The 144,179-nt window shown below is 44.2% G+C and overlaps 3 protein-coding genes across 5 annotated transcripts; 2 read left to right on the top strand and 1 right to left on the bottom strand.

Moving 5' to 3' along the window:
* Nucleotides 1-10,567: 10,567 nt before the first annotated feature.
* On the top strand, nucleotides 10,568-32,642 carry LOC137368573 (fatty acid-binding protein, liver-like). Of its 2 annotated transcripts, none has more exons than XM_068028738.1 (4): nucleotides 10,568-10,738; nucleotides 15,055-15,227; nucleotides 16,488-16,580; nucleotides 22,097-22,663. In XM_068028738.1, the coding sequence occupies exons 1-4, from the start codon at nucleotides 10,672-10,674 to the stop codon at nucleotides 22,109-22,111; spliced, it is 348 nt and encodes a 115-aa protein (XP_067884839.1). In that variant the 5' UTR covers nucleotides 10,568-10,671; the 3' UTR covers nucleotides 22,112-22,663. The 2 variants fall into 2 exon arrangements, with proteins under 2 accessions (XP_067884839.1, XP_067884838.1); XM_068028737.1 differs by lacking the exon at nucleotides 22,097-22,663 and adding an exon at nucleotides 32,512-32,642 and having other exon boundaries at nucleotides 10,569-10,738.
* LOC137368595 (fatty acid-binding protein 1, liver-like) lies at nucleotides 16,591-45,737 on the top strand. The gene is made up of 5 exons (XM_068028744.1): nucleotides 16,591-16,983; nucleotides 38,664-38,784; nucleotides 39,826-39,998; nucleotides 40,163-40,255; nucleotides 45,660-45,737. Exons 2-5 carry the CDS (start codon nucleotides 38,718-38,720, stop codon nucleotides 45,735-45,737), a joined length of 411 nt encoding a protein of 136 aa, XP_067884845.1. The 5' UTR covers nucleotides 16,591-16,983; nucleotides 38,664-38,717.
* Nucleotides 45,738-52,948: 7,211 nt separating this feature from the next.
* Nucleotides 52,949-137,959, bottom strand: LOC137375335 (histone-lysine N-methyltransferase Smyd1-like). 2 transcript variants are annotated; one of them, XM_068042388.1, is made up of 10 exons: nucleotides 137,823-137,959; nucleotides 107,591-107,767; nucleotides 94,043-94,256; nucleotides 80,607-80,737; nucleotides 78,208-78,246; nucleotides 68,824-69,019; nucleotides 68,039-68,131; nucleotides 63,192-63,355; nucleotides 60,975-61,143; nucleotides 52,949-55,689 (listed from the first exon to the last, which is right to left on the bottom strand). In XM_068042388.1, exons 1-10 carry the CDS (start codon nucleotides 137,957-137,959, stop codon nucleotides 55,531-55,533), a joined length of 1,479 nt encoding a protein of 492 aa, XP_067898489.1. In that variant the 3' UTR covers nucleotides 52,949-55,530. The 2 variants fall into 2 exon arrangements, with proteins under 2 accessions (XP_067898489.1, XP_067898585.1); XM_068042484.1 differs by lacking the exon at nucleotides 78,208-78,246.
* Nucleotides 137,960-144,179: the final 6,220 nt, after the last annotated feature.

The raw sequence follows: 144,179 nt of genomic DNA, 5'->3' as shown, positions 1-144,179 counted from the left end.
GAGGACTTTGCAGGGTTGACAGGGCTGGGTTTGCCGTTGTCGTTTCCGGTGCCTAGGTCGATGCCGGGTGGTCCATCCGGTTTCATTCCTTTTTATAGGCTTTGTAGCAGTTAGGTACAACTGAGTGGCTTGCTAGGCCATTTCAGAGGGCATGTAAGTGTTAACCACATTGCTGTGGGTCTGGAGTCACATGTAGGCCAGACCAGGTAAGGACAGCAGATTTCCTTCCCGAAAGGACATTAGTCAACTAGATGGGTTTTTACAACAATCAACAATGGTTTCATGGCCATCATTAGACTAGTTTTTAATTCCAGATTTTATTAAGTTCAAATTCCACCTTCTGCTGTGGTGGGATTCGAACCCATGTCCCCAGAGGAATACCCTGGGTCACTGGGTTATTAGTCCAGTGATAATACCACTACGCCACTGCCTACCCTAGTATAAGACTTTGGACAAAGAACAATTAAAGCTGAAAATTCCCAACTGTAAGAGAGCTAATTTCAGTGATTTGAGAAGGGATCTTCGGTGGACTGAAAATATTGACCAAGGATCCAATAAATGAACAATGGCAAGCCTTCAAGGTGGAGATAGTTTGGCTACAAACTAAACATATTTCCATAAGGAGGAAAGATGGAGCATCCAAAACCAGAGTTGCTTGGATGAGAAAGGAAGTCAAGGTTAATAAGACAGAAAAAGGAGGTTTGTGACTAAGATCAGGTGTAGAATACAAAAGAAACTAGGCAGAATACAATGGGTAACTGTAAAAGGACAATAGAAGGCCAAAGAGAGAATATTAGAAAAAGATTAGTGGGTAACTTTAAAGGAAATATAAAACCTTTTACAAACATATAAAAAGGCTAGTCAAAGAAATAAGGACAAAAAAGGAAATCTTCTTGTGGAGGCAGAGGGCATGATTGAAGTATTAAATGAATGCTTTGCACCTGTCCTCACAAAAGAAAGGGTTGAAGTTAATGTCACAGTAGAGGAAAGGGGAGTAGAGATATTGATTAGGATAAAAATAGTTCAATAAGAGGTGCTAAATAGGCTGGTCTCACTCAAAGTTAACATGTCACCCAGTCCAGATGAGATGTATCCTAGATTGCTGAGAGAAGCTAGGGTGGAATTAACAGAAGCTCGGACCAATATCTTTCTATCCTCCTTGAGTATGGGAGTGGTATCAGAGGACTGAAAGATTTCAAATGTTACACCCCAATTCAAATAAGAGGAGAGAGATACATCTGGTAACTACAGGCCAATCAGTCTAATGTCAGTAGTGGGAAAACTACTAGAGACCATTGTCAAGAACAAAATTAATTCTAACTTGGAGAAGTATGGGCTAATAAGAGGCAGCCAGGATTGATTTGGTAAATCATGTCTGACTAACCTAATTGAGTTATTTGATGAAGGTAATGCAGTAGATGTTCCATATATTGACTTTCAAAGATACCACATGACCTAATTGAGATATTCAAAATTATGACGGGTTTTGATAAAGCAAGCAGGGAGAAATTGTTTCTTCTGGCATCTTGGGTCAGTAACCAGTGGTCATAGATTTAAAATAGTTGGCAAAAGAACTAGAGGGGAAATGAGGAGAATTTTTTTTCACACACACTGTTGTTAAGTTCGGGAACGCACTACCTGAAAGGATGGTGGATGCAAATTCCATAAGAAATTTCAAAAAGCATTTGGATACGAGTGCTTCCACTTTTTTTTACATTATTAGGATTTGTGTTTTAAAACTGAAAAAAGATTCCATAGATGCTGGAACTTTGGGGGTTTTTTTCAAAAAGAGGTCATCAGAAGGTCTTTTGGACTGAGCTTGCAAATAGTCAGAGTAGAAATGAAAGAATAGTCAGGATGAATGCGTGGCTTGAGAGATGGTGCAGAAGGGAGGGGTTCAGATTTTTGGGACATTGGGACCGGTTCTGGGGGAGGTGGGACTATTACAAATTGGACGGTCTACACCTGGGCCGGACTGGAACCAATGTCCTTGGGGGTGCTTTTGCTAACGCTGTTGGGGAGGGTTTAAACTAATGTGGCAGGGGGATGGGAACCAAATGAGGTCAGTGGAGAGTAAGGATGTAGTAACTAAAGCCTGTAAGGAACTAGATAATGAAGTCAGCGTGACTAAGGGAAAGAGTAGGCAGGGAGCAGATGATGAAAGCAAAGGGACTGGTGGTCTGAGGTGTATTTATTTTAATGCAAGAAGTGTAGTAGGTAAGGCAGATGAACTTAGGGCTTGGATTAGTACCTGGGAGTATGATGTTATTGCTATTACTGAGACTTGGTTAAGGGAAGGGCATGATTGGCAACTAAATATCCCAGGATACCGATGCTTCAGGCGGGATAGAGAGGGAGGTAAAAGGGGTGGAGGAGTTGCATTACTGGTCAAAGAGGATATCACAGCTGTGCTGAAGGAAGGCACTATGGAGGACTCGAGCTGTGAGGCAATATGGGCAGAACTCAGAAATAGGAAGGGTGCGGTAACAATGTTGGGGCTGTACTAGGCCTCCCAACAGCGAGCGTGAGATAGAGGTACAAATATGTAAACTGATTATGGCAAGCTGTAGGAGCAACAGGGTGGTGGTGATAGGAGATTTTAATTTTCCCAACATTGACTGGGATTCACTTAATGTTAGAGGTCTAGATGGAGCAGAATTTGTAAGGAGCATCCAGGAGGGTTTTCTAGAGCAGTATGTAAATAGTCCAACTCGGGAAGGGGCCATACTGGACCTGGTGTTGGGAAATGAGCCGAGCCAGGTGGTTGACGTTTCAGTAGGGGACTACTTTGGGAATAGTGATCACAATTCCATAAGTTTTAGAATACTCATGGACAAAGACGAGAGTGGTCCTAAAGGAAGAGTGCTAAATTGGGGGAAGGCCAGCTATACCAAAATTCGGCAGGAGCTGGGGAATGTAGATTGGGAGCAGCTGTTTGAAGGTAAGTCCACTTTTGATATGTGGGAGGCTTTTAAAGAGAGGTTGATTAGCGTGCAGGAGAGACATGTTCCTGTGAAAATGAGGGATAGAAATGGCAAGATTAGGGAACCATGGATGACAGGTGAAATTGTGAGACTAGCTAAGAGGAAAAAGGAAGCACACATAAGGTCTAGGCGGCTGAAGAAAGACGAAGCTTTGAAAGAATATTGGGATTGTAGGCGCAATCTGAAACGAGGAATTAAGAGGGCTAAAAGGGGTCATGAAATATCTTTAGCAAACAGGGTTAAGGAAAATCCCAAAGCCTTTTATTCATATATAAGGAGCAAGAGGGTAACTAGACAAAGGATTGGCCCACTAAAGGACAAAGGAGGAATGTTATGCTTGGACTCAGAGAAAATGGGTGAGATTCTAAACGAGTACTTTGCTTCGGTATTCACCGAGGAGAGGGACATGACGGATGTTGAGGTTAGGGACAGATGTTTGATTACTTTAGGTCAAGTCGGCATAAGGAGGGAGGAAGTGTTGGGTATTCTAAAAGGCATTAAGGTGGACAAGTCCCCAGGTCCGGATGGGATCTATCCCAGGTTACTGTGGGAAGCGAGAGAGGAAATAGTTGGGGCCTTAACAGATATCTTTGCAACATCCTTAAACACGGGTGAGGTCCCGGAGGACTGGAGAATTGCTAATGTTGTCCCCTTGCTTAAGAAGGGTAGCAGGGAAAATCCAGGTAATTATAGACCGGTGAGCCTGACGTCAGTGGTAGGGAAGCTGCTGGAGAAGATACTGAGGGATAGGATCTATTCCCATCTGGAAGAAAATGGGCTTATCAGTGATAGGCAACATGGTTTTGTGCAGGGAAGGTCATGTCTGACCAACTTAATAGAATTCTTTGAGGAAGTGACAAAGTTGATTGATGAGGGAAGGGCTGTAGATGTCATATACATGGACTTTAGTAAGGCGTTTGATAAGGTTGCCCATGGTAGGCTGATGGAGAAAGTGAAGGCGCATGGGGTCCAAGGTGTACTAGCTAGATGGATAAAGAACTGGCTGGGCAACAGGAGACAGAGAGTAGCAGTGGAAGGGAGTTTCTCAAAATGGAGACGTGTGACCAGTGGTGTTCCACAGGGATCCGTGCTGGAACCACTGTTGTTTGTGATATACATAAATGATTTGGAGGAAAGTATAGGTGGTCTGATTAGCAAGTTTGCAGACGACACTAAGATTGGTGGAGTAGCAGATAGTGAAGGGGACTGTCAGAGAATACAGCAGAATATAGATAGACTGGAGAGTTGGGCAGAGAAATGGCAGATGGAGTTCAATCAGGGCAAATGCGAGGTGATGCATTTTGGAAGATCCAATTCAAGAGTGAACTATACAGTAAATGGAAAAGTCCTGGGGAAAATTGATGTACAGAGAGATTTGGGTGTTCAGGTCCATTGTTCCCTGAAGGTGGCAACGCAGGTCAATAGAGTGGTCAAGAAGGCATACGGCATGCTTTCCTTCATCGGACGGGCTATTGAGTACAAGAGTTGGCAGGTCATGTTACAGTTGTATAGGACTTTGGTTCGGCCACATTTGGAATACTGCGTGCAGTTCTGGTCGCCACATTACCAAAAGGATGTGGATGCTTTGGAGAGGGTGCAGAGGAGATTCACCAGGATGTTGCCTGGTATGGAGGGTGCTAGCTATGAAGAGAGGTTGAGTAGATTAGGATTATTTTCATTAGAAAGACGGAGGTTGAGGGGGGACCTGATTGAGGTGTACAAAATCATGAGAGGTATAGACAGGGTGGATAGCAAAAAGCTTTTTCCCAGAGTGGGGGATTCAATTACAAGGGGACACGAGTTCAAAGTGAAAGGGGAAAAGTTTAGGGGGGATATGCGTGGAAAGTTCTTTACGCAGAGGGTGGTGGGTGCATGGAACGCATTACCAGCGGAGGTGGTAGACGCAGGCACGATAGCGTCTTTTAAGATGTATCTAGACAGATACATGAATGGGCAGGAAGTAAAGAGATACAGACCCTTAGAAAATAGGCGACAGGTTTAGATAGAGGATTTGGATCGGCGTAGGCTTGGAGGGCCGAAGGGCCTGTTCCTGTGCTGTAATTTTCTTTGTTCTTTGTTCCATAACAGTTACTGAAAAGCACCTGTTTTCAAATAAGTACCCAGCAGGGGGCTTTTTTGACTTGGAGAAGATGTTTACCAAGAAGTGATAAATCAAGATTTACATGGGTCAGGAGGCTTGACTCTTGTGGCATTGGTTATGGTTTCACTTTGGTCAGCGAGTTGGTGATATGGACAGTGGTAAAAAAGACAGTTGGAGAACATTTGCTAAGGGAGCAATTCCCACCTCAGCTTGTTCCAGCTCTTTGAAAAGCCTGCCAATTTTCCATCTCTTTGAGAAGCTCTGAGAAGCAAGTGTAAGAAAGAGACTGAAACTTTGCTACATTTTTCCTGGAAAGCCTGTCCAAACTGATCTTCAACATCACTTGACAAGAACTGTTCTAGGAAGATCCCAGTGACAGCTGTCTATGAGTATTTAGGACACCAAACCAAAACAAAGGACATATGGCATCTTTCCCTATCTTCTCTTTTTTCTTCAAGAATTAGCAAGTATTTGGCCAAAATATTCTTGTCCTTTTTTTTGTAACAGAGCTCTAAAGAGTAAATCTCTTTATTGTTTCGTTTAACCGGTGTGTGTGTGTGCGTGCAGCTAAGGTAAAAAAAGGGAACTTTTATATTTCAATCTGTGTGTTAGTGAACAAAGAACAAAGAACAAAGATAATTACAGCACAGGAACAGGCCCTTCGGCCCTCCAAGCCTGCGCCGATCCAGATCCTCTCTCTAAACATGTCGCCTATTTTCTGAGGTTCTGTATCTCTTTTCTTCCTGCCCATTCATGTATCTGTCTAGATACATCTTAAAAGACGCCATCGTGCCCGCATCTACCACCTCCGCTGGCAACGCGTTCCATGCACCCACCACCCTCTGCGTAAAGAACTTTCCACGTATATCCCCCCTAAACTTTTCCCCTTTCACTTTGAACTCGTGTCCTCGAGTAATTGAATCCCCCACTCTGGGAAAAAGCCTCTTGCTATCCACCCTGTCTATACCTCTCATGATTTTGTACACCTCAATCAGGTCCCCCCTCAACCTCCGTCTTTCTAATGAAAATAATCCTAATCTACTCAACCTCTCTTCATAGCTAGCGCCCTCCATACCAGGCAACATCCTGGTGAACCTCCTCTGAACCCTCTCCAAAGCATCCACATCCTTTTAGTAATGTGGCGACCAGAACTGTACGCAGTATTCCAAATGTGGCCGAACCAAAGTCCTATACAACTGTAACATGACCTGCCAACTCTTGTACTCAATACCCCGTCCGATGAAGGAAAGCATGCCGTATGCCTTCTTGACCACTCTATTTACCTGCGTTGCCACCTTCAGGGAACAGTGGACCTGAACACCCAAATCTCTCTGGACATCAATTTTCCCCAGGACTTTTCCATTTACTGTATAGTTCACTCTTGAATTGGATCTTCCAAAATGCATCACCTCGCATTTGCCCTGATTGAACTCCATCTGCCATTTCTCTGCCCAACTCTCCAATCTATCTATATTCTGCTGTATTCTCTGACAGTCCCCTTCACTATCTGCTACTCCACCAATCTTAGTGTCGTCTGCAAACTTGCTAATCAGTCCACCTATACTTTCCTCCAAATCAGTGCTTTGCATTGTTACTGGTTAAGACTTGTTTTTATAATAAACTGATAATTTTGTTGTTTATTAAAGAAACCTGGTTGATGTATTTTATTCTGGGATAAAAATAGAGTCTATGATTGACCATATCGGTAAGTGGGAAAATTTTAATATATGTTGTGATCTGTGGAGAAGTGGAGCTAGAATAAACAGTGCACTGCTCCTGCCTCGGTCATAACAATATATACTCGAAAAGGACTAATTTGCAGGGTCATGGAGAAAAAGATGGGCTCTGGATCTAAATTGCACAGCTCTTTCAAGGAGCTGGCACAGGCACCATGGGCTGAATGGCCTCCTTTTGTGATGTAAGATTCTATGCCTCTACGATCAATATAGGCACAGAGATCCTTTCTGCCACTGGCTTTCTGCCCGAGATTGGACGAGAACCAATTTCTATCCCAAAGTCTTCTGGTCTTGATATGAACTGGAGCAACGCCAGAGCTGAGTAAGGCACGCCTGCCCCAATGTGGATGAAGCTATAGCAAACATAAAACTCCAACCATTCAATGCATGTTCCAGTTTACTCAGCAAATAGGGACTATATTTTCGATCTTATTTATTTTTACAATTGCGTGTACTATATCAACATTTACATTTGATTGACAATTCATTGAAGTACAATGAAGATTATCTAATCTTAAATTGCACTCAGCAACTCATTAATCAATTATAAAGGGCATGGTTACAATCAGCAACTGTCCAATATGTTTTCTGGCTGGTTAAAGGCCAGACAGATGATTAAAGTATTAAATCACATTATGATTCCTTGACAACCAACCATGAAGAATACAGCATGTTCATTCTGGCCATTATTAGATATATTATTAGATAATGAACCTCTCTCCTAGTTTCCCATCTAAAATGACAGCAAAAGGAGTCACTGATAATTGTCCTCCAAAACTGTTAACCTCATTGGGCCTCCAGTGGGATCCAATGTTCCTCTATTGTCACTCTCCATCCTTTCCACGATACTGCCCAACTGTAGGTGCTTTTTACCTCAGATTGCCAATGCAGCTATTGGTCGTCTCAGAGTTGTCCACATCACTGAAGTTGTCCATGGGTTCTGAGTTCCAGCAGCAAGCTGACCAGGCACCTAGCATATAATGTTATGGTGCAGTCTGTGCACTTGTGATTGTTTTTGAGATTGACAGAAAAAACAGAAAATGCTGGAAACACTCAGCAGTTCCGGCAGCATAGTTGAAAAGAGAAACAGTTAATATTTATCAGAATCTAAGTAGTGTAACTGAGTTTGTATTAGATATTAATGCTGATGTGCTCCGTCAAGGGAAAGTCAACACCTTAAACCATGATTCAAGTAAATGCTACCATAACCATTTCTAAACCACTCTGGAACATTTCCCAATTTTGTTGGTGGCTGTGCCTTGAACTGCCAAGGCCTAGTGTCTTTCTAACATTGTAGCATTCTCACCCCTGCATCAGAAAGTTGTGGGTTCAAGCTCTAATGCAATGACTTGAGCACTCCTGGAGCAGTTGAGTCCCTGGCAAGGTGTCCAGGCATCTCAGGCCAACCCCGCCCACCCATTGCTCCATACAGCTCATGGATGAGGTGATGGTATGTGGGCGTACCTCCTACATCCACTGTGTGGTTTGTTACATGTGGCTCTCCATCAGGGTTGCCACTTTCTTGATGGAGGAGGCGACTGCACTCATAAGCCAGAGACATGGCACCACTCATGGCATGGATGGACTCCTCCATCATCTGCCCATAGGAGTGAACAGCCTCTGGAAACTCCAACAGATGTCCGCACATTCCACATTGCAGCTCCAGCATCTGTCACTTTGATGATGACTCCCGAGGTTCACCATTTGCATGAAGCTGAGCACTACTGGGCCCTTCCTCAATCCTCTAATGAGGAGTGGCTGCAGCTGTCAATGCCTGCGTTAGCTGCTCACGTGCTTCTATGCCATGCTAAGCATCTGGTGCCACCCTTTCTTACTGAACGTTAATGCCCACCGATGTGCGAGTATCTGCGCTGGTGGAGGATGCGACAATATCCTGTGACAATGTCTCTTCAGATGGTGGCTCCTCCTCTGAGGTGTCAAGTGGCTGCTGCACCCTTGCCGATGCCTCATCTGCTTCATTACTTGCGAGAGAGACCAGAGTGGCATTAGGGTGCTGTACCCCCCACCAGCTCCTTCTGCCCGCCATGCATCTGAAGCTCCCTGTATTCATCACTGGCCACATGTGTGTCAGAGGTAGAACGCGTCATAAGGTTCAATGGACACTTCCATGAAGCAACTCCCTCTCTGTGAGCTCATCCTCAGTGACAAGCTACCCTGCTGTGACCCCTCCAAGCTCCAATGCTCCTCCTTCATCGGCACTAATAGCAATGGCAATCCTCCTCAAGTTTGTCTCCGCTCCCTGGCATTGTGAGCCCATTTCTCCTGTAAACACAAACATACATTGTGTCACTGGTCTGTCTGCCAGTTTCCAGGTTCAGCATCGTGCCACTGGGAGGCCTGCTACTAGGGGCTATTTAGTATTGGCAAGGCAGCATTTATCGCAGACTGACCAGAGGCAGCTATGCGTCCCGTTATGAACACTGGTGCCTGGTCATGCCCAAAACCAGGGTCCTAAACCTCATCTCACATTGCATTGGCACTTTTGTGATATCCAGGGCTGTGAGCTTGGTATATAACGAGGTCCACTCACCTTGCCAGATCTCAGCACATCATTGAATCACTTTCAGCACAGCAATCAAGTCCATTTACCCACGACTGCTGACCTCGTCCGCAACCTCAATTCGTGCCTTCTTAGTGAGGCTTGCTGGCTTCTTCTTCCCGTCACGTGGGCTCCCACTGTGCCCTTGCGGCCGGGAGAAGTACCTCCAGGGAGGCATCGCTGAGCCTGGGTGCCGCTCTGCCTCTAACTGCAGCCATTGTTTGCATGCGACCCTTACTTCCTCTTCCTTCCAGATACCTCTTTTGGTGATGCATTTAACCCGAGTGCAGCCATTCCTTTAACTATCAAGTTAGCAGCCTCATTATTGGCCAACTTCCACGCCTGCTGGCTGTTAATTGGACTCGGGTGGGAAAATCCTCTTCCGCGTCCCGCCTCCTACCCAAGCGGCCACGCCACCCGATTTGAATCCGACATTGGTACGTCCTCAGATTTGATAAAATTTAGCCCATATTCTCTGAATTCTCACAGGCGTTCCTACAATCTCCTGCCATAGCTTCCGCTAGTGTTTGGCAGGAGCACCTTAAGTGGCTGAAAATGTCCCTTTTCTCTAGAAAAGAGCAGACTGAAGGGTGACCTGAAAGAGGTATTAAATATTATGAAAGATGTTTGACAGGGTAGATGCAGAGAAGGTGTTTCCAGTAGTGCGGGTGTCCAAAACTAGGAGTTATAAATGTAAGATAGTCACTAATAAATCCAATAGGGAATTCAGGAGAAACTGCTTTACCCAGGGATTGGTGAGAATGTGGAACTCATAGGGAGTAGCTGAGGTGAATAGCATAGGTGCATTTAAGCTGTAGTTAGCAAGTATATGAGGGAGAATGAATAGGTTATTCTGATAAGGTTAGATAAAGAGAGGTGGGAGGAGGCTTCCATGAAGCAGAAAAAGACTGGCATAGGCCAGCTGGGAAGAATGACTTGCTTTAGTGGTGAATAACACTTGTGGAAGTTCAGGGCCATAACCTCTGGGGGAGTAGAACCAACTGGGCCAAGCTGGCACTTACTGCAGCTCTAATGCTGCATGAGTCAGCACATTCAAGTGAGAAGATTGGGGAAAATGGAGTTGAGGGTGTTAATGGCTACAATGCTTCTTGCCACACCAGGGCTGAGTCACTCACACATTGTGTAACTGAGTTAATGATTCAACATTATCATAAAACATCACAAAACCTTTTATCTTTTCAAGGTAAAGGAATCTCTATAAAGCAAAGCAGCAATCTGGAAAAAAAAAACCTCTTGTCCTGCTGTGTTGCACAGATAGAGCTCCCCACAATGGCATTCAATGGACATTATGAACTGCAGAGCCAGGAGAACTTTGCAGCATTTATGAAAGCAATTGGTAAGTGTACAGTAACAGCTTGCAATGTTTTATGTGTTTCAAATCAAGACATGAAATTCTAAAATATTGGATAGCAACCGATATCAATGTAGGTCTGCTTAATAGTGATCTCAAAGCAAATAACAGTTTGCCAGAAAACCTAAGCCGTGTGGTTTAAACTGGTAAAACTGCACAGACGCAGGCTTGGCTGTTCCAACTCACACCAGAACTATTCAGAAATGCTCGTTTCCCCGCAGGGAGAGAATGGGGTAGATTTTGACTTTGTGTGACAGTATGTGGCAGTATATAATGGGCAACTGTGAATCATCAGCTCATCTTACGTCCATCCCAATTTGAAGTCAATGCAAACAAACATCAGGAGAGTTGCAAAACAGTCTGCCAACTCTGTACTGGCTGTTATACATAACTGCACAAAGCCAAGATCTACTTACCCCAGTGTGTGTTGTTCCGTATCAGACGAATCATAAGGACAACCCTTGTGTGAATTTCTCAGTTACTCAATTTGGGGACTCTGATGATGGGTTTCCCCATGTGTCGGACACCTAGCTGACTAAAAAAAGCACTTGGTGCAGTTTTTCTCCATCTCGATCAGTTATGACTTTGTATAAATACTTTTGTTAGAGAGTTGAAGGCATTTTTACATGTTACACAGTTGAATATGCAAACTCTCCATTCTCCACTCATAATCTGTCCAGTATATGTTTACATAAACTTAGTAAGCATCCTAACTAGCTGAATGACTGAACTTGATGAGATGCAATTTATGTTATAGAAATAAATGAATATGACTTGCTAGCTATTACAGAGACATGGTTGCAGGGTGACCAAGACTGGGAACTCGATATTCAAGGATATTTGACGTTTCGGAAAAATAGGCAAAAAGGAAAAGGAGGTGGGGTAGCTTTGTTAATAAAGGAAGATATCAGTGTGGTGGTGAGTAGTGATATAGGTGCAATAGATAGAGATAGTGGAGGCATTGGTTGAAATATTCCAGAACTCACTGGATTCCGGGAGGGTCCCAGTGGTTTGGAAAACCGCTAATGTGACACCCCTGTTCAAGAAGGGAGGGAGACAAAAAGCAGGAAACTATAGGCCAGTCAGCCTAACATCGGTCATTGGGAAAATGCTAGAGTCCATTATAAAGGAAGAAATAGCAGAACATTTAGAAAAGCTTAATGCAATCAAACAGAGTCAACATGGTTTTGCGAAAGGGGAATCATGTTTGACAAATTTGCTAGAGTTCTTTGAGGATATAACAAGCAGAGTTGATAAAGGGGAACTGGTAGATGCAGTGTATATGGATTTCCAGAATGCTTTGATAAGGTGCCACATGAAAGATTATTGCACAAGATAGGGGATCACAGTATTGGGGTAATGTATTAGCATGGATTGAGGATTGGTCAACTCACAGAAGACAGACAGTCGGGATTAATGGGTCTTTTTCAGGTTGGAAAGACATAGCTAGTGGAATGCCACAAGGATCAGTCCTAGGGCCTCAATTATTTACGATCTATATTAATGACTTGGAGGACAGGGCAGAGTGTAATATAGCCAAATTTGCTGATGATATAAAAATAGGTGGAAGGGCATGTTGTGATGAGGACATAACGAATCTGCGAGGGGTTATAGATAGGCTGGGTGAGTGGGCAAAACTTGTCAGATGGAGTTTAATGTAGGAAAGTGTGAGATCATGCCTTTGGTAGGAAGGATCAAAAGGCAGACTATTATTTAAATGGAAGAGACTCCAAAAAAGTGCAGCACAGAGGGATCTGGGTGTTCTTGTGCATGAAACACAAAAAGTTAGCATGCAGGTGCAGTAAGTAATTAAGAAGGCAAATGGAATTTTGGCCTTTATTGTTAGGGGCTTGGAGTTTAAAAATAGTGAAGTCTTGTTACAACTGTACAGGGTGTTGATGAAGCCGCACCTGGAGTACTGCGTACAGTTTTGGTCCCCATATTTAAGAAAGGATATACCAGCATTGGAGGCAGTTCAAAAGAGATTCATTACGCTGATTCCTGGGATGAAAGGGTTGACTTATCAAGACCGGCTAAACAGATTAGGCCTTTATTCATTAGAGTTGAAAAGAATGAGGGGTGATCTTATTGAAACATATAAGATTCTGAGGGGGCTTGACAGGGTAGATGTTGAGAAGATGTTTTCACTAGTGGGGGAATCTTGAACTAGGGGACATAGTTACAGAATAAGGGGACACTCATTTAAAACTGAGATGCAAAGAAATTCCTTCTCTCAGAGAGTAGTGAATGTTTGGAATTCTCTACCCCAGAGAGTTATGGAGGGTAGATCACTGAAAGTATTTAAAGAGGAGGTAGATAGATTTTTGAAATATCGGGGCGTTGAGGGCTATGAGGAGCTAGCATGAAAGAGGAGTTGAGGTCTGGGGCAGATCAGCCATGATCTTATTGAATGGGGTGGGGGGGTGGGGACGGGAAGGCTTGAGGGACTGAATGGTCTACTCATGCTCCTATTTCTTATATTCTTATGTAAATGAGCACCTGAACTGAAATGTTTATTTTCATCACATTCTCTCAATCTGTTTTGTAGTACCAATACTTTTAAAAACTGTGTTTAAATGGCACAACCAACAGTCCCAATCCAATTACATACTTAGAGCTGTCAAGCTGATACATCTGTGCCACCAGTTTCTATTCTTTTTGTTCAAATAGTATGATCTCATGGCTTGGTTTATAAATTGGCCAGCTTTCAAGGTGAAGGAAGGTGACTGCTAAAAAAAGGCAGCGGAACTTTAAAGGGTCTAGTTTGAAGTACATAATTGAACCTAGAAGAAGAAGCTCATTAGATCAAAATATCCTGTTGTTATGGAGGGTTGCCCTCAACCAGACTTATTTTGGGGCCTGATGGATCACCATGTTGGAGCGAAGAAATTGAATGGGATCAAAGTGTCGTCTTCGTTTTCGGTATCAGTCTTGCCTCGGTGTGCAACCCTTCACCACTGGTTGTGGGTTCAACCCCTGCTCCAGAGGCTTAAGCACATAATCCAGATTGACACTTCAGTGCAGTACTGAGGGAGTGCTGCACTGTCGGAGGTGCCGTCTTTCATTAACCCAAAGCCCTGTCTGCCTTCAGAGGGATATAAAAGATGCCATTGAACTATTTGAAGAGCATTTATCCCTCAGTCAACATCACTTACACAAATTATCTGGTCATTTATGTCATTATTGTTTGTAGGAGCTCGTTGTGGGCAAAATAATTGCTGCTTTTCCCTACACTACTGCAGTAACTACACTTCAAAAGTACTTCATTGGTTGTAAATGCAGTGGTCTTTTTGAGCTCCACATATTTTGTGATATTAAGACTGCAACAATACCTAATTGGCAAAATAACAATAAAAAATATGAACCATTTTCAGTAGCACTGAAGAAATTAAGCTTGTGGTTTCATACTGAGCAATGAAATAGGGTGTATATTTGATCATTTGCTTCACTTTATAATAACCTGAGAATTGATTCCAGGTAACAGAGAAATTTATACGGTGCATTATCATATCTCTCAGGAATGTCCCAAAGTGCTCCACACACAATTAATTACCTTGAACGGAGTTAAATGACGCAGGTGAATGTGGCAGCCGTTTTGTGCACAGTGAGGTCCCACGAACAGCAGTGAGATGAGTAGACAATGAATCTGTTTTTGGTTTAGTTGAGGGAGGAATGTTGACTGGAACACCAGGAGTATTACCTGCTCTTCTTTGAATAAGGCAGATGGTCCCTTGGTTTAATATCTCAGTCAAAGGATGGTCCCTCCAACAAGTCAGGGCTCTCAGTGCTGCACTGGACTGTCAGCCTAGATTATGAGCTCAAGCTCTTGACAGGGGCCTGAACCTCTTCCTTCCTTAGAAAACCAGGGAATTGAATTCTATGTAACAGTAAGCATTTGAATTTGTAATTGACAAATTAAACTAGTGACAGTTACAATGGCTAGGCTAGTCCATGTCTGCAAATAGAAACCTGTCTTCCAAGCCCAAGGGAGGTTCTAAACTGCAAGTGACATTTACAAAGCAGGATTGGAAATTTTACTTGTAGTACCAGCCAGTTTTACTAAACCAGAAATGCACGTAGAACTCTAGCTTTTTTATTTACTGTATATGCCTACAGGATTCTCACTCAAGTTTCAGGAAATAATCAAATCTTGAACCCATTTTGCCTCCTGTTGTTTAGGCCCTTTTCAATTCTTCTCCCACTCACTTTCATCTTACCAACTGTGAAAGCTTTGCCTATTCAAACGTGTCAATTCCTACCAATAATCCTGTTGGTTAAAGTCTTTCCTTGTACGATTCTAGGACTCTCAGATGATTTGATTGAGAAAGGGGAGGACAAACAGAGCGTTTCTGAAATTATCCAGACTGGAGACCATTTTAAGATCACTGTCAGAACGGGCAGTAAAGTGCTTGTTAATGAGTTTACAATTGGACAGGAGACAGAAGTAGAATCTCCCACAGGAGAAAAGATTAAGGTAACCCTACTCTCCATGTAAATATTAAGGGCGTTAGTTGCCTTTGACTATGTAATTCTATGACTTAATTTCATGTATATTCTTAATTAAAGGCTCAAACGGGGATGATGAAATCATAGAATTATACAGCACAGAAGGAGGCCATTCAGCACATTGTACCTGTGCTAGTTCTTTGAAAGAGCGGTCCACTTATTCCCACTCCCTTGCTCTTTCCCCATAACGCTGCAAACTTTTCTGTCCTAACTATATATTAAATTCCTTTTGTGCAACTTGTAATTTTAATGTAGAATCATAGAATGGCTACAGTGCAGAAGGAGGCCATTCAGCCCATCCAGTCCATGTCTGCTCTCTGCAAGAGTAATTTAGCTAGTCCCACTCCCCCACCTTTTTCTCGTAACCCTGTAATTTTTTTCCCATTTTAGGTGCTTATCTAATTTCCTTTTGAAAGTCATGATTCAATCTGCCTCCTCCAAACTCTCAGGCAGTGCATTCCAGCATTCCAGATTATAACACTTGCTATGTAAACAAATTTTTCCTCATGTCACCTGTGGTTCTTTTGTCAATCATTTTAAACCTATCTGATTGATTTAACAAGTTTGCCATATCTTGAATGTGATGCTGCAAAATGGGTCTTTCATTTACAACTAAAATATATTAATTATAATATATAATGGCCTGATAGGTGAGGAGGTGTTTGTTTATATGAATCACTTGCTAACTGTATAACATAAGTCAAAAGCAAAGTGCAAACAAGTCTTGATTATCTGCCAGAATGAAGGAGTGCCTCTCCATGAGGATAATGCAAATGGCCAGATAATCAGGAGGCCTGTTCTTATCCATTTTAAAGCTGGCTATTCAGTGTTGGCAGCTCTCTCTCCTGATGCTCCCAGCTGGTTTAGTAGGCCAAACTTCGCATAATCCCTCAGACCTGAAAGCTCGAATCCAATAGAAATTCCTGGCAGACAAAGGGGCTAACAAAAATTATGATGTTTGAGGCTTTATTGTAAAGGTGTTTCTTGCCTAAGTCTCCTGATTAAAATCACTGCAAGTTTGAATTCATACTGTGCAAACTTTAGTTAGAAAGTTAGAAAAACTCCTCTCACTGGAGGAGTTAAATTCAGATACCTAGATGGATGCTGGAAGCTCAGGTTACTGAGAAACCAGCACCTGTAACATCAAGTTATATTGCTGCTAACCAGGACGTTAGCTGGACTCATTTGAAAACTTCAGTTTTTAATGTGTTATTTCTTGATTATCTAGGCCTTAGTCAACTGTGAAGGGAACAATAAGCTTGTTGCCAAGATACAAAACATTACCTCAGTTACAGAGATCACCGGAGACCAACTGGTTAATGTAAGTTATCATTAATTCTGTTTTGGAGTGTCTTGTACTTCTCGGTTTGGGATTAATCTTCTGAGCCGGTCGTGAGCAGCTGAAGGCGTTGGCCATCCTTCACTGGCTGGGGTCATGATGATGCACATAAAATGATGGGATGACAGGATTTTAATTGGCCTTCAACTTCATGGGCTGAATTTTACTGTGGGCTTCGGGATCTCAAGCCCGCACTTGGCAGCAACGGGACAGGCTCGGCGATTTTACCAGAGGCAGCCTCTTATTTGGCCTACTTCAGGCCTGCCATCCAATTAAGGATGGCAGACGGGGTCCTGATGTGGGACGGGAGCTCTGAAGCTTCAGCAGCCCCACTGGGAGATGTGGGTGCTGCTGAGGCAGGCAGGAGACCTCGGGGCAACTCCAGGTAAGAAAATTTGAAAAAATTCAGCAGGCTGAGGGGAACTCCTCTGGGGGAATTGTTGGGGACGCCTACTTTGCCCAGGGCCCACTGACAGCCTCCCCACATGATGAGGGGGCCGCCCCGAAGCTAGCAAAATGCTGCAGCCCTGTGTAATGGCCCTTAATTGGGGCGATAATAATGTAAACTGGTTGCCTGCCCCGTGAAGTGGGCAGTTGATCCACACCCTGGTCCTCCTCCTGCCCAATCACTGGGAAACTTCCCCAGTGGCGGGATTGTGTCAGGGAGCCAGCCCGATGTGGCTCCGCACTATTTTACCAGCACCTACTCCTCTGTTCCCACCACCCAGAGGCCAGTAAAATTCCGCTCATATAATAAAAGCAAAATACCGCGGATGCTGAAATTCTGAAATATGAACAAGAAATGCTGGAAATACTCAGCAGGTCTGGCAGCATCTGTGGAGAGAGAAGCAGAGTTAACGTTTCAGGTCAGTGACCCTTCTTCAGAACTGGCAAATATTAGAAATATGAAAGGTTATAAGCAAGTAAAGCAGGGGTGGGCAAAGAGACAACAAAGGAGAAGGTGCAGATAGGACAAGGTCACAGAATAGCTGACCAGAAGGTCATGGAGCAAAGGCAAACAATTTGTTAATGGTGTGTTGAAAGACAAAGCATTTGTACAGATAGGGTGTTAACAGACTGAAAATTGAACAGCAGCAAGTACAAACATGAAAAAAACCAGTGGGTAAGCAAACTGAACAAACTAAGATGAAATAAAATAAATACAAAAAAAAAAATTAAATATATAAAAAATAAAAATAAATAAATAACTAAAAATAAAAGTAAAATGGGGGGCCCATCATGCTCTGAAATTATTGAACTAAATATTCAGTCCGGCAGGCTGTAGTGTGCCTAATCGGTAAATGAGATGCTGTTCCTCGAGCTTGCGTTGATTCCACCTATCATGTGTCCATCAGGCTCCCTGGTAAAGGTGTGTATCCAATCAGCACCTAGGCCATCTGGTTTAGGAAGATTCCTGGTTCAATCACTGGCTTGTGCTGAATTAGTTGATTTAACCAAGGTGGCAGTAGATCAGCTATAATTCCGTGCCACAGATTAGGAAGGGATTCCTGACACTGTCCAACAGTCCTTGCAGGGTATGACAGTGAACAACATCATACTTCGATAAGAAACTCTGGGCTTGCTGTGACCAGGTTCCAGGCATGCTCTGATCAGGCTCCAGGCCTGCTCTAATCAGGCTATAGGCCTCTTCTGATCAGGCTCCGGGCCTGCTCTCATCAGGTTCCGGGCCTGTTCTGATCAGGCTCTAGGCCTCTTCTGATCAGGTTCTAAGCCTGCTCTGATCAAGTTCCGGGTCTGCTCTGATCAGGCTCTAGGCCTCTTCTGATCAGGTTCTAGGCCTGTTCTGATCAAGATCTGGGTCTGCTCTGATCAGGCTCTAGGCCTCTTCTGATAAGGTTCTAGGCCTGTTCTGATCAAGTTCCGGGTCTGCTCTGATCAGGCTCCGGGCCTGTTCTGATCAGGCTCCGGGCCTGTTCTGATCAGGCTCTGGGCCTGTTCTGATCAAGTTCCAGGTCTGCTCTGATCAGGCTCCGGGTCTGCTCTGATCAGGCTCCGGGCCTGCTCTGATCAGGCTCTAGGCCTCTTCTGATAAGGTTCTAGGCCTGTTCTGATCAAGTTCCGGGTCTGCTCTGATCAGGCTCCGGGCCTGTTCTGATCAGGCTCCGGGCCTGTTCTGATCAGGCTCTGGGCCTGTTCTGATCAAGTTCCAGGTCTGCTCTGATCAGGCTCCGGGTCTGCTCTGATCAGGCTCCGGGTCTGCTCTGATCAGGCTCCGGGTCTGCTCTGGTCAGGCTCTGGGCCTGTTCTGATCAGGCTCCAGGCATGTTCTGATCAGGCTCCGGGCCTGTTCTGATCAGGCTCCGGGCCAGTACTGATCAGGCTCTGGGTCTGCTCTGATCAGGCTCTGGGCCTGTTCTGATCAGGCTCTGGGCCTGTTCTGATCAAGTTCCGGGTCTGCTCTGATCAGGTTCCGGGCCTGTTCTAAGAACAAAGAACAAAGAACAGTCCAGCACAGGAACATGCCATTCGGCCCTCCAAGTCTGCACCGATCTTAATGCCTGCCTAAAGTAACACCTTCTGCACTTCCGGGGCCCATATCCGTCTACTCCCTTCCTATTCATATATTTGTCAAGATGTCTCTTAAACGTCGCTATCGTATCTGCTTCCACCACCTCACCTGGCAGCAAGTTCCAGGCACTCACCATCCTCTTTGTAAAAAACTTGCCCCGCACATCCCCTCCAAACTTTGCATCTCGTACCTTAAACCTATGTCCCCTAGTAACTGACTCTTCCACCCTGGGAAAAAGCTTCTGACTATCCACTCTGTCAATGCTGTTCATAACTTTGTAAACCTCTATCATGTCGCCCCTCCACCTCCGTCGTTCCAGTGAAAACAATCCGAGTTTTTCCAACCTCTCCTCATAGCTAATGCCCTCCAGACCAGGCAACATCCTGGTAAACCTCCTCTGTACCCTCTCCAAAGCCTCCACGTCCTTCTGGTAGTAAGGTGACCAGAATTGCACCTAATATTCTAAGTGTGGCCTAACTAAGGTTCTATACAGCTGCAACATGACTTGCCAATTTTTATACTCTATGCCCCGACCGATGAAGGCAAGCATGCCGTATGCCTTCTTGACTACCTTATCCACCTGCGTTGCCACTTTCAGTGATCTGTGGACCTGTACGCCCAGATCTCTCTGCCTGTCAATACTCCGAAGGGTTCTGCCATTTACTATATACCTCCCACCTGCATTAGGCCTTCCAAAATGCATTACCTCACATTTGTCCGGATTAAACTCCATCTGCCATTTCTCCGCCCAAGTCTCCAACCGATCTATATCCTGCTGTATCCTCTGACAATCCTCATCATTATCCGTAACTCCACCAACCTTTGTGTCGTCCGCAAACTTACTAATCAGACCAGCTACATTTTCCTCCAAATCATTTATATATACTACAAACAGCAAAGGTCCCAGAACTGATCCCTGCGGAACACCACTAGTCACATCCCTCCATTCAGAAAAACACCCATCCACTGATACCCTCTGTCTTCTATGACCGAACAAGTTCTGTATCCATCTTGCCAGCTCACCTCTGATCCCCTGTGACTTCACCTTTTATACCAGTCTGCCATAAGGGACCTTGTCAAAGGCTTTACTAAAGTCCAAATAGATAACATCCACTGCCCTTCCTTCATCAATCATCTTCGTCACTTCCTCAAAAAACTCAATCAAATTGGTAAGACACGACCACCCCTTCACAAAACCATGCTGTCTCTCGCTAATAAGTTTGTTTCTTTCCAAATGGGAGTAAATCCTGTCCTGAATAATCCTCTCTAATAGTTTCCCTACCACTGACGTAAGGCTCACCGGCCTATACTTTCCTGGATTATCCTTGCCACCCTTCTTAAACAAAGGCACAACATTGGCTATTCTCCAGTCCTCTGGGACCTCATCTGTAGCCAATGAGGATGCAAAGATTTCTGTCAAGGCCCCAGCAATTTCTTCTCTTCTCTCCCTCAGTATTCTGATCAAGTTCCGGGTCTGCTCTGATCAGGTTCCGGGCCTGTTCTGATCAGGCTCTGGGCCTGTTCTGATCAAGTTCCGGGTCTGCTTTGATCAGGTTCCAGGCCTGTTCTGATCAGGCTCTGGGCCTGTTCTGATCAGGCTCCGGGCCTGTTCTGACCAGGCTCTGGGCCTGTTCTGATCAGGCTCTGGGCCTGTTCTGATCAGGCTCCGGGGTTGTTCTGACCAGGCTCTGGGCCTGTTCTGATCAGGTTCCGGGCCTGTTCTGATCAAGTTCCGGGTCTGCTCCGATCAGGCTCCAGGTTTGATCTGATCAGGTTCCAGGCCTGCTCTGATCAGCAGTCACTGCGGTCTAAGCAGCAGCTGCTACAATAATGTTCCTTGAATAAAATGTTCCTGTGTAGCCAGCAGGAACAGGAATGCTCCTACCAGGTCCACAGCACTCTAGAAGGCTGCTGCTATCCCATTCTTGGCACCCCATCTCCCCACCCCCCCCACCCGACCCCCTGCTGCTTCCAGGTGTCTTTTCCCCTACCCACCCCCACAGTTTTGAAATCTCACTACGCCATAGTAAAAATAATGTAACATTAAACATTGATAAATTAGCTTGAAATTCCTTCATTCTATTCAAGCGGTTAACCAAACGCGGTAAAGCATTCATTAAATAGCAGTTGTTGGATCTTCATACAAACCCCCTCCTGCATTCAGTGCTATTACTGCACAGTGTAAATTCAAGCTCAAAATGGCAGCTGACGTGTATTGTGATCGTATGAATTTGCTTACCAAACTTCCAATATACAGAAGTAGCCTTAAATTGGTACCACACCACTCGAGTTTGAAAGAAAAGAAATCATTTGCATTATGTCGCACTTTTTGTTACCTCATGACATCCAATTGTGCTTTCGAGCCAATAAATTAATTCTGACGTGTAGTCACAGTTGTAATGCAGAAAACCAGCCAATTTGTACACAGCAAGCTCCCACAAACTGCAAATGTTATAATGAGCAGATAATCAGCATTTTAGTGATGTTCCTTGACCAGGTAATCTGTGTTATGTGTTTTTTGAGGGATACAAATTGGGCAGGATTCCTCTGCTCCTCTTTGAAATAGTGTCATGGGATATTTAATGTCCACCTGAGAGAACCTGAGAGAACCTGGGTGTCCTTGCTCATGAGTGATTAAAAGCTGGTATGCAGGTGCAGCAAGCAATTAGGAAGGCAAATAGTATGTTGGTTTTCATTGCAAGAGGATTTGAGTACAGGAGTAAAGATGTCTTGCTGCAACTGTATAAAGCCTTGGTGAGACTGCACCTGGAGTATTGTGTACAGTTTTGGTCTCCTTATCTAAGGAAGGATATACTTGCCATAGAGGGAGTGCAGCGGAGGTTGACCAGACTATTCCCTGGGATGGTGAGTTTGTCATATGAGGAGAGATTGCAAAAACTGGGCCTGTATTCTGTAGAGTTTCGAACAATGAGAGGTGATCGCATTGAAACTTACAAAATTCTTACAGAGCATGACAGGATAAATGTGCCTAAAGTCCTCGAGGTGGCCAACATCCCCAGCATATACACCCTACTGAGCCAGCGACGCCTGAGATGGCTTGGCCATGTGAGCCGCATGGAAGATGGCAGGATCCCCAAGGACACATTGTACAGCGAGCTCGTCACTGGTATCAGACCCACCGCCTGTCCTTGTCTCCGCTTTAAAGACGTCTGCAAAAGCAACATGAAGTCCTGTGACATTAATCACAAGTTGTGGGAGTCAGTTGTCAGCGATCGCCAGAGCTGGCGGGCAACCATAAAGGCGGGGCTAAAGTGTGGCGAGTCAAAGAGACTTAGCAGCTCGCAGGAAAAAAGTCAGAAGCGCAAGGGGAGAGCCAACTGCATAACAGCCCTGACAAACAATTTTATCTGCAGCACCTGTGGAAGAGTCTGTCACTCTAGAATTGGCCTTTATAGCCACTCCAGGCGCTGCTTCACAAACCACTGACCACCTCTAGGCGCTTACCCATTGTCTCTCGAGACAAGGAGGCCAAAGAAGAAGAAGGATGTTTCCTCTGGTGAGTCTAGAACAGGGTTGTCCAACCTTTTAGGGCGGAGGGCAACATTACAATGTTTGCTTGGCCCGAGGGCCGGTGAGCAAATTTCAAAAGATAAAGGCATTAAAAATTTACCTTACTAATAAAAACAACAACAAATGTGCATTTTTGTGAAGAAGCTTTAAATGAGAAGACTAAGTTATTGACTTTCTCGTCACTATATTGAAAACTGATTTAGTGACATACTTGGCATTGTTTTTGCTTGCATAAGTAGTCAATCTCTGCTCGCACACTTAATATAGCAATGCAGAGTATTCTGGATAGATATATATCTGTCAGGAGTGATCTTGATCTCTGTCTCATTCTCTGTCTCTCTCTCTCCCTGTGTTCCCCCATCTCTGTGTCGTCCTCGCTCTCTGTGCTCCACCCCCTCTTTCCCCATCCTCTCTCTGTCCTCACCTCTCTGCCCTCTCTCTGTTCCCCCCCCTCTCTGTTTTCTCCTCTCTCTATCTGCTTCCCCTCCCTCTCTCTCTATTCCTCCTCTCTCTCTGTTCCCTCCTCTCTCACTGTCCCCCTCTCTCTCTTTGTTCCCCCCTCTCTCTGTCCCCCTCGCTCTCTTTGTTCCCCCCTCTCTTTTCCCCTCCTCACTCTCTCTCTCTTATCATGAAGACACCCCCTGCCAAGAATGAAGCATATTCATTTTGTCATATGAGCATTAATTTTAAACTGTTGCTGGACTGAAAAGATAACTTGTTTAAAGGAATCACAGCAGTGGTTGGAAACATTTGCATACTAAGAGACACTTCCCTGGACAGACAATAGAACTGCCCCCTGATCCAATTAAGACAAAAGGATTTTGATCACCAGATATTGAATGTAGAACAAGCCAGCATTCCATTGCCCCCGCCCCCCCACCACTGCGGGTGTCTGCTAAGATGAAGGGAATCCACAAAAACGCAGGAGTGTGTTAAAAAACAGCTAGTCACCTTACTAACCTGCTGGCCCAGGTTTGGTTTTGAACTGCTAACAGGCCAGTTTGGGTCAGCCTGCAACTGAACTTGAAGACAGAGCCTCTTTCCTGCCTGGCTCTCTCTCTCTCTCATGAAGTTCCAGATCCACTGAAGTCACTTAAACCTCAAGAGAGAAGATCCCTACATCAAAACAAGTTTGAAAATGTGCACTGGGCCCCAACGAAATGGCAAGATTTAACTGCAATCAAAGACTCTACATTGAACTTAAAGGACAGTAAATGACCTCCAGCTATTGCTTCAAACTTTTCCCCTTTCTTCTTGCTCCTTTCCTGCCTCTATCTGCATGTGTGTTTATCACGTATGCATGCTAGCATGGTCGCGTTGCGTATTCATAGTAGTTTTAACCGACTTAGAGTTTTAAGGTTAATAAACTTACACCTTTCTTGTTTAAATCTAAGAAAACCTGTGTGGTTGATTTATTTGCCTTACAATTGGAGAGCAGTGAAGAAGGATTCACTGAGGGGGAGTTAAAACACGGTGTTTTAAAAATTAAACCTTGTTACGGTCAAACCAGGCAAAGGCTGAGAGGGAACCCCTAGACCCCTTCCTCATCTGGTTGTAACAGAAATTTGGAAACTAGCATCTGGATTCGACCCACAGACAAATGAGAAATTGGAAGTGGGAAGCCAAATTGATCTCAATCAAGAAGAGAAAAGATTTTAATACAGGTTTTCTTGTGGTTGTGTGTGCTTGAATACTAGCATGTCTGCGACTGAAGCCAGTAACTCCCCAAGCCAGGGTGAAGTAACTTGGGATAAGTTAAAAGCACTGTCTATGGAGGAGTTGAGAAATATGTCTGAGCAGTGTGGGATCACTGTACAAGCCAAGGCTAGAAAATCTGAACTCCTTAGACTAGTGACCAACCATTGTTCCCTTGAATCTGAAGAAGCAGAAACAGGGTTAGAAAAAGACTCCAACAGGGTATTGCTAGCAAAGCTACAATTGGAACAGAGGAAATTTGAATTTGAAGAAAGAAAAAGAGACAGGAGAGAAAGAGAGAAAGAAAGAAACTTTCAGAAGGAACATGAAGAGACAGAGGAGAGAGAGAAAGCAAGAGAGCCTTCCATAGGAATGCAAGGAGAGAGAGAGCTGAGGTGGCTTGAGTTAACTAGGGGGTGACAGAGTAACCCCAGTGAAAGCATGGCCAATATGGAGAATCGTAATTCGGGCTGGGTACAGAATTATTAAAAATTTTCCCAATTGATTCCGAAATTCCAAGAGGGAGACGTGGAAGCATTTTTTGTATCTTTTGAAAAACTTGCAAGGCAGTTAAAGTGGCCAACTGACTCTTGGACTCTCTTGCTACAAAGCAAGTTTATAGGAAAAGCCCATGAGGTTTATTCCCTGTTTCCAGATGAGAGTTCATCCATTTATGAACTGATAAAAAATGCTATCCTCGGGGCAAGCTGATCAAACTTACTTGGAGTTTGAGAGAAGTAAGCAGCTGACTTTTGACCAGTGGCTGAGGGCTATTAAAGTGCAGCCCAGCTGTGAAAATCTGAGAGAGGTAATTTTGCTCAAGGAATTTAAAAACTCTCTCCCACTCTCCACAAAGACACAAGTAGAGGAACTGAAGGTTCATAGAGCCCGGCAAGCCACAGTTCTGGCTGATGAGTTTGCTTTGATCTACAAGTCAGTTTTCCAGGGGAAAACCTTTCCTAGTCACCCCCACAAATCTGAAAAGGACAAAGGAGGAGAAGAAGATAGAAGCCCAAGCAGTCCTGTGAGGGAAAGAAAAGCAGGAGATACAGGGGGCCCTCCTCCAGCCAAAAAGGAAGGTGCTGTAAGTAGGAGTGAGACCCGGAGACCTGTGTGCTTCCATTGTAATAAAGCAGGTCATCTAAGAGCTGACTGCTGGAAACTAACGGGTTAATCAGGGCACATCCGCTCAGTGAAGGAGTAAGGACCCTGATGGAAAGCACAGCAGAACAAGCTGTGGCTTTAACTGCAGCAGTTGTAAAACCCAGAAAGCATACTGCTGCGAGTACAAGAACATTTAATTGGGTTCCTGAAGGCTATCAGGATTTTGTATCTGAAGGGAGAGTAACCCCATACTCCTTGAGTGGGGCAAGAAAGCCCAAAGTAATCCTCAAGGACACAGGGGCCACTAGATCCTTTTTACTGGGAAAAGGCCTGACCTTTCCCCCAGAGAGTGCAGTAAACACCAGAATGGTGGTGAATGGTATTGGAGGGCAATGTTCGCCTGTACCTTTACACTGGGTGCACTTGGAGTGCGACCTAGTTTCGGGACAGGTGACCATAGGGATTGTCCCTAGTTTGCCTGTGGACAGGGTTGATCTGCACCTAGGTAATGATCTGGTGGGGGCGAAGGTGGTAGCTTCCCCAGCAGTGAAAGAGAGACCACAGGAGGTCAGAGAGCCAGGGCAGTGGCGGGAGATGGTCTTATGCAGTTTCCCTGCATGTGTAGTGAATCGGGCCATGATCAAACCAGCTCCCCAAAGGAGACTGAATTGACCCTGCAGGCAGATGACCATGAGGTCTGTCTGTCTGAGACTTTCTTTGGAAAGTTAGGAGACCCAGGGAATGAATTAAATGAATCTTCCCTAGCCGAGGCTCAGAGAGCCGACCCAGTACTGAGAGAGTTACCACAGTCGGCGCAGTCTGAAATTGAAGCAGAGGGAGTCCCTGACTGCTACTATTTAAAGAATGAGGTACTGATGAAGAAGTGGAATTCTGCTCACAGACTAAAGGGCAAGGAGTGGACAGTGATTCACCAGTTAGTGGTGCCACAGAGGTACCGGAGAGAAATATTAAGAATGGCCCAAGAGATTACAGTGTCGGTATATGAAAAACCAAAGCCCGTATAAGACAGCAGTTTGACTGGCCAAAGCTCCACAAAGATGTGGTGGAGTACTATAGGAGTTGCCACATGTGCCAGGTTGAGGAGATACCCCAACCTACAGTGAAATCTACACCCCTAAGTCCTGTATCGGTGTTTGGAGGACCCTGCAGCAGAGGGCTGGTGAATTGTAAGGGACCCCTGTCGAGAACAAAAGGGGACAGGTAGGCACAAGGCTGGCAAAAGGTTAGACAGGAAATGGGAAAAAGGGATGAAGAGGGCAGGTTAAAGGAAGTCCGGGAGGAGTCCCAAATGGAAATCCCTACTGTCTGGTCAGCCAACCCCGAAATGTTTGAAAAATTAGACCCCACATCCTGCTATGTAAATACAGGCATCAGAGGCACCCCACCAGAATTGCTAACTGCATTACAAGAACCTGCACAGACAAAGAAAGTCTTTAAGAGGACAGAGAAACCATTGGTGGGGGGGGGGGGCGGGGGGTGGTGAAGCCTCACCAAGTCAAAGTGCCGCAGGAGAGTGCAGTAGAATCTGGATAAATAGCTGGAAACAGGAGTGCCCCAGAGGATAAAGGGATGATAATAAGAGAATTCTCCCCACAGTCAGGAGAAAAGGGAACCAACCATCCCCTAAGATGAAAAGCCCTTGCATGACTCATCAAAACACTGAAAGAGAGTTCAGAGTGGATCCATCCACTGCCGATGCCCATGAGCAGAACTCTGATCTACAACCCTCCCCCTGCAGACTTCAACAGGAACAAAGATGCCCTAGGCAGTCATGGAAATGTGCAAACTGAAAAAATCACGAAAAATCACATATTTATTGGGATGCCAAAAAAGGCAGTTTAAAGCAACATTGCTACCAATAAAAGACAGGCTGTAACAATTTTTAGGATTTCTGAATGACTGAGAATGAATGAGATAGATGCATATGTGTTTTTCTATGCCTACTCCTCTCTATTCTCTTTTAATGAAATGCTCTTCCAAAAATCACATTTCATTCCACTGGATATGGAGGGGTCATGAAGACCCCACCTGCCAAGAATGAGGCATATTAATTTTGTCACATGAACATTAATTTTAAACTGTTCCTGGACTGAAAAGATAACTTGCTTAAAGAAATCACAGCAGTGGCTGGAAATTTTGTATACTAAGAGACACTTCCCTGGACAGACAATAGAACTGCTCCCTGATCCAATTAAGACAAATGGATTTTGATCACCAGACATTGAATGTGGAACAAGCCAGCATTCCATTGCCCCCCCCAACCAACACCCCCCCCCACCACCCCCCCACCCTCCCCACTGCAGGTGTCTGCTAAGATGAAAGGAATCCACAAAAACGCAGGAGTGTTTGTTAAAAAACAACGAGTCAAATTACTCACCTGCTGGCCCACGTTTGGTTTTGAACTGCTAACAGAATAATTTGGGTCAGCCTACAACTGAAAACTGAACTTGAAGAAAGAGCCTCTCTCCTGCCTGGCTCTTTCTCTCTCTCTCACGAATTTCCAGAGAAGACTCCTACATCAAAACAAGTTTGAAAGCGTGAACTGGGCCCCAACGAAACGGCAAGTTTTAACTGCAATCAAAGACTCTACACTTAACTCAAAGGAGGGTTGTGGTTGTTTTTCAGATTGGAGGCGGGTGACCAGTGGGGTGCCACAGGGATCTGTGCTGGGCCCTCTGTTGTTTGTCATATATATTAATGACTTGGATGTGAATGTAGGGGGCATGATTAGTAAGTTTGCAGGTGACACCAAAATTGGTGGTATAGTGGACAGAGAAGAAGGTTGTCTAAGGTTACAACAGGATATAGATAAACTGGGAAAGTGGGCAAGGGATTGGCAAATGGAATTTAATGCAGACAAGTGTGAAGTGATGCATTTTGGGAAGTTAAACCAGGGCAGGACATATACAGTGAATGGCAGGGTCCTGGAGAGTGTTGTTGAGCAGAGAGACCTTGGGGTTCAAGTACATAGTTTCCTGAAAGTGGCAACACAGGTAGACAGGGTGGTGTAGAAGGCGTATGGCATGCTTGCCTTCATCGGCCGAGGCATTAAGTACAAGAGTTGGGACATCATGTTACTGTTGTACATGACGTTGGTTAGGCCGCATTTGGAGTACTGTGCAGTTCTGGTCACCGCACTACAGGAAAGATGTGATTAAGCTAGAGAGGGTGCAGAAAAGATTCACAAGGATGTTGCCTGGTTTGGAGGGCTTGAGTTATAAAGAGAGATTGGATAGGCTGTGTCTGTTTTCCCTGGAGTGAAGGAGGCTGAGAGGGGACATGATAGAGGTATATAAAATTATGAGAGGCATAGATAGGGTAGATAGCCAGAGTCTGTTTCCCATGGTAGGGGTGACTAAAACTAGAGGGCATAGATTTTAGGTGGGAGGGAGGAGATTTAAAGAGGATCACAGGGGTAAATTTTTCACACAAAGAGTAGTGGGTAACTGGAATGAGCTGCCAGAGGAGGTGGTGGAGGCAGGAACAGTAGCGACATTTAAGAGGCAACTGGACAGGTACTTGAATGAGCAAGGCATAGAGGGATATGGAATTAATGCAGGCAGGTGGGATTAGTATAGATAGGCATTATGGTCGGCATGGACGTGGTGGGCTGAAGGGCCTCTTTCTTTGCTGTACGACTCTATGACGCTATGAAAGTAAATGACCTCCAGCTATTGCTTTAAACTTTCCCCCTTTATTCTTGCTCCTTTCCTGCCTCTATCTGCATGTGTGTTTATCGTGTATGTATGCTCGCATGGTCATGTCGCGTATTCGTAGTAGTTTTAACCGACTTTGAGTTTTAAAGTTAATAAACTTACACCTTTCTTGTTTAAATCTAAGAAAACTTGTCTAGTTGATTTCTTTGCCTTACAATGGGCGAGCAGTGAACAAGGATTCTCTGAGCAGGAGCTAACAACATGGTGTTTTAAAAATTAAACCCTGTTACAGTCAAACCAGGCAAAGGCTGAGAGGGAACCCCTAGACCCCTTTCTCAACTGGTCGTAACATTCCCTTTTCCCCCCTCTCTATTTTGCCCTCTCTGTTTCCCCTCCATCTCTCTGTTACCCCTCTCCCTCTGACCCCCTCTCTCTTTGTTCCCCCTTCTCTCTCTGTCCCCCTCTCTCTTTGTTTCCCCCCTCCTCTCTCTCTGTTCCCCTCTCTCCCTTTGTTTCCCTTCCTTCACTCTCTCTCTCTCTCTCTCCCTGACAGTTGCACTGTGCGGGAGCGCTCAGCACGGCAGCTTTGTAGTTGGTCAGTGTGTTTAAAAACATCGCACTGAGTTTCACATCTGACAGCTGCTGAAACAGGAATGCGTTTCCCAACATCGGACAGATTCGAAGTTTTCTGGCGGATTTTTAGAAAAAGTTGAAAACCCCGAATCTGTCATAGTAGGGAAGCACGTTCCTGCTTCAGCAGCTGTCGCTGTGAATCTGACAGTGCAATGTTTCTAAAAAGGCCGCTCTGCAAGAAGAAGACAAAGGGAAATTTCCCATCTCCAGTCACGGAGCCCTGGCAAGGATGAGGAACAGCCCCGGGTACAGTTTACACCCACAGGCCGGTTGGAAACATTTGGTGGGCCGGATCCGAGCCCACGGGCCATATGTTGGACAACCCTTGTCTAGAACTAGGAGACACAGTCTCGGAATAAGGGGCAGGCCATTTACGAGTGAGTTGAAGAGGAATTTCTTTACTCAGAGGGTGGTGAATCTCTGGAATTCTCTAACCCAGAGGGCTGTGAAAACTCAATCATTGAGCATGTTCAAGACAGAAATCGACAGATTTCTGAAAACTAACGACATTAAGGGATATGGGGATAGTGGGGAAAGGTGGCGTAGAGGTAGATAATGAGCCATGATCTGTTTGAATGGCGAAACAGGCTCAACGGGCCGAATGGCCTACTCCTGCTCCTATTTCCTATGAACAAACAGGGCCTCAGATTAATGTCTCATGTTAAAGACGGCATCTCCAACAGTGCAGAACTCCCTCGGTACCGCACCAGGACCATCAGCCTGGATTTTGTGCTCAAGTCTCTGGAGTAGAACTTGAAGCCATAACCTTCTGACTGAGGTGAGTGCGCTACCCCTGAGTCACAGCTGACACCGCTCAGTGGGTTTAAAAGTAAACTGTGCCACACCAGTAGGATAATCTAAAACCAGTTAACAATAATTCTGCTGTGACTTAAAATAAATACTTGCAGTAATACAGCACCTTATCACCTCTCAGAAACATCCCATGCGATGAATCACCTTGAAACAAAGTGACTGTTGTTATGTAAGCATGCACAGTAGCCAATTTGTAGCCAAATCTCTCAAACACCAATTCGTCAAATGATCATTAATCAGTTTTTTGGTGACGTTGGCTGAGAAAGCAATGCAAGCATCCCCAGTGCTTAGATAATAATGATCTAATTGGGAAAAGTCAACGTGGATTTATGAATGGGATTTATGAATGGGAAATCATGTTTTGACGAAGCTGTTGGAGTTTTTTGAGGATGTTACTAACAGAATTGATAAAGGGGATTTGGTGAACGTGGTATATTTGGATTTTCAGAAGGCTTTTGATAAAGTCATTAGCTAAATTAAAGCCCATGGGATAGGAGGTAGTATACTGGCATGGATTAAGGATTGGTTCACAGACAGAAAGCAGACAGCAGGAATAAACGATTCATCCTTGCATTGGCAGGCTGTGACTAGTGGGGTACTGCAGGGATCAGTGCTTGGCCCCAGCTGTTCACAATATACATCAATGATTTGGATGAGGGGATCAAATGTATCATTTCCAAGTTCAAGGATGACAGAAAACTGGGTGGGACTGTGTGTTGTAAGGAAGATGCAAAGCAGCTTCAAGGGGATTTGGACAGACTTAGTAAGTGGGCAAGAAGATGGTAGATGGAATATAATGTGGAAAAATGTGAGGTTATCCACTTTGGTAGGAGGAATAGATGTGCAGAGTATTTTTTAAATGGTAAGAGATTAGAAAGTGTAGATGTACAAAGGGACCTGGGTGTCCTTGTCAAAAAGTCACTGAAAGCTAACATGCAGGTGCAGCAAGCAATTAAGAAGGCTAATGGTATGTTAGCCTTTATCACAAGAGGATTTGAGTATAGCAGTAATGAAGTCTTGCTTCAGTTGTATAAAACCTTGGTTAGACCGCACCTGGAGTACTGTGTGCAGTTTTGGTCCCCTTACCTTCAGAAGGATATTATTGCCATAGACGGAGTGCAACGTAGGTTCACCAGACTTGTTCCCAGGATGGTGGGACTGTCCTATGAAGAGAAATTAGGGAAACTGGGACTGTATTCTCTGGAGTTTTGAAGAATGAGAAGTGATCTCATTGAAACCTTCAAAATACTTAAAGCGATAGGCAGGGTCGATGCAGCTAAGATGTTTCCTTGGTTGGGGAGTCTAGAACCAGGGTACACAATTTCAAAATAAGGGGGAAGCCACTTAGGACCGAGATGAGGAGAAATTTCTTTACTCAGAGGGTTGTGAATCTTTGGAATTCTCTACCCCAGAGGACTGTGGAAGCTCAGTCATTGAGTATGTTTAAAGCAGAGATTGACAGATTTCTAAATACAAATGACATAAGGGGATATGGGGATAATGTGGGAAAAAGGCATTGAAGTGGATGATCAGCCATGATCGTATTGAATGGCGGGGCAGGCTCGATGGGCTGAATGGCCTACTCTTGCTCCTATGTTCCTATGTTTGGGATGTCCTAAGACTGTGAAAGGCACTGTATAAATACAAGTCTTTCTTTCCTTTTTTTTATTCATTCATGGGATGTGGGTGTCGCTGGCCAGGCCAGCATTTATTGCCCATCCCTAATTGCCCTTGAGAAGGTGGTAGTGAGCTGCCTTCTTGAACAGCTGCAGTCCATTTGTTGGCAGTGAAATGCCAGTATAAGTGAGGCTTGAACTCAGGAACTCATAGGGGAATGTGCTATCAACCAAACAAAGCTGGAACCAATCTCAGCGTTGTACGGAGTCCCTTGATAAAATGAAATGAATTAAGTTTTATCTTCTCATTTCAGACCATGACTATTGGAGATGTCGTCTACAAGAGAGTCAGCAAGAGAATCAGTTGAAACCATTGCAGAACATGTCATGTAGCTAATTGTATATCATCGTATAGTTTTAAAATAAAACCTATGCTACTGTCCAATGACTTGTCTGAATTTTATTTATCTCTTTAGTAACATGTATTTTAAATCATATTTAACACCTTCCACTACTGAGGTGAGTCTTAACTACAGTGAATCAAGGGAGCGGTTTTAAAGGGAAAAAGATCCCTGACAGTAACTAACCAAGCAGCAGTCCATTAGCTCTCAGTGTCAGGGTAGATTCCCATAGAATCCTTGTGTATGACTTTAGATTCCTTCTTACTGCATTGCAACACACTCCATGTCACATACAGATCTATGAGCAATGCCAGGACTTTGATAAGCACCTTCACTATTCCTAGGGACATTTGAGTGCCATGTTGCTAAGCTTCGCTTTCAATGTGCACAATAATCATTTGTCTCTGCATCCCTTTCAGGCAGTTGCAATAATCCACAATGGTCACCATCTCAGTCGCTTCTGGAATATCAAGCCCCTTGTACTGTGCTATATTAGATAGAAGTAGCTGGTTAGTTTCTTCAGGCTACTGGCAGCCCCTCTGCATCCTCTGATTTGGGTCTGCTGATGAATGCTGAGGTGTCCAGCAGTTTTTCCTCCACCATATTGCCTAGCAACTTCTGCTACTATCTAATTCCTGTTTGCTACATCAAAAGATAGATGTGGGCAATGACCTGCACCCATCCGACTATTATTAAAGAAAGGTTATTTAATAATGGCACAATGAACAAATCATTAGACTTAACAATGATATTTGAAAGCCTGTATTCTTTGACACCTATCTAATTGAAACGTACAAATAAAAGAAACTGTAGACATAATTTAATCCTTTCGCAGTCCTGGTAGAGGAACACCACGTGCTGGCATACAAAAAGGGAACATCAGTTGTGCAGCATAGTACACTCATTACATAGCTCACTGAGTTTTCTTAAGGAAGACCATACATTTATGCAAGCAGCTTTCATGACTTACAAAGTGGTTTACAATGAAGGACAACAACAACATGGATTTATATAGGAAAAGCAAAATACTGCAGATGCTGGAAATCAGTAATAAAAATAGAAAGTGCTGGAAATACTCTGCATGTCAGGCAGCACCTGTGGAGAGAGAAGCAGAGTTAACGTTTCAGGTCTGTGACCTTTCATCATCGTTCTGTCGATGTGGCAGTTAATTTGCGAACTGAAACAAGACAAATGACCAGTTAATCTGCTTTAGCACTGTTCATTGAAGCATAAACATTGGCCAAGATACCAGCGGAATCTTGCAAGGTTGCAGATGCCTCTTCTGGTTCAGATGTTCAGCTGTATAGAATAGGCATTATGCTCATTTGGGTGTGATCTGCAAAGCTAAATATAATTAAATTTTCATGAAAAACGATACATTGTGATTTGAACAGCATAGCTTGTACATTCAAAAAAAAATGAGTTGTGGTGTTTTCCCTGATCTCCTTTCATCCTTCATTTGTTTCTTAACCATACCATCCCACTTGAGTTGAAATTAAGGTTGAACAGGGTCTCCTAATCTGATTCATTTCTTTTCTTAAAACTGTACAATTCCTTACGTGCCTCAATGTCACCCTCATACAAGTCTCAGGTTTTTAAAACCAACGAGTGAATCATTACTTTCTTATTTATTCTATCTTCTCTTTTCAAATTTTCCGGGGGGTTTTTGCACAATGAGCTTTGGCCCGTCCCTTTGTTTCTCAATAAAAATTACAACAATCACCTGTGTTTTATTAATTCTCTTCCCCAGCCCTAGGAAAATGAGTCCCATTATAGTGTCAAAAAATTGAGTCCAATTATAGAGGCCTGAACAAATAATCCAGAAAATGTGAGGCAAAATCGCACCATGGCAGTTTGAGAGTTTACATTCAGTTTAAAAATTCTGTAAATTGTCAATGAAATGCAATTGGTTCATAATTACTTTAAGGAAGGAAATCTGCTTTCCTACCTGGCCTAGACTCCAGAACCACACCAATGTGTTTGGCTCTTAACTGCCCTCTGATGTGGCCTAGCAAGTTACTCAGTTGTGTCAAAATTTTACTGATGGGCAATAAACACCAGCCTTCCTGGCAATGGTCGCATGCTAAGATTTTTTATTATAAACTGCTTCCTTATTTTAGAGCAGCTAGCTCAGAAGAGACAATCCACAAATCATTCTGGTCTGTATCACTGACTGGGTCAACAGTCAAGCCCTAATGCTTTAAAGGGAGGGCCTATTGATATAATAAATTCAAAATCCTGAAGATGCTGGAAATCTGAAATTAAAAAAAGTAAGTGCTGGAAATACTCAGCAGATCTGGCATCATCTGTGGAGAGAGAAGCAGAGTTAACGTTTCAGGTCTGTGACCTTTCATCAGAACTGGCAACCTATTGATATATGTTGCATTGCAAGTGAAAGTCAGTGTTGTAGCTGAAAACGGATGGACAATTGGAGCTTTCTGACTGAGATGGACAGATTGTGTTCAGTAACAGTATCAAGGAATACAGAGCTAAGGCAGGTAAATGGAGTTGAGGTACAGATCAGCCATCATTTAGTTGAATGGCAGGGCAGGCCTGAAGTGGCTGAATGGTCTACTCCCTTCCTGTGCTTTTATGAGCCATCTATCTGTGAATGTTGAAGATTTGGATAACCTATCTCCTGACATTTATTAATAACAACAATACGTCGAAGGACACATTACCTCTTGCATATTTCCATTGGTCACATACGTATTGTGGCCGTTTCTGGTGAGACTGCCAGTTTAATGCCACGCTAGTGGCAGTTTTGTGTGGCACATTCATGCCCTTGGGGAACTAGGTTGAAAAGCAAAGGGCTATGGGAAAAAGGCAGGGAGTGGGACTAAGTGAGTTGCTCTTGCAAAGAGCCAGCGCGGATACTGTGCTGTAACCTTTCTTTGATTCTATGATTAATGTGGCAGTTCAGTTAATCACAATCTTAGTGCAGTCTTGCATTTTTCTGCAGATTAGGCCTTCCCAATCTTTCCTCCTGTTGACTATAACCAATTAATCTGATCACCTAGAGAGAGGACAATTCCACCTGTGGCATACCTAAGAGCCCAGTGCCCTCCTGTGCAACAGCAGTCCTTTTGTACTCTTTCAGAGTTGGGAATGGCGCCTTGTATAGGAGACTGTAAAAATAGAAGACTATGTACTGGACAAAATAACTATAACCATTAATTGGCATGTATACTTCATTCTGAATTTCTGTACACATTTGTCCTCAACCAGGTTATCTTTGATCACTCAGTAGATAGGCTGAATGGTACATACGAACATACAAATTAGGAGCAGGAGTCGGTACAGAAGATGTATTGGTAGATCTGCTTTGATAAAACTAACTATACATAAGTCCATAATGCACAAAATTTCCAAGGATGATCTCTCAGCCTACTTGCCCATGTTGAAATCTTTATAGTATGAGGGGATAACTGTCAAATACAGCCATAGCTAATGGGCACCACAGGACAACTGTAGCTTCACTGACCTTAATATCAAAATTGCAATGTAATGTTTATTGTTGGTACTCATTTTTCATTTAGTTAGGGTGTAGTCTTTATTAGTATCAACTCTTTCCTTAGTGGTGCTTTTGTTGCCCTGGTGGTGCTACTATTCACCACTTTAGTGTAAAATAGGACAGGTATGAAGTAGAGTTGACAATTGAGTAGAGTTTTGATAGGGTAAACCTTTTGTTTTCTGTAGAATCATTTATCAATTGATTTTTTAATTGAAGTTTAACCAGACTTGATTGTTGTGGTAAAACACTGGCATCCTTCTCTGAATTCCTCTGGAAATATCATGATTTCAATTAACAGGCCCTTATTTTCTCCTGAATTCCACCAGGCTGCCCAGATGAAGATCCCATAAATTGTCCCTTTCGGTTACTTTTTACTAATCTATCTAGTGTTTTTTTTTTAAAGGTATTAGTTAAAAGATTTTACCTAAATCTTGTTTGCAGTGTTTAAGTTCATTTTCCTTTCTATGTGATAAAGGGGCTTTTCTGCATTTCTGGTCCTCCATAGTTGATTGTGGTTTGTTGGTTGGAACTAGCTTAAGCTGGGCAATAAGTTCATGTAGTTTTTCTTTTGTAGGGAATAATTTTGATTACTATAAATTCTCAATACATTTCTAAATGATTTGGGTAGGGTGGTAACAAGAAAGCTGAAAATTGCTGTCGAGAAAACCTAAGACTACTTGGAATGAAGTTGCGTTCATAAAGGAAAACTTTCTTGTTAGACAAACTTCTTATACTTTGATAAGAATTGTGTAATTATAGGACTTAACTTTATGCTGCTTTTGGCATAGTATAAAGGCTATTCATGTAGCTTGGTAGTCAGTCTTTGACTAATATAGTAATATTCAGGTAGATGGTACTGGTTTTTTTTTTTATGGATTGTATCAGTAAACTGTTACCATTTTGGTCTCCTATTTATGGAGTGAAATGTTACTTAATTCTTTGAGTCACATGAGTGAGATTCATTCTGAGTAAGTACTGCTTTTAAGAATGCAGGGGAAGAAAGGTCTTTCCCTAGTATGTTGAAATGAATCTCCATCTTCAGACCCTATCTAACTGTAATTAATTGTTGAAGTTGTAGTTTTAGTAACTGTTAACTAGATAATGGTTAAACTAACCCTGAATTTCTCTAGTATAGTTGAAAGATCTGTTGAATTAATACTTGTCTTGCTTATTTGTGTCTTGTAATGCAATGTTATAACAAATAAGCTGCTGGTAAGGTAAATTGTCTTTACACATTGGTATGTTTTAGTATTTAAAAGCACCATATGTTATCCTTGGCACTTAAATTGGATTGCCCATTATGAATTGGGAAACTTTGAACGAATCAAGTTATAGCTTGTGGTTTTTTTTCCATTTCATTTTAAACGAAGCTTGTTCCAGGCCCTCAATTAGTCACTTTCACATCTGTGCTTGTGTGGGTATTAGTGGCCACTAAAGTAGATGTACTTGCCATTATTAAGTCATTAGAAATGTCTCTCTCTCTCTCTTGAGGATAAGAATGCCACCTTTTTCATTATGAAATGGACATGTCATTAAATTGACTAATAACAGCTCATTGTCTTGGGGAAAGTATTAGAATCCTAAGAAGTTGATTAAATCACTTCTTACAATATTTGAAGTAATTTTTAGTTTTTATGGGTGGGATGTCTTAAATTTATAGAATTTCAGGGAAATAACTTTGACAAGATCAGTGGCTGTGATGGGCCAAATTTATAAAAACTAGTACAATGTGTAATTAACTCCCACAGCCATTAATTACAGTGCACTGCACCAACTTTGCATGGTTTTTTTTTTTTTGAGGGCCAAATAATAACAGACCCAAATACAAAGGAACTTGGCTAATGGGTTGACTACTGAGAAATAGTATTTATAACTTTACTGGTGCCACGTGAAGCTAAAAGGGAACCGTAAACAAAAACCCCTCTACAGTTGAGAGGTACTGCTAGATTACTTATGTACATGCTGCAGTACAGAATGTGACCACAATAAGGAATGATATTTTAGTTAGATCTTGGCCTGTATTTACCAGTGCTTAATCCTTCTGGTTAATCACACCTGGAATTCTTTGAATAACCCTTGGTTTTACAGCAAGGATATCCAGGCATTGGAGGCAATGCAATAAAACTCTTGCCTAGCTCAAGACATCTGACCCATAGAGTAAATGCCCAAGATTACTTTCCTCCAGCAATAAGTGCCTTGTTTGGCAAATAGTTCATTGAAACCTCAATGTTTGCAATTGCATTGTTTCAAAATTAGTTTAGAGGGCAGGTCCACAATCCATGTAGGCTTGATTAGCTTTGTACTGACTCAATATTTCAAAATTGGGTGGATTTTATTTTTTAGGAATTTAGTGTTTGGACTGTGGAATCACCTCTGGTCCTTTTACTTACTGATGTGCCAAATGTAGCTCCACCAACATACTAGTATGGTTGGTTTGGTAACCTATTCAATGCTCCTAATCTGTATATATTTTAAATTGTTCAATGAGTACTTCACCTAAAGCTGGGATAGTCTGTATTGATTTGATTAAAAGATTGTTTTTTGTCTCCAGGTAAAGGATCTGTACAAAGTAAACCCTAATTCTCTTGAATGCTGAACCACTATAATGGATTTCAGTGGACAGTATGAACTCCAGAGCCAAGAAAATTTTGAACTATTTATGAAAGCTCTGGGTAAGCTGAAGATCAATTACATGACTATAGCATGTCAAAATATTGGGCTTGATGAACTCAACTTTCACTATGTCCCAGGAGAACAATTGTAAACTTGTGTAAATTAATGAACTATATTGCAACTCTAACAATAATTCTGATGTGACTATTGCAAATCTATTGTGTACATTTTGCAGCACTGGGGAAAATTGGCCTGATGCACACTATCTGTTTGGCCTTTGTTTATAAAAGTCACTATGGATTCTGTTTCTACCATACTTTTTTCAGATGGGACACTAACAGTTAAAATCATAATGATACAGCACAGCCTGTTTAACCCAATTGGTAAAGCTATCCAATTAATCCTGCTCTCTCTACCCCCCCCCCCCCCCCCCACCCCCAAGCACTGTTTTAAAACCAATTTTCTCTTTTTTTTAAATGTTAAAAGATTAAAAGCAAAATTTAACCAAAGATATGCACTCCATTACCAACTCACTGATCAGTGTAGCTAACTTTTTTTTTCTCCATATGCTTTGGGTGTCCAATATGGCTGCTTTTTTTTTTTCTGACCATCTGCTCTAGTGTCTCCATCACTAAAGTTTCCCAGCTCTGGCATCTGTCCTCCATGATATTTTAAATTGGATGCTTGGGACTTGAGCTGATCAGTAAACTGCAAGAAAGTATACGAATAAGCCACTCAACCCCTCTAGCCTGTTAAGCCATGATATAATTGAATGACACTGATATCTGTCTATATCTTGACTCAATATGCCTGCCTTGGTTTCATATCCCTTAATACCTTTGCCTAACATCTATCAATCTCGAAATTTAAATTTTCAGTTGACACCCCCACCCCAGCTTTTTACAGTTCTTTTGTGCAAGTGCTTACTAACATCAGCCCAACAGCCTAGCTTTAATTTAATGTCCTGCCCCTTCGTTCTGGACTTTGTGCTCTTGCTCGTCAACTTTACCTAAATTCTTGTTGAATTTGTAATTTGGGCACTTAAAGCCAATAACCCACCTGAGCTATGTGGTACCTCCTGCAATCTTGCACTTTTACAGGAGTCCCAGATGACATGATTGAAAAAATCAAAGACCTTAAGAGAGTTACTAAAATTGTCCAAAATGGAGAAGACTTCATAATTGCTATCCAAACTGGTGATCAAGTGCTAGTCAATAACTTTACCCTTGGACAAGAGACACATGTGCAAACTCCTGCAGGAGAGAAGGTCAAGGTAAGTTAACCAAGAGCTTGTGTATTGAGTAAGACAGCAAAAATTGACTATTTTATTTGTAATCTTTTAACTATTTCAGGTATAACTTGCATGTACAAGGAATAACTATCCTGAACCTCTGCTTTCAATGTATTTGACTTTGCCATGGTTTTTTATTTGCATAGGCCATAATGAACCTAGAGGGAGAAAATAAACTAGTGGTTAATGCAAAAGACTTTACTTCTATTGCAGAATTCAATGGGGATCTGCTGACTAATGTAAGTTTCAATTAATATTCCAACAGCTATTTTTAAGTATCATTGTGCCAGACATAGCAAGCAATTGTTTAATTATGACCATGACTAACTTGATTTAAAAGCACATGGGTAAACCACAACTGGATAAATTCCATTTTAATGAAAATAGTGATGCCTTTTTTGGAGACAATGTACCAGAAACTAACAAGGAAGCAGCTACATGCACCTTGCATTGGGTAGAAAATTCTAGTTTTCTGAGAAGAAATGGATTTGTTCTTCTGGATGTATGTATCAGAGGTGTCAACATTTGTTTCCCTTGTAGATGACCTGTCTTGAACCATTGGTCAGGAGATCCAGGATTTTGTTCCATTAACCATGAAGGAACAGCTAGTCCCAAATAAAGATGCTCTTTGACTGAGTGCTTGATTGCATGGTTACACTATTTCTGTTGCCTTGTCCTTCTCAGTGGTGGTCATAGGTTTGAGATAGGCCACCGAAGTCCCAATAGGTCCATCCTGTTCTATGTGGGGAACTACAGACTACTCAGCCCAGACGACCACAATGTGCAGGAAGTTTATTGTCTGGTGGGCTTGAGTTTGGGTTTCTGAAGTTAAGCAGAAGCTAGTGTCACTGTATTGCATCTTCAAGGCTGAGCTGGGTGGATAGTGCACTTCAGGAAATGGCCACTGTGCAGCCTCTGCATGTAGCAGAGAGGGAATAGATGAGAACCAGGCAGGTGTACTTGGGGCATGTTTTAGGGCAGGTGGGAACTGTACAGCCAGAATATTTTCACCTCTGCAGGGGTGGGACCAACATCACAGAAGTTTAAACCTACTTGGCAGGGGGGGGATGGGGCACAGGGTGAAGTCTACATTCAGAAGGGAGAAGCAAAGCTGGAAATGGAAGGCAGTAAACTAGTGAGTGTATAAGGCAAAGGGTAAACTTTTAAAAATTCATTCGGGGATGAGGGTGTCGCTGGCCAGGCCAGCATTTATTGCCCATCCCTAATTCACCTTGAGGAGGTGATGGTGAGCTGCCTTCTTGAACCACTGCAGTCCATTTGGGGTCGGTACACCCACAGTGCTGTTAGGAAGGGAGTTCCAGGATTTTGACCCAGTGACAGTGAAGGAATGGCGATATAGTTCCAAGTCAGGGTGGTGTGTGACTTGGAGGGGAACTTGCAGGTGGTGGTGTTCCCATGTATTTGCTGCCCTTGTCCTTCTAGTTGGTAGAGGTCGTGGGTTTGGAAGGTGCTGTCTAAGGAGCCTTGGTGCATTGCTGCAGTGCATCTTGTAGATGGTGTACACTGCTGCCACTGTCGGTGGTGGAGGGAGTGAATGTTTGTAGATGGTGTGCCAATCAAGCAGGCTGCTTTGTCCTGGATGGTGTTGAGCTTCTTGAATGTTGTTGGAGCTGCACCCATCCAGGCAGGTGGAGAGTATTCCATCACACTCCTGACTTGTGCCTTGTAGATGGTGGACAGGCTTTGGGGAGTCGGGAGATGAGTTACTCGCCTCATGATTCCCTGCCTCTGACCTGCTCTTGTAGCCATAATATTTGTGGCTGGTCCAGTTCAGTTTCTAGTCAATGGTAGCCCTTAAGATGTTGATCGTGGGGGATTTAGCAATGGTAATGCCATTGAATGTCAAGAGGAGATGATTAGATTCTCTCGTTGGAGATGGTCATTGCCTTGCACTTGTGTGGTGTGAATGTTACTTGCCACTTCTCAGCCCAAGCCTGGATATTGTCCAGGTCTTTCTGCATTTCTACACTGACTGACTGCTTCAGTATCTGAGGAGTCACTAATGGTGCTGAACATTGTGCGAACATCCCCACTTCTGACCTTATGATTGAAGGTAGGTCATTGATGAATTGGCTGAAGATGGTTGGGCCTAGGACACTACCTTGAACTCATGCAGTGATGTCCTGGAGCTCAGATGATTGACCTCCAACAACCACAGCCATCTTCCTTTGTCCTAGGTATGACACCAGCCAGTGGAGGGTTTTCCCCTGATTCCCATGACCTCAGTTTTGCTAGGGCTCCTTGATGCCATATTGTCAAATGCTGCCTTGATGTCAAGGGCAGTCACTCTCCTCACCTCTTGAGTTCAGCTCTTTTGTCCATGTTTGAACCAAGGCTGTGATGAGGTCAGGAGTGGAGTGGCCCTGGCGGAACCCCAACTGAGTCACTGAGCAGGTTATTGCTAAGCAAGTGCTGCTTGATGATGCTGTTAATGACAATTTCCATCACTTTCCTGATTTGAGAGTAGGCTCATGGGGTGGTAATTGGCCAGGTTGGACTTGTCTTGCTTTTTGTGTACAGGCAATTTTCCATATTGCAGGGTAGATGCCAGTATTATAGCTGTACTGGAACAGCTTGGCTGGGGGTGTGGCAAGTTCTGTAGCACAGGCCTTCAGTACTATTGCCAGAATATTGTCAGGGCCCATAGCTTTTGCACTATCCAGTGCCTTCAGTCATTTCTTGATATCATGCGGAGTGAATCGAATTGGCTCAAGTCTGGCATCTGTGATGCTGGGGACTTTAGGAGGCTGAGATGGATCATCAACTCGGCACTTCTGGCTGAAGATTGTTGCAAATGCTTCAGTCTTATCTTTTGCCCTGATGTGCTGGGCTCCCCATCATTGAGGATGGGGATATTTGTGGAGCCACCTCCTCCAGTTAGTTGTTTAATTGTCCACCACCATTCACAGCTGGATGTGGCAGGACTGCAGAGCTTATATCTGATCTGTTGGTTATGTGATTGCTTAGCTCTGTCTATCACATGCTGCTTAAGCAGTTTGGCATGCAGATTGTCCTGTGTTGTAGCTTCACCAGGTTGTCACTTCATTGAGGCATGCCCTCCTACACTCTTCTTTGAACCAGGGTTGGTCTCCTGGTTTGATGGTAATGGTAGAGTGGGGAATATGCTGGGCCATGAGATTACAGATTGTGGTGGAGTACAATTCTGCTGCTGATGGCCCACAGTGCCTCATGGATGCCCAGTTTTGCATTGCTGGATCTGTTTGCAATCTTTCCCATTTGGCACAGTGATAGTGCCACACAACACAATGGATGGTATCCTCAATGTGAAGGCGGAACTTCGTTTCAACAAGGACTTGCAGTGGTCACTCCTACCAATACTGTCATGGACAGAAGCATCTGTGGCAGGCAGATTGGTGAGGACAAGGTCAAGTATGTTTTTCCCTCTTGGTTCCCTCACCACCTGATACAGACCCAGTCTAGCAGCTATGCTCTTTAGGACTCGGTCAGTAGTGGTGCTACCGAGCCACTCTTGGTGAACATTGAAGTCCCCCATTTTGTTCTATAAGGAATCTCGAGAATAAGGCTGATCTGTGGGCACAGACACTAGAAATTTTCAGTTATTACTAAAACATGGCTTAAAGGGCAAGAATGGCAACTGTGTGGAGAAATGATGCACTAGAAGGATCATTAATTGAGCTTGTGTTGAACTGGAGAAAAAAGCAATCAAACTACTGGGAGTATACTATCAACACCTCTCCCATCAGTGTGAGATGGGGGTAGAAAAGTGTGTGGGCAAATTGCAAGTTAATACCCTACTAGTGCCCTATTTTTGTATTTCAATTACCCTAATTAACTAGGATGGAAGAAAAAGGGTGGGGCTTCCAAATCAAGATTTGCCATTCCAGATGCATAGAATATGATTGTGCAAAAAGGAAGCTTGTCAACTCAAAACTGCAGAAAGACTAAAGGAGTGCAAAGTGCAGGTATTTGCAAGGAAAAGCAAGATTGTGTAACATCTTTTGGAGATGTAAAAGTAACATGTGGAAGCAGAAGTCATGACCATAGTTCTTTGCCTGCCTTCACTAAAGGGAATAATTGAGATCTTGAGTGAACTATTAGACTGGATAAAGTAGAAATAGTAAGGAGTTTAGTATCTTTGTAAGTACATAAATCTTAATCTGATTTATCCTAGGCTAAGAGCAGCAAGTGGTGAATATATAGTGGAGACTCATAACCAGAGAGGAAGGGAAACTGGTTAAAGTGTGGTGCCAGAGGACTACTAATGTACCTGTCTTTAAAAAGGAGGAATAGTAATACAGGCCAGCCTCCTTCAGTAGGCAGAGTGCAGGGGGAATTTAAGTTGAGGGGCTATGCTTTTCATTTAGAAAAGCATGGATTTGTTAAGGGAATGTCATGTCCAGCTGACCCCTTTTTTTTTTTAGGGGAAATGAGCAGTAGCAAGGCTTTTGAACAGGTCCCACAAGGCAGACTTTTTAAATAAATAAAAGCTAAAGGAAGTTGTGTGCAGTGGCAGGAAATCCAGGATAATGGTCAAAAGGTTAAGGTTGTATCCATTGGGTTCTTGCAGGATTTACTTAATCCCTTGCTTTTTGTGGTATGCATCAATGATGTAGACTTGATTTCCCTCTGCATTTAAGAAGTTGCAGATGGCACAAAATTGTGGTTGAAGCTGTAGACTGCATGAAGATATCCATGGATTGGTCAGAAGTGGCTAAAGGGAATTGAATCCAGAGAAGTGAGGTAATTCATTTGGGGAAGGACAAACCAGGCAAGGGAATACACATTGTAGGACTCAAGTTTAAAAGGACATGGGGTGCATATTCACAAATTGCTGAAGGTGGCAGTAGATGAGGTGGTTAAGATGTATGGGATCCTTTCCTATTGGCTGAGGTAGATTGAGCAGGGAGGTTATGCTAGAACTGGGCACTAGATTGCAGCTAGGGAACTGCATACCATTCTATTTGCATTACAGAAAGGACTAAAGTATAGATTTAAGGATGTTGCAAGGAATGAAGAATTTTAGCTATTGAAAAAGATTGGATAAGCTGGAGAGTCATCAGTTTTAAGAATTGAGGAGATTAAGTTGATGCCTAGGAAGAATCTTTCCCTTAATGATTAACTATTTGATATGGATTCAAAATAACTGCCAGAAGTATTTGAGAAATTGAGGGTGGTGGAACCTCGAACTTTCTACCCAAAAAGGTGGTAGAAGCAGAGCAATCCTCATCCTGTTTTTAAAAAAAAAAAAGTGTGCACTTATGTCAACCTAAAGGTTACAAATGGAGCTGGAAAATGGAGTTACACTGAATAGCTTTTTTAGTTTCAAGGCAGACACCATGCTCTGACCTCCTGTGATGGAAATGTAAAATTTACAATGTAGTTGGACCGCGTCACTGGGGGGGCAAGGAGAAAGAAGTGTCCTTGTAAATTTTACTTGCTCCCAGTAACTTAATTTACAGGTGTACATATGAACTGTCCTGTTCCAACTTTTTTGGAACACTATCCAGAATGAGGTGGTGAGGGCCTTGTGCCTGTTATACAGTGCATTTTGATGTTTGAAGCCTGAATTATCAAGTACAATTAGATTACTTTGCTCCAATATATCTTGTGGTTTAACTTTCAGCTTGTCTTCTCTTTCAGACAATAACTTTTGGAAACGTTGTTTATAAGCAAATAAGTAAAAAAGTTGAAGAGCCTGCTACTGAAGACCAATTGTAGTTCACTTAATTCTGAAAATAAAATTTGTGCACTAATCTGTGGTATGATTGATCTCTACTAATCTAATTGCTGTATATAATATACATGTATAATCTTTCTACTGATTCTGCCAGGCCTGAGTATTTCCAGCATTGTTTTTATATTGAGTGGGCTTTTAGTGCTATAAAAGCTTTCATTGGTACTAAACTGTATTCAGCTTATTAATAGTGCCATTTAAATCTCCTATGGAGCAACAATTTGACACCAAGCCACATGAAATATTAGAGCAGATAGCAAAGACATGTTTTCAAGGAGTGTCTTAAAGGAGAAAAGTGAAAACTAGTTTAGGGAAGGAATTCCACAGCTTGGGGCCAAGGCAGTGACTAATGGTGGGATTATTTTCAATAAAAAAAAAATCAGGGGTAGATAGTTTGGGGTCTGGAGGGCTGAGGCAATGGTAATTTTGGATTTTAATTAAAATTCAACATTTCAAATGAATATGTTCACAAAAATGGGTAGGAGAGTAAATTGTAGAAGACATGAGGCTACAAAAGGATTAAGTTGAGTGGGCAGAGAGCTAGCAAATGAAGGATGTGGGGGCAAAATGGAATTGTCCATTTTGGCAGAAGCCCATTATCTAAATAGGATTGCAGAGGCATTTGGGTGTCCTGGTGCATGAATAGCAAGGTTAACAAGCAGGTACAGCAAGTAATTAGCAAAGTTTAATGGGATGTGAGGGACATTGAAAACAAAAATAGGGAGGCTCTGCTTCTGTTCTACAGAACATTAAGACCACATCTAGTGTGCAGTATTGGTCTCATTTAAGGAAGGATGTAAATGTGTTGAAAGCTGTTCAGAGAAGGTTTACTAGACTAATACCTGGAATGGGCAGGTTGCCTTTAAGAAAGTTTGGACATTCTAGGCTTGTATATACTGGAGTTTGAGTAAGAGGTGACTTTATTTGTAACATACAAGATCCTGAGGGGTCTTGACTGGGTGGTTGTGGGAGAATCTAGAACCAGTGCTTTTTTCAATTTTTTTTTTTTATTAATGCCTTATTCTGCTGCTTCACAAACTACTGACCACACCTCTAGGCACTTGCCCGTTGTCTCTTGACAAGGAGGCCAAAGAAGAATGCCTTATTAACGTGTTGCTACTTTGTGATTTGTGTATCTGTCCCCCAGATGTCTCTGCTTTTTCTTCAAGTTAGACACTTTCTAAGGGGGTCCACCAGCTCCCACATGCTGGTACAACACATCATCTGGCCCTGCATCTTATTTAATTAGATTTTAATCTGTTTTTAGATTTCTGACTGGTCTTTGGTTTTCAGTATATAAGTCTTGCTCTTATTTGATTTCATTTTAAATTTAAAAGCTTACCTGTATACTCACCACAGTGGTTTGCACTGTTGAATGTGACATCACTCTGATCTATTTTTTTCCCTAACTGCTCCTCTCTGACTCAGACTCTAGTTTGACTAGCTTTTTATGAACCTCCCCTTCTCTGGCTGCTCCTTTCTGACTCCATGGGATGTGGGTGTCATTGGCTAGGCTAGAATTTATTTCTCATACCTAATTGCTGTTGAGAAGGTGGTGAGCTGCCACCTTGAACTGCTGTAGTCTTTGGGGTGTAGGTATACCCACAGTGCTGTTAGGAAGGGAGTTCCAGGACTTTGACCCAGCGACAGTGAAGGAATGTGATATAGTTCCAAGCCAGAATGGCATGTGGCTTGGAGGGAACCTGCAACTGGTGGTAGCATGCATCAGCTGCCCTGTCCTTTTTTTTAGGTGGTAGAAGTCAAGCACTTAGGAGGTGCTGTTGAAGAAGCCTTGGTGAATTGCTGCAGTGCATCTTTTGTAGATGGCAAATACTGCTACCAGTGTATCAGTGCTGGAGGGAGCAAATGTTGAATGGGGTGCCAATCAAGCTGCTTTGTCCTGGATGGTGTCGAGCTTCTTGAGTGTTGGAGCTGTAGTCATCAAGGCAAATGGAGTATTCCATCACACTCTTGTGCCTTTATAGCTAGGGAATAGGCTTTGGGGAGTCAGGTGAGTTACTTGCTGCAAAATTCCCAGTCTCTGACCTGCTCTTAGTCATACAGCACAAACAGGCCCTTTGGCCCATCATATCTGTGCCAGCCATGCTGCACCCAACTATTCTAATCTCGTATTCCTGCACTTGGCCTTGTATACTATGGTGTTCCAAGTGCTCATCTAAATACTTAATTGTTGTGAGGGCTCCTATCCCCACCACCTCTTCAGGCAGTGCATTTCAGATTCCAACCACCCTCCGGGTGAAAAAAATGCTTCCTCAAATCCCTCTACCTTCTGCCCCTTACCCTAAATCTATGCCCCCTGGTTCTTGACCCCTCTGCTCAGGGAAAAAGTTTCTTCCTATCTATGCCCCTCAATCTTGTATACCTCAATCATGTCTCCGCAACCGCCCCACTCTCCCTTTTCTGCTCCAAGGAAAACAACTCATCCTTTTCAGTCTCTTCATAACTAAAATGCTCCAGCCCAGGCAACATCCTGGTGAATCTCCTCTGCACCCTCTCCAGTGCAATCACCACCTTCCTATAGTGTGGTGCCCAGAACTGTACACAGTACTCCAGCTGTGGCTGAACTAGTGTTTTATACAGCTCCATCATAACCTCCATGCTCTCGCCTTTATTAGCCAAGGCATAGAATACAAGTATCCCATATGCCTTCCTAACTACCTTTATCCATCTGTGCTGCTGCCTTCAGTGATCTATGGACAAGTACACCAAGGTCTTCCTGACTTTCTGTACTTCTGATGGTCCTACCATCCATTGTATATTCCCTTGCCTTGTTAGTCGTCATTTTTTTTTTTCAGGATTAAATTCCATTTGCCACTGCTCCACCCAACTATCTTCCTGTAATCTATGCATTTCCTCTTTGCTATTAACAACACTAATTTTTTGTTGTAGTACTTATGGCTGGTCCAGTTCAATTTCTGGTCAATGGTAACCCCCCAGGATGTTGAAGTTTCAACAATGGTAATGTCATTGAACATTAAGGGGAGATGGTTAGATTCTTGGGGATGGTCATTGCCTGGCATTTGTGCAGCATGAATGTAACTTGCAATTTATCAGCCCAAGCCTAAATGTTGTCCAGGTCTTGTTGCATATGGACACTTCCTGCTTCCGTCTGAGGAGTCACAGATGGCACTGAACATTGTGCAAACATCCCCACTTCTGAACTTTATGATTGAAGGAAGGTCATTGACAAACCAGCTGAAGATGGTTGGGCCTAGGACATTACCCTGAGGAATACCTGCAGTGATGTCCTAGGGCTGAGGTAATTGACTTTCAACAACTGCAACCATCTTCCTTTGCGAGGTATGACTCCAACCAGTGGACAGTTTTCCCTTAATTCCCATTGACTCCAATTTTGCTCGGGATCCTTGATTCAATACTCAGTCAAATGCTGCCTTGATGGCAACTGCAGTCACTCTCGTGTTCAGTTCTTTTGTCCCTGCTTGGACCAAAGCTGTGATGAGGTCAGGAGCTGAGTGGCCCTAGTGGAACCCAAACTGAGCATCAGTGAACAGGTTATTACTAAGTGCAGCTTGATAGCACTGTCAATGACCCCTTCATCGCTTTCACTGATCAAGAATAGACTGGGGCAGTAATTGGCTGGGTTGGCTTTGTCCTGCTTTTTGTGGGTAAGACATAACTGGGCCATTTTCCACATTGCTGGGTAGATGCTAGTGTTGTAGCTGTACTGGAGGGGGTTGGCTTGGAGCATGGACTGTTCTGGAGTGCAAGCCTTCAGGACCATTGGCAGAATGTTGGGGCCTTTGCAGTATCTAGTAGCTTCAGCACTTCTTGCGTGGAGTGAATTGAATTAGTTGAAGACTGGGACCTCAGAGGCTGAAATGGATCATCCACTCAGCACTTCTGGTTGAAGATGGCTGCAAATGCTTCAGCCTTATCTTTTGCACTGATGTGCTGGACTCCCATCATTGAGGATGGGAATATTTGTGGAGCCTCCTCCTGTTTAGTTGTTTAATTGTCCACTACCATTTGCAATTGGATGTGGCAGGACTGCAGTGCTTAGATCTGATCAATTGGTTGTGGGATCGCTTAGTTCTGTCTATTGCATGCTGCTTCTGCTGTTTTGGCATGCATGTGGTCCTGTGTTGCAGCTTCACGAGGTTGACACATTTTGTTTGCCTGGTTCTGCTCCTGGCATGCCCTCTTTATATCTCCTTTGAACAAGGGTTGGACTATGGCTTGATGGTAAAGGTAGTGAGGGATCTGCTGGACCATGAGAACAGATTGTGGTTGAATACAATGCTGCTGCTGGCCCACAGTGCCTCATGGATGCCCAGTTCTGAGTTGCTAAATCTGTTCACAATCTACTGCATTTAGCATATCTCCACAAGGACTGTGCAGTGTTTACTTGTATAATACTGTCATACTCATCTGCAACTGGCAGATTGGTGAGGACAAGGTCAAATAAGTTTTTCCCTCTTGTTGGCTCCCTAGTCACCTGCCAGAAATGCAGTCTAGCAGCTATGTCCTTTAGGACTCAGCAGCTCAGTCAGTAGTGGTGCTACTGAGCTACCCTTGGTGTTGGACATTGTAGTTCCCCCCCCCCCCCCCCCCACCACCCAGAGTACCTTCTGTGCCCTTCTACCCTCTGTTTCTTCCGAGTGGTGTTCAACATGAAGTACTGATTCATTAGCTGAAGGAGGGTGATGGGTGGTAATCAGCAAGAAGCTTCATTGTCCATCTTTGGCCTGCTGCTATAAGACTTCATGTGGTCCAGAGTCAATGTTGAGGACTCCCAGGGAAACTACTTCCTCACTGTCATTATGCCACCACCTCTGGTGGGTCTGCCCTGTCAGTGGGACAGGACATAACCAGGGTGGTGGTGATGTCTGGGACATAGTCATATTCACAATGTCAGGCTTGACTAGTCAGTGGGACAGCACTTCCAATTTTGGCACAAGTCACTAGATGTTGTTAAGGAGGATTTTGCAGGGTCGACATGGCTGGGTTTGCCATTGACCTAGGCACTGGACACAATATTGGGTGGTTTGTCCAGTTTCATTCCATTTAGACTTTTCACTAGTGGTTTGATGCAACTGAGTGGCTTGCTTGGCCATTTCAGAGGGCAGTTAAGTCAACCACATTGCTGTGGGTCTGAAGCATTTGTAAGGGCTGGAAGGCGAGAAACAGACTAATCCCTTGAGGAATATAAAGACAGTAGGAAGGAACTTGAGCAAGGAGCCAGGAGGGCTAAAAGGGGTCATGAAAAGTCATTGGCAAACAGGATTAAGGAAAATCCCAAGGCTTTTTTATGTATGTAAAGAGCAAGAGGGTAACCAGGGAAAGGGTTGGCCCACTCTAGGACAGAGAAGGGAATCTGTGGAGCCAGAGGAAATGGGCAAAGTACTAAATGAGTACTTTGCATCAGTATTCACCAAGGAGAAGGACTTGGTGGATGATGAGCATAGGGAAGGGTGTGTAGATAGTCTCAGTCATCTCATTATCAAAAAGGAGGTGGTGTTGGGTGTCTTGCAAAGCATTAAGGTAGATAAGTCTCCAGGGCCTGATGGATCTACTGCAGAATACTGAGGGAGGTAAGGGAAGAAATTGCTGGGGCCTTGACAGAAATCTTTGCATCCTCATTGGCTACAGGTGAGGTCCCAGAGGACTGGAGAATAGCCAATGTTGTTCCTTTGTTTAAGAAGGGTGGCAAGGATAATCCAGGAAATTATAGGCCGGTGAGCCTTACGTCAGTGGCAGGGAAATTATTAGAAGATTCTTCAGGACAGGATTTACTCCCATTTGGAAACAAACCTATTAGTGAGAGGCAGCATGGTTTTGTGAAGGGGAGGTCTTGTCTCACGAACATGATCGAGTTTTTTGAGGAAGTGATGAAGATAATTGATGAAGGAAGGGCAGTGGATGTTATCTACATGGACTTCAGTAAAGCCTTTGACAAGGTCCCTCATGGAAGAGTGGTGCAAAAGGTGAAGTCACACGGGATCAGAGGTGAGCTGGCAAGATGGATACAGAACTGGCTCTGTCATAGAAGATGGAGGGTAGCAGTGGAAGGGTGCTTTTCTGAATGGAGGGATGTGACTACTGGTGTTCCGCAGGGATCAGTGCTGGGACCTTTGCTGTTTGTAGTATATATCAATGATTTTGGAGGGAAATGTAGTTGGTCTGATTAGTAAGTTTGCGGACGACACAAAGGTTGGTGGAGTTGTGGATTGTCAGAGGATACAGCAGGATATAGATCGGTTGGAAACTTGGGCAGGGAAATGGCAGATGGAGTTTAATTCGGACAAATGTGAGGTAATGCATTTTGGAAGGTCTAATGCAGGTGGGAAGTATACAGTAAGTGGCCGAACCCTTAGGAGTGTTGACAGGCAGAGATCTGGGTGTACAGATCCACAGGTCACAAAGTGGCAAGGCTGGTGGATAAGGTAGTCAAGAAGGCATATGGTATGCTTACCTTCAGTCAGGGCAGAGAGTATAAAAATAGGCAAGTCATGCTGCAGCTATACAGAACTTTAGGCCACACTTAGAATATTGCGTGCAATTCTGGTTGCCACACTACCAGAAGGACATGGAGGCTTTGGAGAGGGTACAGAAGAGATTTACCAGGATGTTGCCTGGTCTGGAGGGCATTAGCTATGAGGTTGGATAGACTGATTGTTTCCACTGGAACAGTGGAGGGGCGACATGATAGAGGTTTACAAAGTTATAAGTGGCATGGACAGAATGGATAGTCGGAAGCTTTTTCGCAGGGTGGTAGTCAGTTACTAGGACATGGGTTTAAGGTGAGAGGGGCAAAGTTTAGAGGGGATGTGCAAGGCAAGTTCTTTAGAGGGTGGTGAGTGCCTGGAACCTGTTGCTGGGGGAGGTGGTGGAAGCAGGTACTGTAGAGACGTTTAAGAGACATCTTGACAAATACATGAATAGGAAGGGAATAGAGGGATATGGACCCCAGAAGTGCAGAAGGTTTTAGTTTAGGCAGGCATCAAGATCGGTTCAGGCTTGGAGGGCCGAATGGCCTGTTCCTGTGCTGTACTGTTCTTTGTTCTTTGTAGGGCAGACCAGGTAAGAACAGCAGATTTTCATCCCTAAAAGACAGTGAACCTATGCATTTTTTTTTAACAACCATCCAGTGGTTTCATAATCATTAATGAGACTCATTTCATTCCAGATTTTTTTATTAATTGAATTTAACCTCCCCAGTTGCCATGGTGGGATTTGAACTCCTTTTTTCCTATATTGTGAACACAAGCAAACATTGAAGATGGCAATATGGATCAAGAGTAAGAGAAGTGTGAGCAAAGAATGAGTTGAGGTAATTGGGTGAGATAATCAGAATGGAGTTCTTGCTGGATGTGCAGAGGAGCTGACTGACCTGACAGGGAGAAATCTTGACATTAGACAACAGGATGGAGCTGTAGAGAATGTTCTTTCAACATAATCTGAGATGAGTTAAGAGAAATGAGCCATCAAGCTTTTTCTCTACCATCAGAATGGAAGAGATGTATAAGAAATCACAATGTACCTGACAGTTGAGTCACATTCATGATGGAAGTAAATCTGGCTATTAAAATTAGACATTCGAGCAGGAGAAATGAGCAAGATACACTCCCAAATTGATTTTTATACCAGATCCTTGCAGCTGGGATATAGGAAACAAATCAAGTACACAACAGCATATTGGACTTGATATCGGTGAACCATATTACACAATCATTACCTTCAGTAGCATAATACTTATAAAGTGTGGTCAGGCATTTAGTAGAGTGGGGGAGCTTATAGCACAAGGAAATGGAGCATTAATACATTTTCACACTGAATTGGCTTACATAATTTATTTGGAAGACCAATCTGAACTGAATTACTTATGCTATTTATACATGTATGGAAAAAAATGCCAGGGAAAGTAAAACAAAAATACTCAATCAATACCAGAGAATGCATGAGGGAGATGGGTAGGCACCTGGAAAGATCTTGTGTAACTTTTAATAAAAAAAAAAAAGCTGCTTCTTGCATCAAGATTTTTATTTATTTCATTGGCTGTGGGCATTGCCTATCCCCAGTTGCCCTCAAGCAGCTGATGAGCCACCTTATTGAATAGCTTGCTCGGCCATTTCAGTGGGTAGCTACAAGTCAACCACATGGACCTGGAGTCACATATGAAACTAGACTGGGTAAGGACAGCAGCTTTCCTTCCCTAAAGGGCATTCCTAAACCAGATGGGTTTATTACTACAAAGCAGTAGTTTCATGGACACATTATTGATGCTACCTTTTTTTTTTAATTTTAGAATTGTTTATATTTAAATTCTCTAACTGCTGTGGTAGGATTTGAACCCATTTACTCCAGTAGAGGCCTCAGGCTTATTAGGCCAAAAATACAACTATTCCACCATTCCCTGATGGCATTGGGAGAATTATCCCAATTGACCTTGTTTTTTGAAATGGCTCTATTCAATTGTTATAGTTGGATTGGTGTGAATTTCCCAGACTGACAGTAAGAGCAAGAAGTGGCAGACATATTTTAGTCAAAGGCTAGCGTGAGATTCATCCCTGTCGAGGTTCCAGGTAGAATCTTTCACCAAACCCACAATTGGCCGTGTGGAGTGTTCTAATGTGTTTCCTAAAATGTGAATATTGCTTAAGAACTTTAGTAATTAAAATCTCCATCATAAGGGGGGTGTGGGGGGGGTGGAGAAAGAAAGGGCTTCAATTTTTAAAATCTGACTTTTGTTACTGAGTTTACATTCAAGAAAATTCCTAGGCATCTAGTCAAAAATCCTGTCTAATGTTAATTGGTGTTCACTTTGAATAATCAATTCAAATGGTGTTGGTTTTGATTGGTTTTCCTCATTTAATTGTAGGCAGGGAGAATTTGTTTTGTCCGCTAGCCTATCTTTCCCCAACCACATTTGCCGAGGAGATTGGAACTAATGGAATAGCTCTTTCAAAGAGCTGGCACAGGCACAATGGGATGAATGGCCTGTGCTGTATGGTTCTATGAAATGCTAGGGGGAGATAGGACTATCCTAGTCTACATGGTGTGTAAGCCAGCCATATGTCATCAGCACCAGGATGAACATGTCATCAAATTCCAGTGCTGGTAGATTAAAGCAAGCCATCGGCAGCCAACCAGTGTTCTTGCAGCTGTTAGCATGCTATCAACCAGGGCTTTTCCTCTCCCTTAACCAGCCATTGGAAGCAAGGAAACCTGAGACTTCCATCTGTATTAGGTACTAACTGAGCCTAGGACTGGATTGGCAACACACTGATTGGAAAAGCTAAGACAGCTGCACATGAAGATCATTGAGCACCATGATTGCAGAAAAAAATGTGATCGTATGGGGGTAATTTTAACTTAACCCTGTATCATTCATTTTACTCTGACATCAGTCGAAGGTTAAAGTGTAAAACTGGGGTTCCATGCAGATTTAAAATTGCTCCCTACATGTCTGGTTCTGCTCACCCACTCCTCTTCCCCCAACAAGCTGGTACAATGTGTGATGTTGCCTTTGTGAAAAGCATGTTTGATAAACAGTTTGTGACTTCTTTACAAGTTCACTAGTTATGTGGAAATACACCAATTGCACAAAATGCCATTTTGTGAGGGGAAAACTGCTGCCCAATTCTTAATCACTGTGAAGACAGCAATAAATGAGTCCTGATTATAACTGGCTGCTCTTCGCTTGCATCCTACTTTCCCCACACTCGCTTTCGACTGCTAGTTACCGAGCACTAATAAATTCAGAATTCCTGCAGCAAGTAATCAAACGCCAGAATGTTATTTTCTCCTGTGGAAAAGCTCCTTGACGTATTCGCTGGTTGGTTCTGCCATCATTTGCATTTTCTGATTCTTCAATGCTGCCTCTCTCATCTGATAGTAAAGAAATTCATTCTCCTTGAACATTCGCAGTTCCATTTCAGTCTGGTACCGCATACTCTGACGGACACAATTCAAATCATCAATGCAGATTTAGGTAATAAAGTAACAGTCTGGTTTAAAAAGCTACAGCAACAACTTGCCTTTATATATCATTTTTAATGCAGTAAAACTTCACAGGAATGTAAACCAGATGTAATTTGACACTGATGCCTGTGAGGAGATATTAGGACAGGTGGAAAAAAACTTAATCAAAGGAGTAAAAGACGAGAGAGTTATAGGGAGGGAATTCCAGAACTTAGCATCTGGGCAGCTGAAGGTACGACCACCAATGGCAGACTGATTAAAAAAGGAGATGCTCAAGAGGCCAGAATTAGATGAGCACATACCTCAACTGCATCAGTTGCCCCTGGTGTCCTCACAATAAAATGTCAATGCCAGTCAAATCCTTATGTTGCAAGGTTCTTCAGAAGCCTCCTAATTTCACCAATCCTGGCTAGTTGTGCATCAGCATCCCCCATTTTAATCGCTCCTCTACTGGTGGCTGTACCATCAGCTTTCTAGGCTCTTGGCCTCTCTACCTCTCTCTCCTTTTAAGGTGCTCCTTGATATCTATCAATTTGGCCAAGCTTTTGGTCCTAACCAAGATTCTGTCCTAATATCTCCTTATGTGATTGCTGCCAGTGTTTGCTATAGAAACATAGTAAGCCATTCTGCCATTCACTATGATCATGGCTGATCATCCAACTCTGTAACCTGTTCCTGCTTTCGAAACCATACCCTTTGATCCCTTTAGACCCAAAAGCAAGATCTAACTCCTTTTTGAAAACATACAATGTTTTGGCCTCAACTGCTTTCTGTGGTAGCTAATTCCACAGGCTAGCCACTCTCTGGGTGAAGGAATTTCTCCATCTCAATCCTGAAAGGTTTACCCTGTATCCTTAGACCATGACCCCTGGTTCTGGACTCCCCCACCATCGGGAACATCTTTCCTGCATCTACCCTGTCTAGTCCTGTTACAATTTTATAGGTTTCTATGAGATCCACCCCCACACCACCCCCCACCCCCACTCACTTTTCTGAACTCCAGCGAATATAATCCTAACTGACTCAATCTCTCCTTATGTGTCAGTCCCACCATCCCAGGCATCAGTCTGGCAAACCTTTGCTGCACTCCCTCTATAGCAAGAACATCCTTCCTCAGATAAGGAGACCAAAGCTGCACACAATATTCCAGGTATGGCCTCACCAATGCCCTGTATAATTGCAGCAAGACATCCCTGCTCCTGTACTCGAGTCCTTTCGCTATGAAGGCCAACATCCATTTGCCTTTTTTACCGCCTGTTGGACCTGTATGCTTACCGTCAGCGACTGTACGAGAGCACCCAGGTTTCACTGCATATTCCCCTCTCTCAGTTTATAGCTGTTCAGATAATCTGCCTTCCTGTTTTTGCTACCAAAGTGGATAACCTCACATTTCTCCACATTATACTGCATCTGCCATGCATTAGCCCACTCACTCAACTTGTCCAAATCACCCTGAAGCCTCTCTACATCCTCCTCACAACTCACCCTCCCACCCAGTTTTGTGTCATCTGCAAATTTGGAGATATTACATTTAGTTCCCTCATCTAAATCATTAATATATATTGTGAATAGCTGGGGGCCACAGTGGCGCAGTGGTTAGCACTGCAGCCTCATAGCTCCAGCGACCCGGGTTCAATTCTGGGTACTGCCTGTGTGGAGTTTGCAAGTTCTCCCTGTGTCTGCGTGGGTTTCCGCCGGGTGCTCCGGTTTCCTCCCACATGCCAAAGACTTGCAGGTTGATGGGTAAATTGGCCATTATAAATTTCCCCTAGTATAGGTAGGTGGTAGGGATATATAGGGATAGGTGGGGATGTGGTAGGAATATGGAATTAGTGTAGGATTAGTATAAATGGGTGGTTGATGGTTGGCACAGAGTCGGTGGGCCGAAGGGCCTGTTTCAGTGCTGTATCTCTAAAACTAAAAAAAAAGATCCCTGCGGTACTCCATGAATCACTGCCTGCCATTCAGAAAAAGACCCATTTATCCCTACTCTTTTTTTTGTTTCCTGTCTGCCAACCAATTTTCTATCCATCGCAATACACTACCCCATGTTCTTTAATTTTACATGCTAATCTCTTATGTGGGACTTTGTCGAAAGCCTTCTGAAAGTCCAAATAAACCACATCCACTGGCTCCCCCCTCATCAACTCTACTAATTACATCCTCGAAGAATTCTAGTAGATTTGTCAAGCATGATTTCCTTTTCGTAAATCCATGATGACTCTGCCTGATTCCACCACTATAAAATCTTTGAGAATGGACTATAGACTTTTCCCCACTACCGACGTCAGGCTGACTGGTCTGTAATTCCCTGCTTTCTCGCTACTTCCCTTTTAAATAGTGGGGTTACATTAGCTACCCTCCAATCTGTAGGAACTGTTCCAGCATCTATTGAATCTTGGAAGATGACCACCAATGCATCCAATATTTCTAGGGCCACTGCCTTAAGTACTCTGGGATGCATACCATCAGGCCCTGGGGATTTATCAGCCTTCATTCCCATCAATTTCCCCAACACCATTTCTCTACTAATACTGATTTCCTTCAATTCCTCTCTCTCATTTAAGCCCTGTGTTCCCCAACATTTCTGGAATTATATTTGTGTCCTCCTTTTGTGAAGAAAGAACATTTAGTATGCATTTAGTTGGTCAGCCATTTTTGTGCCCCATGATAAATTCCTCCGTTTCTGACTATGAGGGACCTACATTTGTCTTCACCAATCTTTTTCTCTTTACATACCTATAGAAATTTTTATGTTCCCCGCAAGCTTGTTCTCGTACTCTATTTTCCCCTTCTTAATCAATCCCATGGTCCTCCTTTGCTGAATTCTAAACTGCTCCCAGTCCTCGGGTCTTTTTTTTCTGGCAGATTTATATGCCTCTTCCTTGGATCTAATGCTATCTCTAATTTCCCTTGTAAGCCATGGTTTGGCTACCTTCCCCATTTTACTTTTGCGCCAGACAGGGATAAACAATTGTTGCAGTTCATCCATGCACTCTTTAAATGTTTGCCATTGCCTCTCCACCATCATCCCTTTAAGTAACGTTTCCCAATCCGTCATAGCCAACTCGCGCCTCATACCTTTGTAGTTTCCTTTACTAAGATTCAGGACCCTAGTCTCAGAATCAACTACGTCACTCTCCATCTTGATTAAGAATTCTATAATATTATGGTCGCTCATCCCCAAAGGGTCTCGCACCACTAGATTGTCAATTATTCCTATCACTAGAATCAGGATAGTTTGCACTGGAATTATGAATCATTATGCAAATAAAGTTAGAAACAAAAATTGTGTGTTTTTTTGCACTTGGGATTGAATCAGGACTAACTACAGAACTGTTTCATATCAAAGGACAAAAATCATCCTCTTCCCTCATTTCAATATTTGGTAAAGGTGCCAGATACTGAAAAATATTCTGATATAGCAACAAGAGTTAAAAGTTAGGAATCACTTTTTATGATGGGTTGTGGGAGTTAATTATTAAATCAGTGAGACTGATATCAGTGATCTGCTGATACTAAGCCATGAGAATCTCCTGGGGAATATTCTCACTACTGCGTAAGCACGCTCTTCTAGTTAAACTTTGTGTAGGTTCACACTAATAATAATGTGCATGAACTTTGGAGTTTTTAACCATGTGCCGTAATTTGGAAATGATGTACAAACATCTCAATTAGTGTTCTTGAAATACGTATTTACATTAGTAATGCAATCTGTCTTTGGTTACAGCAGATCGACATACATTGCATTCATAATTAAAAATAGCACCACCTCACGTTTCTCAAAAATGGCCCCAAAGCACTTCAGCTGCTACAAGTTACTTGGAAATGCAGTCAAGTATTATGTGGGCAAACACAGGGACCATCTTGTGCCCAGCCAACTGATAAATGAACACTTAATGTATTTTGTCGTTTTAATTAATGGACAAGCTTTGGCCAGTATACCAGGAGAACTCCCTGCACATCTTCAAATTGCACCAGAGAATCTTGAATGTGCACCAGAACTACAGAAGTTGGCCTTGAGTTAACGTTTTAAAAATTATTTTCATGAAATGTCAGCGTCACTGGCAAGATCAGAATTTATTGGTCATCCCTAATTGCCCTTGACAATGGAGTGGCTTGCTTGGCCATTTCAGAGGACAGTTAATAGTCAACACATTGCTGTGGATCTGGAGTCACATGTCGGCCAGACCAGGTAAGGATGGCAGATTTCTTTCCCTAAAGGACATTAGTGAACCAGATGGGTTTTTATAACAATCGATAGTTTCATGGCACCATTACTGAGGTTAGCTTTCAATTCCCGATTTTTAAAAATTAATTAATTGTATTTAAATTGCACCATCTGCCATGGTGGGATTGAACCCATGTCCCCAGGGCTTAGACTGGGCCTCTGGATTACCAGTTCAGTGACATTATCACTATACCACCATCTCTCCCTCTTGTGCAAAGGGTCGTAAGTTCATGAATAGAGCAAGCATGGAGCCAATAGCAAGAATTAATAGAGCAAGTATGGAGTAATTAAGAATTCAGTAAGTACAGAACTCCTGGTAATTATGAATGGAGGATGTATGGAACGTATAGTAATTATGAATGAAGCAAGTATGAGTCTTGTGCCCTTTTGTGTTCTAGTGGCACACTAAAGCTCTAAAATTCAGTTTCCTGATTAATGAGAGTTCCTTCTGTCAGCTGCTGAATGACTCTGCTCCAGAAAAGAGACAGCATAACCACAATGGGCTGAAAGGCCTCCTTCTGTGCAGTAAATAGCTGAGATTTTAACACAGTTAACCTGCACTTTTTGCAGCTTAGCAGCATTCTACTCAAAGCTGAAGCATTGGTTTGACAGCTGCCCTGCACGGCATCTCAAGATCACCATCCACCTTTCCCAGAATCGGTATCTTCTGATCTGCATTGCCAGCACAAACTGCTCTACAATTGATGGAAAATGCACCGATTTTAACGTAACATGTTCAGGTTTGCAGAACCTGACCACTACAAGTTAATGACAAGCCGTTGACTAATACAAGTAGGTTGCACTGTGTTGCTGATGGACTGGATGCAGAGTAGAAAGGTTGGTTCAGGTTCAAACAGAATCCCGAAATTTTGTACCACCTGATTCAACCAGAAATGGCTGCCAGCTTCACAGTCTCAATCCTGAGGCTCTCGGCCTCTACCAAACAGGAACGGGTTGTACTCAAGATTGCACCATTGTCATACTATAAACCTTGAGGTCCAATTGCAATACTACATTTAGGACTAACCTCAAGATCCTTGGCGATTGGATGGGTGGGACCATGTGTCACCAGGAGAATTCCATTTGCTTGGCAAATCATGGCATGACCTGATTCTATGAGCCCAGCATGCCAGTGTGTCACGCCAGCCCTCATCAGAGACATACCCAGCTGGGCATTGTTGTGATGGTACAGTTTCCTATCAACAGTTAAAATACTTTATTAAAAACACATTGCTCTATGATACAGACTTAATCTAGGCCCACTGAACCTGAGCGATGGCCCAGAGACTGTTATACCGAGCCTATAATTGTTGAACTTAATTAACAATTGACAGCACAGTTGACGTACTGAACCTGAAAGCAATTTAAAGAGCTTGATAAGAAATTGCATCATGTGGTGCTGAGTAAAGCCACCAGGGAGACCGTATGTTTGCGACTTGCTTGCACTGAGTTAACTGAACACACAGCAATTAGAGTACTAGTTAGTAGAATCATAGAATGATACAGCCATTTGGCCCATCGTGCTTGTGCTGGCTCTTTTGTAGAGCTATACAAATTGGCCCCACTCCCCCTGCTCTTTCCCCATAGTCCTGTAGCTATTTTCCCTTCATCCAATTCCATTTTTGAATGTTACTCTTTTAGGAAGTCTGTTCCAGATAACAGCAACTTGCTGTGTAAATAAAGTTTCTTCACTTTGCCTCTGGTTCTTTTGCCAAACATCTTAAATCTGTGTCCTCTGGTTGCCGAGCCTTCTGCCACTGTAAACAATTTCTCCTTATTTATTCTATCAAAACAATTCATAATTTTGAACACTTCTATCAAATCGCCTCTTAACCTTAAAATAAAAGCAAAATACTGCAGATGCTGGAAATCTGAAATAAAAACAAGAAATGCTGGGAATACTCAGCAGGTCTGGCAGCATCTGTGGAGAGAGAAGCAGAGGTAACGTTTCAGTTCTGATGAAGGGTCACTGATCTGAAACGTTAACTCTGCTTCTCTCTCCACAGATGCTGCCAGACCTGCTGATTATTTCCAGCATTTCCTGTTTTTACTCCTCTTAACCTTCTCTTCTCTAAGGAGAACTTCTCCAGCCTCTCCACTTAACTGCAGTCCCGTTTCACATTAGTAAATCTCTTTTGCACCCCCTCTAAAGCTTGACATTCTTCCTGAAGCATGGTGCCCAGAATTGAACACAATAGACCATATGATACCGATCAAGGCTTCCAATTGCTTTCTGATTTAGTGCTCCCAGGCTTGCTGCTCATGAGTTCAATGTCACTGAGCTAAGGAGGAAGGTACGAAAGATCGGCCACAATTCCCATCCCTGAAAGTTACTCCAGGATTCTTGCTGGAAAATGCGAGAGTGTGTGACATTGTGTGAAGGCCAGATTGGACCAGGTCTTGATGCTTAAATATGGGCAACAGCCAACTGAATTTTTGTCTACGTTCACATATGACAAATGGTCATTTGGACAAGGTAGCAGAGGGCAGTCAGCATCTGTGAAATGGGTGCTCCAGCAAGTCAGTGTCTCCAGGGGAGGAAAGCACCTTGCATGATCCCATGGAGTCCCAAAACACTTTACAACCAATGAAGTACTTTTGAAGTGTAAACACTGATGTAATGTAAGAAATGAGGCAGCCAATTTGTGTACAGCAAGCTCCCACAAACAGCAATGAGATCATGAATAGAAAATAAAACAGAAAGTGCTGGAAATCCTCAGCAGGTCTGGCAGCACCTGTGGCGAGAGGCACAGTGTTAACGTCTCAAGTCGATGACTTTTCATCAGAACCCAGAATGAATAAATAATCTGTTTTTAGTGATGTTGATTGTGGAATAAACATTGGCTAGGACACTGGGGAGAACTCTCCTGCTGTTCTTGGAAATAGTGCCGTGGGATCTTTTACATCCACCTGAGGCGGGAAATGGGGCCTCAGTTTAACATCTCATCCAAAAGACAGCACCTCTAACAGTGCAGCACTCCCTCAGTATTGCACTGGAGCATTAGCCTGGATTACATGCTCATGTCTCTGGAGTGGGACTTGCACCCACAACCTTCTGAGTCAGAAACGAGAGTGCGAGCAACTGAGCTGTTGTTAATACTGAAAACAGAATGAAATTTCAAAGGGGGAGAAATGGTAAGAGTGTCGCCCAATGTTACCACCTTACTGACATGGACTTTCTGATCTGCAAAAAGTCATTCAGTGTATGTAATGCAGTTTGTAATATCTAATTGTTGGCACTTACTGATATCCCTCCACCATCCTCCTGGCATATCCTGCTGCCTCATCAAAATATTGCAGATAGGACAGCACTTCAGAGGTGAGGCTAAGAAACTTCAATAGGTAAAGGTTTGTATCAGCCAGAACAGGCTCCTGCTTTTTCAGGCATTCACGACACAGCTTCACAACCTAAACTTGCACAAAAAGGAGATGGAAACATACGAACAATGACAGGGACAGGATAACGCAATGGAGAGAAAGAAAGATATTAGTTAATGATATTTATTTATTTATTTTATTTATTTAGAGATACAGCACTGAAACAGGCCCTTCGGCCCACCGAGTCTGTGCCGACCATCAACCACCCATTTATACTAATCCTACACTAATCCCATATTCCTACCACATCCCCACCTGTCCCTATATTTTCCCTACCACCTACCTATACTAGGGGCAATTTATAATGGCCAATTTACCTATCAACCTGCAAGTCTTTAGCATGTGGGAGGAAACCGGAGCACCCGGAGGAAACCCACGCAGACACAGGGAGAACTTGCAAACTCCACACAGGCAGTACCCAGAATTGAACCCGGGTCGCTGGAGCTGTGAGGCTGCAGTGCTAACCACTGCGCCACTGTGCCGCTATTCACTTGGTTGTGGCATTTCTTCTCAATAGCCCAGGTGCCTACCTATCCATTTAATGTATCTGCGTCTTTCGATCCGGGAGTGAACCTTTGTATTAATGATTATCATTCCACCTTCTTGAGTCACTCGGTGTAAGATTCAAGCTCTGATCTAGTCATTCCCAGTGAGTGAAGACTGAAGATCCACTTCTAAACTCTGGATTGATGTGCAATAGAGTACTAGCATCCAGTGGGTGCAATTGCCCCCATTGCAAGTTACGGGAACGCTAAACCTTAAACCCCTCAGCAATATAGAGCTAACCACCGAATTGTCTGGTCTAACCTGAAGTCGGGGACGGCGGCAGCGGACCTGGAAGGAGTCGGGAGTGGAATCAGACCTATAAAAGAAAGAGCGGGGCTCGAGGCCCTTCACTGACCTGAAGTCGGGGACGGCGGCAGCACGCTCTCTGACTGTTTCTGTGTGTGCTCTGTTTGGGTTTAGTGTAAAAAAAAAACGAACGGAGGCATCACTGAAATTCTGTGCACTGATTGGTCGGTGGGTGGCAGCTGTTATTGTCTGGGGATAACTGTTATTGATTGGAGTTTAAAAAAAAGGTTCCCTTTAAATTAAAGCCCGAGGATAGCTACTGTAAATTTTTAGTATTTACTGGCTATACTAGTGCTGTTTGCATGGAGTGAGGCTGTAAGTTAAATGTGGGTATTTTCGTTGGCTGGGGGAGGTGGAAGGTGCTCTTTGGTCTTTTTCTTTCTCAGCCTCAAAGGTACAGGGGATAAAAGTTGATTGTAAATAGCTGGTAAGATATTACACAAGCAAGTTTTTTTTTCATTGTAAAAGTAATTAATGGTGGGGCAGCTTGGCCAAGCGGAATGTACCGCCTGTGCAATGTGGGAAGTCGTGGATGTGCCATGTGACCTTGATGAACATGTCTGCAGAAAGTGTCTCCAGTTGCAGAAGCTTGAGCTTCGGGTTTTGGAGCTCGGGCGATGGCTGGAGTCACTGTGGCGCATCCGCGAGGTGGAGGACAACGTGGATGGCACGTTTCAGGAGGTAGTCAAGCCGGTGCCTGGGCAAGCACAGTTGGGGGGGTGGGGGGGGGGTGTGACTGGGTGGCTGCCGGATGGACAAAGAAGTCAGGGCAGGTAGTGCAGGAGTCCCCAGAGGACATCCCTCTTTCTAATTCAGTTCTGAGTACCGATGAGAGAGAGGGTTCCTCTGGAGAATGCACCGAGAGTCATGACCGGAATGTCATGGCTGACTCAGCTGTGCTGGGATGGAGAAAAAGGGACAAGAGGGCATTAGTGGTGGAGGATTCTATGGTTAGAGGAACAGATAGGCGTTTCTGTGGTCGCAGACGTGATTCCAGGATGGTATGTTGCCTCCCTGGTGCAAGGGTCTTGGATATCATTGAGTGGCTACAAAGTATTCTGGAGGGTGAGGGTGCACAGCCGGAGATCATGGTCCATGTTGGTACCAATGACATAGGTAGAAAGAGGGATGAGGTCCTGCAAAAAGAATTTAGGGAGCTAGACAGCAGATTAAAAAGTAGGACCTCAAAGGGTTGTAATCTCTGGGTTTCTTCCAGTGCCACAGGCTAGTGAGTATATGAATAGGAGGTATGAACAGATGAATGCATGGTTGGGGAGATGGTGCAGGAGGGAGGGCTTTAGATTCTTGGATCATTGGGCCTGTTTCTGGTGAAGGTGGGATCTGTATAAGATGGACAGGTTGCACCTGAACCAGAACGGGACCAGCATCCTTGCTGGGAGGTTTGCTAGTGCTGTTGGCGGGGATTTAAACTAATTTGGCAGGAGGATGGGATACAGAGTGGAAGCCCAGTAGGGGGTGATGTACAATCAAATATAAATATGAAGCTAAGTCAGTCCAGAGGACAGAGTAAATATAGACCTGTTAACGCTCAGGCAAACAATGCAAGGCTGGATTAAATCTATTTTAATGCAAGGAGGCTTACTAGTAAGGCAGATGAATTGAGGGCGTTGATTAACATATGGGAATCTGATATTATTGCTATCACTGAGACATGGCTGAGGGAAGGGCAGGACTGGCAGCTTAATATCCCAGGGTGTAGAATCTTCAGACGTGATAGGGGAGGGGGTAAAAGAGGAGGTGGCATTGCACTGTTGATTAAGGAGTGATATCCTAGAAGGTTCCTCAAATGAGGCCATATGGGTAGAACTTAAGAACAAAAAGGGGGCAATCACTTGGCTGGGAGTGTACGACAGGCCTCCAAACAGTCAGGCAGTAGTAGAGGAGCAGATATGTAGGCAAAACTCAGAGAGGTGCAAAAATAATAGGGTAATAATAGTAGGGGATTTCAACTTCCCGTATATTAGAGGGAATAGTATTAGTGCAAATAGCTTGAAGGGTACAGAATTCAGAAGAGTTTTTTGAGCCAGCACGTAGAGAGTCCTACAAGAGGAGGAGCAGTACTGGACCTAATCCTAGGGAATGAAGCCAGACAAGAGGTAGAAGTGGCAGTGGGGATTTCGGGGATAGTGACCATAACTCTGTAAGATTTAAGGTTGTTATGGAAAAAGTCATAGAGGGACCGGAAATAAGAGTACTGAATTGGGGGAAGGCAGATTTCAATTTGATAAAACAGGATCTGGCCAAAGTGAACTGGAAGCAGCTTCTTATAGGAAAGTCTATATCAGGAGTCATTTAGAAGGGAAATTGTGAGAGTTCAGGTGCAGCATGTTCCTGCAAAGGTGAAGAGTAGGACCAACAGGTCAAGGGAATCCTGGATGTCAAGGGAAATAGAGGATTGGCTAAGGAAAAGAAAAGGAGGCGTATGGCAGATTCAGAGTGCTGAAAACAATGGAGGCCCTAGAGGAGTATAGAAAGTGTAGGGGAGTACTTTAAAAAAAGTAATTAGGAGAGCGAAGAGGAGGCTTGAAAAATCACTGGCAGACAAGGTAAAGGAAAATCCCAAGGCATTTTATAAGTATGTTAGGGGCAAGAGGATAACCAGGGAAAAAGTGGGGCCCATTAGGGATCAAAGAGGCAATCTGTGTGTGGAGCCAGAGGACATAGGGGAGGTTTTGAACGATTACTTTTCATCTGTGTTCTCTGTGGAGAGGGACGATGTAGGTGTTGTAATCAGGGAGGGGGACTATCATATACTTGATCAAATTAGCATTTTAAAGAGCTTCAAGCACATTTCAATGGTTAAAGTGGCAGGTTTTGAAAAATGTTTGAATAAAATGTCATGCACTCTTCAAAGCCCCTCTCCCACCCCCTCAGATCAGAGTGATATTTGTCCAACCCCCCCACCCCCAAAACATTAAAGTTGCCATAAGAACCTTCCCCCCTTCCCCCGCACTTTCTTTCCTTTAACCTTCAACCCCTTCCCACCATCCCCTCACCCAATCGCATTCGTTTTTGCCGCTCCCCCCCACCACCATCCTGAAAATTTTATTCATCACCCCTCCCCATCAGGTTCTCGCCTCAGAACTCCGTACAGAGTTCCAAAGGCGAGCGAGCTGCGTTGGGCGGCGGAAAGTCAGTGTGGGACGTCCGCCCCTTGCAGGTAAGTTCATTTGCATATCATTGAGGTTCATTTTAATATGCAGATGAAGGGCCTGCTGCGAGGCGGCGGGGGGGGCCACACTGAGGTCTGGTAAGAGGGACTGGTAAAATTCAGCCCTATGTTTCTATCTCTTCCTCACCACAGGTTACCCGCCGATTTGCGTGTTAATAACTGCAAAGGTCATTCACAGACCATTATTTTGTCAACAAATTCTGGGGCAAAATGTTGCAGAATTCAATGACCAATATTAAATCTGGTCTAATCTGGCCAAATGAGACATAAGGAAGGATTTTGGCCTCTATATTGATCTTTCCCTCTCTTTAGGATGGGCTCTACCTTCCACCATGACACACACTGGGAAAGGACAGTGGAAGAACTGACAATGGGATAGTTAGAGGGGTAACACATAAGTTTTAGCAGCCCTTCTTCATACAGATACCCTATAACTACAACTTGCAATAATGATTCAAATCTATCTAAAATAAATTTGGTTGGATAAAAGCTATTGATAATATTGGAGAGATTTTGTCCTCAGTACTAACCCAAGCACTGTAGTTGAAGTTGCAGTAAAAAGCTAAATAATTAAAGGAAATAAAACCACACATAATTCTTATGTGCCTAAATATCAAAATGTCTTTCTAAAGGTTAGTTGGATTCAGTGAATGTCGGTCTTTACTTACATTACTCCAAAGCCCCTCAGATCGGTCATTATCAATTTTCTCTAAAGCCATCTTCGAAAACTCAATAACCTCCTTTACTGTTTCTTCTGATGGCTGAAATGTGACAAATATGTTAGTTACTGGTTTATACTGCATAGTTATAAAATATTGTTCCAACAGAATTACTGTCCCATTGTTTCAAGTAGGTCTGTTTTTGCTGTTCCTGTCAGCACTCTCACCAAGATGGATTTGGATTGTAATCGGACACACCAGACCGATGCCCATTATCAGACACACCCAATTTTCATTACAATCCATCAGATTACCATAATAGATTTGCCAGTTTTGAATGTCCTGGGTTTGGGGGATTTTGAATAAATTGGGTTTGGGGAGTTTTAAATAAGATGGGTTTGGGGAGTGTTGAATGAGTCGGGTCTGGGAGTGTTGAATGTGCTCAGCATCATAAAAGTAAGACTGAAATATGGGAACTCTATTATGTTTTACTTTGCTTTTAGGATGAGGGCATCGCTAGCAAGATTGGCATTGATTGTCTATCCCTAATTGCTCTGGGAACATGGTGAACAACTGTTTGTAGCAGTTTGATACATTTGAGTGTTTTTAGATCCCTTCAGAGGGCAATTAAGATTCAATTACTTTCGTGTGGGACAGGAGTCATTTTACTGCTTCCAGCTTTTTATTCCCAGATTCTTTTTTTAAACTGAATTATGCCCGGATCTCTATTGTGCCACAGAGTGACCCCTCTTATTAGAGTCGTAAATGGACAGTCCATGTTCCTGCTGGCTTACCTTTTTGACATCTTCCTCTTTCAAGGCCTGCATCAGATCATCTTTGATTCCCTTTGTGCAGTACTCACAGGTACAATCGAAGTAATAGTGCTTTTTGAGCTGGTTACGCCTGTCCGCACTTAGGTTCAGGAAGTCCACGTATGATACCGTCAGCTCCTCTCCTGCCTTGATTTTCTGGATTGCCCGAAGTTCAATTCTGTTGACAAAAAAGTCATTCTTTGCTAGGCTAAACTTAGTGGGGATGTCACAATCATGGCACTTGGCCCAATTGTCTATCTGTGATGTTCCAAGATACCATTCAACATGTTAGTGCAATATTAGAGGATGGGCATTCACATGGAATTACTGTGCTAGCTATTCTAACAGAGACCCATTCCGTTTAAACTGGTTAACACATCTGTTAAGACAGCAAGCGCAGCAATTTCATATGAAAGAGTTAAAACCTTGGCACAACCATACCACACAGCGGAATTTGTAGACTCTTTGTATTCTGAACATTTCAAATGTCTTTGAATGAAGGCTTTGTTCAGAAGGATCTTGACCCAAGTTCTAATTGAAAGTATTTGGTTTGTTTAGAAGTAGTTTTGTTTTTGTGGGGAAGGTGGCAAACATCCTGCAGTTTCTATTTTTGCAAAATTATATCATTGCATTATAAACCTCAGTTCACTTTGGAGTAAGGCCAACTCATGCCTGATAAAATACATTCAGTTATCTCTACAGGAAGGGTCACCTTACTGGTGCCACTGCTCGCAGTCACTGACAGGTAGGTACACTGAAAAGTCAATCTGGTGTGTGTTTGGGGTCATATGAGAACTCCCAATATTATTAAATACAGGAAACCATTGGATTGGGGGACAGGTATTTTGGAAAATCAAAGGGAACACAGCCAACAAAATATATAACTGTTATTGAAGGAGACAAATATTGGTCACTTGCATTTATATAGCTGCGTTCATGAGCACAGGACATCCCAAAGTACTTTACAACCAATGAAGTACTTTTGAAGTCTAATCATTGTTGCAATGTAAGAAACGCAGCAGCCAATTTCCACACAGCAAGGTGCCACAAACAGCAATGAAATGATCATGCACTTTAAATGTTGATTGAGGGATGAATGTTGGCCAGGTCACCAATCTCCTGCAAATAGTGCCATGGGATCTTTTACGCCTCTCTCGATACTACACTGTACTGTTGGTATAGATTTTGTGCTCAAGTCTCTGGCGTGGCAGTGGAGCCTACAACCATCTGACTCGGCCCACAGCTGACACTTGGTTGAATCTACCATATTTAGTCCTGGGCTTGTTTTGCTTCAATTTTTTTTAAATTAAGTGTTCTGTTGTAAGCAATTGGAAAAATAAATCTCTTGGGATTATGTAGTGCAGTGGGTTCATCCTTTTACCTGTAAGACATGTTTTGAATCTAATCTAAACTGATAGGATAAAATGGTTTTATTCCCTGCTGGTTGTAAGGATCCCATGTAAAACAAGTTTTGCCAATCTCAACCCAATACCTTACAGGCACAGGTGCAGGCATAGAACGGAGCACACAAACCAGCACCTAATTTGATAAAGTGTGTTCAGTGAGGCAGCTGGTGGGAATAAAATTAGTTCAATTAATTTAAATTCAATAGTAACTTTCAAAAAGGGAATAGGATAAATACTTGAAGGGTAAAAAAATTGCAGGGTATGGGGAAACAGGAGAGTGGAGAAAATTGGATAGCTCGACCAAAGTTCTTGCACAGGTGCAATGAACTGTGCTCTATCATTCTGTGACTTTAGTTTTAGTCCTCTTTGAGATTCAGCTTAAGACACAATAATGGGACCCAACGGATAGAGACATATTCAACAACAATTTGTATTTATATAGCCCTTTAACGTAGTAAAACATCCCAAGGCACTTTGTTTTTCTTTATTCATTCACAAGATATGGGTGTCACTGGCAAGGCCAACATTTATTGCCCATCCCTAATTGCTCCCGAGAAGGTGGTGATCCGCCTTCTTGAATACAACTGAGTGGTTTGCTAGGCCATTTCAGAGGGCAGTTAAGAGTCAATCATAGTTCATCAGAACTTTGACATATTAAAGGGTTGATGAAAAGTCATTGACCTGAAACGTCAACTCTGTTTTTCGTCTCCACAAATGCTGCCTAACCTGCTGAGTATTTTCAGAATTTTCTGTCTTTGCCTCTGGATTGCTATCCCAGTAACATAACCATGGTACTTCCATAACCCTTTGACTGGGTGTATTTCATACTGGTACTGGAAGTCCCAACATAGGGAAATGTTTCATTTCTCAGGTCTGACAGGCCTCATCTTTGGGGAGCGGAGTAAGGGACACTTAAAAAAAATTATCAAAAAGAACTAAAGAGAGCATAGGGGCCAGTGAATGCAGTTTTCAGATTTTCACTGTATTAGTGCTTCTTCCTGGAAATTTGCCAGTTTTAAATGCTAGAAATTTCCATTCTGAGGTCACCAATATTGTTTATCTTTTCCATCCTTTGACCTTTTAAAATTAAAAGATTTTTCATTCAAAAAAATGCTAGTGGTGTTAGGAAATAGTTAACAATGGCATTGTATTAAGTTGCACAGGCAATTTGCATGTAGGCTAGAAAGGCTAAAAGTCATTTCTGTGACTGTTCACCTACCTAGGCTCAACTATCACCAGTAACCTGTCTCTAGATGCAGAAATCAACAAGCGCATGGGTAAGGCTTCCACTGCTATGTTCAGACTGGCCAAGAGAGTGTGGGAAAATGGCGCACTGACACGGAACACAAAAGTCCGAGTGTATCAGGCCTGTGTCCTCAGTACCTTGCTCTACGGCAGCGAGGCCTGGACAACGTATGCCAGCCAAGAGCGACGTCTCAATTCATTCCATCTTCGCTGCCTTCGGAGAATACTTGGCATCAGGTGGCAGGACTATATCTCCAACACAGAAGTCCTTGAAGCGGCCAACATCCCCAGCTTATACACACTACTGAGTCAGCGGCGCTTGAGATGGCTTGGCCATGTGAGCCGCATGGAAGATGGCAGGATCCCCAAAGACACATTGTACAGCGAGCTCGCCACTGGTATCAGACCCACCGGCCGTCCATGTCTCCGTTATAAAGACGTCTGCAAACGCGACATGAAATCGTGTGACATTGATCACAAGTCGTGGGAGTCAGTTGCCAGCATTCGCCAGAGCTGGCGGGCAGCCATAAAGACAGGGCTAAATTGTGGCGAGTCGAAGAGACTTAGTAGTTGGCAGGAAAAAAGACAGAGGCGCAAGGGGAGAGCCAACTGTGCAACAGCCCCAACAAACAAATTTCTCTGCAGCACCTGTGGAAGAGCCTGTCACTCCAGAATTGGCCTTTATAGCCACTCCAGGCGCTGCTTCACAAACCACTGACCACCTCCAGGCGCGTATCCATTGTCTCTCGAGATAAGGAGGCCCAAAAGAAAGAAAACCAATAGAAAACAGGTTGTGCTAGTTCCCTCCAAATACACACAAGCAGAGGTCTAAAGAGTTGAGGAGAAAAACAAATAAAGATTCACTTTGGGTGGTATATTTGGTTTGTGTTGAGCTGATCGTCCTTCATTTCTCTATCTATTGAATGGCAGAGTGGGCCACATTGTCTCCTGGTCCTATTTCTTATGTTCTTATGTTATCCCACCCTCCTGTGAATCGGCTGGTCTGAACTGATCTCTACTGCTCTACTGTAGACTTTCTTAGATGCCTGAGGCAGAACTCAACTTTAATACCTCATGTGAAGGCAGCCACCTCTCTGAAACAATGCGTTATCTCCATGCAATGGAGTGTCCGTCCAGGTTATGTGCACAAGTTCCACCTTCATATTACTTTTAATGTAAAGAGAACTTGCATTTATAGCACACCTTTCATGTACCATGCCATACCAAAGCATATGTGATGCTGCCTGCATGCTAACACAAACGACCAAGTAACCAAGCTATCTATGTGTGGTCCAGAACACCCCATTATCCTGTTAACAAGTTGGGCAGTTTGTCAGCAGTGAAGATGGGTGAATGGTGAGATGATATGGGTTCATTTTGCAAACGGGAAGCAATGATTCTTTTATTTTTCCATAAAGAAATAGAAATTGCTATGGACAAGTCAGTTAGCATTTAAGAGTAAGTTAATGTTTGGAGTGTTAAAGTTTGGTCCCACATAAAATGCTAACCCCATTGTTCTCTCTCTGGAGTGGGGTTAAAAACAAAGCAACAAAGTAAAAACAAAAAATGCTGAAAATATGTAACAGGGCAGTCAACATCTGGACGAGAAAGATAGGGCTTAAAAGTTGTTTAAAATCTATTAAAATAATTGCCTACCTCATTTGATAATGTGTCACCACATACGTTTGCAGCATAGAGTGCATTGTGCCTGGGCTAGCTCTTCACTAGAACAATTGAAAAAGAATCACACTGCCTCTCTCACCCTATAGCCCTGCATCTTCCTCTGCTTCAAATATTCTCCACTTTTACCTTAAATTTAATGGTCTCTGCCTCAAGAATTTCCTGTTACAAAACAACCCATGCTCCCAACAATCACTCTGAACCACAGGAAATAGTCTTCACCTATTCACTCAAACAAAACCTTCCATAAATGTTAAAACCTCTATTAAAGCTCATCTTAGCCTTCACTGCTCCAGTGAACATAGTCCTAGGCAGTAATGCACCTGGTAGAAACTAATAGGATCAGACTAATAGGATCGGCTCTTGAACACCCTGCCCAACGTTACCTTCCGTTGAGTTCAATGCACTGTAAAATCCTAAGGGGGTAGAAATTTGGCATAAAATTGTTCCCATCAGTTTCCCTCCAGTAGGGTTAGGTTACAATTAGCTCTCAATATCTTAAATCTCCCCTAATCATAGAATAATACAGCACAGGGTATTTGGCCCATTGTTTCTGTGCTGGCTATCCAATTAGTCCCACTCCCCTAGTCTTCCCCCATAGCCTTGAAATTCTTTTTCCCTTCAAGTATTTATCTAATTCTCTTTTGAATGTTACTGCTGAATCTGCTTCCACCGTCCGTTCAGGAGCTCCTTTCTCGATCACAACAACTGGCTGTGTAAAAAAAGAAATGCGTCTGTTCCTTTGTCAATTACCTTAAATCTGTGTCCCCTGGTTACTGACCCTGCTGCCAATGGAAAGAGCTTCTCCTTATTTACTCTAACATAACCATTCATGATTTTGAACACCTCTACCAAATCTCCTCTTAACCTTCTCTGCTCTAAGGAGGACAATCCCAGCTCTTCCAGCATCGCCACATAACTGAAGTCCCTTATCCCTGATACCATTCCGGTAAATCTTTTATGCACGCTTGCTAAGATCTTGCTATCTTTCATACAGTTCGGTGCAACGTACCCTCTCTTTTTTTTGGAGTACACATGTGATTTGTTTAACTGGACAGCCCCTTTAAATTGTTTTCGCAGCTGTGCATGCACGGTAACTTAAAGGGACCAACTTGTGTGCGGCCTGAGTGGGAACTTTCGGGTTGTTGCGTGGCCACGTGTCTTAGAGGGAACATTGGACACAATACTTCAGCTGAGGCCTAATCAGTATTTCATAAAGATTCAGCATAAATTCCTTGCTTTTATACTCAATTCCTCTATTAATAAAGCCAATGATCCCATGTGCTCCATTTTTTTTTTTAAACAGCCCACTTAACTTATCCTGCCATCTTCAAAGATTTGTGCACATATAGAGTCATAGTTATACAGCACAGAAACTGGCCCTTCGGCCCATCGTGTCTGTGCCAGCCATACAGCACCCAACTATTCTAATCCCATATTCCTGCACTTGGCCCGTAGCCCTGTATGCTATAGCGTTTCAAGTGCTCATCTAAATACTTCTTAAATGTTGTGAGGGTTCTTGCCTCTACCACCTCTTCAGGCAGTGAGTTCCAGATTCCAACCACCCTCTGGGTGAAAAAAATGCTTCCTCAAATCTCCTCTAAACCCCCTGCCCCTTACCCTAAATCTCTGCCCCCTGGTTCTTGACCCCTCCACTAAGGGAAAAGGTTTCCTCCTATCTAACCAATCAATGCCCCTCATAATCTTGTATACCTCTATCATGTCCCCCCTAAGCCTTCTCTGCTCTAAGGAAAACAACCCTAGCCTTTTCAGTCTCTCTTCATAGCTGAAATGCTCCAGCCCAGGCAACATCCTGGTGAATCTCCTCTGCACCCGCTCCAGTGCAATCACATCCTTCCTATAGTGTGGTATTCAGAACTGTACACAGTACTCCAGCTGTGGCCTGACTAGCGTTTTATACAGCTTCATCATAACCTCCCTGCTCTTATATTCTATGCCTCGGCTAATAAAGGCAGGTATCCCATATGCCTTCCTAACCACCTTATCTACCTGTGCTGCTGCCTTCAGTGATCTCTCGACAATTACACCTAGCTCCTTCTGACTTTCTGTACTTCTTAGGGTCCCACCATCCATTGTGTATTCCCCTGCCTTGTTAGTCCTCACAAAATGCATTACCTCACACTTCTCAGGATTAAATTCCATTTGCCACAGCTCCACCCATCTTACCAGCCCATCTATATCGTCCTGTAATCTAAGGATTTCCTCCTCACTATTTACAACACCACCATTTTCGTGTCATCTGCGAACTTACTGATCATACCTCCTATATTCACGTCTAAATCATTAATGTACACTACAAACAGCAAGGGTCCCAGCACCGATCCCTGTGGTACACCACTAGTCACAAGCTTTCAATCGCAAAAACAGCCCTTGACCATTACCCTCTGCCTCCTGCCACTAAGCCAATTTTGGATCCAATTTGCCAAATTGCCCTGGATCCCATGGGCTCTTACCTTCTTAACCAATCTCCCATGTGGGACCTTACAAAAGACTTACTGAAATCCATGTATACTACATCTACTGCTTTACCCTCATCTACACATCTAGTCACCTCCTTGAAAAATCCAATCAAGTTAGACACAATCTCCCCCTGACAAAGCCATGCTCACTATCCCTGATTAATCCCGGCCTCTCCAAGTGGAGATTAATCCTGTCTCTCAGAATTTTTTCCAATATTTTCCCAACCACAGATATTAGACTCACCGGCCTGTAATTACCTGGTTTATCCCTGCTACCCTTCTTGAATAATGGTACCACATTCACTGTCTTCCAGTCCTCTGGTACCTCTCCTGTGGCCAGACAGGATTTGAAAAATATACCCCCAGGTCTCTCTATACCTGCACTCCCTTTAAACTTATATCATTTAGTTTATATTGCCTGTCCACATCTTAACGAAATGTATTGCTCCACATATCTCGGCATTAAGTTGCATCTGCCATGTGACTGCCCATTTCGCCAATCTGTAACCTTAAATCTTTTATTATCCTCATCACCGTTTATTACATTGCTGAGTTTGGCGTCATCTGCAAATTTTTAAATTATGTCCAGTATACACAAGTCCATGGCATAAAGAGCAATGGTCCTAATACTGAATTCAGGACAACCCCACTGTACACCTCCCTCCAGTCTGAAAAATGACTGTTCACCACTAGTCTCTGCTTTCTGTCCCTTAGCTGCCACGACCACTATTCTTTACTCTCCAGGACTTTAATATCACTTCTGTAATGGTTGTACCTAAAACTGCGGACAGCACTTGGACAGTGTTCTAGCATGTGCTGTACTCTATTTATAAACCCTAAAACTGACATATTTGAACTCTTGACCCTCATCTCGGGTTCCCAACTCTCCCTATTTGGCAGGAGTTTCCCGCTATTAATTATTTCCGAGTGCAGCCTTTCGCTGCTCAGGAGATCAAGGATTAAATTTTCCCTGCTTAGGTTACAATCACCCCTCCGCATCTCAGGTTTGTTCTATTAATCAAAACTTCCCATCCCTGGTATCATTCAAATGAATCTACGCTCTGTATGCTCTCGAAATTGAATGTCCTTTCTAAAATGATTGCATCCAAACCTGCACACAGCACTGCAACAGAAGCCCAGTACTGTGTTTCCCCAATTTATTATTTGCTCTGTACTCAATGCGAGTACATTATAAAACTCATAATGCAGCTGAACTCTTGACGTTTTTATGTTGGTCTCTCCTTTACCTCTTTGGCCCCGATATTTACTGGGATGGGATTTTGCAGGGGTGGAGTTATGGTTGGGAAACCCGGAAGTGCGGGTTTCCCCAAACAACAGTCAGTTTTAGCTTCAGGATGCGTGTAGTTTCTTTTACCACCCCCCCCCCCCCCTCCCACCCCCGAGCGCCAGCCTGTTTGACAGGTTTGGCTGCCTATAGAACGAGACGATCCTGGGGTGCAAGGCCTCAGCCCAGAAACAGGTAGATTTAGTAGTGGTCCGGGGGGGAAGGACACATCACGAAGGGTGTGTTGAGCATGGAGGATGAGGTCAGCGATCGTGGGGGTCGGGGGGGGGGGGGTAGACTGTGGTTGCCGGGGTGTTGGTGATCATGGGATTGGTGGTAGAGCATGGGGGGGGGGCTCAGTGGTGATCAGAGGGGTGTGGAGTAGAATGTAGTGGAGGAGTCAGAAATTGTGGGGGGATAGATTGTGTTTTGGGGTTTGGTAATTGTGCTGGGGGGGGGTTCAGTGATCACAGTATGATAGAGCGTGGTTTGGGATGCTCGGGCATCATGTTGAGGAAGATGATAGATTAAAGGGGCGCTGGGCGTTGGCCATGATTGGAGGGTGGGGGTGATCTTAGAGGTGGCAGGTTCAGACAGATTGCAAGGGAAGGGGAGGCTCTTGGCCCACAAGCAGTGTCTTAAAGGCACTCTGCTAATGGATCTGGCCTCACTTCCTTTTACCTGCTGGGATTCCCAAGGTCCAGGAAACTCAGCCGACATAAGTTAAAAATAGAAAACTTGTTAAAATGAAGGGACGCAGCCTCCTTAAAAGTTTCAATGACTGACCTAAGTTGGTCACCTGCCCCTGGCCATGCCTTCGTTTAAACCTGAAGTGGGCAGGCTTGAAGCGACTTGTGTTCAGGCTTGAAACTTTTATCATCTTTAATTCCCATCCAACCCAACTCTACCTGTTTGCGGGGGCTTAAAATGATTCCCTTTGTTTCAGTCAGTCCTGTCAGGGAACTTCTCCAGTCTGTTGTAGGGTCCAACCTCAAACACTATCTTCTTTCTCTACTTCAGATGCTGACTGCTGATGTCCAATATCACCATTTTAAGTTTTTAATTCACCATTTTGAGAAATTTGGTTTTTTTTCTTTTCATTGGCACTGATTCACCTTTATCACATGCTCATATTTTTAGGTCTTTGTTGGAAGGATTAAGCTCAGAAGAAGTAGAAATCGTTACATTTCCTGGACAATGAACGCGGTGCAGAGTTAATGTCAAACAAGGAGAAGAAGAAAAAACTAACAACAATAGTAACACAACCCACCTCATCTGTGTGTGAAACATTGAATTAACTGCAGCACGACTGGAAAACAAAATAAAAATCTACATTTCACAACCAAAAGAAAAATAAATAAATCCAACAACAATTATATATCGCCTTTAATGTAGTGAAACATCCCAAAGTGCTTCACAGGAGCAATTATCAAACAAAATTTGACATTGAGCCACATAAAGAGATGTTAAGACAGTTGACTAAATGCTTTGTCAAAGATGCAGGTTTTAAGTAGGAGAGAGAGATGAAGAGATTTAGGGAGGGAATTCCAGAGTTTAGGGCCTCAGCAGCTGCACACACAGACGCCAGTAGTGCAGCAATTAAAATCGGGAATGAGCTAGAGGCTCATAGAGGAATGCAAAGATCCAGGAGGGTTGTAGGGCTGGAAGAGGTTACAGAGGCTATGGAGGGATTTGAATTTTAAATTGAGGCCTTGCCAAAGTGGGAACCAATATAGGTCAGCGAGCATTGGGGGTGATGGATGAAAGGGACTTTGTGCGAGTTCGGATACAGCCTTTGGATGAGCTCAAGTTTATGGAGAGTGTAAGATGGGAGGCTGGCCAGGAGAACATTGGAATAGTAAACATCAATGCCCTGATAAATACGGACTATGAATACATAGAACTGAGGATAATCTGATATGGAAAGTGGGTTGATCTTGTCTTCTTTCCAATACCTGCCCCATTGAGCCACCGATGTTGTCTCCACACAATGGTGGCTTGGCCTATGTCTCTCGGCCATCAGGCTTGGTATACAAGTACAGCAACAAGGTGGCAAGTACTGCAGAGTGTTCCAGTTTTCTCTCCACTTCACCTTAGGAATAAGTGACCCTGTTTGTATCGAAACTCAAGCTTACTAAGCCCCAATCCAGCCCTCTACCCCAACTAAGCTACCTAACCTTTATCCACATTTCTAGTAATAAGCAAAAGTTTAGGAGGTCAAAGTTGACATTTTGGGAGCTGAAAGACCTTTCACCCCACTTCCTCCCTTAACAACCTTTCGAATTCTCCTCATGACTGTCTCACAGAATCAGAGAAAGGTGGTTTAATTTACTTGGGCTTCAGCATAGTCTATGTGGGTAAGTGAACACCGAGTCGTGTAGTACTGAACCCTGTAGGTCAGGGGAGCCCCAAGGACTCATTACTTCTCATTGCTGAGCTGGGACATCAGTGTAGCAACAACAATAGAGCCTCAGTATTCCTCCTGTTTACCACCACCCTCCCCCCCACACCCCCCTTGCAGGAAAATGCTGACTGCGAATATCAGGACAGGATGTAGATATGGATTGTGATGCCCCCCACAGGTGAGTAGCTGGTCACCACCAATATCAGATTTGTGGGGCATGACTGTACGAGAAATCTCCAGGAATCCGTCAAGGTGTGTCTCTGTTAAAGCCTTCAATATGCCTGTGTGCAGGAAGCAGGTGGATGTGTCACACAGGCCGTACGTGGGCCCCACAAAGCAGAACTCGAGGATCGGTTCCCTTTAAAATAAGGTGCTATTGTTATGCTATTGGAACTCTTCACTGTGGGCCCTGTATGTACAATGACAGGAGCTAGTTAACAATTTATGGAAAGAAAGAAAGACCTGCATTTATATAGCACCTATACACAACATCCCAAAATGCTTTATCGTCAATTCATTATTCTGAAAGTATGGTCACTGTAGTAATGTAGCAGCCAATTTGTACGCAACAAGCTCCCACAAACAGCAATAACCAGATGATTTTTTAAGGGATGTTGGTTAAGTATTAAACCCTGCCAAACTAGAGGTAAACACCCTGATCTTTGTAATAGTGGATGGGATCTTTAACATTCACCTGAAAGAGCAGGTGGAGCCTCAGTTTAATGTCTCATCTGAAAGTCAGCAATTCCAACAGTTCTGTGCTCCCTTAGTATCAGTCTCGATCTCTGCTTGAGTGGGGCTTGACTTTTATGAGTTAGAGACAAGAGTTCTACCCACTGAGCCACAGCTAACATTAAATGCCTGATGGGCTGTGAATTTTACCAGTTAACCATTGTTTATGGTGCATTATTCTCTATAATTTTGATAGATTTCTGTTAAGTAAGGCTATTAGGGGTTATGAAACCAAGCCAGTTAGAGGAAGTTAAGATACAGATCAGCCATGATCTAACTGAATGGCGTTATAAGCCTCAAGAGGGTGAAGAGCCTACTGCTGTTCCTGTATTCCTATAATTCACTACTATTTGTTAACGCCAAGTTAAAATATAATACAGCAACAGCCGAATATATATATATATATCAGTATAAATCACATTATATTTGGCTCACCAGCTTGCAGTCAGATAGATTTCACCCTTCCAGCAAAATAATGCTCATGCACCTATATTTATCTCTTTATTCTAATTATCTCATTTTCTTTTACTTACTTGCCATTGTTCAATATAACTGTACAGTTTGGCCAGCAATCGTGATTTATAAGGCAGAGATTTGGAAATAATCCGACTCCCACAGCCTGCAATCCATGTTGATCGCTGATTGTAAAACCATTGCAGTTTATCTGGAGAATTAAAAACATGAACGCTTTTTAATTAATGAAATTAAATCCTGTGTGGCTTCTCTTTTCTAGATTGTTGATCACTTCTGCTCCTCCTTTCAAGAAAGACTTACATTTATATAGCGCCTTTCCTAACCTCAGGGTGTCCCAAAGCACTTCATGGCCAATGAAGTATTTTTGTAGTGTAGTCACTGTAGCAAACGCAGTAGCCAATGTGCGCACAGCAAGCTCTCACAAGCAGCAATGGAATAAATGACCATATCATCTGTTTTAGGTGGTTGAGGGATAAATATTGTGGAGAGAACTCCCCCCTAATCATGCCATGAGATCTTTTATGTCCACCTGAGAGGCAGATGCAGCTTTCATTAAAATGAAATACTGCACCCCGACAGTGCAGCACTTCCTCAGTACTGCAGTGTCATCCTTGATTATGTTCTCAAGTCTCTGGAGTGTGAGTTGCTCCACTGTACCATACCACCCCCCAACCCTGCACCCCCAACCCCCATCCCCGCAACCCCGGTCTCTAAGGGCCAAAACAGCTTCAAGTACATGTTTTAGCCTGGGGAGTTCAGAGCAGACATTTAGTACAGGTAGCTTTCAGGTGATAATCTTTTTATACCACCAGATCCCTAGCACTTAAGTTAGATAAATTACTCTGTGATAGTTTAAAGTTACACTAGACGTCTGTATATTAATTTTATGAAACAGTGATTCCTGACAACACAGCCGGCCATCAGGCTGCGCCAAGGTGCGCACATGGGTTCCAGCTCTCTGCGTGTGCGCTGCGTTCCGACTTGCCAGGACTGGTTAGCGCATGCGGTGATGACATCATCACGTGACGTGTGCATCTTTGGGCAATGCGCCCGGTCGGCCTCTGCGCATGCGCTTTACGCGTACAGCAATGCAACGCCAACAGAAATTCACGCATGTGTCAAGCTCCGCTCTTCCCCCTCGCTGCTCTCTCCGGCTGCTCTGCACCCCCACCCTCGCTGCTCTCTCCGGCCGCTCCGCTCCGTCCCAGTCCCCGGCCCCGGCCCGCCCTTCTACCCCCCTGTTCCCAGCCCACTCCCCTCCCTCTCGTCCCCGGCCCACTCCCCTCCCTCTCGTCTCCAGCCCGCTCTGCTCCGCCCCAGCCCCGCTCGGCTACCCGTCCCCCATCCCTGGCCCCGCTCGGCTCCCCCCACCCCGGCCCCGGCCCGCTCGCCTCCCCTCCCGTCCCCAGCCCACTCACTCGCGCTCTCCCTCCCGCCATTGTTTGCTGCCATGTGTTTAGGTTAGGTTGCCTTCGTGTGATTATTTGAGCAGCGCCATCTTTAGTCCTGGCAGCTGCCTGAAGTCGCAGACTGTGACATTTTAGTGGCACATGCTGCATTTGTGCATGTGCCACTGCAGCGCCACCTAGTGGCAGCGGCAGCAAACGCAGCCTTTATGAACAGTCTTGGGCCTAGCTTGCATCCGGCACACTTCAGAGTGTCAATATTCTGTGTGTATATATATATATATATATTTATATATATATAAGCTTGTATTTATAATGTGCTATTCATGACCTCAGGACATCCTAATGTGGTTTGCAGACACGGAAGTATTTTTGAAGGATAGTCACTGTTGAAGTGCAGGAAAAAAAATCTGCAGACAGAAACAAGAGTAGTTTTGGAGAGAATGTTTCCATTTGTGGAAGAATCCAAAACTACAGGCTATAAATACAAGATAGTTACTAAAAAATCCAATAGGGAAATAAGGAGAAATATCTTTACTCAGAGAGTAGTTAGAATGTGGAACCTACTACTATGGGAGTTGGTTGAGGTAAATAGCTTAGAAGCTTTTGAAAGGAAACTAAACAAGTACATTAAAGAAAAGGCAAACAGTTGGACAGTACTGAAAGCATGAAAACGTACGCAAAGCGCCCAATTGAGACTAAAGAAACTGAGGTGGTCCTCGAGTAAAGAAGGTTAAAAGATGATCTGATATAGGCGTTCAAGATCATAAATGATTTTGATAAGAGTAAATAAGGAGAAACAGTTACCAGTGACAAAAGGGTCTGTAACCAGAGAAGACAGATATGAGGTGTGGGCAAAAGAACCAGAGGCAACAGGAGGGGGAAAAAATTACACAGCAAGTTATGATGATTTGAAATACACTTCCTGAAAGAGTAGCAGAAACAGATTCAACAGTGACTTCCAGAACAGAATTGGATAAATACTCGAAAAGGAAAGAAAAAAAAATCACTTGGCTATGGGGAAAGAGCAGGGGAGTGAGAAAATTGGATAGCTCTGCCAAAGAGCCAGCACAACAGCCCAAGCAACATCCTTCCGTGCATGATCACCGTATATAAAATGAATACATTTATTCTTCAGTTTGGGTATCTGCTTAACCTTGAAATTTCCCTGATGGTTTGTAGGGGGGTTATTTGTGCTCAGTGCCGTGGTGATAGAAAATTACTTAGGTTACTTGGATGCTTTTATTGCCTCTCGATACAAATGTCAAATAAATATAATTAAAAGGTGTCGAGATGGGCCGGTGCAAAAACACGCAGGCAGGTGGGTATCAAAGAGGGGCATGATACCATCTCCAGTCTGTGGCATGAGATGATCACAGGCAGGCTGTGACCAGCAGTATGGTTTATCAGCACCCCCAGGGCTATGGGAGGAGGTGGGGAAATGGTTCACGATTCCTGCTCCTGCTTATTAACCCCTGCTGGAAGATGGCTACATGTGGAAGTGAGAACAGGACTAGTCTTTGCTGCGATTCTCACCACAGTTGAATAGCCTGCCAGCAGTCACCCATGTAAACATGCACCTGAAGAATGGTCACGTGGGGTGAGGACATAGTGAGCAGCCGGTGCCTGTGGAACTGATGAAGTTGGCACTTTCACAAGCGGAAGAAGGTGGGGGAAAAGTTATTTTCACAACAAAAAATTTAGCATAAACCCGTTTCCCCCTCTTTACATTTTCAGATCCTTTTTGATAGCAAAAGTGTTGCCTCCTCCAGACAGTCTTTGAAAAGCAACCAGAGGGGGCGAGTGAGTCTTCCTGTTAATGGGATGTGAGTGGCTCGCAGGTAAGGGAGACAGCAGTGTTGAGGAGCTGCCTCTGTACAGGCTGCAGTTGCAGCTGATGGAGTTGTTTATTATCTAGTTCCACCTCTTTCCATGCACTGCTCTGAGAATCCAGTTTCAACATGTGACCCAAACAAGAATCATTTCCTGCACTGCTCCAGCTGCTCTCCCAGCTCTGCTTTACCTCAGGTGTTGGTGAGAAGCAAATAGCCCAGAGACATGGAAGGGGAAGCTGGATAAGTACACAAGGGAGAAAGAAATAAAGAGGTAATGCAGAGAGGGTTAGATGAATGAGAGTGGGAGGAGGTTTGTGTGAAGCATAACCACCAGCATGGAACTATTGGCACGAATGTATGTATTCTATCCTCATGCCTCCAGTATGTTTTCCTATTTGAATGAGGTCAGAGTAGCCAATTCAATGTATAGTGATGGCTGCTGAGAGGAAAAGCTAGCTCCACTTTGTTACGGTCAAGTGAGGAGGGGTCGCGGGGCTTCCCTCTTTTCTCTCTCCTTGTTTGACCACAAGCCAGTCATAGGGTGGTCAGTTGTATTGCTTTTAATAAGGGAGGTCCTTCTTGTTAGGCAGACCCCCAGGATCGAGGATGACTTGCTTCCACTCCAGTATGATGGTTTCTGAGATGGCTGATAAGTCCAATGCAAGATCTGCAGACTCTGCCACAAGGACCATGTGGTGCTTGAAGGTTCAAGTAAATGAGTAGTTTGGAAGTTTGTCCGCTTCCTCCGACACCTCGACTTCGCCTCTGCATGTTCCCGATGATGTTCCTTGAGGTGTACGATGCCTTCCCGAATGAGCTTTCTCCATCTAGGATCATCACAAGCCAGGGACTCCCACGAGTCAATGGGGATGTTTGATCTCTTCAGGAATGTTTTGAGGGCATCTCTAAAGCGTTTCCACTGTCCTCCTGGGAGCATCCTGTTGCGATCAAGTTCTGAATAGAACGGATGCTTTGGGAGTCTGGTATCAGGCATGTGAACAACATGTCCCACCCAGCAGAGCTTGTTTTGGGTGATTAGCACCCTGATGCTGGGCAGGTTAGCTTAGGAGAGGACGCTACTGTTGGACCACCTTTATTGCCACCGGATTTGGAGGATCTTGCAGAGGCAACTCTGGTGGTACTTCTCCAGTGCTTTGAGGTGCCTGCTATAGGTTGACCAAGTTTCCAAAGCACTTGGCAACACAGGGATCACTGTTGCCCGGTAAACCATTATCTTAGTCATCAGATTTGAGATCCTGATCCTCAAATATTCTCTTCCTCAGTCAGCCAAAGGCTGAGTTGGCACATTGGAGGCGATGGTGAACCTTGTTATTTATGTCTGCCTTCACCAATAGGAGGTTCCCAAAATATGGAAAATAGTCCACATTTTTCAGGATCTCGCCATTGACCATGATTGATGGGAGGTATTGTGCTGTGGGAGCTGGTTGGAAAAGGACCTTCATTTGCAGAGTCTTTAGTGAAAGACCCATTTTCTCATATACTTCGGAAAAGGAATCGACAATAATCGAGAGCTCAGTTTCAGAGTGAGTGCACACGCAAGCATCATCTGCATATTGAAGCTCAACGACTTAGGTTGGAGTGATTTTGGTTTTGAACTGAGAGCAGTGTAGGTTGAACAGTTTCCCATCTGTTCTGTAGATTATCTCCATGCCTGTGGATAGTTTGCTGGAGGTGAGGTGTACCATTGCAGTGAAGAAAATGGAGAAGAGGGTTGCTGCAATGACCCAGCTTTACTTGACTCCAGTCTTGACTGAGATAGAGGCTGTGATGGTTCCGTTGGTGAGGATCGCTGCTTGCATGTCATCATTGAGTAGACGGAGGATGGTGATGAACTTCTGAGGGCAGCCAAATTTGAGCAAGATGCTTCATAAGTCTTCATGGTCGACAGAGTCAAAGGCTTTTCTGAGGTGGAATAAGGTCATGTGTAGCAGTTGGCATTGTTCCCTGCATGTTTCTTGGATTTTCCGCTCTGAAAATGAAGGCCGAAATTTGACACACCTCACATGAAGTGGCTGGATGTGGGGTGGGGGAGGGGCGAAGTCATAAAATTGAGTGGGAGGTGAGGGTTCCCGTCACCTTCCCACCCCCGCTGCAATTTTACGAGGGGCAACGGCACGAAACAGTCCGTCTGCCCCAGGCCAATTAAGGCCCTTAAGTGGTCAATTAACTGCCACTTAAGGGCCTCCTCCCACCGGCGGGTGGCTCAGGGCCCCCAGGAGCCACTCAGTAAAACCTGACGGCCTCCTTGCAGACTCGGGAGGGGCTTCCTGATTGGGCACCTTGTGCCTCATGAAGGGCCACCCCACGGCCCAACCACCTCCACTACACTACATTCCACAACCTCCCAACCAAACCCCCTTGGCTTGGTGGGGCCGGGCCAATTGTCCCTGGCGACGCCCCATAAACTTACTTTTTTTCCAGGGCTGACTTCCCTCTTGCTCTTCTCCCTGGCTGCAGTCCCAGCAATGGCCACCGCTCCCGGTAGCACTGCTGGAACTGATAGCTGCTGACCCGCTCTTGGAAGCAGGACTTCCTGTCTCAGAGGGGCAGAAGTGCTGCCCAAGGCCAATTAAGTGCCTGGGCCACGTAAAATCATAACCTGGCTCCCAGGCCCAGCAGAGGTGGGCTCATCCGTGACTTTTTGGCCACCTCCCACCCAACGTAAAATTCCGTCCCATGTCTATAGTGCCTCTCAATGGGCAAAAGCCACACTGCAATTCTGGAAGGAGATCTTCAGCCACTGGGAGGAGGCAATTGAGGAGGATCCTTGCAATAATCTTTCCTGTGGAGACAGCAGGGCAATTCCTCTGTATTTGCCACAATCGGCCTTCTCTCCCTTCTTGAATACAATCGCAATGAGAGATTTTACACTAGTGGTTTCTGTTCCTGTTTGGACATAGTGAGCACTGTGCTTCATAGAGTGATAGAGTCACAACAGCACAAAAGGAGGCCATTCGACCCATCAAGTCCATGCTAGCTCTCTCAGAGCAATCCAATCAGTCCCATTTCCTGGTTTTATCTCCGTAGCCCTCAAAGTTTATTTCCCTCAAGTGCCCAGCCAATTTCCTTTTGAAATTGTTCATTTTCTGTGCTTCCACCACCCTCATAGGCAGTGAGTTCCAGGTTATTACTGTGTAAAAAGGTCTTTCTCACATCCCCCTACCAAAACCTTCAATCTGTGTCCTTTAGTCCTTATACCATCAGATAGTGGGAACAGCTTTTCTTTGTCTATCTTATCCAAACCTGTCAGAATCTTGTACATATCTATCAAATTTTCCCTCAATCTCCTTTGCTCCAAGGAAAACAACCCCAGCTTTTATTTATTTATAGATACAGCACTGAAACAGGCCCTTTGGCCCACTGAACCTGTGCTGACCTACAACCGCCCATTTATACTAATCCTACATTAACCTCATACTCCCTACCACATCCCCAACATTCTCCTACTATAATAAAAGCAAAATACTGCGGATGCTGGAAATCTGAAATAAAAACAAGAAATGCTGGAATCACTCAGCAGGTCTGGCAGCATCTGTGAAAAGAGAAGCAGAGTTAACGTTTCGGGTCAGTGACCCTTCTCCTACTACCTACCTACACCAGGGGCAATTTACAATGGCCAATTTACCTATCAACCGCAAGTCTTTGGCTGTGGGAGGAAACTACAGTACGCAGTGGAAACCCAAGTGGTTACAGGGAGAACTTGCAAACTCTTCACAGGCAGTCCCCAGAACTAAACATGGGTTGCTGGAGCTGTGACGCTGTGGTGCTAATCACTGCACTACTATGCTGCCCTCAATTAATCCCCCATCCCTGGAACCATTCTGGTAAATCTCCTCTGCATCCTCTTAAAGACCCTTACAACCTTCCCAAAGTGTGGTGACCAGAACTGGGTACAATACTCGAGCTGTGGCCTAACCAGAGCTTATCAAGGTTCTGCATGACCTCCCAGCTTTTATACTCAATTCCTTTAGTTATGACGCATATGCTTTGTTAACTACTCTCTCAATACGTCCTGCCACCTTTAAAGATTTATGCACATGAACCCCCAGTTCCCTCTACACTCTTTAGAATTGTACCATTAAGTATATATTGCCTCTTTCTGTTCCTTTTGCCAAAATGTATCACCTCACATTTATCTGTATTAAATTCCATCTGCCACTTGCCTGCCCATTCTGCTAGCCTATCTATGTCCGGTTGCAGTCAGTTGGTATCATCCTCACTGTTTGCCACATCACCAAGTTTGGTATCATCTACAAATTTTGAAATTTTACTCTGTTTTCCAATATCCAAGTTATTTACATACATTAAAAAAAGCAGTGGTTCCAGCACTGAACCTTGGGGAACATCACTGTCTACCATCTTCCAGTCTGAAAAACAACCATTTAATATGACTTGCTGTGTTTTCTGTCCTCAAACCCATTTTTATCCAAGCCGCCACCTACCCTCCTACTCCAGGAGTCTTACTTTTGGTAGCAGGGAGGTGATGGTATAGTGATATTGTTATTGGACTAGTAACCTAGTGACCCAAGATATTCCTCTGGGGACATCAGTTCAAATCCCACCACAGCAGAAAGTTGAATTACAATTCAATTAATAAAAAAATCTGGAATTAAAAAAAACTAGTCTAATGATGTCACAATAACCCATCTGGCTTACTTATGCCCTTTAGAGAAGATCCTTGTCTGGTCTACATGTGACTCCAGCCCCACAACAAGGTGGTTGACTCTTAAAATGCCCTCTGAAATGGCTGAGCAAGCCGCTCAGTTGTACCTAAGCACTAAAAAGTCAATAAGGAATGAAACTGGCCGGCATTGACCTAGCACCAGAAATGACAATGGCAAACCCAGCTCTGTCAGTGCTGCAAAGTCCTGCTAACTAGCTTGTGGGAGAACTGTCCCAAAGACTAGACAAGCAACAGCCTGCCTGAATCATACCTTACAGACAATATCCCAGACATGGCCATCACCATCCCTGCAGAGGAACATGGGCAAGGAAACCTCCTGGCTGTCAAGGGTGTGGAATGTACTCCAGAGGGTCGACTTCAATATCCCGCACCAAGAGTGACCTGGCAGTGCCGCTGCTGGCTGACTCCGAAAGGATATAGCTGCTATACTGGCCCTGTGGCAGGGGGTGAGGGGAAAAACATATTTGATCTCATCCTCGCAAATCTGCCTGCTGCAGGTGCATCTGTCCATGACAGTATTGGTAGGAGTGACCACTGCACAGTCCTTGTGGAGACCCTCCATCATGTTATGTGGCACTACCACTGTGCTAAACGGGACAGATTTCAAACAGATCTAGCAATGCAAAACTGGGCATCCATGAGGTGCTGTGGACCATCAGCAGCAGAGTTGTACTCAACCACAATCTGTAACCTCATGGCCCAGCATATCCCCCATGCTAGCATTACCATCAAGTGGCGGAATCAACCCTGCTTCCATGAAGAGGGCATGCCAGAAGCAGCTCTAGGCATACATCAAAATGAGCTGTCAACCTGGTGAAGCTACAACACAGGACTAGTTGCATGCCAAACAGTGTAAGCAGTATGCAATAGACAGAGCTAAGTGATCCCACAATCAACGGATCAGATCTAAGCTCTGTAGTTCTGCCACATCCAGTCATGAATAGTGGTAGACAATTAAACAACTAACAGGAGGAGGTGGCTCCACAAATATCCCCATCCTCAATGAAGGAGGAGCCCAGCTCATCAGTGCAAAAGATAAGGCTGAAGCATTTTCAACAATCCTCAGCCAGAAGTGCCAAGTTGATGATCCATTTTGGCCTCCGCCTGAGGTCCCCAGTATCACAGATGCCAGTCTTCATCCAATTCGATTCCCGTCGCGTGATATCAAAAAAAGACTCAAGGCACTGGATACTGCAAAGGCTATGGGCCCTGACAATATTCCGGCAATAGTACTGAAGACCTGTGCTCCAGTACTTGCCATTCCAATACAGCTACAACAGTGGCATCTACATGAAAATGTGAAAAATTACCTAGGTATGTCCTGTACAGAAAAAGCAGGACAAGTCTGACCTGGCCAGTCTCTGTAGCTGTTATGGGATTTGCTGTGTAATTTGCAAAGCTGAGAGTGTAAGTGCATGAGAGCAACAGCACATTTATAGATCCACATTTTTGTTGGTGGCAGTCATGGCTCAGTGAGTAACATGCTCACCCCTGAGTCAGAAAGTTATGGGTTCAAGTTTCACTCCAGGAGCTTCAGCACAAAATCTAGGTGAGACTGCAGTACTGAGGGAGTGCTGCACTGTTGGAAGTGCTATCTTTCAGATGAACCATCAAGCTGAAGCCCCATTAGTCTTTTCAGGTGGATGTCAAAGATCACAGGACACTCTTTGAGAAGGAGAAGGGGAATTATTCCTGGTGTCCTAGCCAATGTTTATCCCTTAATCAGCATCACAAAAAAACGATGATCTGGTCACACTGCTGTTTGTGGGAGCTTGCTGTGCACAATTGACTGATACATCAACTGCATGACAACAGAGTCTACATTTCAAAAGTGCTTTGCTGGCTTTAGTGCATTTTAGGACATCCTGAGATCATGGAAGGCGCTATAGAAAGAATGTTCTTTCCTTCTTTTAGTCTACAAAGCCATTTATTCCAAGAATTGGAATTTTACAATGGAAAGCAGCCAACAGAGGGAGACTGGTGAAGCAGCTGTTGGTTACACTACTCCAGTGCGAAAATGTCTAATGAGTACAACTGGATTAAGGATGTCTTGTTACTGCCAACATTCAGGAACAATATTCTGGCTCCACTGAAATCACTCTGCAATGTTCTGCTCAGATTCTACTGGACGAACACCTCTTCAGGAGACGAATTGGAGAATTTTGTGCAAACATTTAAGAGCAGTGTCCTTTCATCCAGCCCCAATATTGATGGAGTGAAAGTTACCTGTCCTGATCAGCTCTAACAGTCCTATGTGAATTAAATTGCAGCAGTCTCAACCAAGTTCCTAGTGGGCATATGTCTAAGCCCCTCCTCCAATTGAACAGGACGCGATCGATATTACGTGGTATTTACAGCACAGAAACAGGCCATTCAGCCCAACAGGTCTTTGCTTCACATAAGTTTCCTCTCGCCTTACTTGATCTCGCCCTATCTACATATCATTCTATTCCTTTGTATCCTTATTTTGCTACCCCTTAAATGTATCTATGCTGTGCTTGATCACAGGTTTGCTCTTTTCTGGGGTACAGTTCTACAACTCCATCAATGCCTTACCCAAATGGTCATCCCCCAAACATAAGCTTGGAAATCATGTTTGGCAAATTTCTTTGAGGATATGACAAGCAGAGTGGATAAAGGGGAACCGCGTAGATGTAGTGTATTTGGATTTTCAGAAGGTTTTGCTAAGGTGCCACATAAATGGTTATTGCACAAGTTAAGAGCTCAGGGTATTGGAGGTAATGTGCTGGCATGGATAGAGGATTGGTTAACACACAGAAGGCAGGGAGTTGGTATTAACGGGTCTTTTTCAGGTTGGAAAGCTGTAACTACTAGGGTGCCACAAGGATCGGGCCTAGGGCCTCAACTATTTATTATCTATATTAATAACTTGGAGGAAGGGACAGAGTGTAGTGCATCCAAATTTGCTGATGATACAAAAATAGGTGGGAAGGCATGTTGTGATGAGGACACAAAGAATCTGCAAAGGGATATAGATAGGTTAAGTGAGTGGGCAAAAACTTGGTAGACGATGTTCAATGCGGGAAAGTGTGAGGTCATCCACTTTGGTCGTAAGAATAAAAAGTCAGATTATTATTTAGATGGAGAAAGTCTACAAAATACTGCAGTACAGAGGGATCTGGGTGTTCTTGTGCATGAAACACAAAAAGTTAGCATACAGGTGCAGCAAGTAATTAGGAAGGCAAATGGAATTTGGCCTTTATTGCTTGGGGGTTAGAGTTTAAAAATAAGAAAGACTTGTTGCAACTGTACAGGGTGTTGGTGAGGCAACACCTGGAGTACTGTGTGCAGTTTTGGTCTCCGTATTTAAGGAAGGATGTACTCGCATTGGAGGCAGTTCAGAAGGCTGTTTAACCCAGCCAGAGTGGAATCCCAAACAAGTCTGATCCTATCCTCACACACCACGCATTTCCAGCAAGAGCCTAGACATAATGATCAGGAGCTGGGGCCCTGCTCCTCCCCCCACCCCCCACCACCCCCACTAACCCTGGAGTACCAATGTCAGTTGTAGTAGACACTGGTGATCTTCCTGATTCCTCACCAGCTGACCTATTAGGCTAACTAAACAGTATGTTCTGATTCATTTATCTAAAGCATTTTGGTTTTTATATGGCTTGGTGTATCTTGAGCACAAATTAATGAGGCTTCAGTTTAATGAATGTTTACACTGGAGACAAGACAGCCGAGGAGAAACCTTACTGACGTTTTCCAGATATTCCAACCCTAAAAGTGTGGTTTGACATTACTGCAAACTCTGCAACCAGGGGGCAAAGATGCGAGTTCAGAACAAGCAGTTTAAATTTAATTATTGCACGTAAAGGGGTAGATTTGATTTAGTACCATTGTGTAAAACAGGCTATAGTGAGTGACTGGCTTCATTTTTACCTCTATCACCTTTGAAGTCAATGGAAATGAAAACTGCACAAAGTAACTGTTTGGTGAATGTCAACACAGGAAGACAGTGGAGAATTCAAAAGAAACAACTGAGGGAGTTAAGAATTGTACGTTATTTCATTTTGAATTTTGGGACTGGTAAATGGACTTCAATAGTCTTTCCCAATCCTGTTCTGATCAATATTATTTGCTTGTCTCAGTGTGTAAGTTTAGCGTGAGCTCAGAATATTCTGGAAGGGCGCAATTGGTGACTTTCAATGTTCCATGCCCCAACCTTCTCGTTTTGCACTTACTCTCAAGATTTTACAGTAAAGTTTCAGGGGCTGAAAACAAACAAATTTTTCCTCTGCAACCCCACCATGTACAGAATGTTTATAGAACATTTTAAAAATACTTGGATATGCCCTTGAAATGCCAAAATCTGCAGAGCTATGGACCAATAGTTGGAAAGTGGCTTAGGCTGAACAGTTCTTTTTCAGCTGCCACAGACATGATGGGTCGAATGGCCTCCTTCTGTGCCATGAATTTTCTATATTTCTAATATGCACTGAAGCTCACACACAATGAAAAAGAAGGGTTTTAGCTCAGAATTCAAAATATCAAGGAAGAGCATAAATGTTGTTTTACTTTAAAGAATTACGTTCCATTATTTTTCAGTTCAAGTGACAGGAACTAGAAAACTGATGTTCCTCCGGGAAATTTGTGATGTTAGTGACTTAGCTACAGGTTGAGGGTTTGACGTGGGGCAGTTGAAATTAGGATAATCGACTTTGCATGAGGAAATTGGTGGTGTGGCACAAAAGTGCCATGAAATTATGGTGCACTGTGAATAATAGTGCAACTTATTTAAGTCACAATTTCTTGCATCATAGACTCCAGGAAATTCTGCACCTATGAGACTACATAAAAAGCAGTTAAAGGGAACCGGAAGTGGGATTCAGTTCTCATCGAGGAATTTCAGTTCAACTTCCGGACAGCACTCTTCCATTAGATTGCATTTTCCCATATGAGTCACTGTCGTCTCTCTACATGAGATTATCTCATGCCAAATTAAACTGATCTGTGGTGTGATGTCCTCCGACTAGAAACTTGGTTCAGAATGTCTAAGTTCAATTAGTATCATACAACAGTACAGCACAGAAGGAGGCCATTCAGCCCATCGAGTCTACACTGCCTCTTTCAAAGAACAACCCAGTTAATCCCACTCACCTGATTTTTCCCCATATCGCTGCAATTTTTCTTATTCAAGTATTTATCCGATTCCCTTTTGAAGGCTACTATTGAATCTGTTTCCAGTACCCTATCAGGCAGTGTATTCCAAATCCCAACCATCAATGTGTATAAAAGTTTTTCCTCATGTTCGAACATTGTAATCATCCCATCAGTTTAAACCGGGTTTGTACCCGGATCCCAGAGTTGAAAGGTGAGAGGCGCTGACCCATTACATCATTCTCCAGATGGTGTGAATTTTAAAAATCCAATGATATGAATTTCAAATTAATTTACCAAAACTGTAATATCAAACTACCACAGTATAACAAGAACAATCTACCAGGTTTGCCTTTGTCCTTGAAAGTTATTTCTAGGAGGATCTTCATCTAGCAGGCTGAGGTCACTGATTCCACACAACTTACCACTCCAAATATGTGGGCTATGGACTGAATGTCAAAGTGCTGATTGTTTGAGTGCCAGAAACTGCCCAAAACTTCAACATCCGAAGTTAGCTGTGTCTTCTCTTCTTCGCTAAGGTCATCCACATGGTCCTGGAGGTCCTCGAGGGATGAGATGCGGTCTTCAGAGACAATGTCTCCCTCTCTCGCCATCCGCCACAAGACACGGGAAGCCAGTCTGAGTGTGGCACAAAAGCATAGAATCATAAAATCACACAGCACAAAGGTCCACCGAACCTGTGCCAGCTCTTTAAAAGAGCTATCCACATGGTCCCAGCCTCCTGCTCTTTCCCCATAGCCCTGAACATTTTTCATCTTCAAGAACATATCCAACTCTCTTTTGAAAGTTTTTATTGAATATGCTTTCATCATCCTTTCAGGCAGTGTATTCCAAATCACATTAATTCACTGCTTAAGAACAAATCTTCTCATCTCCCCTCTGATTCTTTTGCCAATTATCTTAAATCTACACAGGAAAGAGTTTCTCCTCATTTATTCTATCATAACCCCTCATTATTTTGAACAATTTCACTAAATCTCTCTGTAACCTTCTTTGCTTTGAGGAGAATAATCCAAGCATCTTTAGTATCTCCACATAACTAAAGCCTCTCATCACTGGTACCATTCTAGTAAATCTCCTCTGCACCCTGTCCAAGGGCCTTGATATCTTCCCTAGAATGTGATGCCCAGAAATGCACGCAAAAGTCCAGCTGCTCACCTTCAGATTGCCCGAGCAAAGAGTCGACACAGACATGATATGCAGAGCGAGCCTGAGGGAAAACACTGCCGGAGACCCACAGTTAAAAGTGCCAGCAGGGAATCAGAAAGAGACAGAGAGAGGGAGGCTGAAAGAAAACAGTGATGGAGACCCACAGATAAAAGTGGCAGCGGGGAGTCAGGGAGAGACAGAGAGAGTGAGCCTGAGGGCAAACGGTGCCAGGGACCAACAGATATATGTGGCAGCGGGGAGTGAGTGGAGATCAGAGAGAGTGAGCCTGTGTGAGTCAGCGGGGATCAGAGAGAGAGAGCCAACGAGTGACATTACAGGACAGCATGTAGGTGATTGGTTGTTTGGAGAGCCCCAAGGTCAGGAGCACATAGCTGAAGAAGTTCATGGGACAGAACAGCAGAGTGGAATGAGTGTGAGTATCAAGGAGCAAGTTAAAAAGAACTAAAAGTATCAGCAAAAGCAGGCTAAGTTTAATAGTAAAGTGAATTAATAATGAGTATTAGCACAGAGCAGGTCTAGGGTCATTAATTAAAAATGTTACTTTGAACAAGGTACTAACTAGATCTAAAAGAGGGAGTAGATTTTTTGTTTGGATCATGAATGGGCAGCTGAGACCTATTGATTGCAATTCCTGCGCTATGGAGGAACTTCATGGGTCTTGGGATACCAGGTGTGCAGGAAGTGTCTCCAACTGCTTGAGCTTGAGCTCAGGATTCTGAGCTTGAGGGGCAGCTGGAGTCACTGTGGAGCATCAGGGAGGATGACAGTTTCCTGGCTCATATGTTTCAGTAGATGGTGACCCCACAGGCAGTTAGAGTTCAGGATAGTAGATAGTAGTTCAGGCCATCTGGAAGAGTAGGAAGAGGCAGGAGGTGCAAGAGTTTTAGGGGTGTGTACCACTGCATTGGAGACTGCTGGGGGTGATGACACCCTGAAGGAGTGCAATCTAAACCATGGCACCAATGGGTGAGGGACTGAACAGGAGGGAGAAGCAAAGAGTAGAAATGCAGTCATTGTAGGAAATTCCATAGTTTGAGGGACAGACAGGCATTTCTGTAACCATCATCGTCCCACTTGGTGGGTTGCCTTCCTGTTGCCAGGGTAAAGAACATCATGGAGAGAGTGTAGAATATTCTGCAGGGAGAAGGGATGAGCCAGAAGTTGTGGAACATATTGATACCAACGACATAGAGAGGGTAGGTATTGAGTTCCTACAGTCAGACTTTCAGGAGCTAGGGAGGAAGTTAAAAAGGAGGACCTCAAAAGTAGTAATTTCTGGATTACTCCTAATGTGAGAGTAGAAATAGGAAGATAGGGAGGTTCAATGTGTGGCTTGAGGCATGGTGCAAGAGCGAGGGCTTCAGATTCTTGGGGCATTGGGACCAGTTCTGAGACAGGAAGGACCATTCAAAAGTGACTGACCCCAGTCCTGTTGAGGTGCAAACTATGTCCTCACTGGGAGGTTCACTAGTGTGGTTGGGGAGGGTTTAAACTAAATTGCAGGGGGATGGGCACCAGCATATAGAAGTAGAAAAGAGGAATAAGGTGCATAAAGTGAGTGTTGGATTATACTAGTTAAGCAAGTAGTACCATATTAGATAGGAGCAGACTAAGAAGGACAATGGGCCTGGCCAGCAACGCCCATATCTCATGATACAAACAAAAAAAAAATTAGGACTACAAAGACAGGTTTAGAGTACATGTATTAAACACACAAAATGTGGTGAATAAGGTTAGTGAGCTACAAGTACAAATAGCCATGTACAGGCAATAGCGGAAACGTGGTTTAAAATGTTGTGGACTGGGTGTTTAATATTCAAGAATACAAAGTGTTTAGAAAAGATATGGAAGGAAAAAAGGGAGATGGGGTGTGGTACTGATTAGTGATGATAATGTAGTGTTGGAAAGATAGGACATCCTTGAGGGAGCAAAGACAGAATTCATTTATTTAGAGTTGAGAAGCAAAAAGGGTATCACATGCTACAGGGGGTATTCTCTAGGCCTCTAAATAGTGAGAGAGAAATAGAGGGGCAAATCTGCAGGGATTGGAATAATGTAAGAGTAAAGAGAAAGAAGGAGGAGAAGTTTCTGAAATGTGTTCAGGAGAACTTCCTTGACCAGTGTGTTCTTACTCCAACCAGGAAGGAGGCATTGCTGGATCTGGTGCTGGGGAATGAGGAGGGCCAAGTGGACCCAGTGGCTGTGGGGCAGCAGTTGGTTAAGAATGATCTTCATATCATAAGATTTATATTAGTAATGGAGAAGAGCAAGGAACAATCTTTAGTACAACTTCTGAATGGGAAGAGGGTTAACTTCAATGGGATGAGAGGGGATCTAGCCAGAGTAAAATGGGACCAAAGACGGACAGAAAAAACTGTGACGGAACAAGGGGTGATCTTTAAGGAGGAGATGTTTCAGGTACAGGCTAGGTAAATTCCAGTAAGGGCGAAAGGTAGGGGAACCAAAGGCAGGGCTCCTTGGCTAATGACAGAGATAGAGAATATGATGGGAAAGGGTTTATGGTGCATGCCAGGTGAATTCTTCAAGTGGCTTGCTATGCCGTTGCAGAGGGCAGTTAAGAGTCAACTACATGTCTGTAGATCTGGAGTCACATGTATGCCAGACCAGGTGAGGATGGCAGACTGCCTTCCATGAAGGACATTAGTGAACCAGATGGGTTTTTAACAACAACATGGTAGCTTCATTATTATAGGTAACATTTTAGTCCACGTATATTAATTCATTTATTTTTAAAATTCCCCCAGCTGCCATGGTGGGATTTGAATGCATGTTCCCAGAGTATTAGTGTAGGCCTCCTGCTTACTAGTTCATTAACATTAGCACCATGCCATCATCCCCCATTTAGCAGAATAGCTCCAGGGATGAGGGATTTTAGCTACAAGGTTAGGTTGGAGAAGCTGGGGTTGTTTTCCTTGGAGCAAAGGAGATTGAGGGAAAATTTGATAGAGGTGCACAAGATTATGACAGGTTTAGATAAGGTAGACAAAGAAAAGCTGTTCTCATTCTCTCATTGTACAAGTACTCGGGGACACAGATTTAAGGTCTTGGGCAAGAGATGGAGGGATGTGGGGAAGAACCTTTTTTACGCAGCAAGTAGTAATGACCTGGAACTCGCTGCCCATGAGGGTGGTGGAAATGGAGATGATGAACGATTTGAAAAGGAAATTGGATGGGCACTTCAAGGAAATAAACTTGTAGGGCTATGGGGATAGATCCGGGGAATGGAACCCATTAGATTGCTCTTCAGAGAACCGACATATACTCGATGGGCCAAATGGCGTCCTTCTGTGCCATAATGACTCTATGACTAAATGATATTTTCTGTGCAACAGCAAAAGTAACTTGTCTATTGTCTTTAAATCAGAAAAATATTCCAAGGCACTTCACAGAAATGTACCCAGTCAAAAAAATCACTGATGGGCCAAAGAAAGAGATGTGGGGAAGGCTAACTAAAAACTTGGCCAAAAAAGATATGGAGGGTTTTAAAAGGAGAATAGAGAGGTTGACAAATTTAGGAAGGGAATTCCAGTGCTTTGGGCCTAGATGCCTGAAGAAACAGCCACCAAAGGTAGGGAAAAGGTTGGGGAGGGTGGGTGGGGGGGGGGGGGTGTAGCTGTGCAAGAGGCCTGAGCTGGAGGAACTCAGAGTTCTTGGACAGTTGTAGGGCTGCAGAAAGTTACAGAACTAGTGAGAGGCAAAGCCATGATGGGATTTAAACAGGAGAATGAGAATTTTAACTAACACACAGTGAACTTCAACAGCTCTATGGTTCAATATGGTGGCAGTCACTTTCATCCATTACATGTAAGAGATATAAACATTTTTTAAAAAGCAGAAGAAAAGACCATCAGGCCTGTCCCATCATGGCATGGTGTAACCTCTGAACCCTTCCACCCTTATTCTCCGCCTTTTCTGGCACAGTAGTGAGAACTTCACATCTGGCCCTCTTTATAATAGTGTGAGATAGGGTGACAGCTATTGAGCCAATTCCACAGCAATGCCTGATCCGGCAAAGCCAAGCTCTGAGAAGCAAATCGCAAAGTCTTGCTGATGATTAATGTTTTAATGCTTGGACGAGTTGGCAGGACAGTTGTCTTTTTGGTGATCCTAATGCCACACCAGGGACCGTAGCGGGGTAGGGCGGGTGTGGGGGGGGGGGGGGTGGTGGTAAAACAAAGTGACTCCTGACAACGCAGCCCAGCGCAGACGTCATCAGAGTGCTCCCAGCTTCGCACACGTGTAGAACGGACTCTTGCTGTCAGTATGGTGCTGTGCATGTACAGCTGACATCAGCACCGGGCTTGCCAGGACTAATGCGCGCATGCGGGCGAATATATCACGTACTGCAAAGTCTGCTCGCCGCTCGCTCCCCGCCTCGCCACTTTTCCTCCCGCGGCCGCTTGCTTCCCACTTCACCTGCACCCCCCCCACCCCCAACTACCTGTGGGCCTTCGCTCCTGGCCTCGCCGCTTTCCCCCTCTGCTCTGCCTCTGCTTCCCTGCTCCCTCCCACTTCTGCTCCCCACTACTTCCTGCTTCTGGTCCCCTCTCACTCCCATGATCGCCGCCTTTCTTTCCCGCACAGGAGACGTGTGTGAGAGAGAGAGAGAGAGAGAGAGATAGAGTAACAAGATAATCAGGGGAGGGGAGATACTGTGAGTGAGGAGCAGAAGCGGGAGGGAGTAGGGAGCAGAGGCAGAGCAGAGGGGATGAAGCAGTGAGGCCGGGAGTGAGTGGCCCACGGGAGAAGGGGGTGGGGAGTTGTGGGTGAAGTGGGGGGGCGAGTGGCCGGGGGGAATAAGTGGCGAGGCGTGGAGCAAGTGGCAAGCAGATGGGCGCAGGAGGCAGCAACAAAGAGAAGCCTGATGGCAGGAGGCAGCGGTGTACTTTTGGGGGTGGGATGGAGACAGCAATCGCAGCCACTGTGGGCATTTGGGTTTCATTTGTTTTAGTTTTTGTGATAAATTGAGCAGTGCCATCTTTACTACTGGCATCTGCCAAAAACGTCGCAGACAGTGACGTTTCAATGCATGAGGCTGAATTTGCGCATGTGCCACCTAATGGTTGTGTTGTCAGCAAATGTAGCCTTGTTAAAATGCATCACATTTCTGACACACTCCTGCCATCACACCCCCACTATCTTAACTGACTTTGGGTCAGGCACAGGAGGGCTTCCCACTCCCGAGAAGCGAGTGTCTAACTTAAATGGCAAGGTCATTTGGACACAATCTTACAATGAAAGATGAAGGCATGTTGAAGGATATGAAATAGTTAACCTTGATGCACAGGAGGAATAAGTTAACTGAAACTCTTACACAGTTGAAAGGAGATTAACAACTGGACAATGCCATAAGTTGAGTAAAATTAGGAGTACAGAGGGTCAGAGGGACCTTGGGTTCTTGTCCATATTTCACTGAAGGCAGCAGCACAGGTAGATAAGGTAATTAGGAAGACATACGGGATACTTGTTTTTATTAGCCAATGCATAGAATATATGAGCAGGGAGGTTATGATGGAGCTGTATAAAACGCTGGTTCGGCCACAGCTGGAGTACTGTGTACAGTTCTGGTCATCACACTGCAGGAAAGATGTGATTGCAATGGAGCGGGTGCTGAGAAGATTCACCAGGATGTTGCCTGGGCTGGAGCATTTCAGTCATGAAGACAGAGTGGACAGGCTGGGGTTGTTTTCCTTGGAGCAGAGAAGGCGGAGGGGGCACCTGATTGAGGTATACAAAATTATGAGGGGCATTGATAGGATAATAGGAAGAAACTTTTTCCCTTAGTGGAGAGGTCAATAACTAGGGGGCATAGATTTAAGGTAAGGGGCAGAAGGTTTAGAGGGGAGTTGAGGAGGAATTTTTTCACCCAGAGGGTGGTTGGAATCTGGAACACACTACCTGAAGAGGTGGTAGAGTCAGGAACACTCACGACATTCGAGAAGTATTTAGATGAGCGCTTGAAACTCCATAGCATACAGGGCTACGGGCCAAGTGCAGGGGAATGGGATTAGTTAGGACACACGCTTGATGTTCGGCGCAGGCGCATTGGGTCGAAGGCCCTGTTTCTGTGCTGTAAAACTCTATGGCTCTATCACTTCCTGCATGAATGGAAGACACAGTAACAACTGGACAATGGAATAAGTTAACTGAAATTATGTATCACGATCAATTCCTGACCAGAATGGAAGACACAGGAACACCTGAACAATGCCATAAGCTAAGCACCATCACCATGATGGAAATCACATGATCTTTATGCAGGGAAGGAGATGAGGAATTGTCTCTGACCTTGCTGTTCTGCATAATTCAGGAGATTGAAAGACCAAGATAAAGAGATGTGAAAGGCCAGGCAGTTCTGATACTACGATATACTAACTGATACTATGGCCTGAGTCCCAGGCATGGGATAGCATGACTGAAACGCTATAAGAAAGGATAACATTGGAATGTATGCACTGCAGTCAAGTGAAGATGGACGGGGACCGGTCATCTCCAGATCCAGGCCTACAATCAACATAGGTAATGACCAGCTGCGTGGGTGATTATAAGTTTAAGTCAAATCATAGAGGGGTCTGTACTGTGGTTTTGTTGGTCTAATAAAGTAACAAATTTAGGTTGAGCCAAAACGTGTTTTGTCACATGTATTTTGTTCTTGTAATTCCGGGATCCAAGAATCATTGTAAGGAGGAAGGGAACTGAAACCCTTACAATACACCATCCTGACTTGGAATTATATCGCTGTTCCTTCACTGTCGCTGGGTCAGAGACACCCTTCCTAACAGTGCTGTGGGTGTACCTACACCACATGTGTTTCAAGAAGGCAGCTCACCATCACCTTCTCATGGGTTGCTAGGGATGGGCAATAAATGCTGGCCTTGCCAGTGATGCTTACATCCCATGAATGAAAAGAAAGGTGTTTTATTATTACCTTTTAAAGGTTCTTTGTGGCCTAAGAGAATCAGGAGTGGCCAAACAAAGATACCTTGGGCCTCCCCTGCCCTGGGTTTCCCCTTCTCTTGCACGATTGCTCCTGATGCCTCTTTTTTTTATTCATTCACAGGGTGTGGGTGTCGCTGGCTAGGCCAGCATTTATTGTCCACCCCTAATTGCCCTTGAGAAGGTGGTGGTGAGCTGACTTCTTGAACCGCTGAAGTCCATGGGAGGTAGGTACACCCACAGTGTTGTCAGAAAGGGAGTTCCTGGATTTTGACCCAGCGACAGTGAAGGAACGGCGATATAGTTCCAAATCAGGATGGTGTGTGACTTGGAGGGGAACTTGCAGGTGGTGATGTTCCCATGCATTTGCTGCCCTTGTCCTTCTAGTTGGCAGAGGTCGTGGGTTTGGAATGTGCTGTCTAAGTAGCCTGCAGTTGCTTCCTGACTTACAGTTTAACCTTGTTTCACACCTAGATCAAACTTATAATGCATCTGGATCAAAACTGATGTGATACTAGATTACCTCCTGACTTTGCTTTCCAGAATAATTTGTGTCGTTGTGCCTGCATCTTCATTGCTCAGTTGTACTGCAGCTCTTGCATCAATGTGGGGTGAACACCACACCATAATGACAGATACTTCCATATAACTAGGCCATAAATCCTCAGTTAGGCTGGTAGGCGAGACATCTTCATGCTGAGGTAGGATATTCCCAGTCCTACTCTTGCCTCGCCTCTGCGCAGTCCTGCCAGTTTACAGGGATTGAAACTGGATCAGGTTTACTTACCTTCCCCGCTCCCCCACACAAATTTCCAGAAGCTAAGTGAAGAATGGCATTCACCATGAACAGAAAGACGGCTGGAACTATAAGGCTGCCCTTCTGGAAATGGCAAGGTCAAAATATGTCAATGTTCATTTCTCCAAGATTTGAAGTCAATATAAGATTCATTACTATCACAATTTCACTTTTTACTGCTGGGAATTTACAAAGTTGAGTTCCAAAATATAGCCATCACAGTAGCACAAAACGAGCTCAGAGCTAATTGGCAGAACTCCATTTTACACTGCGTTCGATTCCCTTATTCAATGTCTTCAGTGGAAAAAAAATTCAAGCATCGTGTAAAGTGAAATCTGCTTCACTATGAGCCTGTTTCATACTACTGGTGAAGACCAATCCCTGGCTTTGTGATATGAGTACGTAAAAGGTCAGGAAAAGATCATCTGGTGCATCAAACCTGTCCCATTTAGACAAAAAAAAAGGACTCGGTGGTGTGTAGATAAGGTAAGGCTTTTTCTATTTCTCTTTTTTTAATCGTGGGATTGGTAAAAAACTTTTCGTTCCTTTTTCATTTAACTAAGTTTAAGCTTAAGATTAAAAATGGCAGGAGATCTCAGACCCGTGACATGCTCCTCTTGCTCAATGTGGGAGCTCAGGGACATGGCCGATGTCCCTGACTCCTTCACGTGCAGGAAGTGTGTCCAGCTGCAGCTCTTGTTAGACCACATGACGGCTCTGGAGCTGCGGATGGACTCATTTTGGAGCATCCGCGATGCTGAGGAGGTCATGGATAGCACGTTTAGCAAATTGGTCACACCGCAGATGAGGATTGCTGAGGGAGAAAGGGAATGGGTGACCAAAAGGCAGAGAAAGAGCAGGAAGGCAGCGCAGGTGTCCCTTGCGGTCATCTCCCTCCACAACAGGTATACCGTTTTGGATACTGTTGAGGGAGATGGCTCACCAGGGGAAGGCAGCAGTAGCCAGGTTCATGGCACCGTGGCTGGCTCTGCTGTTCAGAAGGGCGGGAAAAAGAGTGGAAGGGCTATGGTCATAGGGAATTCGATTGTAAGGGGAGTAGATAGGCGGTTCTGTGGTCGAAAACGAGACTCCCGAATGGTATGTTGCCTCCCAGGTGCACGGGTCAGGGATGTCTCAGATCGGCTGCAGAACATTCTGAAGGGGGAGGGTGAACAGTCAGTTGTCGTTGTGCACATAGGCACCAATGATATAGGTAAAAAACGGGATGAGGTCCTACAAGCAGAATTTAGGGAGTTAGGAGCCAAGTTAAAAAGTAGGACCTCAGAGGTAGTAATCTCCGGATTGCTACCAGTGCCACGTGATAGTCAGAGTAGAAATGAAAGAACAGTCAGGATGAATGCGTGGCTTGAGAGATGGTGCAGGAGGGAGGGGTTCAGATTTTTGGGACATTGGGACCGGTTCTGGCGGAGGTGGGACTATTACAAATTGGACGGTCTACACCTGGGCCGGACTGGAACCAATGTCCTTGGGGGTGCTTTTGCTAACGCTGCAGGGGAGGGTTTAAACTAATATGGCAGGGGGATGGGAACCAAATGAGGTCAGTGGAGAGTAAGGAGGTAGTAACTAAAGCCTGTAAGGAACTAGATAATGAAGTCAGCGTGACTAAGGGAAAGAGTAGGCAGGGAGCAGATGATGAAAGCAAAGGGACTGGTGGTCTGAGGTGTATTTGTTTCAATGCAAGAAGTGTAGTAGGTAAGGCAGATGAACTTAGGTCTTGGATTAGTACCTGGGAGTATGATGTTATTGCTATTACTGAGACTTGGTTAAGGGAAGGGCATGATTGGCAACTAAATATCCCAGGATACCGATGCTTCAGGCGGGATAGAGAGGGAGGTAAAAGGGGTGGAGGAGTTGCATTACTGGTCAAAGAGGATATCACAGCTGTGCTGAAGGAAGGCACTATGGAGGACACGAGCTGTGAGGCAATATGGACAGAACTCAGAAATAGGAAACGTGCGGTAACAATGTTGGGGCTATACTACAGGCCTCCCAACAGCGAGCGTGAGATAGAGGTACAAATATGTAAACAGATTATGGAAAGCTGTAGGAGCAACAGGGTGGTGGTGATAGGAGATTTTAATTTTCCCAACATTGACTGGGATTCACTTAGTGTTAGAGGTCTAGATGGAGCAGAATTTGTAAGGAGCATCCAGGAGGATTTTCTAGAGCAGTATGTAAATAGTCCAACTCGGGAAGGGGCCATACTGGACCTGGTGTTGGGAAATGAGCCGGGCCAGGTGGTTGACGTTTCAGTAGGGGACTACTTTGGGAATAGTGATCACAATTCCGTAAGTTTTAGAATACTCATGGACAAAGACGAGAGTGGTCCTAAAGGAAGAGTGCTAAATTGGGCGAAGGCCAACTATACCAAAATTCGGCAGGAGCTGGGGAATGTAGATTGGGAGCAGCTGTTTGAAGGGAAATCCACATTTGATATGTGGGAGGCTTTTAAAGAGAGGTTGATTAGCGTGCAGGAGAGACATGTTCCTGTGAAAATGAGGGGTAGAAATGGCAAGATTAGGGAACCATGGATGACAGGTGAAATTGTGAGACTAGCTAAGAGGAAAAAGGAAGCATACATAAGGTCTAGGCGGCTGAAGAAAGACGAAGCTTTGAAAGATTGGAGGCACAATCTGAAACGAGGAATTAAGAGGGCTAAAAGGGGTCATGAAATATCTTTAGCAAACAGGGTTAAGGAAAATCCCAAAGCCTTTTATTCATATATAAGGAGCAAGAGGGTAACTAGAGAAAGGATTGGCCCACTCAAGGACAAAGGAGGAAAGTTATGCGTGGAGTCAGAGAAAATGGGTGAGATTCTAAACGAGTACTTTGTATCAGTATTCACCGAGGAGAGGGACATGAAGGATGTTGAGGTTAGGGACAGATGTTTGATTACTCTAGGTCAAGTCGGCATAAGGAGGGAGGAAATGTTGGGTATTCTAAAAGGCATTAAGGTGGACAAGTCCCCAGGTCCGGATGGGATCTATCTCAGGTTACTGTGGGAAGCGAGAGAGGAAATAGTTGGGGCCTTAACAGATATCTTTGCAACATCCTTAAACACGGGTGAGGTCCCGGAGGACTGGAGAATTGCTAATGTTGTCCCCTTGTTTAAGAAGGGTAGATGGGATAATCCAGGTAATTATAGACCGGTGAGCCTGACGTCAGTGGTAGGGAAGCTGCTGGAGAAGATACTGAGGGATCGGATCTATTCCCATCTGGAAGAAAATGGGCTTATCAGTGATAGGCAACATGGTTTTGTGCAGGGAAGGTCATGTCTTACCAACTTAATAGAATTCTTTGAGGAAGTGACAAAGTTGATTGATGAGGGAAGGGCTGTAGATGTCATATACATGGACTTCAGTAAGGCGTTTGATAAGGTTCCCCATGGTAGGCTGATGGAGAAAGTGAAGGCGCATGGGGTCCAAGGTGTACTAGCTAGATGGATAAAGAACTGGCTGGGCAACAGGAGACAGAGAGTAGCAGTGGAAGGGAGTTTCTCAAAATGGAGACGTGTAACCAGTGGTGTTCCACAGGGATCCGTGCTGGGACCACTGTTGTTTGTGATATACATAAATGATTTGGAGGAAAATATAGGTGGTCTGATTAGCAAGTTTGCAGACGACACTAAGATTGGTGGAGTAGCAGATAGTGAAGGGGACTGTCAGAGAATACAGCAGAATATAGATAGACTGGAGAGTTGGGCAGAGAAATGGCAGATGGAGTTCAATCAGGGCAAATGCGAGGTGATGCATTTTGGAAGATCCAATTCAAGAGTGAACTATACAGTAAATGGAAAAGTCCTGGGGAAAATTGATGTACAGAGAGATTTGGGTGTTCAGGTCCATTGTTCCCTGAAGGTGGCAACGCAGGTCAATAGAGTGGTCAAGAAGGCATACAGCATGCTTTCCTTCATCGGACGGGGTATTGAGTACAAGAGTTGGCAGGTCATGTTACAGTTGTATAGGACTTTGGTTCGGCCACATTTGGAATACTGCGTGCAGTTCTGGTCGCCACATTACCAAAAGGATGTGGATGCTTTGGAGAGGGTGCAGAGGAGATTCACCAGGATGTTGCCTGGTATGGAGGGCGCTAGCTATGAAGAGAGGTTGAGTAGATTAGGATTATTTTCATTAGAAAGACGGAGGTTGAGGGGGGACCTGATTGAGGTGCACAAAATCATGAGAGGTATAGACAGAGTGGATAGCAAGAAGCTTTTTACCAGAGTGGGGGTTTCAATTACAAGGGGACACGAGTTCAAAGTGAAAGGGGAAAAGTTAAGCGGGGGATATGCGTGGAAATTTCTTTACGCAGAGGGTGGTGGGTGCATGGAACGCTTTGCCAGCGGAGGTGGTAGACGCAGGCACGATAGTGTCTTTTAAGATGTATCTAGACAGATACATGAATGGGCAGGAAGTAAAGAGATACAGACCCTTAGAAAATAGGTGACAGGTTTAGATAGAGGATTTGGATCGGCGTAGGCTTGGAGGGCCGAAGGGCCTGTTCCTGTGCTGTAATTTTCTTTGTTCTTTGTTCTTTAATACACCATTAAGCCATTCGCATAATCTCCTGGGAGTGGCAAAATAAAGAAACAGAGGGAAAAATACAGCCATCTTAGGAAAAGTCCAGGGAAATTCCTCTCCAACCTTCTAAGGCAATCAAGTAATCTCCAGAATAACTCATAAGTCTCACATCTATAGTTTATCCGTTATAACTAGAAAGCTCCACCTGTCTCTGGAAACTGGCCAGCTATGAGCTATGTTTTGGGGGCCTGCTGGGGATCCATGCTTAGCGCATCATTCAGTAACCAGAGGATAACCATTCTCCATGAAAGGTAATACTTCCGAACATCTAAGCTAAGCCTTTGGTCATATATTGTACACACGTGATCTCTATCTCTCCCATCCCCATCCATCTCTAATAAGCCATCAAGTTTGCTTTATCAACTTTGTGCATTCCAGGAGTGGGCGTCGGACCTACAAAGTGGAAGGGAGCAGCAGCTTGGACTTACCTGATGGTCTCATTGATGGGCTTGCCATAGTTCCTGATGGCGACACACTCGTTCTTGTGCTCCGACCACGCTGCTCTCTGACAGGTGCGGTCGCAGTAGTGGGCAAACTTGCACTGTCCACAGCGCTGGAGTTTAGTTTGCTTCTTAAAACAGCTGTGGCACACCTGGTGCGTGAGGCTATAATGAGGAAAAAGAAAAAAAAGCTTGTATTTAGATAGCACCCTCTCGTGGCTATCTCAGAATACACCGAATAGATACATTCCAATGAGAAAGAAAAATTCCAAGGGTGGGAGCCACCATCCATGGTTAACTAAAAAAGTTAAAGATAGTATCAAACTTAAAGAAAAAGCATATAATTGTGCAAAGATGGGTGGCAGGTCAGAAGATAGGACAGAATATAAAAAGCAGAAAAGAACGACTAAACGATTAATAAGGAGGGAAAAATTAGAGTATGAGAGAAAGCTGGTGAGAAATATAAAGACAGTACGAGTTTCTATAGATATTTTAAAAAGAAAAGAGTTAACAAAGTGAGAGTTGGTCCTATAGAAAGTAAATTTGGAGAATTAATAAGGGAAAACAAGGAGATGGCAGATGAATTGAATGGGTATTTTGCACCAGTCTTCACTAAAGAGGATGCAAGTAACATCCTAGAAATAGCTGTAAATCGGGAAATGGAAGGGAGGGAGGAACTCAAGAAAATGACAATAACCAGGGAAGTGGTACTGAGAAAATTGTTGGAGCTGCGGGTTGACAAGTCTCTGGGTCCTGATGGACTTCATCCTAGGGTCTTAAAAGAAGTGGCAAGTGAGATAGCTGGTGCGTTGATTTTGATTTTCCAAAATTCCCTAGATTTGGAGAAGGTTCCATTAGATCGGAAAATAGACAATGTAATTCCTTTATTCAGAAATGGAGGGAGACAGAAAACAGGAAACTACAGGCCAGTTAGCTTAACATCTGACATAGGGAAAATGTTAGAAGCTATTATTAAAGACATTATGGCAGGGCATTTAGAAAAATTCATGGTAATCAGGCAGAGTCAACATGGTTTTGTGAAAGAGAAATCATATTTAACCAATTTATTGGAGTTCTTTGAAGTAACATGTGCTGTTGATAAAAGGAAACCAGTGGATGTACTGTACTTAGATTTCCAGAAGGCATTTGATAAGGTGCCACATGAAAGGTTATTGCGGAAAATAAAATATCATGGTGTTCGGGGTCACATTTTGACAAGGATAGAAGATTGGCTAGTTAACAGGAAACCGAGAGTAGGCATAAATGGGTCATTTTCTGGTTGGCAAAATGTAACAAGTGGTGTGCCACAGGGATCTGTGCTGGTGCCTCAATTTTTTACAATTTATATAAATGACTTGGATGAAGGGACCGAAGGTATGGTTGCTAAATTTGGTGATGACACAAAGATAAATAGGAAAGCAAATTGTGAAGAGGACATAAGGAGGCTACAAGGGGATATAGATAGGTTAAGTGAGTGGGAAAAGATCTGGCAAATGGAATATAATGTGGGAAAATGTGAAATTGTCCATTTTGGGAGGAAGAATAAGAAAGAAGCATATCATCTAAATGGTGAGAGATTGTAGAGCTCTGAGATGCAGAGGGATCTAGGTATCCTAGTGCATGAATCACAAGAGGTTAGTATGCAGGTACAGCACATAATTAGGAAAGCTAGTAGAATGTTATCATTTATTATGAAGGGAATTGAATACAAAAGTTAAAGTAAAAGCAAAATACTGCGGATGCTGGAAATCTGAAATAAAAACAAGAAATGCTGGAACCACTCAGCAGGTCTGGCAGCATCTGTGGAAAGAGAAGCAGAGTTAACGTTTCTGGTCAGCGACCCTTCATCGGAACCAATCATCCGATGAAGGGTCGCTGACCCGAAACGTTAACTCTGCTTCTCTTTCCACAGATGCTGCCAGACCTGCTGAGTGGTTCCAGCATTTCTTGTGAATACAAAAGTTGGTAGGTTATACTTCAGCTCTACAGGGCATTGGTGGGACCACATCTGGAGTACTGTTTACAGGTCTCCCTATTTAAGGAAGGATGTAAATGTGTTGGAAGCAGTTCAGAGAAGGTTTACTAGACTAATACCTGGAATGGGCAGGTTGTCTAATGAGGAAAGATTGGACAGGTTAGGCTTGTATCCACTGGAGTTTAGAAGAGTAAGAGGTGACTCGATTGAAACATATAAGATTCTGAGGGTTCTTGACAGGGTGGATGTGGAAAGGATGTTTTCTGTTGTGGGAGAACCTAGTACTAGGGGTCACTATTTAAAAATACGGGGTCGTCCATTTAAGACAGAGTTGGGGAGAAATTTTATCTCTCAGAGGATTGTGAGTCTTTAGAACTTTCTTTCTCAAAAGGTGGTGCAAGCAGAGTCTTTGAATGTTTTTAAGGCAGAGGTAGATAGATTCTTGATAAGCAAGGGGATGAAAGATTATTGTGGGTAGGCGGGAATGTGGAGGAGTTGAGGATACAGTCAAATCGGCCATGACCTTATTGAATGGCGGAGCAGGCTCAAGGGGCCGCGTGGCCTACTGCAGCCCCTAATTCGTATTTTTGTATGTGCCATTGAAGCTATGTGAGATACTTAACGTAGGGAATTACTTTTGACGGAGGCAGGACAAGGCTGTTCAAGAAAAAAGTATACAGGATCCATGGCTATATAAACAGAAGAGACTGTTTAGACCTCAGCTGGAGTACGGTGTCCAATTCTGGGCACTGCACTTTAGGAAGAATGTCAAGGAATTGGATAGGGTGCAGAGGAGCTTTACCAGTATGACACCGGGGACAGTTATGTGGAGGCACTAGAGAATCGAGAGTCGTTCTCCTTAGAGCAGAGAAGATTAAGAGAATTCTGATAGAGGTGTTCAAAATTGTGAGGGGTTTTAATAGAGTAGGTAGGGAAAAACTGTTTCCACTGACAGGAAATTCAGTAACCTCAGATTGAAGATAATTGGCAAAAGATCCAGGAGAATTTTTTTTGGACAGCAAATTGTTATGATCTGGAACTCACTGTGGAAATAGATTCAGTAGTATCTTTCAAAAGCATATTGGATATATACATAAAAAGGAAAAATGCAGGGCTATGGGGAAAGAGCAGGGATATGGGACTAATTGGATAGCTCTTTCAAAGAGCCAGCACAGGCACAATGGTTCAATGATCTCCTTCTGTCCTGTGTGATTCTATGATTATATGTAGACAGACCAGGCAGTCATTTGTGCCAGCAACAACAATAAGATACCAATCAGTTCTTTGTGATGTTGATGAGGGAGAAATATGGAGCAATGACCTGCCCTTTAAATATTGCTATGGGATCTTTAATGTTGACCTGGGGAGGCCAATAGAAGATTTCATCCATAGAACAGCACCTTCAACAAAAGCAGCAATATTGCATTAAATCACTGGATTGCCAGCCTGGGTTCATTGTTCAGCTGCTGACTTGAAACCTAAACCTACAATTTTCTGGCTCAGAGATGAAAATGCTACCAACTGAGCCACGTTGACACTTTTCAAACCCAACATGTTGACGCCCACAAGGTTAATGTCATTGGGGAAAGAATAGCCTCAATATTGCTCTCTGCAGTGACTGGTGGACACTCATTTCCCAGGTACAACAGAAAGGAAAAGGATCTTGGGTTTCTGCCCCATTTTTGTTGCCTCAGGATTTTCAGGTCTTCCCCAAAATGGATGAACTGGAACCTGAGTCTGCAGTAGATGCCATTGAAGCTGTTCCCATGGAAATGAAGAGAGGGGGGTTTCCTGGCCCTCCTTCTTTACTTTCCACTTTATTGGTGGCGCCCGATCACCTGCATTCCCTCAGATTGTTGGGCCTGTAGAAGCCTGACAGCAAGAAAATAGGCAGGCCACAATGGTAGCCACTACCTTCTCCCCTCTGATCCTCAGACCTGGAAGCCTGTTCAGGCTGTGGCCTTGGTTCTGCCCCCATTCCTGTTAGAGGTGAGCCTCAGCTAAGCTAATGACCTGGCCCAGCAAATTCAGCTATCTGAGTCCTAATCAGACAGAGGATATGGAGCAAAAGCAAGAAAGTGAATTGAGCTACAGATCAGCCACAACCTAATTGAATGGAGAAACAGGTCTGAGGGCTAAATGGCCTACTCCTGTTCCTAACGTTATATTGTTACTACACCTGTCCTGCACCTGAGTGAAGGGAGCAGTGGGCAGGGGGTGGGGTGCAGTCACTAATATTGGAACCAAAATGACTGCAATGGAAAATATTGGCAGTGAGACAATATAATAAATATTATATTAAACTATTAAACTTTGTCAGAGATAAGGGATTTATTAAGGCATGGGTTGCAAAATTCAGCCCCGTAGAGCCCATTTTTTGGCACTACGAGTGCAGTCTTGCCTCCAAAATGGCATCCGCGGAACTTCTGGTGCTAGCTGCATTGGACGCCATTTTGGTGAAGGCATTAGTGCATGCAGAGAATGACTGCCGGAAGCATGCAAAGTAGATTACGACTTCACTCAGAGTGTAACAGTGATTTGATGCCAGCACTGCCATTTTTGGAGCTCAATGCACCAGCCCTCTGCTAACCTTGTATAGCTGAACATGCATTCAGCAACAGGAAGAACACTCCCAGGAGCTACTTAAAGGGACAATCAACTCCTTTCAAGTTATTTGCTGATTTGATTTCTAGTGGCTCTTGCTGCAATTGTTTGGTGGTTTCCAGAGTTGTTTAAAGTTGCCAAAGTCTACAGGGAGTGTTGTGGCATTTTTGTAGGACTTGTCCTAACTTCAAGGATTCTGCACAAAGCACTTGCTCCCGAACATAGCTGCAGTAGTTTGTATCCGCTTCGGATTACAGCATGACAGGGAGAATGAGCAGAGGCGACAAAAAGTAAGACCACCTGCTGGAAGAGAGAGAAGGGTGAGGACAGTAGCTCTCAGCAGGAGGCCATATCCCTTATGTGTTCACTTATGTTAATGGCACAGACGCAACGGGCCAAATGGACTATTCTGTGCCGTAAATCTTTCTATGTTTTTATGTTTTCTAACCTCAGCGAGGAACATGTGTCAAACATATACGCTTTACGAAGGATGTCCTCAATGGAATCTGCCATGTATTGAAGCCACAACTGCAGCCTCAGAGCAGGGCAAGGACAGCATTGCCAGTGGCTGAAGAGGTGACCCTGACAATGAACTTTTAAGCATTGGGCTGCTTCCATGCTGGAGCTGGAGATATTTGCAACATCTCACAGTTTGCCATCCACTGTTGCATAAGCAAGACCACTGAGGCTCTGTATCCCAAGAGAATTGAATACATTACGTGTACTCTTGCCAGACAGAATCAGGCAAGTGAGTACATAGGATGGACCATAGGAACAGGAACAAAAACAAGAAATGCTGGAGTCACTCAGCAGGTCTGGCAGCATCTGTGGAAAGAGAAGCAGAGTTAACGTTTCGGGTCAGTGACCCTTCTTCGGAACTGACAAATATTAGAAAAGTCACAGATTATAAACAAGTGAGGTGGGGGTGGGGCAAGAGATAACAAAGGAGAAGGTGCAGATTGGACCAGGCCACATAGCTGACCAAAAGGTCACGGAGCAAAGGCAAACAATATGTTAATGGTGTGTTGAAAGACAAAGCATTAGTACAGATTAGGTGTGAATACACTGAATATTGAACAGCAGCAAGTGCAAACCTGAAGAAAAACAACCTGAAAAAAACAGTGGGTAAGCAAACTGAACAAACTAAGATGAAATGAAATAAATGCAAAAAAAGATTGTAAAAAATGTAAAAAGGAATGTAAAAAAAAAAGGAAGAAAAAATAACTAAAAATGAAAGTAAAATGGGGGGCTGTCATGCTCTGAAATTATTGAACTCAATGTTCAGTCCGGCAGGCTGTAGTGTGCCTAATCGGTAGATGAGATGCTGTTCCTCGAGCTTGCGTTGATGTTCACTGGAACACTGCAGCAATCCCAGGACAGAGATGTGAGCATGAGAGCAGGGGGGAGTGTTGAAATGGCAAGCAACCGGAAGCTCAGGGTCCTGCTTGCGGACTGAGCGGAGATGTTCCGCAAAGCGGTCACCCAGTCTGCGCTTGGTCTCCCCAATGTAGAGGAGACCACACTGTGAGCAGCGAATACAGTATACTACATTGAAAGAAATACAAGTAAATCGCTGCTTCACCTGAAAGGAGTGTTTGGGGCCTGGGATAGTGAGGAGAGAGGAGGTAAATGGGCAGGTATTACACCTCCTGCGATTGCAGGGGAAGGTGCCCTGGGACGGGGACGAGGTGGTGGGGGTAATGGAGGAGTGGACCAGGGTGTCGCGGAGGGAACGATCACTTCGGAATGCTGACAGGGGAAGGGAGGGGAAGATGCGACTGGTAGTGGCATCACGCTGGAGGTGGCGAAAATGGCGGAGGATGATCCTTTGGATATGGAGGCTGGTGGGATGAAAAGTGAGGACAAGGGGAACCCTGTCACGGTTCTGGGAGGGAGGGGAAGGGGTGAGGGTAGAGGTGCGGGGAATGGGTCGGACACGGTTGAGGGCCCTGTCAACCACAGTGGGGGGAAATCCTCGGTTGAGGAAAAAGGAGGTCATATCAGAAGCACCGTCATGGAAGGTAGCATCATCAGAGCAGATGCGTCGGAGACGGAGAAACTGGGAGAATGGAATGGAGTCCTTACAGGAGGTAGGGTGTGAAGAAGTGTAGTCGAGGTAGCTGTGGGAGTCAGTGGGCTTATAATGGATATTGGTAGACAACCTATCCCCAGAGATGGAGACAGAGAAGTCGAGGAAGGGAGGGGAAGTGTCAGAGATGGACCATGTAAAGGTGAGAGAAGGGTGGAAATTGGAAGCAAAGTTGATAAAGTTTTCTAGTTCGGGGCGGGAGCAGGAAATGGCACCGATACAGTCATCAATGTACCGGAAAAAGAGTTGGGGGAGGGGGCCTGAGTAGGACTGGAACAAAGAATGCTCGACATATCCCACAAAAAGACAAGCATAACTAGGACCCATGCGGGTACCCATAGCGACACCTTTTACTTGAAGGAAGTGCATGGAGTTGAAGGAGAAGTTGTTCAATGTGAGAACAAGTTCAGCCAGGCGGAGGAGGGTGGCGGTGGATGGGGACTGGTTGGGCCTCTGTTCCAGGAAGAAGCGGAGAGCCCTCAAACCATCCTGGTGGGGGATGGAGGTGTCGAGCGATTGGACGTCCATAGTGAAGAGGAGGCGGTTGGGACCAGGAAACTGGAAATTGTCAAAATGACGTAGGGCGTCAGAAGAGTCACGGATGTAGGTGGGAAGAGACTGGACCAGCGGAGAAAAGATAGAGTCTAGATAGGAAGAAATAAGTTCAGTGGGGCAGGAGCAGGCTGACACAATGGGTCTGCCGGGACAGTCCCGTTTGTGGATTTTGGGAAGGAGGTAGAAGCGGGCTGTCCGGGGTTGTGGGACTATGAGGTTGGAAGCCGTAGAGGGAAGATCTCCAGAGGAGATGAGGTCAGTGACAGTCCTTTGGACGGTGGCTTGATGTTCGGTGGTGGGGTCATGGTCCAGAGGGAGGTAGGAAGAGGTGTCTGTGAGTTGGCGTTGAGCTTCTGCAAGGTAGAGGTCGGTACGCCATACGACAACAGCACCACCCTTGTCTGCAGGTTTGATGACCATGTCGGGGTTAGACCTGAGAGAACAGAGTGCCTCAAGTTCAGAGGGGGACAGGTTAGAGTAAGTGAGGGGAACAGAGAAATTGAGACATAGGAACAGGAGTAGGCCATTCAGCCCATTGAGCCTGCTCAGCCATTCAATTAGATCGTGGCTAATCATCTACCTCAACACCACTTTCCCGCGCTATCCCCATATCCCTTGATGTCATTATTATCCGGAAATCGTTTCCAGAAATCTATCAGTACATGGTTTCACAAGGATTTCAGGTGTCTCCATGGTGCGGAGTACCATTGTCTGCACTCATATCACTTTTCCAGGTACCACTTGTCAACTCTGAGATATACCACTCCCTCAACGTTTAGCAGGTGAGCGACCATACACAGCATATCATGCAGGTCACTGCTCTGTATCCTGGCAGCAGTAATGATTCCTTTCAATCTGTGGCCGTCCGCTGTGCCATCTGAATTTGAGTCACCATGACAAACCAGAGGGTGGCTATTGGATGACAAGAGCTATCCTTTGACGACATGGCTCATGCACAACCTACAGACAAGTGGGCAGCATGCAAATAATGAAAGCCATGCTGCCACAAAAAATGGGATAGAGCAGATCATCGTAGTGTTTAAACTAACCCTCTGCTGCTTGGAACGCTCTGGAGGAACCCTGCAGTACTTGGCAGAGTGGCTATGAAGATTCGAGGTGGTCTGCTGCACAGTGCACAACCTCACCATCATAAGGGCACAGCCCTTGCCACCAGCCACACAGCAACTAGCTGAGGAGGAGGACAAGGAGGAAGAGGAGAGGAAAAAGGGAGGAGACAACCAACACAACCCTTTCCTGGTTGGGTTGTCTGTGATTGTTTTATCGGACTGCAATACCAGTCAACGCAACCCCAAATCCCCAGTCCCACACCTTACCTTCCCTCTGTCACTGACCATCACAGTATCCTCTTGCAAAAATAAAAGACACCGCAAAATAAAGGTTCCAAACAAATTTATCAAACCCAGCCATATTGCATACAAATATCAATTAATCATCCTTGTGCATTCTCTTAGTGTCTGTCTTCCATACGCCTGTACTATTACTGTACACAGTGCTACCCCAGTGGCTGCTGTATGGCTGGTGACTTTCAGAGGAGATTGCAGATGGCCTTGCAGGACAACCTCAAGCAGCTCTGGCCCTAGAAGGTCCAGCTTCAGACTGTAACATCTCGGCATGAGCGGCAGCATTCTGAGCTGGCTGGCTTAATGGCACCAGCAAGGGCACTGGAGTGGCAGGGATAGGGGGATGAATTCTATTATCCTGAGAGAGGACAGCAGATTCATGCACCGTGGAGCCACTGTCACTGTCCCGGGGCGGTACCTCAGCAATTCTAATAATGTGTTGGAGACCAGATTGTTGGACTGCCGCGTCAGCCTTTGAACACTGGTATGCGTAGCCATGATGGGAGTCTGACCTTACATGGCGGCAATCTGATGTTGCATGACTTCAGTCTGAGCTTTCACAGATGCATTCAGATGTTGGCTGGCTTCTGCTTGTGCTACAATGGCAGCTGAGATATCGGCCAACAGATGCCGTATCATATGTGAGCCCACATGTGTTCTCATGGAGTTGGCCACCACTTCCATGCTGGAAAAGATGGACTTCAAGCTCTGCACAAAGTCTCGTGTCAGTTTAGTGCCGGACTCCTCCATAATCCTTGACATTGACCACAATGCTAGGACTGTTAATGCAACAAGCATTTCATTGTGCATACCCGTCAGCCTTCTTCTGTCGGCTGCCCCAGCGACGTCCTCATCTGAGTCCTGTACAGAACTCATGTGTGACCTCAACGTTCAGCAAGCTGGCACTTGTATTGCTCCTGTCCCCTGCCCTGGCAGCAGTCCCTCATGCTCAGTGACTCACCACATGCAGATCCCTCCTCTAAGCTATCCTATAAAGTACATGCAGTGTCAATATCTGAGCTCATTGCTGCAAGTGTGAGAGTGAGAGATAGTGTTTCACCATCATTGCAGTCTTCTGCTCTTCTACCATTGTCTGGCCAGGTGGTAGGTCTTGGGTATCCTAAAGGAGAAAGGCACATGGGTAGGGTGGGGGAAGTAATAGGTACATGCTCACACTATCTGCAGCTTGTAAATCAGAAGAGATTCTGGGATGAGGAGGAAGTGGGATGTGAGAAGGAGGTTTAGTTATAAGGACACCATCATCTTTGATGGCTTCAGTGCCACCGCTGGCCATGGCCCCAGTAATGGCTGCTCCAATGGTGGTGACCACCGTCCCCTCCATCGAGTAAGGACATGCAGCCATGCCTGTCCCCTGCCAGTTAGGTGCGGCTGTCTCTGGTGTGCATCCTGCAAGAGAGAGGGAATTGTGGCAGTGATTGTGGTGCAATGTCTTTTGGTGATGTGGCAGTCATGGTTGAAGGACTGGCAGTGTGTACAAGCTGTGAGATTTGGGTGTGAGGCTTGCAGCAGTGCTAAGTGTATGAGGATGAGGCGCAGCTATGAATGTGATGTTTGAGTCCTGATTGTTGGAGATTGGAGGTAGATGAGTGATGGGGGTGTGGTGCATTAAGCAGTGTGTGAGGCTAGTGATGTAGTTGGTGGGTTATGGCATTTGAAGATACATTCACTGAATTTGACCACTCGTCTGAGTTCATTGAACTTTTAGCATCCATGTCCTTAGGGATAGACTCCTAACATTGTCCGCCACAGCTATCTTGTCCCTTTACCTTTGTAAAGTTTGACTGGAGGGCCTCCTGGTCCCCTGTGGATAGATGAAATCTCTCCTCCCTTGTACCGTGGTCTCTAGTGCTGCATTGGCAGATCTTGAAGCCGCCTTTGTCCCATGTTGTGCCATTCTTCAGTCTTTTAATGGTCAGAATCAGTTGTAGAATCAGTGGGCACAGTTTAATCCCACATTGGCACCCCATACCCATTTTCAAACCCTGTCCAATTTCATGGCCATGATGTCAAGCCTTGTTTACACTGAGCTCCAGAGCTTATTCTAGGCACAGTGTGGATGGATTATGTAAGCTTCCTTGATTTGTACTGGTGGTTCTTAGTGCAGTACCTCAGGTGACGCCTGCAAGTTTACTATTAAAGCACGTGAAAACAATTCAGTGCATATGAAGGGATGGAGCACATTTCTGAGAGAAACAACACAGCATCCTGTAAATACAGCTCTTTATTTATTTGCACTTCCTATTAAAAATAAACCATTCAAAAGGATTAAATAGTAGGAAGGCCAACTATACCAAAATTCGGCAGGAGCTGGGGAATGTAGATTGGGAGCAGCTGTTTGAAGGTAAATCCACATTTGATATGTGGGAGGCTTTTAAAGAGAGGTTGATTAGCGTGCAGGAGAGACATGTTCCTGTGAAAATGTCGGATAGAAATGGCAAGATTAGGGAACCATGGATGACAGGTGAAATTGTGAGACTAGCTAAGAGGAAAAAGGAAGCATACATAAGGTCTAGGCATCTGAAGAAAGACGAAGCTTTGAAAGAATATCGGGATTGTAGGCGCAATCTGAAACGAGGAATTAAGAGCGCTAAAAGGGGTCATGAAATATCTTTAGCAAACAGGGTTAAGGAAAATCCCAAAGCCTTTTATTCATATATAAGGAGCAAGAGGGTAACTAGAGAAAGGATTGGCCCACTCAAGGACAAAGGAGGAAAGTTATGCATGGAGTCAGAGAAAATGGGTGAGATTTTAAACGAGTACTTTGCATCGGTATTCACCGAGGAGAGGGATATGACGGATGTTGAGGTTAGGGACAGATGTTTGATTACTCTCGGTCAAGTCAGCATAAGGAGGGAGGAAGTGTTGGGTATTCTAAAAGGCATTAAGGTGGACAAGTCCCCAGGTCCGGATGGGATCTATCCCAGGTTACTGTGGGAAGCGAGAGAGGAAATAGCTGGGGCCTTAACAAATATCTTTGCATGGGTGAGGTCCCGGAGGACTGGAGAATTGCTAATGTTGTCCCCTTGTTTAAGAAGGGTAGCAGGGATAATCCAGGTAATTATAGACCGGTGAGCCTGACGTCAGTGGTAGGGAAGCTGCTGGAGAAGATACTGAGGGATAGGATCTATTCCCATTTGGAAGAAAATGGGCTTATCAGTGATAGGCAACATGGTTTTGTGCAGGGAAGGTCATGTCTTACCAACTTAATAGAATTCTTTGAGGAAGTGACAAAGTTGATTGATGAGGGAAGGGCTGTAGATGTCATATACATGGACTTCAGTAAGGCGTTTGATAAGGTTCCCCATGGTAGGCTGATGGAGAAAGTGAAGGCGCATGGGGTCCAAGGTGTACTAGCTAGATGGATAAAGAACTGGCTGGGCAACAGGAGACAGAGAGTAGCAGTGGAAGGGAGTTTCTCAAAATGGAGACGTGTAACCAGTGGTGTTCCACAGGGATCCGTGCTGGGACCACTGTTGTTTGTGATATACATAAATGATTTGGAGGAAAGTATAGGTGGTCTGATTAGCAAGTTTGCAGACAACACTAAGATTGGTGGAGTAGCAGATAGTGAAGGGGACTGTCAGAGAATACAGCAGAATATAGATAGATTGGAGAGTTGGGCAGAGAAATGGCAGATGGAGTTCAATCAGGGCAAATGCGAGGTGATGCATTTTGGAAGATCCAATTCAAGAGTGAACTACACAGTAAATGGAAAAGTCCTGGGGAAAATTGATGTACAGAGAGATTTGGGTGTTCAGGTCCATTGTTCCCTGAAGGTGGCAACGCAGGTCAATAGAGTGGTCAAGAAGGCATACGGCATGTTTTCCTTCATCGGACGGGGTATTGAGTACAAGAGTTGGCAGGTCATGTTACAGTTGTATAGGACTTTGGTTCGGCCACATTTGGAATACTGCGTGCAGTTCTGGTCGCCACATTACCAAAAGGATGTGGATGCTTTGGAGAGGGTGCAGAGGAGGTTCACCAGGATGTTGCCTGGTATGGAGGGCGCTAGCTATGAAGAGAGGTTGAGTAGATTAGGATTATTTTCATTAGAAAGACAGAGGTTGAGGGGGGACCTGATTTAGGTGTACAAAATCATGAGAGGTATAGACAGGTTGGATAGCAAGAAGCATTTTCCCAGAGTGGGGGATTCAATTACAAGGGGACACGAGTTCAAAGTGAAAGGGAAAAGTTTAGGGGGGATATGCGTGGAAAGTTCTTTACGCAGAGGGTGGTGGGTGCCTGGAACGCGTTGCCAGCGGAGGTGGTAGACGCGGGCACGATAGCGTCTTTTAAGGTGTATCTAGACAGATACATGAATGGGCAGGAAGTAAAGAGATACAGACCCTTAGAAAATAGGCGACAGGTTTAGATAGAGCATCTGGATCGGCGTAGGCTTGGAGGGCCGAAGGGCCTGTTACTGTGCTGTAATTTTCTTTGTTCTTTGTTCTTTAGGACTCCTAAAGGCTCAGTAGATAATGGCAGAATGTACCTGAGCCATACAGACTTTATTTTTGTTAACTCATCTTAGCCAAACTGTAGCACTGGTACCACAACTGGCCTCAGGGAAGAAAATCAGACAAGTTTCCCACTTCTGATTGTGAAAGTGCAAGTATGTCCTTTCACTTCCTCCCTCCCCACTGTGCTGGGCCCTAAACACCCCTTGCAGGTGAAACGGTCATTCACTTGTACTCACTGCTCATGATGGGGTCTCCTCTGCAATGGGGAGACCAAATGTAGACTGGGTGATCGCTCATGCTGGACACCTCTGTTCAGTCTGTAAGCATGACCCTGAGCATCCGGTATCTTAAATATAATTCTCCATCCCATTCCCACTCTGAGCTCCATGTCCTCAGCCTCTTACACTTTTCTGATGAAGCTCAATACATCTTAAGGAACAGGCTCTTTGCAGTCTTCTGCACTCAACATTGATTTCAACAACTTCAGATCATAACCACTGCTCCCACTTATTTCTACCCCTACAGTCTGAATTGCACTCAAACTGGTCACTAAAGAGTCACGGAGCACTTCAGTGAAGTTCAAGAAAAGTAGGCAGGATATCTGCTTTTCTAATCAAGAATACTCTCGGCTTTATAGATGGCTTTATCAATCCAAGTTATTTAAAAAGCCTCAATTGCCACTTTGCTCTCTTAAAAGTATTGATCTGGCATACATAAGAACATAATGTTAAGAGGTGCAGATAGAAAATTCCACTGACTTATATTTGCTTGAATGCTCAAACAGTTAGATTACACTTACCAGCTGTTGTAATGTTCCCTGGAATCGCCCATACTGACTACCTAAACCTCTTCTTGGTGCTGCATTGATACAGTTAATATGATTGGAAACTTGCAAGTGTATTTTGTCCTACGTATGATGTCAAATTATAGTAAAACAAAGACTTGCATTTATATAGCACCTTTCATGACTTCAGGACTAGAGTGAATTTATGGCCAGATAATCCATTTTAAGTGTTGGCTGAGGGATAAAAGTTGCCCTGGTCACTGGATAAGTGGGAGCAGTGGTTATGATCTGAAGTTGTTGAAATCAATGTTGAGTCCAGAAGGCTGCAAAGAGCCTGTTCCTTAAGATGTATTGCGCTTCATCAGAACAGTGTAAGAGGCTGAGGACAGTGGGGGGGGGGTCAGAGTGGGAATGGGATGGAGAATTATATTTAAGATACCAGATGCTCAGGGTCATGCTTACAGACTGAACGGAGGTATTCAGCATCAGCGATCACCCAGTCTACATTTTATCTCCCCATTGTAGAGGTGACCCCATCATGAGCAGCAAATACACTATGCGAAGTTGAAAAACGTACAAGTAAATCACCATTTCACCTGCAAGGGGTGTTTAGGGTCCAGGACAATGGGAAGGGAGGAAGTGAAAGGGCATACTTGCACTTTCACTATCAGGAGTGGGAACCCTGTCTGATTTTCTTCGCTGAGGCCAGTTGTGGTCTGCTACAGTTTGGCTAAGGTCAGTTAACAAAAATAAAGGGTTTTTAGTCTGTATGTCTCAGGTGCATGCTGCTTTGAATTTTTTTTATTATTCATACATGGGATGTGAGCATCAGTCCCATGGCCAGCATTTATTGCCCCTTCCCAATTACCTTTGAGAAGGTGGTGGTGAGTTGCTTTCTTGAACTGCTGCAGTCCATGTGAGGTAGGTACACCCACAACGCTGTTAGGAAGGGAGTTCCAGGATTTTGACCCAGCGACAGTGAAGGAACGGGGATATAGTTCCAAGTCAGGATGGTGTGTGGCTTAGAGGGGAACTTGCAGGTGGTGGTGTTCCCATGCAGTTGCTGCCCTTGTCCTTCTGAGTGGTAGATGTTGTGGGTTTGGAAGGTGCTGTCAAAGGAGCCTTGGTGCTGAGTATTTATTTCAGTAGTTTGCTTTTGTTCTAGTTAGTACTTCGGCTGAGGACTGATCGGCAGCATTAAAGATAGTGAACGCAGTTCTAAATATCAGCTGAAGCTGGTTTGCCAGCACTAAAGATAATGGAAGCTGTTATAAGCATTGGCTGAAGGTGCTATATCAGTAGTAAAGATGGCAGCAGACATTCGTTTAGCAACAGCGCGAAAACGTATCTCTTTAACAGCTGAGGTCAGTAAACAGAGAAGGGAGCCACAGAGAGGGGTGACACAGAGAGGGAGGATGGTGGGGGGGGGGGGTGCTTAGTGGAGGGGTATACAGAAAGGGGGTCACAGAGAGAGGGAAGACACAGAGAGAGGGTCACAGAGAGAGGGAGGACGGGGGACACACAGAGAGAGGGGGAAACAGATAGAGAGAGATACAGAGAGAGGGGAGACACAAGGGGACACAGAGAGAGTGGTGGACAGAGAGATAGAGAGAGAAAACAAAGACACAGACACACACACACACACACACACACAGATTCAAAACCAGAGAGAGAGAGAGAGAACAGAGAGGGAGACAGACACGGAGAGAGAGAGGGAGACAGATTCGCAGAGAACGAGAGGGAGACAGACTCAGAGAGAGAGATGGGGAGACAGACACGGAGAGAAAGAGACAGACATGTAGAGAGGGGGGAGGGAGAGAGTCATAGAGTCATTTACTGCACAGAAGGAGGCCATTCAGCCCATCGAGTCTATGTCGGCATTCCATGGAGCTCTGCTGTCAGTCCCACTCCCCAGCTTGATCCTCATAGCCCTGCAAATCTATTTCTCTCAGGTGAGAGAAGGAGACACAATGAGAAAGAGGAGGGAGAGAGTGTGATCAAGATCACGCCTGACAGATGGACATGTATCCAGAATACTCCGCATCACTACATCAAGTGTGCGGGCAGACATTGACTACTTGTGCAAGCAAAATCAATGCCAGGTATCTTGCTAAATCAGTGTTTCACATAGTGATGAGAAAGTAAGTTAATAAATTAGTCTTCTCATTTAAAGCTTGTTCACAAAAATGCACATTTGTGTTTGTTTTGATGAATAGTAAAATAAATTTCTAATCTCTTTATCTTTCCAAAATTTCCTCACCTGCCCCCATGTAGGACAAAATTATAACGTGGCTCCTCAATCGAAAAGTTTGGACACTCCTGCAGTTTCCGACCTTCAGACCCAAAAGACTGGCATTTGAAAAAAACAAATGCTGCAAGTAGGAACTGCTGCTTCTGACCTTAGGGGTGCTTCGTGGTTTCAAAAAAAAAAATAAGAACTGATAGTTCTGGAATTAAAATTTACTTCATCCTTCATAATTACATGATGTACTAACTGTATAAATGCTGAAATGTTGAAATGTTGGTGGTCACTTGGGTGATTTTATTCAAATGCATTAGTCCACTGTCTTGACAGTAATCGAAGGTAAACAAAGGGAAAACTAATGTTTCTACACATTTGAAGTGGCCTGGATCTTGCATTCATTACAGATCATTAACAGTGCTAAAATTACATGATTCCTTGTCAAAATAATTTCAGACTTTGTCTTCAGCCACTAATTTTCATACCTTTTGGTCTTTGGCCACTCCCATCCCTGTTTAAATGTCTTTCTCCAAGCCTTTAAACTGCTGTTTTTAAATGACTTAGCGGCTGGGTTTTTTTAAAACTGGGTTATCCAACATACGAGCCCACAAGCTAGAATCTGGCCTGCAAAAGGTTCTATCCGGCCTGCCAATCCTCTGTGACTGACAGCGGGCTGCCCGTAGCTTGGCTTTGATTGACAGCTCTCCTATTACAGTGTATGTCAGGCAGAGGCGGGACCTGTGTCGACAGATGGCGGCCATCTGTCTGTGATTTCTCAGTGTCTATGACTGACAGCGGGCTGCCCAGGCTGGGTGAGCACTGATTGGCAGTTCACGGTGCAGGCACAGGCGCAGGCGCACTGGGATCAGCCACCCCTGCTGTTTTTGTGCGGTTCACGTAGTGATCAGGAATGGCTGCTGCGGGGGAGAGAGGAGAGAGAGGCCAAGGGGAGAGCAGGAATTGGCCAACACACAGCCAGAGATGCAGGCAGTGAGGCGCTGAAGAAGCAGGCTGAGGGTCACACAGCCCTTTAAACAAGCACTAGCCCAGGCAGCAGACGGAGAGAGAGAGAGAGAGAGAGAGAGAGGAGAATGATAGACCCAGAGAGGGAAGAGAGAGAGACAGGGGAGAAGAAGGGAGAGATGGACACAGAGAGGGAAGAGAGAGGGGGAGAGAGGAGGTAGAGAGAGAACAAGATCACTCTTGACGGATGGGCATCTATCCGAATTCTCCACATCGCTACATCAAGTGTACGGGCAAACATTGACTACTTGTGCAAGCAAAAACAATGCCAGGTATCTCATTAAATAGGGAGAAATGTGTTTTAAATCGGACTGTGTTTTGATGGCATTACGTTGACTATATACTTTATATACAAATTAATTGCCCCCATGTCCGTGGCTGAGTCAATAATTTTGTCAAAGGTCCGTTGTGCAACATGATGGTGCCTGTCCCTGGATACTACCCTGAGAAACTCCTGCAGTGATGTCCTGGGGCTGAAATGTTTGGCCTCCAACAACTACAACCATTTCCTTTGTGCTACGCACGACTCCAACCAGTGGAGAGCTTTCCCCTGAATCCCATTGATTTCAATTTTGCTACAGCTCCTTGATGCCATACTCGGCCAAATGCAGTCACTCTCTCCTCACAAATAATGTCATGCCATCTTTTGCATCCACCTGAGAAGGCAGTTGGGGCTTTGATTCACTGCATCTGTCTTTTGGGGCTGACGGAGAGCCTGATCAATTCGCAGGCCACATAGGCATTGGTGAACCGAGAGAGTGAAGAGCATAGCGACATAGTTCAATGGCACTTCGGTGAATCCTTCTGCAACATCACACTAAAGGAGACCCTTGTCTGAAATTGGTTTTCCAAGGTGTTAAATATATATACCATGTGAAAGCTTATGACTCTCCACAGCGTTTAACTGTCATTTAATTATTTTCCGACTTCTTGCCTTCAGCTGCCTAGATCCTAAGTACTTTAAGATACTCTTTGAATTCAACCTCTTTGACCGAGCTTTTGATCATCTGTTGTAATGCTCCTTTTTTGGCTTGGTGTCAAATTTTAGTAAATTTTTTGTCTGATAACACTCCTGTGAATTATGTTGGGAACTTTTACTATGTTAAAAATGCTATATAAATGTAAGTTGCTGTGAACGATCTCTGCACTCATTCCATCACTTTTAACTCTATTATTATTTTATTTATTGATACAGCACTGAAACAGGCCCTTTGGCCCACTGAGTCTGTGCTGACCATCAACCACCCATTTAGTCTAATCCTACATTAATCCCATATCCCTGCCACATCCCCACCTTCCCTACCACCTACCTATACCAGGGGCAATTTACGACGGCCAATTTACCTATCAACCTGCAAGTCTTTGGCTGTGGGAGGAAACCAGAGCACCTGACAAAAACCCATGCAGTCACAGGGGGAACTTGCAAACTCCACACAGGCAGTACCCAGAATCAAACCCAGGTCGCTGGAGCTGTGAGGCTGCAGTGCTAACCACTGCGCCATCCTTTTAGTCTTGAATTTTAGCCTTGAATTTGCAAAAATGACTGGATTTCAGTCTCCTTGTCTTCTCTAACTTTCTTTAACGGGAGAAGGAGATGAGCACTCAACACCCTCACTCAAAAGTCTTAATGCTGAGCAGAACAAGAATTGAGGTCCAGAGTCCTATGGAGCAGCAAGACTTACACAAGCTACCATAGCCCCGGGCTGTATTATAAGCACTGATGGTTTAAGCAGCAATGTGATCCCCTGCACAGCCTTTGTTATCTGTTTCCTTCCAGCTTTTATCCATCAGCCTGTGTCAACTGCGCAAGAAACAGAATTTCACACCCGCCAGACACCAATGCTTGCCGAGTGATTAGGGTCTGAGTTGTTTCTATATATGGAGAAAGACTGGCAGACAAGTAGACGTTGTTCAATTTTAGAAAGTTTTGACAGTTGTCACACTTGTGACTGAAGGAGCCTTACTGGAAATTTCCCAGGCAGACTCACTTGGTATTGTCATTTTTATTCAAAAGAGGATATTTGATGAGGCTTCCCTGATTACACAATGCCCCACTAGCAAAAACAACAACAACTTAGATTTATATAACACCTTTTATAGTAAAACATTCCAAGGCGCTTCACTAAAATCTGAGTAGTCAAAATTTGACACCGAGCCACACAAGGAGATTTTAGGTCAGATGACCAAAAGTTTGGTCAAAGAGGTAGGATTTACTGAATGTCTGCAACCCTTTAATTATAAGGCCAATTTTACCTCTCAAAGCATAGAAACTAACGGTAGCATCCAAATCTGGTTGGCTGGCATCCTTCCATCAACGAAAGATGATGAACACACAGCAAACAATCCATTTAGATGGGGGGTCTTCTCGTTGCTGAATGCTGTGAAGGCCAATCCTCAACAGGCAGATTCTCACAGAGTCATACAGTCATACAGCACAGAAAAAGGCCCTTCGGCCCATCATGTCCATGCCAGCCATCAAGCACCTATCTATTCTAATCCCATTTTCCAGCACTTGGCCTGTAGCCTTGTATGCTATGGCATTTCAAGTGCTCATCTAAATACTTCTTAAATGTTGTGAGCGTTCCTGCCTCTACCACCTCTTCAGGCAGTACGTTCCAGATTCTAACCACCCGCTGGGTGAAAAATGTTTTCCTCAAATCCCCTCTAAACCTCCTGCCCCTTACCTTAAATCTATGCCCGCTGGTTTAGAAATAAGGGAAAAAGTTACTTCCTATCTACTCTACCTCTGCCCCTCATAATTTTGTATACCTCAATCAGGTCCCCCCTCAGCCTTCTCTGCTCTAAAGGAAAACCACCCTAGCCTATCTAGTCTCTCTTCATAGCTGAAATGCTCTAGCCCAGACAACATCTCCTCTGCACCCTCTCCAGTGCAATCAGATCCTTCCTGTAGTGTGGCGACCAGAACTGTACACAGTACTCCAGCTGTGACCTAACTAGCATTTTATACAGCTCTATCATAACCTCCCTGCTCTTATATTCTATGCCTCGGCTAATAAAGGTAAGTGTCCCATGGGCCTTCCCAACCACCTTATCTACGTGTGTTGCTGTCTTCAGTGATCTATGGACAAGTGCACCAAGGTCCCTCTGACACTCTGTACTTCCTAGGGTCCTACCATCCTTGTATATTCCCTTGCCTTGCTATCTACAAACTTACTGATCATATCTCCTATATTCACATCTAAATTATTAATGTACATTACAAACAGCAAGGGTCCTAGCACTGATCCCTGCAGTACAGCATTGGTCACAGGCTTCCAATAACAAAAACAACCCTTGACTATCACCCTCTGCCTCCTGCCACTAGGCCAATTTTGGATCCAATTTGCAAAATTGCCCTGCTTCCCAATGCGCTCTTGCCTTCTTATGCGGGACCTTATCAAATGCCTTACTGAAGTCCATGTAGATGGCATCAACTGCTTCACCCTCATCTACACATCTAGTCACCTCCTCGAAAAATTCAATCAAATTTGTTCGACATGATCTCCCTCTGACAAAGCCTTGCTGACTATTCCTTGATTAATCCTTGCGTTCTGACACAAGTGCCACACGTGATGCTGCCAAGTGACGCTGTGAGTTGTTTTCAGCATTGGCACCTGTTGCCAAGCTGCTGTAGCAACTGGTCATCGTGGTAGTGCATGCAGGCCACAGCTGGAGTACTGTGTCGCCATTTCCCTCTTTTGCTAGCTAGTGACTCCCAGGTACAATAGTCAACGTTTAGGGCCTTCATGTCACGCTTGCAAGCATCCTTGAAGCAGAGCTTCGAGCACCCCACTGGTCATCTGGCTCCGGCTACCTCACCATACAGAAGGTCCTTAGGTATGTGACCGTATTCCATCCTGCGGACATGCCCAATGCACCAAAGCCGCCTCTGTTTGCTTAGCGCCTTTAAGAGGACTGACTCATTTGTGATTTTGCCCTGCCAGGATATACCCATAATGCACTGCAAACAGCGAAATTATTGAGCTAGGCAAGGTGCTGAGAACACAGGTCTTATAAACCATCAGCTTGGTCCTAAGGGTCAGCTTGGTGTTATCCCATGCATGTTTCGCAAGTCAGCCAAAGTTGGTAGCTGCTTTCCCTGTGCATGTATTGAGCTCTGCATCAAGGGAGAGATTGCCTGTCACCATGGACCCAAGGTAATAGAGTGTCTTAAAATCTTTAATAAAAGGACCAGTTTTACCCCTCAAAACTGAGAAACTAATGACAGAATCCAAATCCACACCAAGCAATTTCACAAAAAAGTGTGGTGAGTGACAGAGGTGGAGAGGCAGAGAGGTTTATAGGGGGAATTCCAGAGTTTGGGGTCCAGGCTGAGCGCACAGCTGCCAATGGTAGAATGATTAAAAGCGAGGATGTACAACAGGCCAGAATTGAAGGAGCACAGAGATCTCAGAGGGTAGTGGGGCTGATGGAGGTTACAGAGATCGGGAGGGGTGAGGCCATGGAGGAGTTTGAAAACAATGGTAAGAATTTTAATTAATACTAAACTATTGAGCCCACTCATTCATTATACATTTATTTTTTGTAAAAGGTTATTCTGAATAGGCCCAGTCAAGTTACACTTCTTACACTTAAATCTAACAGAGGAAAACTGTTTTATAACTTACAAATAAAGGTGTAAGTCCCCTAAGGAAAGACTTGTAGTTATATGATGCCTTTCATGACCTCAGGGCATCCCAATGCCTTTGCAGCCAATTAAAGACATTGCAATATGGGGAAATTCTGCAGCCAATTTTCACACAGCAATGTGACAGGAACCAGATTATCTGGGTTTTTTTTGTGTTGGTTGAAGGATAAAGTTGATCAAGACTACGCTGCTCTTCCTTGAAATAGTCCCATAAAATCTTTTATATTAACCTGAGAGGGCAGATGGGGCCTTGGTTTTATATCCAATCCAAAAAACGGCATCTCTGACAGCGTAGCAATCCCTCAGTATTGCACTGTAGTATCAGCGTAGAATGATGGGAATTTTAAAATTGAGGGATTGGCAGAGTGAGAGCCAGCAGCTAGGGCGAGTTGGACATTTAGGTTATAGTATTAGAAACCCATCTCTGACCCATGCTAGCATCTAGCGAGGCTTCAGATTGGCAGCTAAACCTAATTAAATTGCCCCAATAGTGTATCTTTGGATTAAGTTGTGTTGACTGGAAGTTGTGGGATGTGCTAGCTGTAAGAGTATTGGCAGTAATTTGGTCATACACCCAACTGGAGAACGGTGTTCAGTTTTAGGAACCAAACAACAGGAAAGAGTATTGGCCTAGGAGGAGTAGATCACAGATTCACCAGCATGGTACAATGATCCCGAGTCCACCAATGCCTCAGTTTTAAAATGATCATTCTTTTGTTCAAATCCCCTCCAAGGCCTCGCCCTTCACCAACTCTGTAACCTCCACCAGCCCTACAATTCTTAGAGAACTAGCATTCCTTCAACTCTGGCCTCTTGTACATCTCTACTTCTGTTATCCCACCATTTGTGGCCATATCTTCAGCCGTTTGAGCCTACAGTTCTAGGATTTCCTTCCTAAAACTCTCCATCGTGCCACGTCTCATTCCTGATAGGGAGAGGTTACTGCAATCATTAGTCAGGAACACTGTCCCAAACAGACTGCAGATACTACTGTTCAACTTTTATTTTCCAGCTTGCTCCTGGATCCCTTTAACCTCCTTTATTCACAGATGGAAAATGCACTAAGCAAGATTTTAGAAAATAAAAGTTGAACAATAGTATCCGCAGTCTTTTTGGGACAGTGTTCCTGACTAATGATTGCAGTAACCTCTCCCTATCAGCATCCCCTATTCTAATCCCCTATTCTAATCCCTTAGCAACTGGTAGTGGAATGTTTTTGTGTCTCACACTGTTGTGTATCTCAGCAGGTGATAAACAATCGCTGATCCCTTGGTATTTTAGATATGCACATAATTGGAGGGGGTGCAGCGTAGATTTACCAGAATGATGCCTGGACTCCAAGGATTGAATTACAAAGAGAGATTGCAGAAACTAGGGTTATATTCCCTGGAATTTAAAAGGTTAAGGGATGATTTGATCGACATTAACAATATATTAAAGAGAACTGAAAGGGTAGATAGATAGAAAATATTTCCGCTGAACATAGCATAAAAATTAGAGACAGACCTCTCAAGAATGAAATTAGAAAACACTTCGATACACAACGGATTGTAGAAGTTTGAAGCTCTCTTCTGCAAATAGCAAATGATGCTGGGTAAATTGTTAATTTTAAATCTGAGATTGATAGACTTTTGTTAACCAAAGTTATTAAAAGGATATGGGCAAAAGCAGGATATGGAGTTCGGTCACAGATCAGCCCTGATCTCATTGAATAGTGGGATAGGCTTGAGCAGTGAAATGGCCGACTTCTGTTCCTATGTTTCCGAATATGGTTTTAAGTTTCCGCATTAATGTGATTGGTATTAACTATGCTGCCAAGGTTCAGAGTCTCTGAATTTTGAAAGCTATTGTGTTTGCTCTCTGCTGATTCCTTACTAGATAGATGCAGCACTCAAATGGAATACTCAACTACATAGCCCAGGAAGATGCAAATACATAGGATCATCGGAACAGGAGTTTACCTTTCAGCCCCTCAGGCCTGTGCTGTCATTCAGTTAGATCATGGTTGAAGTTTCTTACCTCCATCTACCCGCTTTGGTTCCGTAACCCTTAATAGCCTTGCCTAACACAAATCTATCCAAGCTTTGAAATTTCAATTGACCCTCAGCTTTTTTGAAGGAGAGACTTCCAGATTTCCACTACCATTTGTGTGAAGAAGTGTTTCCTAATAACACCCCTGAACGGCCCAGCTCCAATTTTAAGGATATGCCTTCTTAACCTGGACTCTCTCACCAATGGAAATAGTTTCTCTCTATCTATCCTAGTCTCTGTTGAGTTGGCTAATCTCAACCAGAGCAACACATGTGACTGGCACAACAGTTGGCCACAACACCCCTGGGGTAACAATGGAAATAAAATCAGTGAGGGCTCCGCCTACTGATTACAAGTGTGCACACAGGCAGCTGAAGTGTAAGTCTAGGTTATACACTCAAATGTCAAGGGTGTGACTTAAAGCTATAATCTTCCGATTCCGAGGTGAGAGTGCTACCCACTGAGCCACACCTCATACTAAAGGGCACGAATACGATTCCTGAACAGTGGTAATTGGAGTTAACAGTCTTAATGAGAAGTGGTCAATTAGCATTAAATAGTTATACAAGATGATGGAATTCCCTTATGGCAGCAGCTCCATGAACTCCATTTGACATTTTATCTGACCTTCGATCAAAATATCATCTGTCAGTTCTCAGCAAAGAAAGTTCAACATTCCTTTGTGCAATGTTACTCTTCAGTTTCGCCATATGCTAAACACATTTAGTGACACAGCCCTTTCTTTCCCTTCATTTTCCCCACAGACTAATGTCACTCCACCCTCATCTCGCCCCTCTTTTCCTGAAGGTGCTGACTCTGGCAGGAGTATGATTCCACGGGTCCTGTAACCACGGCCCCATCAAGGAGCCCTGGCAAAACTGGAGTCAATGGGAATCAGGGGAAAACTCTCCATTGGTTGGAATCATACCTAGCACAAAGGAAGATGGTTGTGGTTGTTGGAGGTCAATCATCTCAGTCCCAGGACATCACTGCAGGGGTTCCTCAGGATAGTGTCCTGGGCCCAACCATCTTCAGCTGCTTCATCAATGACCTTCCCTCCATCATAAGGTCAGAAGTGTGAATGCTCACTGATGATTGCACAATGTTCAGCACAATTCGCGACTCCGCAGATACTGAAGCAGCCCATATCCAGCTGCAGCAAGGTCTGGACAATATCCAGGCTTGGGCTGATAAGTGGCAAGTAACATTCACGCCACACAAATGCCAGGCAATGACCATCTCAAACAAGAGAGAATCTAATCATCTCCCTTTGACCTTCAATGGCATTACCATTGCTGAATCCCCCACTATCAACATCCTGGGAGTCACCATTGACCAGAAACTGAACTGGACCAGCTACATAAATGCTGTGGCGGCAAGAGCAGGTCAGAGGCTAAGAATCCTATGGCGAGTAACTCATCTCCTGACTCCCCGGTGCCTGTCCATCATCTACAAGGGACAAGTCAGAAGTGTGATGCAGTACTCTCCACTTGCCTGGATGGATGCAGCTTCAACAACACTCAAGCAGCTCGACACCATACAGGACAAAGCAGCCCGCTTGATTGGCACCCTATCCACAACCTTCAACATTCACTCCCTCCACCACTGACACACAATGGCAGCAGTGTGTACCATATACAAGATGCACTGCAGCAACTCACCAAGCAAGGCTCCTTCAACAGCACCTTACAAACTCACGACCTCTGCCACCTAGAAGGACAGGGCAGTAGATGGATGGCAAGTTCCCCTCGAGGCACACACCATCCTGACTTGCAACTATATTGCTTTTCCATTACTGTTGCTGGGTAAAAATCCTGAAACTTCCTTCCTAACAGCACTGTTGGTGAACCTACACCACAAGGATTGTAGCGGTTCAAGAAGGCAGCTCACCACCACCTTTTCAAGGGCAGTTAGGGATGGGCAATAAATGTTGGCCTAGCTAGCGACGCTCATATCCCCCAACTGAATAATAAAAAATAAACCTACCTCCTGGTGTTTCAGTCAAATGTGCTTTCCATATGTGAGCAGTAACAGTAACTGTGAGCAGTGTATTTGAAGCTATCACAGCTCAGCCCAGTGCTTCCCTTACCTAGCACCCACATATATGCACTTTGGAGCAAAGGTCTCTGCATAGACATTGGCTACTTTGTTCCTTCTGCTGCCCAAAGGGAGCTGAGAGAAATTGTAGTGGCCCCAATTACTGCTCCATCTGAGATCAGCCAATCCAGCACAGAATGGAGAGCAAAATCAGGATCTTCCTGAACTGTTTTCCTCAGTTCCACCCCACATGGCAAATATACCCAGAATGTGGGTACAGTAGAGTGGTGATTAAGTTTCCCCCCATGTCACATACATTCTGTCTTGGAAATGCATCTCCATTCCTTCATCGTCACTGGGTCAAAATCCTTGAATTCCCGACCTAACAGCACTGTGGGTGTACCTACACCACATGGACTGCAACAGTTCAAGAAGGTGGCTCACCACCACATTCTCAAGGGCAACGTCTGCAAAGATCTGTGAACTGTGGAAAAGATCTGGAAAAATCTACATCTAGATCTTCTTTGAAACTAGCTTCAAATTTCTGGACTTATCACAACATCAAGAAGACGCTTTTGCTCTGGACTACACAGGTTATAACGCAAGATCCAACTTTGTCTCTGAATTGCTGCCCTGTTGTGATATTTAAAATAACTTTGATCAGTTTACTGCTCTTCCCCTACCACTGCTGTGATTGAGAGACTTCAGTCTCCTGCTGAGCCTATGACTGGCCACTGGTTATACTGGTTTTTCTGCTTCAGCCTATTCCTGCCAGCTCTATGAGGGGTCCTGTGGAGCCCTTGTCACAGGAGCCCTTGGAGCAGGCTTTTAGGCTTTAGAACACCCTGACACAGACCCACACAACTTGCATCCAGGCTTGTCAGCTGGGCATGCTGGCCATGTGTGTGTGTATTAGTCCCCATCCATGTAGCGGAGCCTGGTCTCCAATTGTTTTGGCCATCCCTGCCATTGGGCAAAGACCGTATGGTATCGGTGTGCAACAGCCACCCCACGTTGAAAGAACCCACGCACAGGCATCTTCCACCCCCTCAAAACAAACCTGGAGTGGAATAAAGTCATCTTCATTTCCGAAGAAGGAAAAAGAAGGGCAACTTTGGATGGGCAAAAAATGTTGGCCTTGCGAGCGCCATTCACATCCTGTGAAGGAATCAAAAAACTGGACGAGCGACTCAGAGCTTGTGAATTGAAATAGCGCTATGGCAAGTTGTTCAATAAATCTGCTATATTGTAGCATTAGAAAACTGATGGTTGGTTGTAAAAAGTCAATTAATTCACCAATGTCCTTCAAAGGAATCTGCTGCTATTCCATGGTCTTGTCTATATGTGACTCCAGTCTCTCACTATGTGGTAGACAGTGCCCTCAGGTCAACTCAAACATGCCAAAGTGCATTTCATACAATTGGTAGCTTTGAACCGTCGGTGTGTATAAGAAACCTTCAATGTGAGCACCATTATGTATTAACTACACGGGGCACTGCAATTATTGGTCTTAACGATGACGAATAGAAAAAAAATAAAATGGAATAAATATGAACCCAATCACCACAGATCATACAATTAAAAAATGGATCTCAAAAGTCTAATTCTAGCACAGGGTTATCCCTTAAGATACTCCTCAATGGTTTAAAATGTCGTTTTTCCTTCTACTTGCCAGTTTTCATCTTTGCCCCAAATCGAACTCAATTACCTCAATAAACATTTCAACACCAGCCTTATCCAAACACACCATCACCAAGGCTCACCCTGCCCTCTTTCCCCCATCACCAAGTCTCACCCTGCCCTCTTTCCCCCATCACCAAGTCTCACCCTGCCCTCTTTCCCCCATCACCAAGTCTCACCCTGCCCTCTTTCCCCCATCACCGAGTCTCACCCTGCCCTCTTTCCCCCATCACCGAGTCTCACCCTGCCCCTTTTCCCCCATCACCGAGTCTCACCCTGCCCTCTTTCCCCCATCACCGAGTCTCACCCTGCCCTCTTTCCCCCATCACCGAGTCTCACCCTGCCCTCTTTCCCCCATCACCAAGTCTCACCTTGCCCTCTTTCCCCCATCACCGAGTCTCACCCTGCCCTCTTTCCCCCATCACCAAGTCTCACCCTGCCCTCTTTCCCCCATCACCGTCTCACCCTGCCCTCTTTCCCCCATCACCGTCTCACCCTGCCCTCTTTCCCCCATCACCAAGTCTCACCCTGCCCTCTTTCCCCCATCACCAAGTCTCACCCTGCCCTCTTTCCCCCATCACCGAGTCTCACCTTACCCTCTTTCCCCTGTTCATTCTTCTCCTTGGAGCATCTCATTCTTTTCCACCCCTCACACTTTGCTTTTAAAATGTTCATCATTTACAGTTGCCAAACCCCATGTCAACTTTCTCCCTTCTCATTTCCCTGAGCCTCAACATTCAGTAATTCCTCATCCTTGGTAATCTCAACCTTTTCCTTAAATCTCTGTTTTCTTGACATATAAGGAAGGATAGATCTTCCATTCATAAACTGCTTTTCACATCCTCAGTACGTCTCAAAGCAGGCGTATTTTTAGGTATAGTTACTATAGGCAAATTTGACCATCAATTTTGCACAGGGAGACCCTACACACAGCAATGAGATAAATGACCAGATCATTTGTTCTTACATAAGAACATAAGAAATAGGAGCAGGAGTAGGCCATGCGACCCCTCGAGCCGACTCCACCAGTTAATAAGATCAAGGTTGATCTGATTGTGGCCTTAACTCCACTTTGCTATCTGCCCTGCAATATTGGTTGAGAGACAAAGTTGGCCATGACACCAGGAGAACTCTTATGCTCTTCCCATTGGATCTTTTACATCCAAAAGACAGCATGTTCACCTGTGCAGCACTCCATCAGAACTGCACTGAAGGATTGGACTAGTTTATATGCTCAAGTCTCTATAGTGGGGTTGAACCTATCACCTTCCGAGTTAGAGATGAGAGTGCTAGCAACTGAGTCAAGGCTTATAATCGGATCTGCTTCTGAGCTGCTGGCTTTTTTCCAGCTATGCTCGTTTCGTAGGCAGTTGGTCAGCCTTCACTAATTTTCTAGGCTACCATATACCTTGTGGGAGGAAAACTTGGACCATGCAGCTGCCTCACTTTACCATATGGAAGGACCACAGGTTCCATAAATTTAATCTTTCAATTTCTTGGGCATAAATTTCCTGTCTAAAGATCTTCTGTTTTGCTATCACAATTTTTGTTTATAGTTCTGTGCCAAAATTTACCAATGAAAATTTCGATGTCAAAATGTTCCTCTTCAATGATCATAATGTAGTTGCAAGTTCTTGACCCTTGATGACGATGTGGAATGAGCTTCTGAAGTCTCTTGCAATTCCATCAGACGTATGTTGCCAATTGATTTTTCCCGTCAGGCAAGTTCTCAAGTAAATTTATATTGAGATTTTTACTTCAAACTCCTGTGTAGGCGACAATGCTATCAGCCTGAAAATCATTGGCATAGCTCTGGCAGTAGAAGCGTAAGTAAAGTGGATGCCAATCACCTCTGTCCCTGAACCCCCACTAGTCAGGAAGTTACAGCAGGAAGTAAGATTTCTAGACAGAAAGTATAAGCACAAAAAAGTTTTATAAAATAATATTTAGAGATAAATGTACAGATATATGTTGTTCTTCCATCCAGTAAAGTGAGATGTCATCCCACTTTATTTATTAACTTATTGATTTATTTCCCAATCCTTATTCTGCGTAATGAACGCTACCCAGTCCATTGCAATATTTCTTTACTTATCGGTGCTTGCCTCATTCACTGTGTGTCTATTTTTAAATTTTGCCGACTGCCTGTTTAGTCAATCTACTAATTACTGCATTCTGTACACACTTTAGTTCATTTCATCCATTTCTATGATATGGTCTTTTTAATTTGTCAATAACATCTATATGATTCATTCACTCGTTCATTTCCAACTTTTCTATCTTATTTTATTTACCTAATTTCAACTATCTGAGAATTTGCTAATCTCACCTATTAATTTAATAAATTTATGAATTCCATGTCTCACTTAATGTCACCGAGTCCTCCACCATCAACATCCATTGACCAGACACTGAACTGGACCAGTCAAGTCAACAACACAGGTACAAGAGCATAGAAAAGGTTGCATACTCTGTGACTCTGTCAAGTGACTCACCTCCCACCCATTCAAAACCCCTCGCCATTCACAAGGCTCAAGTCAGGAGTGTGAAGTAATACTCACCACTGGCCTGGATGGATGCAGTAGAAGCAGCATTTGAAGCTCAAAAGCATTCAGGACAGAGTGGTCCACTTGATCAGTAAGCCCTGCTACTGGACTCCAGTCCATCCATTACCAGCATACCATGTTGCGCAATAAGTAGACATACTTACTTGTCAAACACGACCGCAGCATATGCTGGCTCAGCGAAGACCACATCCCCGCTCAAAAGTTCTTGCTTCGCCTTCAGCCCCCTGCCCTTGCCGTCTGTGTTGAAGATTTCTACTTTTTCCATATCGCCAGCCGTCATTGAGAGAATGAGCTAGAGCAATGTAGAACGGGCTTTAACCTTGGGCACTAATCTTCAGCTATCTTGACACATTCAGATGGCTGAAAGCGAGCTCTATAAATGGTCTGGCTCATCCAGTCTGTACCAAGTCAAAAAGGAGGGGGGTGAGGGGTGTGTGGGGCACAGATGGGAAAATACAACCTGCTGAAACGTGAAGCCTAGATTAATTTATAAGATCTGCATCCCTGTAAATTCTGACAAAGAATCATGATCATAGGTCTCAGATCCTTTCAAAAACGGAAGAGACATTTTCCTGAGGTATTTTATTAATCCTGTGATGTCACATGTGTTATCTCTCTCCCACTTGGGAAAGGGGGCTGCAGCCAGAGGATTTATTTTTGGAAAACACATGCTCTCGTCCATCAAAGTTTGGCAGCTGAAGAGAGGCAGCCATTTATTGTGAAGCTTGCTAAAAGATATCAGGGAGCCGCAGGTCTCTTGAATTACTGTACGTTTAACAGCAGGCTGTGGCTATGGCCTAAAGCGTTACTGAATGCAAAGGCTATAAAAAGCTTTGCAGAAAGTTCTGGAAACCTGTAAAAAGGATTATGGAAAAGGTTGAATAATTGGATGGGAAATATTAGAAGGGTTGTGTTACACAACGTAAAACTATTTAAGTTAAGCTCACCTGATGGTTGAATTAAATAGGAAACTATTTCGCTATTTGACTTCAAGAGGACATAGGCTAGTGAAATGGTAGAGGAAATTTAATGCAGAGAAATGTGAAGTAATGTATTTTGTGAGGAAAAATGAGGAGAGGCAATGTAAATTAAATGCTGTCATTTTAAAGTGGATGCAAGGACAGAAAGAGCTAGGGATTCACATACACATCTTTGAAGGTGAGAGAGCAAGTTGAGAAGTTTGTTACAAAGAGGACGAGAACACAAGAGGATAATAGTCATGCTTCGATTATACAAAGCCCTGGTTAGACCTCACCTGGAGAACTGTGAGCAGTTCTGGGCATCAAACCTTAGAAGGATATATTGGCCTTGGATGGAGTACACCATAGACTTACTAGAGTGATTCCTGGACTCCAAGGGTTACATTACAAAGGGAGATTATACACACAGCATTGTATGCCTGAGAATACAGAAGGTTAAGGGTTGATTTGATTGAAGTTATCTTACTATTAAGAGGACTGATAGGGTAGATAGGGAGAAATTATTTCCACTGGTAGGACTGGGGGCATAGTCTAAAATTTAGAGCCATCCCTTTCTGCAATAAATTAGGAAAAACTTCTACATGCGAAGGGTGGAAGAAGTTTGGAACTCTCTTTAGCAATTGGCACTTGATGCTGGATTAATTATTAATTTTAAATATAAGATTGATAGATTTCTACTAACCAGGGGTATTAAGGGATATGGGGCAAAGGCAAACATGTGGAATTAGGTGACAGATCAAACATGATCTCATTGAATGACAGAACGGACTCGAGCGGCTAAATGACCTACTCTGCTTCTATGTTCCTAAGTTCCATGGGCTTTAAATAAGAACACGTGAAATAGGAGCAGGAATGGACTATACGGTCTCTCGAGCCTGCTCTGCCATTCAATATGATCATGGCTGATCTTCTGCCTCAACTCCACCTTCTCGCCTGCTCCCCATATTTATTGGTTCTCTGAGTCACCAAAAATCAGTCCATCTCAGCCTTGAATATGCCGACTGATGGAGCACTCACAATCCTCTGGGGTAGAGAATTCCAGATATTCACAACCCTTTGAGTGAAGATGTTTCCCTTCATATCGACCCATTATCCTGGGACTGTGCCGCTGTGTTCTAGATTCCCCAGCCAGAGGAAACAACCTCTCAATGTCTACCCTATCCAGCCCTTCAGAATCTTGTATGTTACAATGAGATCACCTCTCTTCTAAACTCCAGAGAGTCATAGAGTTATACAGCACAGAAACAGGCCCTTCGGCCCATCGTGTCCAAGCTGGCCATCAAGCACCTATCTATTCTAATCCCATTTTCCAGCACTTGGCCCGTAGCCTTGTATGCTGTGGCTTTTCAAGTACTCATCTAAATACTTCTTAAATGTTGTGAGGGTTCCTGCCTTTACCACCCTTTCAGGCCCTGTGTTCCAGATTCCAACCACCTTCTGGGTGAAATTTTTTTTCCCTCAAATCCCCTCTAAACCTCCTGCCCCTTTCCTTAAATCTATGGCCCCTGGTTATTGACCCCTTCGCTAAGGGAAAGGTTTCTTCCGATCTACCCTATCTATGCCCCTCATAATTTTGTACACCTCAATCAGGTCACCCCTCAGCCTTCTCTGCTCCAAGGAAAACAACCCTAGCCTTTCCAGTCTCTCTTCATAGGTGAAATGCTCCAGCCCAGGCAACATCCTGGTGAATCTCCTCTGCACCCTCACCAGTGCAATCACATCCTTCCTATAGTGTGGCCTAACTAGCCTAACTAGCGTTTTATGCAGCTCCATCATAACCTCCCTACTCTTATATTCTATGCCTCGGCTAATAAAGGCCAGTATCCCATATGCCTTCCTAACCACCTCATCTACCTGTGCTGCTGCCTTCAGTGATCTATGGACAAGTACACCAAGGTCCTTCTGACCTTCTGTACTTCCTAGGGTCCTACCACCCATTGTATAGTCCCATGCCTTGTTAGACCTCCCAAAATGCATCACCTCACACTTCTCAGGATTAAATTCCATTTGCCACTGCTCTGCCCATCTTACCAGCCCATCTATATCGTCCTGTAATCTAAGGCTTTCCTCCTCACTATTTACGACACCACCAATTTTCGTGTCATCCGCGAACTTACTGATCATGCCTCCTATATTCACGTCTAAACCATTACTGAACGCGCTAGCCGACTCCTAAAGGACATAGCTGCTATACTGGGTCTGCGGCAGATGGTGAGAGAATCAACAAGAGGGAAAAACCTACATGACCTCATCCTCACCAATCTACCTGTCGCAGGTGAATCTGGCCATGACAATATTGGTAGGAGTGGCCACCGAACAGTCCTTGTGGAGACAAAATCCCATCTTCACATTGAGGGTACCGTCCATCGTGCTGTGTGGCACTACCACCGTGCTAAATGGGATAGATTTTGAAGAGATCTAGCAACTCAAAACTGGACATCCATGAGGTGCTGTGGGCCATCAGCAGCAGCAGAATTGTACTCAACCAGAATCTGTAAACTCATGGCCCGGCATATCCACAACTCTACCATTACCATCAATCCGGGGGATCAACCCTCGTTCAATGAAGAGTGCAGGAAGGCATGCCAAGAGCAGCACCAGGCATACCTCAAAATGAGGTGTCAGCCTGGTGAAGCTACAACACTGGACTACTTGCATGACAAACAGCGGGAGCAGGATGCAATAGACAGAGCTAAGCAATGCCACAACCAATGGATCTGATCTAAACTCTGCAGTCCTGCCACATCCAGTCGTGAGTCGTGAACAATTAAACAGCTGACAGGAGGAGGCTCCATAAATATCCCCATCCTTTACAATGGGGGCGCCCAGCACATCAGTACAAAAGATAAGGCTGAAGCATTTGCATCCATCTTCAGCCAGAAGTGCCAAGTGGATGATCCATCCCGGCCTCCTCCTGAGGTCGCATCATTACAGATGCCAGACTTCAGCCAATCCGATTCACTCCACATGGTATCAAGAAACAACTGAAGGCACTGGATACTGCAAAGGCTATGGGCCCTGACAACATTCCAGCAAAGGTAATTAAGACCTGTGCTCCATAACTAGCTGCACCACTAGCCAAGCTGTTCTAGTACAGCTGCAACACTGGCATCTACCCGGCAATGTGGAAAATTGCCCAGGTATGCCCTCTGCACAGCTCCAGTGACCCGGGTTCAATTCTGGGTACTGCCTGTGTGGAGATTGCAAGTTCTCCCTGAGTCTGCATGGGTTTCCTCCGGATGCTCCGGTTTCCTCCCACAGCCAAAAGACTTTCAGGTTGATAGGTAAATTGGCCATTCTAAATTGCCCCTAGTATAGGTAGGTGGTAGGGGAATATAGGGACAGGTGAGGATGTGGTAGGAATATGGGATTAGTGTAGGATTAGTATAAATGGGTGGTTAATGGTCGGCACAGACTTGGTGGGCCGAAGGGCCTGTTTCAGCGCTGTATCTCTAAATTAAAATCAAAAATCAAATCTCTCAAGCACAAGTCAGAAGTGTGATGGAATACTCTCCACTTGCCTGGATGGAATACTCTCCACTTACAGCTTCAAGAATACTCAAGAAGCTCAACACCATCCAGGACCAAGCAGCCCACTTGATTGGCATCCCATCTACCACCTGAAACATTCACTCCCTCCACCCCTGACACACAGTTGCAGCAGTCCGTACCATCTACAAGATACACTGCAGCAACTCACCAAGGCTCCTTAGACAGCACCTTCCAAACCAACGTCCTCTACTACCTAGAAGGACAAGGACAGCAGATACAAAGGAACACCACCACCTGCAAGTTCCCCTCCAAGTCACACACCATCCTGACTTGGATCTATATTGCTATTCCTTCACTGTCGCTGGGTCAAAATCCTGGAATTCCCTTCCTAACAGCACTGTTGATGTACCTACACCCCAAGGACTGCAGCGGTTTAAGAAAGCAGCGCACCACCACCTTCTCAAGGGCAAATAGTGATTAGCAATAAATGCTAGACTAGCCCGCAATGCCTACATCCCCGAACGAATAAAAAAAATAGACAACAAGGGAGTTTGGCAGGGCCAAAAGGTATATACTTCTAGGGAAGGGACTGAGAGCACAGAGTGACACATAGGAGTATGATATTCTAGCTATTACTGAGACATGGCTGAAAGTTGGGCAAGAATGGCAACGGAACATTCCTGGTTACAGGATTTTTAGACAATATGGAGAGAGGGATAAAAAGGAAGGAGTATCACAGTATTGATTGAAGAAACAATTGTAATTATGAGATGGGATGAAAAGGTAGAAGGATCATCAAATGATCTGAAGTTGAACTGAAGAACACAATAGCGGCAATCACACTATTGGGAGTGTACTCTACCGTCAGAGAGAGATAGAAGAGGAAATATGAAGGCAAATCTCTAAAAAGTGCCAAAGCAATAGGACAGTAATAGTAAGATATTTCAACCACCATATTAACTGGGATAGAATTAGTGCGAAAGACACAGAGAGATCAGAATTTTTAAAATGCATTCAGGAAAGCCTTTTTAGCCTGTACATAGCAAGTCCAACAAGAGAGGGGGCGGTTCTAGACTTAGTTTTAGGGAATGAAGCTGGACTGGTGGAAGGGGTATCAGTGGGGGAGCACTTTGATAGAAGTGATCATAAATCAGTTGGATTTAGGGTAGCTATGGAAAAGGACACAGATAGACCAGGAATAAAAATTCTCAATTCGGGAAAAGCTTATTTTACTAAGCTGAGATGTGATTTAGCTACTTGAAGGTAAATCAGTGCCAGTTCAGTGGGAGGCCATCAAGGAAGAGATAGTGAGGGTTCAGAACAAGTATGTTCCCTTAAAGGAAAAGAGTGGGACCAACACATTCAGAGCCTCCTGGATGTGAAGGGGCTTTAGGGAGAGGATAAAAAAGGAAAGCTTATGACAGATATCGAGGGCCCAACACTACAGAAATCCTAGAGGAGTATTAAAAGTGTAGGAATGAAACGAAAAAGGAAATTAGGAAAGCAAAGAGAGGATATGAAAAAAATATTGGCGAGTAAAATCAAGAAAAACTGGAAGATTTTTTATAAATACATAAAGAGCAAGAGGATAACTAAAAAAGAGTAGGGCCTATTAGGGGCCATGAGAGTAACTCATGTGTGGAACTGGAGGATATTGGTATGGTTCTTAATGAATACTTTGCATCTGTTTTCACAAGAAACGATACAGATATTGTAATCAGGGAGGAGGCGTGTGAAATATTAGATGAAATCTAATATAATAAGCCACACACTATCCTAACTTAGAACTATATCACCGTTCTTTCACTGCTGCTGGGTCAAAATCCTGGAACTCCCTTCCTAATAGCACTGTTGGTGTACCTACACACCAAGGACTGCAGCGGTTCAAGAAGGCAGCACCTCATCACTTTCTCAAGAGCAGTTAGGGATGGGCAATAAATGCTGGCCCAGCCAGCAATGCCCACATCCCATGAACGAACAAAAAAAAACATAGTGAGAGAGGCAGTATTAAGGGGTTTAACATCTTTG

Source organism: Heterodontus francisci, chromosome 1 (genome assembly GCF_036365525.1).
Source record: "Heterodontus francisci isolate sHetFra1 chromosome 1, sHetFra1.hap1, whole genome shotgun sequence".
Classification (NCBI taxonomy): Eukaryota; Metazoa; Chordata; class Chondrichthyes; order Heterodontiformes; family Heterodontidae; genus Heterodontus; species Heterodontus francisci.
The sequence above is the reverse complement of the archived record's forward strand: the minus strand, read 5'-3'. Positions and strand labels throughout refer to the sequence as shown.

What these genes read in the sequence shown, in the direction of transcription:
- LOC137368573 (XM_068028737.1), top strand. Translation starts at nt 10,672, where the DNA reads ATGGCATTCAATGGACATTATGAACTGCAGAGCCAGGAGAACTTTGCA. An exon ending in AGCATTTATGAAAGCAATTG is followed by an intron (nt 10,739 to 15,054) that starts GTAAGTGTACAG and finishes GTACGATTCTAG; the next exon opens with GACTCTCAGATGATTTGATT. An exon ending in CCGGAGACCAACTGGTTAAT is followed by an intron (nt 16,581 to 32,511) that starts GTAAGTTATCAT and finishes TTCTCATTTCAG; the next exon opens with ACCATGACTATTGGAGATGT.
- LOC137368595 (XM_068028744.1), top strand. Translation starts at nt 38,718, where the DNA reads ATGGATTTCAGTGGACAGTATGAACTCCAGAGCCAAGAAAATTTTGAA. An exon ending in ACTATTTATGAAAGCTCTGG is followed by an intron (nt 38,785 to 39,825) that starts GTAAGCTGAAGA and finishes GCACTTTTACAG; the next exon opens with GAGTCCCAGATGACATGATT. An exon ending in ATGGGGATCTGCTGACTAAT is followed by an intron (nt 40,256 to 45,659) that starts GTAAGTTTCAAT and finishes CTTCTCTTTCAG; the next exon opens with ACAATAACTTTTGGAAACGT.
- LOC137375335 (XM_068042388.1), bottom strand. Translation starts at nt 137,959, where the DNA reads ATGACGGCTGGCGATATGGAAAAAGTAGAAATCTTCAACACAGACGGC. An exon ending in AAGAGGAAGATGTCAAAAAG is followed by an intron (nt 68,132 to 68,823) that starts GTAAGCCAGCAG and finishes GTCACATTTCAG; the next exon opens with CCATCAGAAGAAACAGTAAA. An exon ending in CTGAGGGGCTTTGGAGTAAT is followed by an intron (nt 63,356 to 68,038) that starts GTAAGTAAAGAC and finishes GTGCAAGTTTAG; the next exon opens with GTTGTGAAGCTGTGTCGTGA.